The following is a 126,516-nucleotide window of genomic DNA, read 5'->3' on the forward strand; positions in this document are numbered from 1 at the left end:
ATCCAAATGGACACTTTCTGTGTTTGAAGTTGAGTGTTGCGATTCAGAATCTTGCAACACACTAAATGCGTTTACACTTTCTTCGTTCCCGTTGTAAAACTATTTTACGTTCGTGTTTAATACGATCAGCTTCTATTTTTAAATTTCCACCCTTCGTTTTTGTTAATTGAAGGTTTTGTTCCGGCCTCTGTTTGCTCTTTCGCTCCCTTTCGTTTTTAATTTGCAAGGCTTCATCGGGAGAAAGTGTAGGACGCCCCATTTGTGATTTATTCATTGCCTACATGATTTCGAGTTTCAACCGCCCCAACGAAAAAACATCACGTTCTTTTTCCATTCTCGTTTCCGTCTCTCGGCTCCTAATTATGTAAGCGACGTAAATATGGTATCGTCCAATAGAGGACATTGAGTAGAATGTATCGATGCCAGTCGTAAAGACAGTTTTCACAAAAACGAGGTCGAAAATTCAAAATTTTACAACTTTGAGAGACCGTAACTTGCGAATCACTCGGAATAGCAACGCGAAACTCATACCGTTACATTTCGACGAGTACTATCCAACGATGCAACGTAACTCCAATTTGCAAATTTTGAGACCCGATCTCGGACCCTATCGAGACCGGAGTTTCAGTAAAAGTGTCATTCGACTCTGTTCATCGAGACGAGTATTTAGACGGGTCGCAATTGTCTCTACGTTGCATAGAATCCGAGATATAACAGCATCCGTTCTGATCGGAAGCTGACGTCATTGACATCCTGAGATCCATATGAACTCTATGGTATCGATCCGACATTGATTTGACCAATATTAAGCAAAATCCGCGCATGCGCAATGGAGCCAAAATTTTCGGGGATTCAGAGGTGCCCCGGGGGTACTTCTAAGTGAAAACCCCATGTCTCTAACATATGCAGTTTACGAGATATAACGAAAATCATCTGCACATGCGCAGTAGATGACTCCATGGGAGGTCTTCTGTATCCCTGTAGGATAACTATGATGAAAACCCCATGTCACTAACGTATGTAGTTTACGAGATATAACAAAAGTGTTGAAGTTTTTCTCAACAAAAGTAGCAGAGTATAAAAAACAGGCATTTAGATTAAAATCAAATTCTTTTAATGAAAAAATAAAAAGGTCTGCATTTTGAAGAATATGCAGCTGTGGATTATGCACAGACGGTGTCCGTTCTTTTTATTTAAAAAGAACAAACATCCAATGACAGTTCATTCGGAAATACAACATACTTCCGGTTAAAAAATAATTATCCAATAATGTTGCTCTTCTGGGACCGACCTCTGCTTGATTTAAATATGCAACATTCGGTCCCATCGGTCACAGAATCCATTTTAAATATAATCTCTATTACAGAATAAATTTTCTCTTACACAATAGGTTTTGTTAAGAAATCAGCCAAATTTTTCTCAGAATTTAAATATTTAAGGTAAAATTCATTTTTAGATAATAATTTCCGAATAAATTTATATTTAATATCCATAAGTTTTGTTTTAGTATTCTCAGCATTATTTTTAGAAAAATGCACACACTTCAGGAATCTCAAAATCAATTAAATTAAGTTCCTTTAGAATTCTTGAATACCAAATAATACATTTTACACTCTCAGTTAAAGCTATAAATTCTGCTTCCATTGAGCTTAAAGCAGCGTTTCTCAACCTTTCAGTAGTCGCGGTCCAGTTTTCAATCATAATTTTCATCGCGCCTCCCCCCCCGCTTACAATGAAATGTATACAACAATAATGGATTCTGTTTTTACCATTATTGTTGTATACATTTCATTGTAAGCGGGCAATACATTTCATTGTAAGTTTACCGTGGCAAATATTCAAAATGTAATATTTAAATTATTTTTAACTAACTGCCAAAACAAGAGTAAAAGCGAGCCAACGTTGGCGAAAAACCACATCTGGCATTTTGTTGATTGGGCGGTTAACAGATGAAACGTATTTTCTCACTGCACAATGCTCACAACACTCACTTTATTGAAACTCTCTCTGCCGATAGCTACAAAAACTCACAAGATTGCGTTGGCGTCGCAACATACCGCCCGCCTTGAAATATTACATATCAAAATAATAACACTGAACATTAATACAAAATATATCACACTAAAAAAATAATTATAATATAATACAAATTACACAAAATTACTATACAATATTACATTGATTAAATTCTATTATCCATAGGTAATTTATATAATTTTGAAATGGCTCTTTTGAAAACACCATTCTGTGTTTTCACATCACAATCTCTTACCTTACCATCCTTACCGTGGCAAATATTCAAAATACGACTAATGGCCCATTTTCCTCTTTCAACAGTACCAAATCACCTATCTTGACATTGGTTTTAATTATTTGCCATTTCGTCCGATTTTGTAATGGCTTAAATAGGTAATATGCCAACGTTTCCAAATAAGTTGGACAATTTTCGTTACTCTTTGTCACAATTTTAACCTATTAGTATCTATACTCGTAATATCTGGTTCAATTATTGCATTTATAGGCCTGCCTATCAAAAATTGTGCCGGGGTCAAGACGTTTAAGTCATCTACATCTGAGGACAATGGTGATAATGGTATGGAATTTAGAATTCCTTCAATTTGATTTGTAACTGTCAAAAATTCCTCATAAGTTAACATAGCTTTACCTACTACACGTTTCAGATGGTACTTAAAGGACTTCACTCCGGCCTCTCAAAGACCTCCAAAATTGGGTATCGAGGTGGAATGAATTTCCATTCGACTCCCTCTGAGAGTAAATACTCAGAAAGAATTTTATTAATTACAATCAATTACAATCTAAAGTAATCTCTTAATTTCCCTATTCGCTCCAATAAAAGTTTGAGCGTTATCCGAATAAATTTTGGATTATTTGCCTCTCCTTACAAAAATTCTTTTTAGAGCAGCAATAAAAGCTTCACTCGTTAATTCACTCACAATCTCTAGATGAATTGCTTTGGTTACACAGCATATAAAAATACACACATAGACTTTGTTTAAAATACCTTTCCTCTGATTGCGATATTTTATGAAGAATGGTCCACAAAAATCAACTCCACTCACATTGAATGGATAGTTAGGTGTTACTCGATCTCTCGGCAAATCTCCCATTATTTGGCCTAACGTAACAGTTTTAGCCTTAAAACACACAATACATGAATGAACTATTTTTTTAAACAAATCAAGTCAACTTATAATACAATATTTTTGACGTATGAGATATAACAACAATTGTGGTGAAGCATGTAAATTTTTTAGATGAAATTGTTCTACAATTAAATAAGACCGTCTATGATTTTTAGATAAAAGAATTGGAAATTTACTATCAAAATCTAAATCACTGTGGGTAAGTCTTCCACCAATTCTCAAAATGCCGTTTTCATCCAAAAAGGGAAATAAATTTTTTACCTGACTGTCAGTAATGACAAAACCTGATACCTTGAGAGACTTGATTTCTTTGTGAAAGTCTTCCTCTTGAACAATTTTAAGGAGCTTCATTTCAGATTCCTTTAATTCAACAGCTTTTAAGATTCCAAAATTCTTAGGAAAATTAGCTCTACAATTGTTCAAGAACCTGTAAATATAACTAAATATCCTAATTAAATGAATATAATTATTACTTAAACCAATTATATTTTGCACAAAATTGTTCACTTTAGAATTAAGATAAACAAAGTTATTAGAGTCACTAAATTTAAACCGTTCTAGTTCATGTTGTATCATTGTCTGGTTGGTCTTAAACTCGGATTGGAAATCTTCAATGGAACTCACTGGTGGTGGCTCACTGAAAGACATGTCCTCAGTGGACAAGAAGGGAGGTCCAGTCCACCATAATGAACTGTGGTGCAGGCTTGATGGGTCGAAATCTCTGGAAATGAGGTCAACCGGGTTCTGAGACGAGGGAAAATGATGCCACTGTTCTGCAGATGTTGAATGGTGGAAACTCGATTTCCCACAAAGGTCTTTAGCATGTTAGGATCTTTTTGGATCTATGCTAAAACGATTGTTGAAGCACTCCACAGTTACGTTGGAGGTGAATCCACTAGTAAAGCGATCACAACTCGTTTCATCAATTTTGACAAGAGGACGGCGGCACACAGCTCCAGCAGCGGTATTGTGACACTTTTCACGGGTGAAACTCTGCTTTTGCTCTTCACAAGTTTCACTGTTGGTATGCTGTTTGACGAATAAGAAAGACAATATATTACTGCCCCTTAACACTTTTCTGAAGCGTCGGCAAAACCGTGTAATTCAATCCTTGTCACATGCGGATGCACAATACACCTTTCAATACAGATACTGTTTATACTCTTGCTTATACTGGTGCCATTCTTTGGCTCTTTCAGGTGGCAACTCATCCATCTAGTCAATTTTAAAACTCCAAAGGCTCTGCATGAAGATCTTACCTTTTGAGACTACTGGACCAAGTAGTCCCAGTGGGTTGAAAAATCTAGCAATAGTTGAAAGAACACATCTTTTGTTGTAAGAATTCTTTAAATCAACTGCAACTCTGAAAACAAAGCACTCCTCAAGTGACTTCCAGGACACTCCTAACGTCTTTGTCTCGATGAGATTTTCAAAGTCATATCCTCCATCGATATTTGAAGCCAATTCTAAGTGGCTGCTAGACCACTTATGGAGCTGTACTTATTCTTCCTTTCGCCAATATACCAGAAAGTTGACTCTTCAGTTCCTTAGCTTTCACCAAAGAAGATGCGCCGCAAAGAGCGTCATTCATGTAAAAGTTCTGTCTAAGAATTGGTGAAGCTAAGCGAAAGCTCTTCTCTTCATCTTTAGACAATTGCAACAGTACTCTTGTTTCTAAAAAGGGTGCACTCACTGTCCCATAAGTCACTGTTTTAAGCTCAAAGTTTTTACTCGATCATTAAGATTTTCTTTCCATAAAATTCTGAACAATGGTTGCTGGCTCTCGTGCATGAGTATCGCACGATACATCATTTTTACATCGGTCGTAAAGGCATAAGGATGTTCTCTGAATTTTATCATGATTGCAAATAAGTTATCTTGCACAAGTCTTCCGTTATATTGCAACGAATTGAGCGACAATCCATTACTTGTCGGATTCGACGCATTAAAGACCACCTTCAATTTAGTGGTACTTTTTTGTGGTCGATATGTGCCATGGTGTGGCATATAATAACTTATCTCTGAATTATCCTCCTCAGTGATTATTTATGTCATGTATCCTAAATGTTCATATTCGCGTATGAAATCTCTTATATAACTTTAGGTATTGAAGATCTCTCTCTAACCTAATACACAGTGCATCCAATTGTTTGAGAGCTATGTCCCTTGATTCACCTAAACATTTCGGATCATCTTTAAGGGGCATTTTAACTATGTACCGGCCCTCAACATCTCTTGAATGCGTTTTCACGAAATGTTCCTCACACAAAACTGCCTCTTTATTTTTGGTTCGCTCTAAAATCAACATTTTCTAATTCCCAAAATTTTCTTAAGGTATCATTTAAATCCCCTTCCTTAATTAATCCACAATGTACTTTTAAATCCTATTTACACAACTATTACTACCTGATGCCACGAACCCAAATACTGTATGTTGGAAAATAAGATTAGAAATTTGAGAATAAATTTGTCCACTACGTAATAATTCAAAGAAAATTTCCGCACCTAATAAACAATCAATGGGACCTGGAACATAAAAAGTATCATCTGCTAAATTAATGCTCTCAGCAATTTGTCCTTCTACATTTAAAATTTAACTGGAGTTAAATCGGTCATTTTCTCTACTACTAACCTATTTATTTATCTTTTGAAACTGTTATCGGAATTTGAAATGACCGCATTTACGCAATTTTTAACACACATGGAAGAATCATTTAAACACGTTACTAGAATATTTACTTTTTCATTTTTCAATCCCAGTTTGTCTACACATTGCCTGCTCATAAGATGAGTCATCGATCCGACGTCTAATAAACATCTGACATCCTGCCAAAAACCAAACGCATCACGAATGAACATTTAACAGTGCTCAAAAAGACTGCTTTACTCTTTTCCTTTTTGTTTATGGCGAATACCGATTTATGAGCATATCCCGAACTGCCTGGCGTCTGTAAAATTGAGGATACAGGGGGGTAAGAGGGATAAAATACTTTCGCATTCTCATTAAGCGATGACCCTGAACTGCTGGCTATCTCTATTTGATGTGCAGTAATAGAATCACTTTCATTTTGATGATTTAATTTATGTCCCGGGAAATGGAGAAGAGTATGATGCTTCCGGTTGCATACTTTACAAGTTTTTGCCTTACATCTTATAGCTGAACACTGGTCACTGGGAATACATTTTTTTGAATAATAAAAGAAATGAAACAGAAGCATGACTAAACAAAAGAGAAAGAAATAAGTAATGTTTGTGGAAGGGGATCCGACCGACTCGGGCATGCCCAAGGCAAATGTTTTCACATAGGAAGAAGGAAAATGTTCGATAACGCAAGTTTCAATTCCAGCCAGTCTCATTCGAGTCGAACCATCTATCACTATTGAATCTATCGGGAATGTATATGTTATACATGTTTTCGTGTTAATTGCAATTCACCGTATTAAATATTCACGACAGCAGAATTATGCAGACTCATGGATAAATTTTAAAGCGGAAGTAAGCGAGCATTAGACGATAATCAGTCATCAATAAGTACACAGACGAATATGATTTCGAAAATAAAATCAAGAAAATATTCTCAAGAATATTTAAATTTTGGATTTACCAGTACTGAAGTCAATGAAGAAGAAAGGCCCCTGTGTATCATTTCCTCAAAAATATTGGCCGCAGACAGCATGAAACCTAATAGACTTAAACGACATTTCAAAACGCTTCATAGTGAATACGCCAACAAACCCAGAGAATTCTTCGAATTAAAATTAAAATCATATAAAAAGAAAAATCATTTTTTAAAGAAACTTTGTCTGTGGATAAAAAAGCTTTAATTGCATCTTACAAAATTTCATATAAAATAGCCAGATGTAAGAAACCTCACACCATTGGTGAAGAGCTTATTTTACCAGCAGCAATTTAGATTGTAGACACTATGTTTGGAGATAATTTTTCAAAACAATTGCAGTCCATACCTCTTTCAAATGATATTGTTGTTCGTCGAATTGGTGATATAGCTGAAGATGTACAGTGTCAGCTTTTCTCGAAGTTGCATGACAAATTGTTTTCAATGCAGCTTGATGAAGCAACAGATAGTAATAAAGATGCTCACTTAATTGCTTATGTTCGATTTTGTGATAATATGTCAGTAGTAGAAGAACTACTTTTCTGCAAACCAATAGAACTCAAAACAACAGCGCTCACATTATTTGCTATTTTAAATGATTTTATGAACGAGGCAAACATAGAAAGGAAAAATTGCGTCGGAATATGCACCGATGGTGCTCGTTCAATGTCCGGAAGATTCCAAGGTATACAAGCACTTGTAAAACAAAAATCGCCTCAGTGCGTCTGGACACATTTCATGATCCACAGAGAAGCTTTGGCTTAGAAAGAAATGAGTCCTGGTCTGAATATTCTGTTAACTACGGTTGTAACCGTAGTAAATTGTATAAAAATGAGACCCCCTGAAATCAAGAATTTTTTCCGCACTTTGTAAAGACATGGATTCGGTACATTCAGCGTTACTATTTTATTGCGAGGCTAGATGGTTATCACGTGAGAAATTTTTGCAACGTGTTTATGAATTAAGAGAAGAAATCGCCATTTTCCTATAAGAAGAATATAGACCGGAGGCCGAGAATTTTGGCGCTGGTATATTTGTGATGAAATTGAGCTACTTGGTCGACATATTCGAAAAATTAAATAACTTGAATCTTCAACTGCAAGGAGAAAATGCACATATGTTGCATACGAGTGATAAAGTTAATGCTTTTTGTAGAAAATTGGAATTGTGGAGCAGAAATTTAAAGCAAAAAAACCTAACAATGTTTGCACATGTGAATGATTGTACAAAAACTTACAAGGCTGAAGAAGAACATGTAAAAGTTGTTTTTGTAACCATTGAAAATCATTTAGCCATGCTAGCAAAGAATTTTAAAAAGTATTTTCTTGCTGACGACAAACTGATAGAAAGTTACGAGTTTGTTAGGGATCCATTTCATAAGACTCCCGAAGGACTCTCAATTGATGAGGAAGAAAAATTCATAGACTTCACGACAAGTGGGGAAACTAAAAAACAATTTAGTAATAAATCACTATTTGAATTTTGGGCAGGAGTAGAGGATGATTTTTCTGCATTAAAAACAATGGCATTTCGCATTCTATTACCATTTTCAACATCATACCTTTGTGAAACTGGATTTTCTGCTGTGGCTTCTTTGAAGACAAAAAAATATAGATCTCGGCTAAATATAGAAACAGAACTGAGAGTGGCTATTTCTAATATTAAGCCTTCCTTTGAGAAACTTTGCTCTGCAAGATAGGCCCAAGGAAGTCACTAATAATTATTAAATTTGTTTTTAATTTAGTATGTTTTGATTTAGTAAGTTTTTTTTATTTTAATAAGTTATTAAATATGTCGAAATTTATTTTGCTTTCTATGTGTACGTGTGCTTTCCTTTCAGTCAGTTATTCAATTATTTTAAATAATATTTTTTCTTGGATATTCTCGCCCCCCCCCCCCCTCTAGTGTGCTCGCGCCTCTTTAGGGGTGCGTGCCCCACAGGTTGAGAATTGCTGGCTTAAAGCAATACATTTTGGTTTTTGAAACTTTCAAGCTAAGGATACATTTCCAAAAAACATTATATAGCCACTAGTTGAGTGTCTATCATTTAACTTACATCCCCAACTAGAATCCGAATACATAGTAAACATATTACTTCTAGTATCTGACAAATTTATTTTAGTGTCTGGTTTCAAACACATAATTTAATATATCGATTAAGACAGTCCAATGGTGATAAGCATATCTATTACAAAATTGTGACATAGTGTTTACAGCAAATTGAATGTCCGGCCTGGACCTATTCGCGATAAAGTATAAGCATTCAATTAGAGTTCGATACGGAAACTGTCTCATTAGGTCCGTTTCCTCTATCTCATTTTCTTTTATTCCTCTATCTGGTAAGATACAACCTACTTTCAAAGGTAATGAAACTCGCCTTTAAAATAAATTTTTGAATCTAATCACAAGTTTATTTATATATGTATTTTAATGCAAATACACGCAATTCCCTATTTGCTCAAAATTTACACCCAGAATATATTTAACTGGTAATAATTTGGTTATTTCTAATTTACTTTTTAAATCCGAAATTAATTTTCAAGAACTTTTCGTGATTTGCTGTATATCATCTACATACACTAATAGAATACAATAAAATATATAAAAAATCTCGTGTCACGGTGTTTGTGTTCGTCCTACTCCAAAGCGGCTCAATCGATTTTTATGAAAAATTTTTATGTGTATTTGGTAGGTATGAGAATAAGCCGTAAAGTATATTTTATAACGCTAGGTAATTAGGGTGTCCCTATGCAAAAATTTTTCTTTTTTTTTTCTATTTTTTTTTATTTGACATCAAAAAATATCTATAACTTCAAATTTTCACCCTCCCATTGTTTAATCTAGATTTTAGTATTTTCGTATGAATTATATCCAAATAATTAACCCTTCGTATTGAACATTTACTGATGAGATAAACGCTTGCTTGAAATCATCGCCACTGTGGCGTAATGTTGAAAAAATCCAGCTAAAAATAAACATGCGTGTCCAAATGCTACAGATCCATCTGCTGACACATTCTCGTACCAATTGTTAGATATCAGAGATGGAAAAGTTGCTGTCTATGAAAATACTGGATGCAAAAAATTGCTCACCAATTTCCGCACTATCGTTGATTCTTAAAATGCTCTCATTGACCGCATATTTCCTGATGTACTCACACAATACATAAATCATGCGTGACTGGCAGAAAAGAGTCATTTTGGCAGCAAAAAATGTGGACGTCGACGATTTAAATTCCAAGATACTACAATCGTTGCCAGGAAACTTGGTATCATACAAATCGATCGATACAGTTTCCGATGCTAACGAAGCTGTAAATTATCCAACAGAGTTTTTGAACTCACTGGATTTGCCAGGCATGTCACCACACCTTCTACGATTGAAAGTTGAATCTCCGGTTATTTTACTTCGGAATTTGAACCCACCACGGCTGTGCAATGGCACGTGATTAGTCATTATAAAATTGATAAAAACATTATCGAAACCACCATTTTGAATGGCAAATTCCGAACCGAAAATGTTTTTCTGCCACGAATGCCAATGATTCTCATAGACGTGCCAATTGAATTCAAACGCGTTCAATTTCCTATTAGATTGGCATTCACAATGACAATCAATAAGTCGCAAGGCTAAACGATGTCTGTTTGCGGTTTAGATTTGGGCACACCATGTTTTTCACACGAAAAATTGAATTATAGCACGGAGGTTTGGCAAAAACGTTGCTGATAAAGGTATTTCCTACTGAATCTAATTGAAGCTAAGTTATACTTAAATTTAAAACATTGTTAAGATTAACAATTGTATACATCTTAAAATTTTTTTTAGGAAGTTACAGACGCTTTTTTTTTTCTTCGTTTCAAATTTTTTGCATAATTATATATTTTACATTATAATTAATTTTTACACTATTAAATTAATTTACACTAATAAAATTACTTAGATAGAAGTTGTCAAACATGACAATGGTTGCTGAAAATATGCCACTTAGATAATTAGAATAAAAATTTTGTTATCCTTAATCATAAATGAAGATTGCCAGGCTCCAGTTTTATTTTGATAGTCCTGATATTGATTCCGTGTGTGTGGACAGTCTGCCACGAATAGAAATAACAATCTTAAGTTTAATGCGAAATAGCTATCAAGAGCTTATACAACACTTACTGATGAATGTCCGGTCATTGGAAATGTATCCTAAAGAATTAAATCCCCAGTATTGCATTCCGTTAAGTGAGGATCCGATTTCTTGACCAGAGTCTTAATACGCAAGTGTTTAAAAGTCTTCCCTCTAAAGGAATGAAGTGATTAAAAAAGATGATAAGTCACTTCCGGGAATTCTCTCAAACAACTATTTTATTTGTTGAGGCAGCCAAAACAATGGAAAACTCTAATGATAAACATGTTCATTGTTTCCGATTGTATTTAACTTAGAATTATATTTAATTTAGAATACAGCTTTTTGTTTATATTTAATTTAGAATTATAAAATCAACTTGCATTTAAAAAAAATATTGATCATGATTTTATAATTGAAAGAAAGAAAAACGCCCCCAATTATTTTTCTAAGAATGAAAGGAATTGGTGAAAATGAATTCAATACTATACAGTTTCAAAATAGAACATACAAAGAGTCAGAAACTGTATAGTTTGATTAAATTAGATACTTCACATTGACTCAGAAGTATTTCTACTTTGTAACCATAATTTTACAGCATTTTATGAAACTAAGATTCAAACAAATTCTTATAGAAAAATGAGAAATACAGTAATTCTAGTAAAGCAATAGATTTTGTTCTTATTCGAATACATTGTTGGCATCAAATTTATTACTCAAAGAAAATATCTCAAGATTAATGACTGCTTCTCAAAATTATAAACCGGCAAAGTTTCAACTGGAAAATTTCCAATTATAAACCACTTAATGGATGATATGCATTCTGTCCCATAACATATTTAAGTATTTATCTCAATAAATAGAGATGAGAAAACGAAACGATTTAGCACGACTTGATGTTTGCTATTCGTTAAACATATCTATTATGTGAGAATTAATTCATATTTATATTTAACTAGTAGAAAAGTTGAATTATTTTGATGTAAAGTATAATCCTGTAATTTCGAATAAACGAATAACAATAATGAGACAAGCAACAATTTTCAAAACTTTATTAAATTAGTATTTTTATTACATTGCAATTTTTTTTACTGACTTAATACAGATCACATAACAATATATATATCTCGAATATATTTTAGAAGCAAAAATAAATCATTACTTATTTCATATTTGAGGATGAAATGTAAAAGAAATGCAAATGATGCTATGAGTCTATGCCTAGTCAAATCACATATGAAAGAATAATCTTAATTTTTTTTTCTTTTGAAAGGGTTATTGTCATTTTTATTCTTTTCCGCATACTGGGAATTAACATAATGAATTTTACTAAAAGGCGAAAAAGGATCATGGCGTGCCCAGCCTGGTGAAATGGAATTTGGGAACTCTGCTTCAATAACTACTAACATAAAAAAAAAAGACGAGAATCACTGTCAGTTATCATTCGATCTGTTTCGGAATCGAATGCGAACGGGTATCGAGTTGCTTAGAACCACATGAAATAGAGGCTTCACTTTCTCCCTTCCATCAAGCGATTGTAGAACAAATCTCCTCAAAATACTACTGAGGATAGTCTTCATTTCCTGCATAGCGAATGCCTTACCTGAAAATTCAGTAAAAATTAGACTCAGATGTTATAGTTATTATGCCCTTAGTATATAATCTTGAAAATAAAAAATATTTGCATTTCTATGTTACAGATATTATGCAAAAACACATGGGGAAATGATTGGTATTTAATCGGCCATTGATAAAACAGGTCGAGAAATGCTTGGTATAACGTCGCCCGTGATAATAGCACGTCGCCAAATTATCGGCAAAATCGTCGAAAACAAGCCGGGGCGACCAGATATATAATGGTAATAATAATAATAATAATGGAAATATTTATTTTTGATCGTATAGTTAATGAAAATTTTTAATAATATTTTATAAGATGGAAGTCTTGTGATGCTAACTGAAAATGATAAAAATAAAATTAAAGAAATTAATTTTGTGGGGATGGAAATTAAAAATAAAAACAAAAGACAAATTAGCAGTTGAAAAGTGCTGATTTCGGAATATCGCTACAATTAAGAACAGACTGGTATGCATCCGAAACAATATATTTTATCCCATTTTTATTTATTTGAATATGAATACAAGATTTTTCAGCATTTTTGACTGACGCTTAAACACAAATATAAGTATTCTTTTGATTTTTTTTGTGATTTTGTAGGTCCGAAACAAATTTTTACAACAATATTTGATTAGGTAATGATTTGTATTCCATAAAATCATTGAAATATCAGAAACGCAACGTTGAAAATATGCCAAACAAAATTAATTCAGATTACTTCAAAGATTGCAAGAACTCTCCAGTTCTAATAATGGATCGACAAACTTTAATTCCACATAATGTTGTTATATGAAATTTGTGAACTGAAATAAACTCTGAGAAGTCTTTTTATAACCAAAATCAATTTTGCTTATTTAATTGGAGTTCATTTCATGCTCCACAAAATTCTTTCATATCAAAGTATAATCCATGATTTCTATCTTATATATATTAAAATTTGTTTCTAAGTTATTTCTGGTGAAACAGGTGAATCTATATTCTACATTTAGTGACAGCATGAATGAAACTAATGCTTATAATAAAAGATAAAGAAAGCGCCAGTACAAAAGACAACAAATATTTCATCGCATTCGATAAAGATAGTTTTAACCGTCTGAAACAAAACTACAGATTATTCTGCTATCTATTTGGAAGTGTAGTCATTGTATTAAATTAATAATAATAACGATGGATCTTGTTTATAAACGCGAAGGATAGAGGGTAGTTTGTAGATTAGTAAGATAGTGATATCGTATCAATTTTACATAGTCCGTTTAGAGAATGAAATTTCAAAGAAAAAGAAAGAAAGAAATATTAGAAGAATTCTTTATTGTTGTAGTTTGGATGATACGAATCTTAGACTGTGAAACTTCATTACGATATTTTAGTTCTTTGTTATTTGAATTTAATTCTTTTATCATTTCAGGGCACAAATCTGAGAGATTTATATATTTAAACTTTAAATAAAACTCTTTTTTAAGTATTATTTTTTACAATTTTATTTCAAACGCTGTTAACTGCTAGATTAAATTTATTAATATAATAAAATTTTTAAATTGAATGATGTCTATAAATTGAACGATGCATCATGATTTTTGCCAGATGTAAAACATATTTGGAAATGCAAAGTAGGGCAAATCGTTTCTTCTAAAGTTAGTAAACTTTGCATGTCGTAGGAGGTCACAAAAAAAATTATTTTTCCAAATATTTATCAGATTTGGGATGAAAAATAATTTTTAAGTTATCGATTTTCCTCAGTAAATTAGAAATTTATTACTACACCAGAACTGTTTTTAAACCATTTGATGTTTCGAAAAAATCCTATTCATTGGAACCTGTTTTTGATAGGTACAATTTATTTCTTTATTTTCAATAAATGTTTCAAAATAACTTCTATTATATTTTATAAATTTCCTTATTTATTTAATTTATACAAACTCGTATTAAGATTCACTTTCTTAAGTATTTTATCGTTGCTATAATGAGGAATAAAGCTTCGAAAAACATAAACAAATCAAGCTTGAAACATTCTCGCTGCGATGCTTCAAACAGATTTGAATAATTTATGTTCTTACAAGGGAAAAATTAAAATTTTTTGAAAGTTTATTCCTTTTATATGAATGATTTATTTTCGTTAAATAAAGCGTTATCTGAGCGTATCAAACGTATGCAAAGATTTACTCAGTGATGCTAACTTTTTCGAGGAGTGAGTCAAATTTTTATTATTATTCTTTTAATAATATCCAGTGCCGGCCACTGAATTAGTAACATCACTTAGAAAAGGGGGAGAATGAGGTAGAAATAATTTGAAAGAATCGAAAATTGTGGCGGAATGTAGATCATTATGATCCGTGCAGTGGAAGGGAAATGACTTATTTTTTTTGGGAACATTTCTTTAATGATCAAATTTCACACAAAACAAAGACAAAAGTGAAAGAGACGACAAGACATTAACGCGCGCACACCTTACAGAACTGCATCTCATCTCATTCCTTCATCATCTTCGATTTACGAATATCTAATTTCGAAATTTATTTTTACGGCACTCTGCTGCTTTCAAATACAACTAATGCCATCCTACCATTATTCATAAATCTAATAATTCTATTCTTTCGAATTTCGTTTTCAAAAGATGTAAAATCACTTGAAATAAATTTAAAATTTTTTAAAGTTCAATAATGTTCTCTTGAATTCCTTGTTTAATGTAATGTATCATTAAAAATATTTCCAATTGCATTTTATTGTGAACTGACCAAATCGTTAGTGAAGTTCTCAAAATTCGTTAGAAGTATTTAAATAATTTTCTAACCCTGTTAATACAATTTATTCATTTCTCTTAAATGTTTTTTCTCCATTTCCTTGAACTATTGAAGAATGTCATGCAAGATTATTAAAATATTTTACCAAGCCATATTTGAAAATTCATATAAACTATTGTTTTTTAATCAAAAAATTCTTTTTTCTTCTAATTAATTGATAAATTACATAAAAACATGACCAAAACATGATCAGTTTAGCATTGATGTATGTCGAAATCCTAGATTATTGATTCAGCTTTCGCTAAAAATTTTGCAAACTATCGTTTATTAAAACTTTTTGCTTTATCAGTTGAAGATGAAAAATAACAATCCTATCAATGTTCCATTTGAAAGCTATTTGTTTTGTGATAAGTATAAAATGGATTGCCGAGATCATCCTCATTTTAATCAGCTTATCGAAAGTGACAGTTATTTCCCCGAATTCAGTTGAGATACAAATAAAGCAATCATGTACACGTAAACCCTTAATAATTCAACCAAACATTTAAGAAACTCTCCAATAAGTCATAATTTTTTTCTTCTGCAATTTTATTTTCAATAGAATTGTGAATATCAAATTATTCTTAGAAATTGCCCTTAGAAAATTCTTAGAATTGCAGTATTATTAAAGTCATAAAAATATTAATCGTTACAAAAATACATTTTGCAAATATCTTATTTCTAGAACTCAAATTGCGATTGGCGAATGGCATTTTCGTATATCAAATTGAAAGGGAATACTTAAGTTTTGAAAATTGGCTTGGCTCAAGATGTTTACATTTAGTCGCCTATGTGTCGTTGCATCTCTTAAATATTATTCAATTATATTTAGTCAGTAATTATTTACGATTTCTTTTGCGTTTACTATGTTTTTTTGTTTTTTTTTTGCTTTTTTAAACCATCATAATAAGAAAAATGTTCCTAAAAGTTTATACTCAGAAAAAGGAATTATAAATTCTGAAATTCCAGTGATAAATTAGCATTAGTTCAAGATTTAAAATTTTAATTATTTTTAACAACTTAATCTTTTCCTTTCCTAATTTCATTAAAATTAATAGATTTTTATTGAAATAAAAATGTCTCACTGTTTAAAATTTAAACCGTATTATATTTGTGTAGAATTGATATACATTTCAAAATTTCAAATTTGATCTTGATTTTACACCTTTTAATAACATTATTTTGAATAACTCTTTCTAAAAATAACTGTAATTCAAAAGAATATCATTATATTCCTGATAGAGTCCTTTTTAAGAAAAAAATGGTGATATTATTTTATTAATCCCTTCCGATAAGATTTAATAATTAATAGTTGTGCATGGAATAACCATTTTATTTTTATTTAAAAAACTTGATTCCTTTTATAGCTTTTACTTAATGCTAATTAAAATTATTATTGATTTGGAATGGAATATAATTGTATTTCGTAATTCACATTCAACATTTCTTCAAAAACTTCTAATGATATCTAATTATCACCTAATTTTAGCAAAATCAACTCTTTTATAGAGGTGCTCCCATTAAATTTCTGTATTTTAGGCAAATTATCTATTCCTTCCAAACTCATTCTCCTGATGATGTGTTTACGATCGCAGAGCATTCATTAGAATCACTTCTTAATAGCCTAACATGTGTTCGTCTTCTTTATGTCTATTTCTACTTATTCTTCAGAATCTCTCCAATCACCTTGATCTTCAAAATCTGCATTACACTTACCCATTACGCTGTTTTTTTCACAACACGTTTTTTTTCTTAATAAAAATATGACCGGACAGATGTTATCATTTAATGCATATGAGAATGAAATCATGCTGACTAAAAACAGTTTCAGTGTGGATTATGGCAAGAATTCTATCGGTAAACAATATGTGACAGTGATGTATGATATTAACATAAGTAATGAAAATGCTGCCGGATTCACTACACTCGAAATTTTAAACCAAATTTACTATCATATTCAATAGTAGCTCAGTCACATTACGAGTACAGCTCGTCATTGTGTTGAATGGCATGAAATACCAATGACGAGCTACACTCGTCATTTTACATGAAAAAATTACTCGTCATTAAACTGAATAATGTGTGCCACTACTGGAATCGTGTATATATATATATATATATATATATATATATATATATATATATATATATGGGGGGGTGTAATGATATTTTAAACTCTTAATTTAATCCAAATTAATTTCCAAAGCTTTATCTTAATTTAGAATTATCTTAATTAGAGAAGTTTTATAAAATTGCTGATTCTACTAAACCCCGAAACTTTCACATGCTCCGCTTGGAGGGCTAGAAAAATATCCAATAAGCACATTCTTTTTTAAAAGATCCCTGTGTTTCCCTTATTTGTAATTGAAATGCGTCTGAAATCCCTAACAGAATCTTAATAATATATTAGAATTGTAAAAAAATATTTTCCCTGTCAATATCTCATGTTATATAAAACGAGGAATTATTTCTCGTTCTTCCGCACTTTTGCTTTTGTGACGAGCTCTGGCGGACGTGCCTTGACCGCGCCTTCTTCCGGAATGGATTAAAGCGAACTTAAAAAATGCAAAGTCTCTTAACTGTTTTTCGAAACTACCTTCTGATTAAAAAAATATGTGCTTACACACACACACACACAAATTTTCAATTTAAAAAGTATCGGTGTGTCCGCATTCATAATGTATTTTTTTCAACTGAAATGCAATTATTCCCGAGTTTATTCATGTAGTTCTTATCTTGAATATAACGCATTTAAAATTTAAAAAAGCATTTTTAATGCTAAAATGTAACGCAGTTTTAAGAAATTGGAATAAAGAATAATTTATAGAATTGAAGAAAAAAGCTTCATCACCGTTAATAACTCTTACCAATGCAATTTCTAGGTCCAGCGGAGAAAGGAAGGAATCCATATTCGGGAATATCAGCCGCGTTTTCTGGCAAAAATCGGTCTGGATCAAACTTTTCAGGATCAGGGAAAATGGTTTCGTCTCTGTGCAGGTAATAGTTCAACACCATGCAAGAAGAACCTTTTGGAACAGTGTAACCGCCTAAGAATACACAAAATACTTTGCATACACATTTTTAAAACAATTTCCCCTAGGTAAATGCACATCCTATACTAAAGCTTAATACATAGTAATAAATTTTCACTGTAAAATGAGGGGACCATATTTTGCTTTCTTTAAATATTATTATGCATGCAAAAATTTACTCAATAGGAAAAATAGTTTAAAACCATTTTTTAAATTTAAATTACGTATACAATAATTTTATTAAAGTACAGTAAACTCCCAAGTATCCGGTGCGACCATCCGGATTCTGTACTATCCGGCCTAGTTTTTCAAAAACTAAAGGCTGTAAGTTTTGACTCTTATCTTAAGATTACTTTTTCTTATCTGTGTACCAATTACCAGTGTGAACTATCATCAGCTGGAGTCAATTTACTTACGAATTAGGCCTATGATTTGCGTGAATGTTTTCTTTACGTTTCCATCATTTAAGTTGGGCATTACAGAATTTACACCTGTTCGAGGCTGCGTTCACATTTTACGTAGCTTGAGGTAAATAAAAAGGTTTAATATTCAATAAATGAGAAAAAGAATATTATAACAGTGCGTTTTGGTATAAAAACTTTGTCTTCTGGTATTGGTGGACAAAGAAATGAATTCATAGAACTCCGGCTTTTTTGTTATTCGGCCTGCCTTTCCGCCACATTTAGCCGATACTCGGGATTGTACTGTATACACAAATGTCCGGAGAGTTTAGGCTACTCGAATCATTAGTAACGTAGGAATGGAAACGTCATCGTCTCACGTCTTTATGTTCAAAGAACCAGGAAACGAATACTTGCTAAGAAACATGGGTTTTATATATTATTTACTTGGTCTATTCTTCGATGATTATTTGCAGATAATTCATTAATATGGCAAGGTTTCCTGATCATGTAATGCATACACCTCCAAGTGTTTCAAATCAATTTAATTTCATAGCTCATTGCTCATATTGTAGGAGAAAATAAAAATAGTGACATCAACAATTAGATGACTGAAAACTTGCAGTTAGATGTAGAAGTCATGGTGATGCAGTAACTCAAGTATGATGCAATATTATTCGACTGAAATATTTTCACTCGTTTTATTTTTGCAACTACTATGTAACTACCTTCAAATTGGAATTGAGATTTATATAATACTTATTAGTTTGTTTAAGATAATCCTTGGATATTTCCTGGAAAATTTCAGAACTGTTAAAGCTATTCTAATAACTGAAAATGTTAATATAATCTTACAAACATTCATTGAAAAGAGAAATAAATTCAGTTAAAGAGGACAAATTTATTTACCCTTTATTATTTTGTAAAAAAATCGAATATCATTTTATGAAAGTCATATATACTTTCCTTATTTGGGCGAAAAGTACTTTCAGAGAAAGTTTAGGACGATTTTTACATGTCTGTATATTAATAGTTTTAAATCTCATTATTATAAACTACATGCTTTTAAAAAAGTAATTTTCTATCATGGATCTATTGCAGATTTACAAGGTATTGATAGGACACATGGACATACTTACAAATTTCAGTATCTTCATAGACCTGTCTTCCGAAAATTGGTACAACAGCGTAGATTCTGTTGGATTCCTATATACATAGAAATGCCAAGTTTCAATGAGATACAAATGAATTTTATACAAGATAAAAACATCATTAGACATAAATACCAGAAACAGCTAAAAATATTGTAAATCAAAGTTTAAAACTTTTACATTTTAATTTTTTTATAAATTTGAGGTTTAATAATTCCATTGGAATTCTCCATTGTTCAAAAGTTTGTCTCAAATGATGGTCTGAAAGCTCTACTTAACAATAAAGCTTTTTCTTTAATTCATCTTTTATTACATCCATAGGTCTTTCTAGCACTTTCTTTGACCCTAGAAAGTAATAAAGAAAATCCACGTTTAGGAAAACAGAGAATAGAGTTGGTTTCTTAGGATGGGTATCCCCTGTTCGGCTAAAATCGATTTAACATGCACTTAATATTAGATTCAGAATGTTTTCCTGATGAATAAGTCACAAATTTGATTTTCCAGATTCTATCACAATCGAATTGTGATAGAACACATCGATTCCTGCGCACCATTTCAACTAGAGTCTGCGGGCAATATTCTTGTGCACGGCCGACCACCTCCCCACCACTGAATACAGGCAATACTGTTAGTTGATTGTTTTGACTTTCAAGTGTCCTCTCAATGCGCACAAATCCTTTGATGTCGAAAGTATTTGCTGATTTTCGTCAGTCATACATAGACAATTCTCAATATTTTATACACTATCTTTGAAAATTTTAAATCAAAATTGACATAAACTATAAGCATTCATTTATGCCATATATGAATGACTCAGTATTGCAATAAAAAAGAAATTTTGTCAGGGGTATCTTATTTTTAAGGCAGAATTTAACATTAAGAAGCAATTCTCTTTTCCAGTCAAACAGCGAAATGTGATAGTGAAAAATAAGTAAATAATACGGAAGAGACACTTAACATTTCGATGTTTAATTTATCATTTCTTAAATTATCAGCTTGTTGGAACAAAAACAACCCTGCTGTTTTCTTGCTATATCTTGCATAATAAGAACTAATTAAAAAGAATAATTATTTCTCACAATTTTCACTAAGTAATCCATTAAATATTTTATTTTTATCGCCTGTTTCTTTTAAATCCATTCAAAGGATTTCTCAATTTAAAATTGATTAGATATTGGATGAGTGACAGAAATACTTCAGAACAAAAATAGAAAGATATGATTTCAGGATTTTAAAGTAGTACTGAATAAGAAGTTCAAAACATTTCAAAAATGTTTTCTATTTTAGTTACCTTCAGATTTGATGACAGGACTAATACAATTTAATGTTTGTAAACTGAAATAGATAAGATTTTACTCAAAAGAGTTCATTACAATGTGTAAAGGCCTCTAATCTTTGTTTTCATTCATATTCTCTTACAATGAATTGACTTTATCAGATAACTGTAGTAGCGGGTATCATCATATAAGAAGAATCTTCATAAAGATTTTACCATATGTTGTGATGTAAACACCTGCAGTGGGTTCATTCACTCTCAAATCTTTACTTTCGTTGCTTGTTGTAAATCTCAGCTTCGGAACTTTTATTCACAAATTCGAAACCCGATATCACTGAAAATCTGCTGTGTATATGGACTATCTGATTGTGTCACGAAGGGGAGGGGTTCGTGTCATAATGGAGGATGAGGTGCTTCCGTCATGGTGATTGGTTCTTGCTACCCTCGAGGATAAATGTAAAGGTTGGGGTCTGGCTCCTCCCATCGATGACGGGATGTACTTCTTTTAGGAAGGGTTGTACCTTGACCTGTGATGGGTCTGAGGACTCAACCGCAGTTTTTACCAGTGTTGCTGTTGCGGCTATCCGGTCGTTCAGATTTTTCCGTGTATCTTCCATTGGATTCAAATTGTCTAAGTTCTTCCCAATATCAGTTCTCGTATTATTTTTGAAAGTGAAGTTTATATATTGCAACAACAAAATCTACCACGATCTTTCTCAAAGTGACATGGTGGTTCATCTGGCGGAAAAAAACTTCCAAATAATCATTCACTGCTCCTTTACTTTTCTTGAACTATATTTTTAGAGGCAACTTGAATAAGATAGTTTATAAAAATAACAGAAATAAACAAACTCGGCCATCTGCTTCAAATTTTGTGGCTACTACTTCACACGCCTCAATTGATTTGGCAAACAATCAGCGTTTTAATTTTTCTTACTACTATATAAGTTAGAATCGAAATGTAAAAAAAATGACTTTATGTACCAATCCTCATAAAACTAGGCAATAGCTTACATTTTTCTTAAAATCTATTATTACCATGTACTTCTGTATAAAAACTATGTTAATGCTTTAAAGGAAAGCCTTACTTTTATGACACATTCCATGTAATTCAGATTGTTGAGATCGTCTATCGTTATAGCCGAATCCCTGTCACTTCCGAATGTCCTGTCCAGTTCCTCGTGGAGCTTAGCTTGAACTTCTGGGTGAAGACCGATGAGGTACAGGGTCCAGATCATAGAAATGGCGATGGTGTCGTGACCCTAGTAAGAAAATATTCACCAAATTACTTTACAAATATTAAAAACGTCTTCTGAAGCCTTCAGCTCCCATGACAACACATATAATGGACAGTAACTGTCATGTGAACAGGAATACTCAAACCTAAAAGGATCAAATTATATTGATTACCACTGTTATGTAAATTATTATTTGCAAAATTTTTTTTTAAATAATTGTTCTAGTCACACTTCAATTTAATCCTCTTAAAAGTGATTTATAGGGCATATTTCACGACGGACATCCGAAATTGTTGATAAGACGAAACAGCACTGTTTATTTGTGACTTATATAAATCTTGTAAATTGTTGGAATGCTGTTTTAGTATCCTTTTTAAAAATATTATTATTACACATTTCGCTTATCGAATACGTTTCATTAATTCCATTATTGTGGCCGAAGCTTTTGCAATCTGTTCAGTCATTGGTGACCTCTCAGGTCCAGAAAAAAAATAATTTTGAAGTTTGTTTCTCTGTTCTAAAAGCCTTCAACTGTCTATCTTTAAAATCCCCCAAAATGATTCATAAAGCAGGGCGGAAGATTTTAATTAGAGCAACCCTATACTAAAAGACTATATACGCTTGAAGTCTGGTGCGTACAGATATTTCTTGGAATGAAAAGACGGATTCCCTCACAAAATATCGATCGTGGAGTTGAACTCCTACTTTGAATGGATTACGGTTAAAGGTATTTTCAGATATTTCCAGCCCATGTGCCAAACATATCAAAAGAGTAAATACCAAGAAACTATAGAAGGTATTTATTCCTTTTATCTCTTTCTCTACGACTAAAAGATAAAAAATAGGAACAAATAACAACAACCCAGAAGGTTACTGCTCCCACACTTTGAATAAATTTGGAATGTATGCTAATCCTTATTGTCTCCCAGTAAATAAAGAAATGGCAATTACTATGTCCTCTTGGTTGAAATAGCCAACTGATAAAATAAATTTGAAATAGAATAAAACTTGAAGTAGGCTTGATCTTCATAAAAAATCAATAGAGTCTTTCAAAAATTTTCTCAAAAAAAAAAAAAATATTTTCAACTAGCGTTTTTACAAGTTGTTTTTTGATCACTCAAATTTTTTGACATATATTAATGTTATTTTCGTCATATTAGGGGATGCTGAAGAGAAATCATAATCACAATGCACATTAAGAAAAATGAACTTTTATGGGTATGAGAACAAAACGCCTTTAGAATTTCTTTTCCTGATATTTCTAATCTTTTTACTCAAAAATTTAATCCATTAAAAACGCTATAAGAACGTAGGTAATGCATGTTTCTTCAATTATGTGCAGCCAAATTTAAGAATCTAAATCCTAATTTTTACACGTAGCCCCAACTGATTCATCCAAATCTTTAAATGAATCCTTAAAATTAAACCTTTCAGCCTTTACCTTAAAATCAATCCTTAACTTTTGAGGAATGGTTTTAAACTTTTAAAGCATAGAATATAAAATCCTTAAGACTAAGAAATATATTTATTTTGATTCTTTTTATCATACATACATAGAACAAATAGATGCAAGCTAAAGCCGCGGGGTTAGCGTTTAGTTAATGTATAACACTATGTGATTAGTGGATTTAAGTGCGTTATTGTCGAATGATTTTGTCATAATATTTATATTGTATGTAAGGGTATAGGAAATTTAAAATACCTTTCAACTATCAACTATTTAAAAATTCATTTCCTATAGGCGCCGAAAGAAAAAGCAAAGATGATTATTACCTCCATGATGAAGGTATCCACTTCTTCTCGGATGTCGTCTTCATTCATGTCCTGAAATTTGAAATGTCGTTCCAGCAACATGTCCATCAGTGCCTTGCGCTTTTTCTTCTCAAACTCTTCTTGATTTTGTAAGTAGCGAGCTTTTTTCTCTTTGATAACCTAAGGATTTCAAAAGGATTTAAAAATACTGTTATCCTTAAACTGTTTATCCTGTTATCCTTTTATTTGTATCTTTATTCAATTAATAAAAATTGGTTTTTCTAATCATATTGCTTGAATATTAAGAATCATTTCGGCGAGATAAATTCTCTCCTTGAAAATATTAATCCGTTCTCTTCCATTTTTAGAGAGCTGCTCTCAACTCCTTTCCCACAATTGGAAATTTCCACCGTATGAATTTATATTGTTTGGAAAAAAATCTTTGATAAGACAATGGTGTTATTCACAAATTGACCTGATTACATCCCATTTAGAATAATGTCACCAATATTTCGATGAGATTTCGATTCTCACAAAATTTTCATACATGCTCTTTAAAATATTTATGTCGAATCATTTAATTCTTAAAATCATTTAAAACTATACGAATCTGGTGTGAAATTGCAACTATATATATATATATATATATATATATATATATATATATATATGTAATACTTTTCGAATCCCGTTGGCTTTTCAATACGTAACACCACCTGCTGTGAAGCATGATGCAGCCCGAAGACAGTGAAGAGATTTCTTTTATCTTTTAAAATTATTTTCAATATCCATCGGGAAAGCATAATTATTTACAAGCAGAGACGCGGACAAGACGTCCGCCGCAGCGCAGTACAAAATGCCGAAGTGATGAAGAAGGGCCGAAATAAATTATCCCTCGCCTTATATAACCTTAGATCTTGACAGGGAAAATATTTCTCCACAGTGCCAATATATTAATAAGTCTCTGATAGGGATTTCTGACGCATGTCAATCACATGCAAGGGAAACACAGGGATCTTTTAAGAAAGAATGTGCCCACTGGAAATTTTTACCCCCCCCCCCCCCCCACGCCGAGCGTGTGAAAGTATCTCGGCGTTTAGCTGACCAAGCAATTTCATGAAGCCTCTCTTGAATCAATTAAGCAGCGACAGTGGAATTGGATCACGAAATAAGAGAATATTTTAGAATGAAGTCACTATGGGCTAAATTAAGATACAGTTACTATGAAAATTAATTAAATTGAAATTAGAGTTAAAATATATATATATATATATATATATATATATATATATATATATATATATATATATATATATATATATATATATATATATATATATATATATATATATATATATATACCATAGTGAGATGACGAGAATGACTCCTGAGTTGACACCCCCTCTCCAAACTTTCACACCACAGCAGCGGTAAGCCGTTTGGATTTAACGTGCACCAAACCAACTTGCACGACGGTTCTTCGGCGGAATTGGGTCTCGAACTCTCCGATTCCGAAGCCGAGAACTAACCACCAGCTCAACGCAGCCCTCTATTGCAATTGAAACTGCGAAATTTCTTATTTAATAATCCCAACTATAAATATGTGCATTTACGATTTTTTCTTTTATTCCCCCAAAAAAATATACACAAAAAAGCACAAAGTTTGATATAAAGTATTTTGAAATAAACTTACAGATTTCGTAAAGTCTTGTAATACTTTTAAATGGTAATAGAAATCCTTGGCGGTCTTTGTTGCTTTGAAAACAATGTCGGACCACATCCAAAAATTATATATTCTGCTCATGAAAATATCCTCCAATCTTGAAAACAGAGTAAAATTTTAGAAACAGTTTTTAAAATGATTTATAAAAGATATAAATTAAGACAGAAATATATACTTTTACAATTGTATTTTCAAATTTTATAAATAATCGTATTTTCCACAACATTAATGCATCTAGAATCTAGTTAACTGTTAAAATATTGATAAGTGCGTGATAATGGGGAATTTTATAATAAAATTGAAAACAAATATTTTTTTAAAAATGAAATCTACTATCGCAAATTTCAAGCTAACATGTGAGAACATTATTATTTTTAAGTCATTATTTGTCTTAAATAATTTAAGTCATTAACCTGTTTAAACTGGTTTCAAACAATCATGAGATTTCTTATGAGATTTCTCTCGGTTTCTATCTCCCCCCCCTCTCTCTTTCTCTCTCTCTCTCTCTCTCTCTATATATATATATATATATATATCTATATATATATATATATATATATTTATATATATATATAGATAGATAGATAGATACATATATATAATGATAATTTTTTAAAACTTTCATTTTCAATTTTTCCAGCTGCTAAACAAAGTTTTGGAGCTCGATCGATTTTGAGATGAAAAATACCCATCGTTTTTCTCAATATCAATGCGTGCGTAATTTGATAGTCTCGTGATTGTTTCAAACCGGTTTAAACAGATAAATTACTTAAATTAATTAAGCCAATTCGTAAGAATTCAGAGATTGTATAATTTGGAAATTAATTTGTAATTTTTGTTGGCGATAAATCGCCAAATGTAACAACCTTCTGCATTATTTTATAATAACCCTATTTTAATTAGTTGAAAATATTCCTGAAACAACAATCTTTATCGACTAAACAAACAATGTTTTAACTTGTTTGGTTTATTTTCAAAAAGCGTTACGCGAGTTAGGCAATACCACTGTGATTTCCAAGGGAAATAATACAACAGCACACGATAGATAATTCAAAAGCTATAGAGTGAAAACCGACTCTGAAATAAAACTACATTAGCAGACGATAGATATTTCAAAAGCTATACTGTGAAAGCCGACTCCAAAAAAAAAAATCATATCGAATTCGGAAACTACGTTTGGTGTAGAGATGCATAATCCACTATTTTTTAAATAACAAATAATATTGCTATTGTTATTTTTAAATATTTGTTCCAAATATCTGTTATTTCAATCATATTATTAATTAAAAATTATTACTTAATTTAAATATAAAATTTATTAATTGTAATTAATACTTAATTTACTAATTTAAGTAACGTGTGATTGAATTAATTTATCTATTTCAGCCCTCTTATTAAATTTTATTTTTTTTTCTCAAAACGATTTATTTAATTTATTTATGGTAGTAAACCATTTTCTGGAAAAGGTGAATTAAAACTATATGTCATTTCTCTAAAATGTTTACTTTAGTTCTATATTCTACCAATAGATGGCGCCAGCAGTAAACAATTAAAAATGATCTGTATGGAATAGTGCATCATCAAATGCGAATATCGGAAAGTCAAAGTCACTCCCGTAAAGTGGAGCGGTGACTTCGCACTTGCCGGTGAAGTCACCGCTTCGATAAATTTCAGTGATATGCAATTCAATGATACGATAATTCCAAGAACTGGTCCGTTCATTTTCAGTGATATCGATTGTTACTTTCTATCGTGATCCAAAACCTGTAATCGAAATATCACCAGTAATATCGTATCAAGGATTTGAATCACACCCTTCTTTGAAAAGTATTGATCACTGGTATTTGTGACTTTTTGATATTGGTTACGTAATAACCGCTCGTAAAATATTCGTCATCCCTAGTTTGGTGTGTAAAACGGAAGTTATGATATCTTTTTTAAATCTTTGAATCAAATAGGTATATGAGCTTCAAAAAATTTTTTTTTGCTATTAATTAAAAAAAATATATCAAACAATCCTCCTGTTCCTATATATATATTTTTTTTTCTAAATTTTCTTCTGATGTGGAAGGATGATAAAAAAAAATCAATCCAAAAATAGTATGTGTGAAACTGCTTATAAAAAAGGAGAAAGAAAAAAAAAGGAAAAACAGTTATATCAAAAATTAGAATTTATTTAGTTTTGTAGCCGCTCTTGTAATATTAACTATAACCGAGTGTGATGACGTCACAGTCAGCGCCATCTGATGCTTGTAGCGCTATGACTCAGTTCAGGACAGGAGACTGCATGTACTGCATGCTATGATCCATGCTCTTATATTTATATCTCAAAATTATTCTAAAAATTTGTATGTAAATTGTCTGTGTGTACCGTATCCTGTAAATAAATAACAGTTACACTAATTCGGACTTTTCACTGTATCCCTCAAGGATCCCACAGTTGTACTTTCGCCTAATATCTTAATTTCATAAAGATATGCTTTTCAGACTCATTATATCAGACATGAAAAAAAGAAAACACCAGTGTTTCCTCTTTGTCTGAGGAAATACTATTCTGCAAATTAAGTTGTTGTGTTTCAGATTATTATATGGCAGAGTTAACCGGTTTAAACTGGTTAATGTCTTAAATTAATTAAGACAATTCGTAAGAATTCAGAGAATGTATAATTTAGAAATTAAGTTGTAACTTTAGTTGGCAATAAATCGCCAAATGTGACAACCTTCTGCATTATTTTCTAATAACCCTATTTTAATTAGTTGAAATTATCCCTGAAACAAAAAACTTTATCGATTAAACAAACAATATTTTAACTTGTTTGGCTTATTTTTAAAAAAAGTTGCACGAGTTAGGCAATTACACTGTGATTTGCAAAGGAAATACTACATTAGCAGAAGATAGATAATGGAAAAACTATACTGTGAAAGCCGACTCCAAAATAAAACTACATTAGCAGACGATAGATATTTGAAAATCTGTAGTGTGAAAGCCGACTCTAAAAATAAAAAAAGGGATAAATAGCCAATTTGTTGCCTTCACATTTTGAGGCTCCAAAAACCTCAAACGAAAGCTGTAGAAAACTGACTGGTTACGAGATTATTTTTAAACTTTGTTGTATCTTACTTGCATCTGGCAACTTCTTTTTAAGGGCACTTCTGTTTTCAATGGTCATGTAATGATGTGAGTCGTAGTTTTAGATGTTCGTGAATGTAATTAGATGTAGTTAAAGTAGATAAAAAGCTTTTTGTAAGTTTCTGAAGAGTATTAAGTTTTATATACTACATCACATGAGTACTGAGAATTAGGAATATTGATCCATAATAGAGTTTTTGGAGATCGATATCCGACATCTGGCGTCCGCCACAAGACATCTGCTACGATTCGAGTAAGCCATAACTTTTGAGCTAGTTATATTTTCGTAATGGAGAAACTAAAAAAATTCTCGAAAACAGAATCGGAAAATCTTTACGATTTCTCATAGTGATTTTTTGAATTCTGAAAATGAATGGACTATCGAAGATAAAATTTTGAAATTAAAAATTGTAGAAGAGAAAGCGAAACTAATGGTAGCATGTGAGTACGAATTTTGAAACTATTGTTTGCTTCCGAAGAGACTGAGGAAAATATCAATAATGAAATCGACTTTTCAGAGAGTTATATTGATAAGTGGCGAGTTTAAAAAAATAAGTTACATGATCTTTTAGGTGAGAAAAAAGGGCATTCTTCGGCTTCTACTGTTTCCGGAGCGGTGAGTACTACACCGAACAATTTATTGCATTACCCTAAAATCAATTTACCCACTTATGATGGAAATATAAAGAATTGGCTGTGTTTTTGGGGACAATTCCAAAAAATTGATAACGATTCCAACTTCGATAATCATGATAAATATGCTTATTTAGCACACGCTATGGAGAATGATTTACCCGCTGACGAGTTGATTAAAAGTTTTCCCCTGGCGGTGAAAATTATGTACAGTGAATGTTAAAGCTATGCCATAGCAGAGAAGAGTTGCTCTTTGAGGTTTACGTGAGAGATCTGTTGTCTATCGTACTATTAAAACAAAAGTTGCAAAAAATCCCCATACGTAAATTGTATGATCAGTTAGAAACGAAACTAAGAGTTTTAGGGACTTTGGGAGTGACCAGGGATAAATATGCAGCAATGTTGTTCCCTCTAGTTGAATCTTCTCTCCCTCACGAGACTTTAAAGGCATGGAAGCGATTCCGAATTACAGATAGACGAGTGAGTGAGGAGGTTAACCGAAGAAAATTATACCTCTTCAAATAAGAAAATGCCAAGTAATGATCTAGATCGATTTTTAGACTTTCTCCAGGATGAAGTGGAGGGAGACGAAAGAATTTTGTTAGCTTCCCAAAGTTTTGATCAATATAAAAAATCCAGCTTTTCCAACAACAGTCGAGAGTCCAACGAGAAGTTTCAAACCAGAGTATCAACAGCAACTGATCTTTTGGCATCTAATCTCAATAAGAATATGCTCTGCATTTTTTGCACTGAGGTACATAATTCATGGAACTGTAAAAAAACTTCTAAACTGACTTTGAATGAAAAACTAAGTGCTGTAGAGAAGGTCCATTGTTGCTTCTTGTGTTTGAGAGAGGAACATGGAGTGAAGATGTGCCGTTCCAAGTTCAACTGCCAATTATGTGGGAAGAAACACCATTTATTTTTGTGTTGAACATTGTCACCAGAACCCGATTCTTCCTTTGTCCCTACAGATGTTAAATTGCAATAATCAGTGATACAACACGACGAAGCTCTGGCGAATTTCTCTAAATCTTCCAGTGTTTTTCTACAAACTTTAACCATTCTTGTGAGAGGAGAAACCACTAAACGTAAAGCTCGAGCCATCATTGATTCTGGATCTCAGAGGTCGTATATTCTGAAAGCAACAGCTGAAGAAATGAATTACAAGGCCAAAAGGAGAGAGTATTTACAACACTCACTGTTCGGTGGTTCCAATACCTCAACCTACCAACATGATGTGTATATGATATATTAGTCAAGCTTTTCAGAGGAGTATAACTGCCATTTTGAAGTACTCGGACAGAAAGTGATTTGTGACTCAATATTATCTAGAAAACGAGGGTCACATTTTAAAGAACTTAGAGATTACAACATTCATTTAGCAGAAGATTTGAATGGTCCAATTGAAATTCTTATAGGAGCTGATGTTTTAGGAAAGCTGATTACAGGAAACCCTCACCAACTGAAAATTGGAATCACTTTAATTGAAACAAACGGTTATTGGACGTGCCAATAGTGAGAATACAAGCTTATTAACCATTTCAATGCTCAAGTGCTTGCATAAGAGATTTGTGGACTCTTGACTCTCTTGGTATCACGGACCCATCCGAAAAGAAGACGGCTGTTGAATTTCAAGAAACACCGAGGCAGCATTTTTTAGACACAGTTAAAATAGAGAACAAAAAGTATATTGTGAGTTTACTTGGAACTACGGATCATCTTCCACTTCCGGAGAATTTTGAACTTTCTGAGAAGAGATTACACAAAGTTGTAAGTCTATGTTCGAAGCCTATGGAGGAGTGTTTAGAAAAAAATATCATAGAAGAAGTGACTAAAGACGAGATTAATCTCCCTGCACATTATTTACCACACCGTCCTGTTTTGAAAGAAAATAGTACAACCAAAATCAAACCTTTATTTGATGCTTCTGCCAGACAGAAAGGTGCCCCTAGTCTCAATGACTGTTTAGAAACTGGAGTTAATTTGATTGAATTGATACCAAATATCTTATATCGTTTTCGGTTGGAAAAATTGGAGTTATTGCTGATATTCGAGGTGCAACTTGTCCTGTTGCATACTTTTCAAAACTGCTGCTACAGAAAACTTGGGAGCGAAAATTGAATTGGAAGGAAGAAGTGGACTCTGATACTAGAGAAAAGTTTCTAAAGTGGATGAGAGTAGAGATGCATAATCCACGATTTTTTGAATAACAAATAATTTTGCTATTGTTATTTTTAAATATTTGTTCCAAATATCTGTTATTTCAATCATATTATTAATTTAAAATTATTATTTAATATTAAATATATAATTTATTAATTGTAATTAATACTTAATTTACTAATTTAAGTAACGTGTGATTGAATTAATTTATCTATTTCATCTTACTTCTTAAATTTAATTTTTTTCAAAACTATTTATTTAATTTTTGCATTAGAGTAAACCATTTTCTGAAAAATTTGAATAAAATGTAAATGTCATTTCTTTAAATTGTTTACTTTAGTTCTATATTCTACCAATAGATGGTGCCACCAGTAAATGGAATATATGCAAAGTCAAATCACAAGCAATTAGGGACGATTTGTATGGAACAGTGCATCAACACATACGAATACCAGTAAGACCGGTTACTCTCATGAAGTGGAGCGGCGACTTCACACTTTCCAGTAAAGTCACCGCTCCGATAAATTTCAGTGATATGCAATTCAGTGATACGATGATTCCAATAACCGGTCCGTTCACTTTTCAATCCGTTCACAGATTTCTCCTTTTCTTTTATGTTCGAGAGCTTCCATTGGACAGATCGTATCGATTGTTACTTTCCAGCGAAGTCACGGTTCCGGTAAATTTCAGTGATATCGTATCGATTGTTACTTTCTATCGTGATCCAAAACCTGTAATCGAAATATCACCAGTAAGATCGTATCAAGGATTTGAATCACACCCCTCTTTGAAAAGTATTGATCACTGGTATTTGTGACTTTTTGATATTGGTTACGTAATAACCGCTCGTAAAATATTCGTCATCCCTAGATGAGAGACATATTTCATCTCGAAAAAGTGCAAATTTCTCTATACTTAAAAACTGGTGATGCGGATGAGAAATGTTCCTTGCATTTTTTCAGTGATGCGAGCATGTATGCTTATGCAGCAGTAGCTTTTCTTCGAGTTGAGATGAGTGAGTATGTCAAAGTTCAGTTGTCAAGTGCTAAAGCCAGAGTTTCCCCAACGGGAAAGAAGAAGACCACTATTGCAAAACTAGAGTTGTTGGCGGCTACAATCACTGATCGCCTTGCCTCATCTATCACAAGAGGGATCCCGCATGAAGAAATCTATTTGTGGTCTGACTCAACGACCGTGATAATTTGGATAAAGGGAGAAGATGCTTGGAGTACCTTCGCACGAAACCGTGTTGCTGAAATTAGAACTTTGACTTCTAAAGAAAATTGGAGGCATTTGCCTGTTTCGTTTAATCCTGCCGACCTTCCAAGTAGAGGTTGTTCTGCCAAGACACTAGTGCAGTCCAAATGGTGGGAGGGCCCAGGCTGGCTACATTTAGCTGCTGATCAGTGGCCATTCTCGGATGTAGTAGTCAATGAAGATGAAGTGCTGAAGGAACGAAAGAAAACTCTTGTGTCTACCCCGACTGCTTGTTTGAGTGCTCACGCCATCGAAAACATGAATGTGAAAGAACCTGATTGGTACTATCTTTACTTTTCGCAATATGTGAAAATTTCACATATGATCGGCTGGATATTGAGATTTTTTAGAAACTTGAAAAACCAAAAGAGTTAAGAAAATGTGATATTCTGGATGCAGAGGACTTTGAAGAAGAGGAGAAAATAGTAATAAAGATCATTCAAAGTGAAGCATTCGCTAACCAGAAAGACGAGAAATTGAAAACTTTAAGAGTTTACAAAGATGAGGATGGCATCAACAGATTGAGAACAAAAATTGAGTATCGCGAAGACAGCCATTCTTTTCGAAGACCTGTAGTTCTTCCTTCTCAACATCATGTTATGAAGCTTTTAATAGTTTCTTTTCACAAAAGACACGGCCATGTCGGGACTCAAATGCTAGTTAACCTGCTGAGAGAACATTTTTGGATCTTAAATGGCCGAAAAACTGTGCGATCGATCATCTCAAAATGTGTTATCTGCAAGAGGCATTCTGGGAAAAGATTCAGGTCTGAGTATTTAGGTTCGTTGATTCAAATGCCAAAACGGCAAAATTGGTAAACTATTTCTGTTGGTGATTTTGTTTTTGTAGGAAACAGTAATCAGAAGCGTATCAACTGGTCTCTTGGACATGTGACAGAAATAATCCCAGGAAAAGAGGGAATTAGCAGACTCGTGAGACTTAAAACAGCCCGGGAAGAAATACTAAGACCGATTCAACGACTGTTTCCGTTGGAGATAACTTATGATGTGACTAAGGATGTCAGAGCTAAAGTGCAACAAGAGAAAGTTACTTCTAAAGTGCAACAAGAGCAAGCAACTCATCAGGTGTCACACACACGAATATTAGATCCTGAAGGCCCTATTTCAGAAACTTAAAACTCGATCTGGAAGAATCGTCCATGGACCAAAAAGACTCGATTCGGGACTTTGAGACTTGTTGAGTTGTGAATTCTTCCAACTCAAGGTGGGAGGTTGTAGAAAACTGACTGGTTACGAGATTAATTTTAAACTTTGTTGTATCTTACTTGCATCTGGCAACTTCTTTTTATGAGCACTTCTGTTTTCAATGTTCATGTTTTGATGTAATGTTTTGTTTGCATCGTAGTTTTAGATGTTCGTGAATGTAATTAGATGTAGATAAAGTAGATAAAAAGCTTTTTGTAAGTTTTTGAAGAGTATTGAGCTTTATATACTACATCACATGAGTACTGAAGATTAGAAATATTGATAAATAACAGAGTTTTTGGAGATAGATGTCCGACAAAAACAATATCCTCACATGAAAAAAAAGGGGGGGGGGATAAATCGCCAATTTTGTTGCCTACGCATTTTGCGGCTTCAACAATTTGTTGTCTTCAAATCGCTTCAAAAACCTCAAGCCAAAACAACATCACGTTCTCGCATGATAATAATAGATTATAAGATTCCAAAGCATTTTTAATAATGAATCATTAATTAAAAACTAAAATTTAGAAATTATCATGTAAGATTTTCTTGATCTTAGCACGCCAGTATATTTTTTATCAAGTGAGAACATGATGTTCTATTCGTTACGGGGTTTCGAAAAATTGAAGGCAATGAATAATTGAAATCGCGTAGGCAATGAATAAAGAATAAGCGGAAATATTCATCTTCATCTGCTTCACCTGCTTTTGCCAGTATTGCTTTATTATTATGAATATGCTTCTTTGAAATCAGATGCATTTTGAAAAGGTTGACCTGCTTTTAGAGACATGGGGATTTCACCATAGTAATCCTACGGAGCTGTAGAAGAACCCCCATGGAGTTATCTACTGCGCATGCGCAGATGGATTTCGTTATATCTTGTAAATTACAGCTGTTAAAGACAATGGGTTTTCACTTACAAGTACACCGGTGATCCTCTAAGTCCCCCAAAGTTTTGGATCTATTGCGCATGCGAAGTACGGATTTTGCTTAATATTGGTCAAATCAATGTCAGAATGATACCATAGAGTTCGTATGGGTCTCGGGATATCGATTGCGTCTACTGACTGTCAGACCGGAAGTTGTTATATCTCAGCTTCTTTGCAACGTAGAGACGAGTGCGATCCGTCTAAACATTCGTCTCGATGAATAGAGTCGAATGACATTTTTACCCAAACTCTGGTCTCGATAGGGTCTCGAAATTTACAAATTCGAGTTACATTGCATTTGCTCATATAATTGGATAGTACTCGCCGAAATGCAAGTAACGATACGAGTTTTACGTTGCTACTCCGAGTGATTCGCGAGTTACGGGCTCTCAAAGTTGTAAAAATTTGAATTTCCGAGCGAAGTTTTCGACCTCGTTTTTGCGAAAACTCTCTTTCCGACTGACATGGATACATTCTCTCGATGCCCTTTATCGAACGATACCATATTTACGTCGCTTACGTTATTAGAGCAAACAGAGGCCAGAACGAAACCTCCAATCAAACCTTCAAAGACAAAAAATTCAATCAACAAAAGCGAATAATGAAAATTTAAAATTAGAAGCTGATCGAACACTCAACTTCAAATACAGAATGTTGGATTCTGAATTACAACCGTAAATGTTCAATGCAAATGTCGAAGTTTCGATTCTGAGTTTCAAACATCGCTTTCTAGCTGTGAGCAATTCATCGAAAAAAAATGTTCTCACATGATAACAAATAAGGGATAGCAGATTTCAATTTTTTTTGTTTTTTTATATAAGAATTCTTTTTATTATCATGTGAAAAAATGATGTTGTATTGGTTAGGGAGTTTTGAAGCTCGAAATCGCGTAGCCAATGAATATTGAAGCTCTAAATCGCCTAGGCAGTGAAAAAAGCATAAATGGCAATTTTCATCCTCATCTTTTAATCGCATATATTTTTTTTACCTGCTTTTACCAGTATTTTAGAATTATTATGTATGCTTCTTTGAAAGCAGATGCGTTTTTAATAGGTGGATCTGCAAGTTATGTGCAGCAGGATGCAGTTTGAAGACAGTGAAGATACGTTTGATTTCATAACGTCATTTTATTTCCTCTTGAAGAAGCAGGCTTATGTACTAGCGATGAGCACACAGAACGACACAGAAAGGGATGAGGAAAAAGCTCTTGAACATTTTATTCCTGGTCTTATATAACCAGAGAAATTGATATCGAAAATATTTCTTCATAGTGCTAATATATAATGAGATTTCGACAGGGATTTTCGCTACACACGTCGAAGAGGCAGGGGAAACAAGGGGATCTTTTAAAAAGAAATGTGTCTCGTCAGTGGTATTTTGTCCCACCATTCGGAGTGTGGGAAAGTTAGGCTTTTAGCCGATTCAGCAAATTTACAAAGCTTATCTTGAATTAATTAAGTAGAGAAAGGGGAATTGGATCACGAAATATTGCGATCACGAGAATATTTTAGAATGAAGTTATGATGGGCTAAATTAAGATAAAATCTTGGAAATGAATTAAATTGAAATTAGAATTAAAATATCATTATATATATATATATATATATATATATATATATATATATATATATATATATATATATATATATATATATATATATATATATATATATATATATATATATATATATTTATATATATATATATATATATATAAATATATATATATATATATATATATATATATATATATATATATATATATATATATATATATATATATATATATATATATATATATATATATATATATATATATAATATATATATATATATATATATATATATATATATATATATATATATATATATATATATATATATATATATATATATATATATATATATATATATATATATAGGGAAAGAGACTGATAGAGAAATCTCGTGATTGTTTCATTAACCGGTTTAAACGATTAATGACTTAAATTAATTAAGACAAATAATGACTTAAAAAATAATGTTCTCACATTATAACGTGACATTTGCGATCGTTGTGGATCATTGTGGTTTTTATTGCCAAGTAAACAAGCATTCATTCCAAAGAAAATTTTAAATAAAATTTTTATTTCTGCTGAGTGATACCGGCCGTGTAAGATGCATGACTTATTGATCGATGGTTTAATAATACACAAACAGAATTGCGACTAACAACAGCTTCCTGATTGAAGTTAATCTTTTTTTTTGAAATGGACCTTGGAGAGATATAAATAAAAATTCAAAAAAATTAAAAACTCTGTTATTATAAATACGTGAGAAAAATTTAAATGCATTAAATTAGTTCCATTCCACGCTCTCTTGTTTAACATAGACACGCATAGCCTTGCAAATGAATCACCCTGTAAATTCCAAGAATACTTACATTAATACATTACATTTTCCCAGTTTGAATTAAAAAAATTAGTTATCTTTAGGAAATTTTTCCATAATAAAAGGAAAGTCAACTGCGTAGTATATATATATATATATATATATATATATATATATATATATATATATATATATATATTATATATACCTTTCTTTGAATCCCTGCCTGAGGGTGACCCTTGAAAAAGTCTTCAGGCCGGATTCTTTTTTATTTTTTTATTATTTGTTTTGGTTTAATTTTTATTTGGTTTTTTGATTTTCCTTTTAACTTGATTCTAATACTTTTGTTTCAATTCATCTGTGTTTTAGAAATAGCTGCAGTTGCGCTCTCTAAATACTATGAAGTTCTTTCTTTTCTTTTTTTTGGTTTTAGTTTGAATAGGTTATATATTTTAGTTGCGATTTCGAAACTGTTTTTTTTTTTCGTTTTCAAACTATTTCTTACTTTAGATTGGTTACTTATATATATATACATACATATTTGACTTTATTATCCCAAATTAATTTGAATTGTGAAATGTCTAAGAAATTTCTTAAACTTACACCAGATTAGGAACAATAATATTTTAAATTATTTAGTTAATAATGAGGTGCTAAAAAAATATTCTAATAAAAATGAAGTGAAATGAATTAATAATTTTATCAATTAAGAAAATAAATTGTAATTTAAGTTAGATTTATTCTCAAAATAAGAATAGGTGAAATATTCTTAACATGAATGGAAAACAAAATTAAATCATAACCACAGCTTAAAACAAAATAAATGTTTAGTTTTAATTTAAGAATTTTTTTAATAATGTTAATTAGAAATTTAAATCGTCGCTGTTATTTATAAACAAGTGACAAAATTAAAACACCCAAACTCTAAGCTCTCTATACCGCGAACTACTCAATGTTAAGATTCCAAAATTGTCCAATATACTATTCAAAACAAGGGGAAATGGACTTCGAGAAAAAAAAATCAGTTCCAGAAACATTGATAGATGGCTCTGTACAGCAAAAAGAAAGAAATATGAAAAAAAAATTATAAGATCGATTTCAGGTAATTGGTTATCTGAAATTGACTAAAAATCAAATTTCATGGTTACTTGCATGATTCTCCTTGATTATTTTTGTAACATGCATCTATATTTATATTGACGGTTCCAAAATTCTACTTCTTCAACAGGTATGAACTTGCTTTAATGAAAACTGTCCATGATTCTTTCAAAAATATCTTTATTCTTTCCAGATTATTATGAAAAAAGTATCCACTTTTAAATGGTTTTAAATGTTGAATCCATAATCAAAAGACACTCCATTTGAATAGGAAAGCGGAAAACAGAACAAGTAATATAAAAGAAAATTAAGTCAATTCCTATTTTCGCAAGAATTGAACTCGCATTCTTCACCTTCACGTGAAAAATAGCGAAATTATTGCATTTACAGACTGAGCTACTGCCTCTGATTTTATTTTTCATTACAAACTGCTAAAACTCTATTTCAAAGCATTAAAAATTAATTAAATTTAATACTTAATGCATTTATATTTGAAAAAACTCTATAAACATCAAGTTTCATCCACTACAAGTTTATAAAAAATATATTTGAGCCTGAGTGGATGAATAAAAAGTATTTTATTAATGATTGAAAATTTGAACAAGATATGTAAATATATATGTTAAGGCCAAAGCCCGAAATACGGCCAGTTCGCGAATTGGCCGGCCAATTCGCGAACTGGCCAAGAGGTTTGGCCAAAGTCCGAAATACTTGCAGTTAATGTTGTATTTTCTACTTTGGCTGGCCATTTCGCGAAGTGGCCGGGAATCCTTGGCCAAAGCCCGATGTGATAATCTATACTTATAAATAAAGCTCAATGTATGTTTGTGTGTGTGTGTGTGTGTGTGTGTGTGTGTGTGTGTGTGTGTGTGTGTGTGTGTGTGTGTGTGTTGTGTGTGTGTGTGTGTGTGTGTGTGTTTGTGTTTGTGTGTGTGTGTGTGTGTGTGTGTGTGTGTGTGTGTGTGTTGGCGCTCTACAGTCCAAATCGTTTGACAAACAGTTATAGAATTTGGCATATATATACCTTGGAGGTTGGAAATGTGCACCGTGGAGCGATTTTTTAAAATTTTTAATTAGAATTTTAATTAAAAATTAAGCGTAATTTCGGCATTTTGTATAAAATATTACAGCACAAAATCGATTTTTGCATCAAATTAAAGCTTTTTTTAATTAAAGCTTAAAATTTTATTTATAAATTATGCTTAGATTAAATTATGCTAAAATTTAATCTGCACGAGCACGTCAAATTAAAAAAAAATAGCTTTTATCAACGTGTTGCCGCCACATTGATTGAAGTTTAAATTAAAAAATAAATCAACTATTATTGCAAATTCAATAAACAAAATTGTAATTTTCTGCAGGTGTCTGAATAAAATGAAAAAAAAAAAAATGAAATGAGATATTTTCTGAAAAGTAAAAGGAGGAAAAGTTTTCTATGAGTTTTGACAATACCTATATTATTAATTCAATAAAACAATTTAATTTAAGGCAAACATAGCTTAATATACTTAGGATAATCATTCTAATCAGCTACCATCAGCTAATTTGGGGCATACATTTGCTAACAAAATGGTCTAAATTAACTAAATAATTATATTTAATATAACTTTACTCAATAAATGCTCCGATGAATCAGGAATTTTAAATTTTTACATAGGTCCTCTACCCTTTGAATCATATTTAACAAAATATTCTTGAGACACCAATATTTTTAATAAAAATTGTTGAACTCCAACCAACTAAATCAATCACTAAAACTGACTGATTTATGAAATTTCAATATCACTCTTCTATAAAAACTGGCGATTATAGACCACTTCACCGACTGTCTCAATGAAGATACGCTAATCCTCTGCAGGGTTTCTATACAGTGATTGGCCTGTGAGTATAAAAATGTTGATAGTTCTAAAACTGATGCATAAAAACTTCATAAATCGGTCAGATTTCACTGCTGAATGACTGTGATTCATTTATGTTGTTGTTTCTAATGGCACTTGTCAGACAATCCCCCTGCCTTCGGAAGTCAGTGATTTTAAGACAAGGATGCAGCTCTTGTTTTTTCGGTAGCGCAATCTAAGGTCAAGAATACGACTTAGCTACACACGTCACAGCCCTTTTTACTTAACGGACTTCATTCGTGCATTTCATTTACTCATCCATGGATCGTAATTTGGATCTGAATCAGAGAACGGTCACCCCTTATAAAGTACCAATAGAGGTATTACTCTCGACATGGAGGACTTCGTGACCACGACAGATTTATACGTGCACCATCCACCACACACGGAGAGTCTTCGGCTGGCGGGGTTCGGGCTCGCAACCCAAGGAACGCGAATCCAACGCCCTGCCAACCAAGCTATCCCTGCCTGATTCAATTTATAATTTAGCTTAGTTAGCATTTGTTATGTGAATGAAAGAGTGTTTAAATCTATGAGGTCGCCGGACTCAAGATTTAAGGTTGAAGGGTAATTCGAATTGATAAGATCCAAAAGAATTCATTTAAGGATGTCTATGAATTTAAATTTTTGTATAAATATATGCAGATAGTTATTGATATGCGAAGGATTTTTTAAAATTCTTGATTATATCCTATAGTGAATTTGTAGTATTTTACACACATTTATTTTAGGACGATACTTGGTCAGTTTTTGATGTAATAATTTTAAATCAGTTTTTTAATGTATAACTAATTAGTTTTATAATGTATGGCTAATAAGATACTTTAACTGTAAAAAAATTAGCTTTGTATTTTTTTTTCATAAATAGATATCTTGATTCAAACAGTATAAAAAATAATATTTACCACAATTAATTTTTTTTGTAATTGAAAATATACAGCTATATGTAATGATATTAAAATTATCTATCAAATAGACATCTTGTATGATCAAGTATAACTGAAATCTAAACATTAATTATGCTACAAATATTAGCATATTACTTACCTTACACCTGCTTTAGCATATTGTGAATTTTCATTATGCAGAGCATTTACACTGACGCCAAAAATGGTTTCTAAAACACAATAGAAAGGAGATAAGTTGATTTCGAATATTTTGTCTAGCTGCTAAATAATTATGATGAGGATATCACTATCCATAAGAGAAATAAAATTTAATATAATTTTGCACAAAAAGATTAAAGTTCAGTCCTGAATTCAAAATTGTATTATTCAAAAACATTTAACAAGAATTCCATTATTATGATTCTTAATATAATGAACGTGCAGCAAATTAAAACAGGTAATTACCCGCTTGACAGATTGAGCACTGAATGTTGTTTATTCCATTTCTTGGGCTAGTGGTCAAGCACAATAGATGGTATATGAATTGTTAACATCATTGCAGAACTATTCAAAAGTTCTTTGATTTGAAATAGGCAAAAATTTTAAATTCAGAATGTCCTCCAAAACTAATTTAACATTAAGTGAAACTTGGTGAATGATGGAAAAGGCAATATTTAATCATACAAAAATTCAAAATTATTTTTTTTTCTCTCTTTCCTATATTTTCAAAAATCGCTTTCATAATCTGAGGTTGAACTTGATTTAGGAATATACTATGGGAAAAGAGGATCTCTAATAACATCCATAAAGGTTATTTGATGTAGAAAGATATTGCATATCACATTAGTTCTTCATTATACCTCATGAGTCCATTAAGAATATAATGGACTCTTAATTGCGGATTTACGAAAAAAGCAATTTCTCCAAACTGTCAAAGGCCAGAGAAACTAATGTCTAATAAAACCAATTGAGTTCTTTTAAATGCTAGCTTACTTAAATTTCCATTTATTAAAAAGGAAAGAGAAACTGGCAGTAATTTTAGAGTATATTATAACCTTTTTAATATGAGTATACATATTCAAATGTTTAATTTTTAGCTATTTTTTTTCTCAGTCAATCTTATTGAATGAGGCTTGACGAAGCACCAGTTAATCTCGTTGTATTGGAGAAAACATTTATATACTTCTACGTTATGATAAATGGAAAAATTAAAGGATATAAGCTTTAAAACTGTTAAATAGATTTTTCTTTCCTACAAAAAGGATAGAACTCAATTTATATATATATATAATAACATTTATATTTGTGATTTTAATTAATCATGAGATAATTTTAACTTAAATATTTGTAGCATTATAAATACTTCAAATGTTGACTAAAAATACTGAAATAAAAAGAAGAAATAAAAAAGTAAACATTTGGAGATAAATCAGGACTCTATGAGAATTATACCACATCTTACAATTAAGATTTTTAAATTGAATCTCGAGTTAGGTGAAAAGTATGAAGCCTTGACATCATTCGTCTGTTTTTCTGAATCCAAATGATGGCAAAATTTCAGAAGAGTTTTTCTCCTCCTTTCATCTTTATCATAAAATTCTGATGGTAAATTTGAAATTAAAATTCCTTTCCACTTAAAACAATATTGCAATAAATTTTGGCAAGAGATAGCATTTAGATGACTCACAAAATTTCAATTCCTAGAATTCCTCTGAACTCCAATTAATATGCAAACAACTACATTGGACAAATTATAATCATATGTTGCTTATCTGGGAAATAAAAATTCAACGCCGCAATTATTTGTTTTGAAGAAACATTTCTTACATTGTTCGTTTTAAACATTGACCGTCATAATATTAAGAAAAAAAATTAATTAATTCTTTTAGGTAAAAGTTAGACTGTCAAATATGGCTAAAAACTTGAAATCTATAATTTCGGAGAAAGGAAAGTGTGCCTTTCCTTTCCCCAAAATTATTTTTTATTTCAGTTGACTATTCCATTTTTGTTTTATTGGCGTAACAAACATTTGGAAAAATAGGCAAGCACATATAAATAATTTTTGTTTTAGCTTCATCGAGGTTTTGAACTTTAAATTTCAAGTTCCAGTTTTAGACAATTCCAAAACATTATTAAAGAAAGCATATTATGAAACAATGGAATAATCATTGTATTGATTAAACATTGAGTACCAATTGTTTGTGTATGTAATATGTCTATAAAGATCACGAGAAAAAAATTTCGTTAGAAATTTAGAAAAAAAAATATTTGGGTAGTGCCAAGTGAATGAAATGATGGATTTTTACTCACCGCAGATCATATCCAGAGATGAAAGCTTTATGGGGGAATCAATAATTGTGAAATCTTTATCCGTTTCACCTTGAAAGAAATCAGCAAGTTTCTGGCAATTTTCATTAAATATTAACTGGAAATCTTTCATGATATCACTATGGAAACAAGGTGTCAGCAGTTTCCGTCTCGCTTTCCATTTTTCGCCACCGCTGAAAAGAAAAGCATAAAGTTATTATTTCTTATATTTTATCAACATTGCCATTTCATATTAAATTGAAGCTACAGCTTCTGGCTTCTTCTATACTTAGAATCCAGTAATAAGCAAAGACCTGGAATGCCGAACTCAATACGCGGAGTTATTATTAAGTAATTTTTGAAGATTCCAGCGAAGATTCCTCCAGTTGATTATTTCGTAACACTTGGATTTAAAGAGGGCCTTCATCTTATGAACTGTGCATTTTCTTCGAAATCAGTAACGAATCAAACAGTGGTAAAAACTAAGCTGATCGTATGTCTCGTTTCGTAAACCTTTAAAAAATCAATCTATAAAGGTAAATTTTAAAATTATAATTAACTAGAAAGTTTGATCATGAATTTTTGGAAAAGGAAAACATTTAAATTAAATCTTTATTGAAACGGCATAGTCAAATTCAATGAAATTTTTTAAAATAATGTTGGTTTGAATTCATAAATAAATTATACCTGGTCAAAAGTCCTTCGCCGAAGAAAGGTTTAAGAAATTTGTAAACCCAGCTTTTCTCATTGGTTTTCATTCCTTTCAACAGATCCTAAAAGTAAGAAATATATTCATGTTTGTTATCAGAAAAATCAAGAAAACACATATGGTAGCATAATTTTTCTATAAACAATTACAATAACAATAAATGATGAACAAAGTATCTGAGAAATTGCAAATTCAAGCTTCCGAATAGAGCATGCGTTGAAGCGAGATTTAATAAAATTAAGATTTTTTCAATTCTATCTTGAATGCTGTGATATTAGCAAATAAGAAACCAAATTCGCGTAAAATAATTCTTATTCATTTTTAGCAATATTTATTTTGCATCAAATTTTCTAAAACGTAATTTCATAAAAATAAAATTTATTTTAGAATCTTAATGATGCAAAAATTATTGTTAGATACGTGGAGGCAGAGAGTGAGAAGAGAATGAAAAGTTGACTTCTGCAGATCAAAGCATCCCTCGATATAAGTATACGGAAACATAATATATACAAGGTTATTATAATTAAAATTGCAATTTCAAAGGACTGTCATAAAGAACTACTTATCAAAATGATGTGATATTTCATGTAAGTATATGTGAAGCAATAAGAATTTGTTTTGAGAAAGGAAAAAAAATCGAAAGTTTCTTGATAGAGGGAGCTGTAGCTGCCATAGAATGCTGAAAGACGTATGCTTTAAAAATATATTAATTAAAAGACGCGATATACGAATGGAAAATTACACTTGCGATAAAAGCTTGTGCAATATACAGTTATGCAGAAAGTAATCATGATTCTGTCATTGAAGGACTGACTACTGATTGTGAAGTTTTTTCATAAGAACAATGATTGTGTGGCAATTACATTTAAGAAACTCCAGACATTACAGCGTCAAGAAGCAGATCTGATTCGATGACTGCATTTGATTATTGATAAATTCGAAGAGACGGTTTCATTTCATATGGAATGGAGTACAGGTAGGAAAAATAATTGCTTCAACGTCAAAGGTGGATATCATTATAGGTGATTATAACAAGGATTATAACATAAGGAGGCATTAAGCAGTGCTTCGAGAATATTTAGGGCATAGGGAATTTATCGAACTTTAAACATGCGGACAGCATAGATTCTAAAGTTTTACGAAACAATCTGCGATGCTATCAATTCAAAACTATGCATTATTTCTGGAATAATTCATTCTTTCTGGAATTGCTTACGGCTACTCTATCAAAAGGAGAAGCTTTCACCATGTAATTTCTTGTTCTAATGGAAATGAACAATGCATGACCATGGAAAGTTTTGTGGACAGATGAAGCCAATTTCCAAAGCTCTGTCAATACTCAAAATTGCAGAATATGGGCAAGAGAAAATCCGTTCCAAATGCAACCATTGTCACTTTGTTTTCAAAATGTCCTTGTGTGGAATGGGTCTGTGACAAACTTCATCGTTGGCCCATTTTTCCGAAGAGATTGGGTGAAAATTTGTAGAGTAAACCTGTAACTTGTAGAGGAAATGGGAAACGTTATGAATCTTCATTCCACCATTGTAACTACGTGGCTTTGTGAATTGCATAATTTTTATACAGACTGGTGCTCCTCTGCATATTACCACATTGGTAAATCAGCAATTGAATTTGCACTTTGGAAATGACAGAATTATATCGCTACTTCCTAGCAGTCGCGTCACCAGAACTCCTGCTACTTCTGGTTGTGGGATTATATAAAATTGTTGTGTGATACAGTTCGAAAGTGGCTGACTGAAAATATGCATTATGCAACACATTCATAAAATCGCCACTGAAACACTTCGGTATGTTATGAAACCTGCTGTTTGCGTTTTCAGCTGGGAAGAGAAAATATTGGTTAGCATATTTAGATGTCTCAAGAAAGTCGTGGGTGATTTTCCTTTCTTGATGGTTTTACTACGTGGTGTACATTTTTTGGTAAAGGGACAGTAAAAAATCGAGTTTTCCTATCTTTTATGTCAACCCCCTTGTCGCAGCGGATGGAATTTGAACAAAGAACACCACAAAAAATCATAAGTTTTATTTAGCATTTTAACAGCAGCCTCATCTATCGGTCAAGCTTGAATTATTATTTCTTCATTTTCAAAATAAATAAATAAATAAATAAAATAAAAAAAAAATTAGTATACTCAGATATTCAGGTCATTTTGACCAGTCTCTATTTTTTTTACAGCAGTTTGAAAGTGAAACTTCAACTTTAAGCACTCTCTATATGCTATATAAATTGTCACAGAAAGTAATATAATTATGTAATAAAGGTTCTGCAACTATATTAATCCAGAATAATTCTTAAAATACTTTCAAAGCTAAATTTATCTATATAGTAGAATGCCCCTGCACTCTATCTTCGTTTGAATGTCCCAAAATGGTATCATTTCCAAATGAAGTAATATTGATCAAGCTCATTCACGTGAAAATTTTATCAAGAATCTAATGACATTATATTTTCTATTGTAAAGTTAGAAATATAATGTGAGTTGAAAATAAAATACAATTTAAAAGATTTTCAATGATGATATTTATACGATACTATTTGCAAATAGTATAAAGCAGTAGTATGCATGATTCAAGAATCGTTTCAAATGCCTTACAGAGCAGACGATTGATACCTAGAGCTACTAAATTTGATACATGATTGATTCTTGAGAAGGAGAAATCATTAAGAAAGAGCTTTGCAAAATTTAATTTATACTTTAATTTAACATATGAAGCTATTCTTTTTAATAAATTTTCGAATATCTTTAAAATTTAACTTGCTATTTTCATTTCTATCAATAAATTTTCTAATGCAACTACTTACCTTTAATATGTAATTCTTATAAATTCATTTTTATTTAAAATAATATATTTTTAAAATAAACTTATTAAGTTTTATTTTCTTTTAAAAATTAAAAAAAGAATTTTAAATGAAACATGTTTTTCGTCTCATCTGGTAAGACATTGCATATAAGCAATGAAACACTTGTATGCATTAAGGTTAGTTTTTTAAAAATGAAATTATTTGTCTCATATTATTGCTAATAGTAACAATAATATGAGAATGTCTCGTATGGTCGTTAATATTAAAGAAACACAGAATTCTTGACTGATATAATGATAGTAAGATAATTCATTATTGTGTTCTCCTTTTCTGTTTTGCAGATAATGAGAATAGGCATTCCTTTTATTTAGACTTTAATAAAAATGAATGAAAATAACGAAGGATGTTTTCCCATTCTTAGTTCTTTGACACTTTTCGTTACTAAGACATGCGATATTTATTTGCAATTTTGTAATGAAGACATATTATACATGAAATTATAATACCTATTTTGAAGCATAAAATGTAATCAAATTTTTATTTATCATTTGACATACAAATTTACTTAATGTCTTAATTAAATAATTCATCCTGTTTGGGCCATTAATTGTAATTTGTTCCTTTATATGTCCATGAAACGCGATTGAGTTAATGAGGCGTTTTCAAATGGTTTTCCCGTTTTAAATGACTTAATATTGCAGATTTCAATAACAGACATTTAGTAATTCGAAGCAATGCACTTGTTATATACGCCATTATAAGAGAAGGGATTAATTAAAGTACATATGTCAAAAAAAAAAATGTACACGTTTTTTCTATTCAAATTGAAACATCTCAGATATTGTACCAACCTTTGCAGCATCCGCTTTTATAATCATAACGAATGGTACATAAGCGACCCACAAACAAAACATAGTTTCATTTCGGAATTGATGATACTTTTCTCCTAAAAGTTTGAAAAAGTCTGGGGAAAGAAAATAGAAACAGGTCATGAAAAAAAAAAATAATAATCATTCGTAAAAAAGCAACAGAAAAATAAATATAGAAAAAATATCAATGAATACTATTTGTGAGAGCATAAATTTTAAAAAAAATTATCAGCTTCTTTTTTTTATGGTATTGAAACGCAACTTGAAGATGAACATGATTTATGTTGCGTGCTAAAGGTTAAAATGTTTATTTTGCTTACTTGATTATGAAAATTTATTTAATTCTTTTTCTACATCTCTGTATACCTTTAGTTACGGAAATATATTAGTATATTTACTTTATTTTAAAAACATAAATAAATTATCTTTTTCCTTATAGGATCCTTTAAGGAAACTAAAAGGAGGCTGTTTTTAAAATCTGGTACTTTTTGAAAAAAACCCCCTTTTTTTGGTTTTTTTTTTCTTTTTAATTTTTTAAGCAATAATATGAAATAATATAAAACTTTTCTCATATTTACCACTACTGACTTCTGGTTAATAAAACAGATATATTCTTTTTTTTAAATATTAATTTTTACTTTCAAATTTTGTTTATAATAAAGTTTTTACTTTATTTATAAAGTTACTTCTATAAAAAGATATATATTTCATTAATACAACTTACTATAACATATCTATCGTTTCTTTAGCATTTGCTTGTATAATAATCTAATTGCCAAAGTTTCAAAAAAACAAAAAAAACAGCGAATTTTAATTTTTTTATTAAGATTTGAAAACATTATACATTTAAAATACCACCTTCATAAAAAAAAAAAACATGAAATAGCAAAATATAAGATTTATTAATTGAAGAATATTTTTCAATATCGAATGACAATGACTATTTATCTTTTTACAAAATGGTCTCTAATATTCATAAAATTAAAGAAAAAAATGAAATTCAGAATAAAATGTTTGCTTATTAAATATTTATTTTGTTTCCACCAATTAGAAATAAAAAAAGTATATTTTGAAAGAAATATCAGTATTCTTAATGCCGGGATGATAAATCAGTATACATCTGAAAACCCGCCGGAATTAATAAAATTAGATATATATGATATGCTTATAATATTTACATAAGAACAAATTAATACACTTACTTAAATGCAATGTATTACTATCAGGATGCCTTATGTATTTAGCTAATAAAAGTCCCACATCCCCCAGTGGGTTCAAGAATCCCGGGCGACTTCCGGGCATTAGCTGACTGCATTTGTTCCTCCAAATGTTGAGTTTGATGAATTTCCATAGGATTAAGATGAGGAGTAATGCAAGGGCAGTGTACAGCAAGTACATTTTAAAAAAAATATCCACAAAATCAGTCACTTATTAGCAGCCCTGATTTGAAATTAGAATGTTGGCCCTTTAATGTCTTTTCAGGAGCAGAGCTGCAGTTCAAATAAATCATCGACAAAATTCCATTAAGGAAATAATGTGTCCTTTATGTTTTATACGAATATATTAGATATATCGAAGATAATAGGTGAAATCATTGCCAACAAATATTTCTTTCTGATACTTTACAACAAAAGAGATATCACGTTCTTATCCGTATTATATTAAAAAAAAGTTCTGAAGTCGAAAGATAAGTTCATAATCTGATTTGCATAATGTAAGGATATTATTAGAAATTTTTTATCTTCTTTGTCTTTATTTTTTACTTTATCTTGCATTTAACATATTTGAACTTTACATAAAAACGTACAAACATTGGTGCTTATCTTTTTGTTGACAAAATGCTCCTAATATTCCTAAATCTGATACCATGTTGATTGTACGAATTCAAAATTGTCAAAATACCGTATAAAAATGTATCTTATAAGTTTCATAAGTTATATATTTAAAAGGACAAATACTTTATAATTTTATAGAAAAAAATAAAAAAATATATCTTAAAACTCTTAAATAATAAAAACAAAATGAGTATTCTAATTTGATTACAATGAAGAAGTTAAAATTAAAGAGATATTTGATTTTTCTGCCTTACCCTCTGCCGACGACAAATTGAATAAAACAAAAATGGAATTTCATTACATCTAGCAGAATTGCAAAAGAAGAGTTTAAGTTAACAACAAATGAAAAATGAAACAGGTTGAGATTTTTAACAAAACAAGTATTTAGTTAAAAATAAAATATATTGCGCATGGGGGGTCTTCTATAGCCTTGCAGGATTACTATGTTGAAAACCCCATGTTTGTAACAATAGCAGGCCAACCTTTTAAAAACGCATCTGCTTTCAATGAAACATACATAATAATGCAATACTGGTAAAAGCAGGTGAATTAGATGAAGATGAATACTGCATTTATGCTTTATTCATTGCCTACCGATTTCGAGCTTCAATTATTCGTCGCCTTCAGCTATTCATAACCCCGTAACGAAAACGACATCATGTTATCACAGGATAAAAAATATGTCTATAATTTTTTTACAATATCTATATTATCAATTAATGAATCAGTTTAAAGCAAATGTGGTTTGATATATAAATGATATCCATTTTCACCAGTGCTCAACAGCTATTTCGTAACCTTCAATAACAGACATACACATGATAACAAAATGATGCAAATGAAGTAAATGATTATATTTTATGCAACTCCAATCAATAAATGTTCTGATGAATTACAAATCTTAAAATTTACATATGTCCTCTACCCTGTGAATCGTATTTAACAAAATATTTTTGAAACGCTAAAATTTAAAATAAAAAGAGTTGCATTCCAATCAAGATGTTCAATGGATGCACTTAAAATGAAAGGGCTAGAAGTAACCCCGAATACAACCCTAGAGTTCCTGTAAGTTTCTCCTTCATTACTAGGATAGAAAAAACGAAGATAATCCCTATCATGTGGTGCAACCCAATTTCAAGAAAGGCCTTTTCTAAGTCTGCACTTAAACATATCGGGAACATTCTGAATCTATCAAGAATATCAGGTAATTATTCGATTAAATTGGGTCCAGTAAATAAACATTGGTTTAAAGACGGTTTTCCATTTTCTCGTGCCGATGCGTCAAAATCTGGTCTTATCTTAGTGTTTTGGCTACTATTTTTAATAACAGGTCTATACGGAGGATAATGGCTTTTTTTTTGTTTAATTCTAATTCTCGGTCTCTTTCAATAATTTCTAAATTTTCCCATTCATTGAATACTTTTTGATATTCGTAAAGATAACCATTATTTCGCTCTCTCGTTATAGTTTTCTCATGTCGTTTCGAAGCTAATTCTTTATTATCTGCCAAGTTTGAAGAATCTAATTCCCATGGTAATTCCACCTCGTACTTGCCATCGGGAAGAGCAGTTAATTTTTCATGAAACTTTTTAACTGCTCGTCAAATAATTTCCTTTTTAAACATTTCCAATGGGATCACGAATACCTAAAGAATCAATTTCCCACAATTCTTTTAAGGAAATATCATTAACATTCAAAGACAGAACTGTTTGCACAGAAGTATCTACATCTATTTCATAATAACTGGAAGCGAGTCCAGTTTCTTTGACATTAACATTCCAACCGAATTAGGGTTTGACGGTTTTCAAACCCTGTTTTAAAAAACTGGTTTTTTTTAAAGTAAATTTGTCACATTCGAAAACCGGTTTTTAATTTAAGAATTCATATTATTATGTAAAAAATTAATTTTGAACTTATTTGATTTACTATTCATTCTATGCAACGGGCAGCAAACACATTTTTTCAACGTTGCAAGTCGCGTTGGCCAGTGCTCGTGCACTGCACAGTTGCACCTCGAATTCTAAATTTATGTTTTTCATGAACATCCCTTTTCTCTTTTTTTTCTAGGTGAAACAAAAGTTTGATAAAGTTCATCTCTTGCTTCTCGACTGATGTTTTGTCTATCGGTATGAAGTCGGTGCTAATAGAAACGTCCGCAATTTGACTGGCTCATTTCGAAGAACGTGTGAAAGGAATAAATATCCGTTTTCTGCTTCTTGATCACAGTATTTAATGATATCATATAAAATTTTCTTCGTACCACTCCTGAAAGCTTTTTTACACCACTTGAACTAGCCATATCAATACGAAATATTCCGTTAAAATAAAATGGTGTCAGAAATGACATAACACTCACACACGTGAAACAAAATAGAATTAAAAAAGTATCTAATACGAGAAATCCAAGGTCAAATGTGCTCATCGTTCCTTAATGAAATGGAATTGTCAAAATGTGGTCTAAGAATCCGATCCGTCTCAAGTCACGACAGGTTTGCTTAATATTGTGAAGGTGAAAACTGGAAACAAAAACATAAAGTTGTTATATTTAGTAAAAATAACGTAAGTATTAAGTATGTTTAATTTTTATGTTTATATTTTCTATTTTACTTTTAAAATTTAAATTTTATTATGTAAACTTCTTCTATCAAAAATTAGTGTAAAATAAGAAATTCTGGCTTCTGTTTAATGGAATTTTAAATAAAACACAGGATTTTTAAATATTCCATATTTTCTTTCGCAACGTTTTAAAAATAAATTATGTCTTTAGCAAACATCGGAATTAGATTAAGTGTTTTTTTTTTCAAAATTCCTAGAAAATGTGTAGATTAGATTATTTTAAATTGCATTAATATTAATAGTTAAAATAATAAAATTGTAAAATAAACGTCAAAAATATTTATTCAATAACTTTAATTTCTTTTTTAGATAAAAATGAGTAAGTCGGAAGTTTGAGATAGTTTCAAAAAGTTCGGGATAGACAAGGCAATCTGAAATCATTGTAATAAAATGTTGAGCTGCAAAGGATCATCTATGTGCAATCTACGTAATCATTTGAAAGCAGTTCATAAAATAATTGTCGTAAATAATATAAATGTTTAGTTTCTTGAAGACCCTGAAGAAAACTTACAAATCGAAAGACCCTGAAAGCTGAATTTTCATTATTTGAACAAATGGATAAAAGAACAAAAAACTTAGATTTGTAATTTGATACCAAACTCAGTAACTAGTGAAAGAGTATTTTTAATTTCAGGCAATATTGTGTCCAAAATAAGAACGAGATTTAGCAACCGTTCAGTAGATATTTTATGTTCTTTCAAATCCTATTTTCTTAGGAGAAATTAAAATGAGTGAAAATAATCTAAATATTATTTGAAATTTTTGTTTGAGTTTTCGTTATTTTGTGTAAGTAATATGTATATGTAAACTTTAATTTTGTTTTTTATATTTTGATTTTGATATTAATTTCGTTTTTTGTTATTTTTTATAAATTAAAATAGAATACGGAAAAATATTTTATTTTTCCCTTTTCATTTTTTTGACAGAAATTCGAAAACCGGCTAAAACTGGTTTTTTTGGAAATATCGAATTCGAAAACCGGTTTTTCAAAAAGTTGGTTTTTGTATAAACCCTTATCCTAATTTTGTATAATTTGCAGCTAAGCCAAAATTTAACTGAACACACTTTTCCGTTAATAATTTCCTAATTAGATCTGTTCCTAATAAAAGGTCAATTTCATCTTCGTTACAAAAAGCATCAGATAATTCTATCTTATTTATTCTTAAATTCTCTAATATATGCTGGTTTTCTATTTTAGGAACAAAACCACAAATCTTACGTTCAGAAAAAACTTACTGCACAGTTCGAATGAGCCATTTAAATCATTATTTTCTATCGCATATATACCATGATGAATTACCTTTTCACGTCTGAGAGGTTTTAGTTTCAAGTACTTATTACTCTATCACTAACGTATGAACGGGAAGACGCACTGTCTAAGAGTCTCCGAACTCGAATTTTATTTCTCTGACCAACAATTTCTACACATATAGTCTGCAAATATACTTTATCATTATAATTATTATTCGACAGATTATTTACAACTTCATTACTTTCATTAGCTTTAAATGAATGAATTTCCTTTTTTTTCAGGACACATTAAAGTTACCTGCTGCTTATTACATTTTAAAATCGCTTTAACTCTGACTTGCTACTTGTATAGCCGTAATTCAAACATTTAAAACAAATTCCCTTTTTAAAAAATATTTGCTTCTTTTCATTATAAGACATTTTTTGAGCCAAAAGACAATCTGAACTCAAGTGATATTTCTCACAAAATACACAATTTGGCTTACTTTTGGGTATCCCGTCATGAGAACCATTTGTACTTTCTAACATGGCTGTCGTTTCTACATCCGGGGCATCTGCAAATATAATTTTATTATTATTTTGTTTAACTACTCTATTATTTTTACCAAATCCCTCTCGAGCTAAACTTATCACCTCCTCCGATTCGACTTCATGACGCACAAAACACATTAATTTTTCAAGAGATCTTTGCCTTGTAGAATCATCATTATCTTCCGAAATTCGGCACCTTTTCCAGGCACGTGAAACACTTTTAGGTAGACATGATTCGACAAGAGGCTCCAGAAAGTCCGCAAATTTTTCTTTCGTGAGCCCCAAGCTTTCCAAAGCTCTTAGTTTCGTTTCCAACATGTGGTAGAGGCTCGCTAAATCAGGAGAATTCCTTCCGGCAGTAGCATTCTTCATTACAAGAGAAAGAAGATCTCGCACATAGATCTGTACTAAAAGATCCTCCCCACCACATCTTATTTTCAACTGTTGAATCGCTTTAGAATAATTTTCAGATGTATTGGAAAACTGGAAACCAATCTTGCAGCTTTGGATCCAGGCACCATCGCTTGATATAAATACTGTAATTTATCGATTTCAGATAACTCATCCGATTCAAGAATTTTAGAAAATATACACCAAAATGTGAGCAATTCTTTCGGATCACTAGAAAATTTCTTTAATTCAAATTTCGGTAGTTTCAATTTCGCAGCATTGTTTTTTGAAGAACATTCTGAAACACATCTGGAATTTTTATTCCAGAATTTTGCCATTTTCAATTTCAGTTCGAGATATCTATCTCTGTAATTTTCAGCCGCTAATCTGTTTCGTATTCGACCTTGTTCTCTTCTAAAAGTAATGAGGATACTTCGTTTTGAATCTCATCCAAACGAGAAAATTTATCCCCTAGTTGTGAATTTAATACGTGAATTTTATTAATATCCTTGGTGTCAGTTTCAAGTATCGCCAAGAGTTGCGCGAAATTTCTTTCTGCATTGTTAAACGAAGTTCTTAACGACTTTCGCTTCATTTTAAGAGCATCCATGATTTCAAATGCAAATAATATTCTATAAATCACTCACCAGATTAGCCCTATCTACTGGATTTCTATAGGCTATCTACAGATTAGCCTATAAATCTACTGGATTTCTTTTTTTAATTCGGTGAATTACTCAAAAAGATGATAAAATCCAGCAGCAAATACAGTAAATTCTATTTTAAAATATTTATTTAATTTAGACGCAACATATTTTTATGAATTCACACTTAAAACACGGCGATGTACAATGCTTAGAAAATACAATCAGTTACGAAACTTATTTTGTATTAATGGAACAAGAGGTCGCAGGCTCGTGAACAGTCCGTTCACTTCAATTTGTTTTTAAACGTGGACGGCTTTCTTCACACTATCTGTAAAAACTCACGAGTTTCGAACTTTCCTTCCATTTTCTTAAAGAAAATGCGCCAATCAATACCCAGAATTTTTCCTCTCATTATTAGAGGCATGTATATTTGTGTTCCATGTGTGCGTGTGTATGGTTGATGTGTTGGTTTTCCATACGAAAAACCATATGACCTACAGCTATCAAACTTGCCCCATATATATTTTGGGGAATAAAGAGGTTCATCTCATAGCGATGTTTTAAAAAAATTTAGTTAATTAAAATTTATGCCAAATTATGGCTTTTTTCCTCGATAATTTAAAAAAATATTACAACACAAAACTGATTTTTACATCTTCTTAAATTTAAAAAAATAAATAATAATTTTTTCAAAACGATATCAATGCTTTAAACTATAAACTTTTAATTTTTAATGACTTTAAAAAATTTTTATTTAGGTTTTCCAACCATTTATTTAGCACAAAATAAAAATAATTTTAACTTGCATGCGTGCATTGGAAAAAAATTAGTTTTTATCATTGTGAAGAAGACCGTTCACGTTTAAAAACGAACTGAAGTGAACGGACTGTTCACGAGCCTGCGTGCTCTTGTTCCTTCAATGAAAAATATGTTTCATAACTGATTGTACATAAGCCTTGTACATAGCCGTGTTTTGTGTGTGAATTGATAAAAATATGTTGCGTCTAAATCAAATAAATGTTTTAAAATGAAAGTGACTCTATTTGCTGACGTATTCTATCATCATTTGAGTAATTCACCAAATTAAAGAAGAAATCGGGTAGATTTAAAGGTCCTGATATATCGAAACACTTCTGAAACGAAAGCAGTTGTAACAATCATCATGATGCCATCACATCAACAAAAGCTCAAATTAAAACTTTTGTTAACTGCTACTGCAAATGAACCTGGAAAAATATAATTTTCAGCATGTGTCTGTATGGAATAAAGATAAAATATGATTTCTAAAAATAACAACAACAAAGAAATAAAAAGAATATGAGAAAAAGTTTTCTGTGACGACATTTAAAATAATAATTATATAATTAATCCAGTTTTATTTAAGGCAGACATATTTTAATATATATACAGTATATCTACTCTAATCAGAGCCCAATAGTTAATCGTTAAAACTTTATTCATTGGCATATATATTTAATCAAAAAAAAAATTGTGTCATTGAAATAAATATTAAATATTTTATGTAGTTTGAATCAATAAATGTTCTTATGAACTACCAATTAAAAACTTTTAAGCTGGTCCTGTATTGCGTGATTCATATTTAATTAAATATTATTGAGAGACATTAATATTTTATAGAAAAAACTTCTACTTTCTGGCAATAAAAACTGACTGAGTTATGAAAATGTGTATGCCTCTCTTCTGTAGAAACACGAGGTTTTAGATATCTCCAACGACCGTTTGAAGAAAATACGCTATTCAGGGCATGGAAGACTGATTGTCTAAAATAATGTAATTGTTGAGTGTTCTAAAATAATGATATTCAAAGCTTTATATCTCTATCAAGTTTGACCTCAGAAGATTCAAACGCTAGGCTGCAGAGATAATTTTACTGAATATGATTTATAGGATCGAAGGACTGTGTGAAATTTAAATTTCATAATTGTTTGCAGAAATACATTTATTGATTGAAATAAAATAAAATAGTCCTTACCGCAATTAAATTTCTTTTATGTTAAAACTAAATGTTATGATCATCCAGAAAAAAATTATTAAATAATTCTTTAAAACATTGCATAAATTATAAAAAAAATGATTCTTTTGAACATTATAACATTATAATGCTAAAATATTCGATTTTCTGTAGTCATATTTTTAAAAAAATATATTTGGTTGCAGCAAAAAAAGTTTTCGTATTTTTCGGAGTTTTATCTCTTCCATTTCAAATTAAAATTTAAATCTTATGGAAACTGACAAAAAAATGATATATATATATATATGGTGCAATGTACTGAATATCGTAAGGTTTCTATAATAGTATTTAATAGTAAATATCTATCAAAATTTAAAACTTAAAACCATTTTGTTGAAGAAACTATTCAGTGACTAAGATATGTAAATATTCATTGAAACTTTAGGATAGCATTACTCTGACGAAAAAGCTGGTCGTCCAAGGCGCCTTGTTAATAATAAATATAAATGTATGTTTGCGTGTGTTAATGCTCTACAGGTCAGACCGGTTGGCCTGGATTTACGAAACTTGGAGCATACTCACTTTGGAAAGTGAGAATGTGCAACTCTTTTGGAAACTATCATTATATTTTTGATGAATCACAAATGAAGCGAAAATATAACGTTATTCCAAAATACGAAAATATTACAGTACTAAAAGGATTTTTGCATCATCTAAAAGTTAAAAAATTTATCTTATCTATAATACCAATATTTTAACCTATAAATTAAGTTTCTACTTTTAGGGAAATAAGTTTTAAAAAATATTTTAATGTGAGCAGTGCGCCACATTAAGATACTATGCTTCAAATACTCAACCTGTGCTCAATTTTTATTCACACAGCACTTAAAGTTTCTTATCTGTTGTGTATTCATATAGAAGACTTCCTATGTGAATGAATTTCTTCAAAATTTGAATTATAAAATGACAAATTCAGTGCACATTTCTAATTTCATCCATTATAGCTCAAAGTGTTTTTCAATTATCTTATAGAACTGCGGGAGATTTGGAAAAGCAAGAGTCATAAAAATCTCGAGTTATGACGTTTTGGCGATTTCAATACTTTTCCTTTGCATTGGAGAAAGTAAAAATGGAAAAATTCAAGAAGATGACACGTAAAAGTGAAACAAATGAAAAACGAATGCGGGTACCCACACGAGACTTGTTGGAAAGGAAAAGGGGAACTGAAATCTGAAGAAGTAAAGTTAAGAGATTCATTGCATTCAGAGTTGGATCTGCAAACGTTATGATCACGAAATTCTATCGAACAATCTGTTTTATAAATACAATGTTGTTGTTTTTTTTCCTAAAAAATGAAGTGCTTGCAGCATTTGTTTTTAAAATAAAGTATTAAATTTTTTTTTTTAAGTTATAATTTTTTTTCTTTATACAATTATGTATCAGTCGATGAATGTATTGATCTGCAATAGGCCATTTGAACGATTTTTAAAAATAGCTCTACCGAAGACAAAAACAGGTTTGATAAATCAAAAGTATTACCCTTCTTCCACATTTTTTTCCACCTAATATAAGTTAAATGAATAAAACATTTATTATAAAAGAAATGAGAAAGAATTGTAAAAGAAATGAGAAAGAATTGTAAAAGAAATGAAAAAGTAATTGATAATTTTATCTTTCAAAATGTGTGTTTAAAATATGTTGAATCCTGAATCCCACGAACATGAATGAGTTATTCTTATTCTGATAAGACTCGGGAACACTCAGCAGATTGTCAAAAATAGTAACAATGATGTTATGGTTATTATTATTATCAAAAACTCATGTAAAAAGATTTTTTGATAAAGTTCCCTTTATCGAAAATGTGTATAGCAAAATTAAATCATCATCAGATAAATAAAAATTTGTTACTTAATCACAGGCTTATTATTCAACTCTTTAAAGCCTATCTCGGAGGTATGAAATGATAAAATACATGATAGATTACTTTTATATCCTGGGAATTCTATTAAACAATAGCTCTAAATGTCATATTGCTACATCAATCGAAGAGTCTAGTGTTACATATGTTCATTGCTTAACATGCATTTCAAAATTTGTCTGTGACATTTCACAAGATTGATTTTTTTTTTTAATGCTCATAAAACCCATCGGTATTTTATAAAATTATATTTCGTTAAGATTTTGTTTCTTTCTGTTTTTATTTTAAAATGTTGTTTCTTATATTTAATCAACAATTATTACACGATTTTGTAATGTATTTAATTCAGAATTATAATTGTAATTTCAAATAATTTTCATAATAATTGAACATGCTTTTATTAAGCAAAAAAAAAAAAAGGAAGTCAAGAAATAAAAGGAAAAAAAATCGCATAACAATACATTTATAAAAGATGGAAGAGATTCGCTATGACTTCATACAAGTGTTAGTTACGAGAAATAAGATACAAAGAATGAAGAACTGGTGAAATTCGATCATTTAAATCAACCTAGTTAAACGTAATTTTGCTCATTTTGAGGTAACAGGAGGAAGAGGATTTCATGTAATAAAATTAAAATTACAATAAAATTTATGTATATTTTATAGGAATTTATTTAGTTGCTTTAAATAACTAAAAGGAAATGTAATTTTCTATATGAAGTATATTGCTGTAGCCTTGTAACAATAAGTAACAAATTTAAAAAATTTTTAAAATTGCCATTTTTATTATTATAAGCATCTCAATCTTTTTCATATGTTCCACAGAGAACATAATAACGTGCATCTTGAAGGCATTCTACAGATAAAAATAAACCATTGTTTATTTCATACTTTAGCGATGAAAAATAAAAGAAATGCAAATGATTTTGTGAACCTGCTCATTTAAATCACATTTGTTAAAAAATCTTCTGATTTTTTTTTCTGTTTTTAATGATTTTAGTTTTATTTTTTAAATTCCTTTCTTTATACCAGGAATCAATATAAGAAATTGTACTAAGACTCGACAAAGAATGTGGATGAAAAATATCTGCAGAATGAAAGTTGGAGGTTCTGCATCAACAACGATGATCATAAAGAAGATGTGCATTCTAGTCAGTTATCACTCGATCTGTTTCTGATTCGGATGCGGACGGGAATCGAGTTGTTCAAGGTCACGTGGAACACTGGCAACACTTTCTCCCTTCCATCGAGAGACTGCAGGACGAATCTTCGCAAAATATAGCTGAGGATCGTTTTCATTTCCTGCATAGCGAACACTTTACCTGCAAATAACAAGAAAAATTAGAAAATTAGACTTTTTGCTTAATAAAATATAGAAGACGTTGTTTGATGTTTGCCTTGTTGTTAGAAAAAATCATTCTTTTTTTCTTTCTATTTTGACGATCATGTAATTATTAATTAATTTGTTGAATTGTCAATTAATTCCTGCCCTGAACCAGCGATAACTAAATATAACTATAAAATGTAACAAAAGTTTTATAATTTTGCATGACTTCCATCTTACAAAACATTATTTAAATTTTTCTTTATTTATAAAATGAAAATTAATTCGTTCCAATTAATACTATCGCCTTTTCATGTTTTGATCTAAAGTCTAATTTAGGCCAAAATACAATCAATGATTTTTACCTTACGTATTTAAATTACTTTCTAATGGTATTTCAGAAAAACACACACTTGAATCTCTTTTCCTCTCTTTGTAACAGCATACACAAATCTGATGGTTATAATAAATAGGAAAGATGAAAAATGAAAACATAGGAAGTCTAATCTATATCGCATTCGATATAGAAAGTATAAACCTCAACAAAATGCCCCCAACAAAAATGTAAACATATTATCCTAATAATTCATTTTGAAAATGTAGAATTTGTTAAAATTATAACAATAAGGGTGCACTTTATTTTTAAAACGTGAGATATAAAAGATCATTTGTAGATTAGCAAGATAGTGATGTTTCTTTACTTTGACGCAGTTCCTTTTCAGGACGAAATTTCAATGAAACAATTTCGGAGAAATCCTTTATTACCTTCATTTGGCTGATTTGCATCCTTATTTCTCAGCTTTCATTATGGTACTTTTGCTCTGTCAATTTACACCAATCTTAATTATGCCCTTGTATCTCTTCTTTACGAAATTAGACTTTTAAACTGTATTAAGTTCTTTGAGAGCGTACTGCCAATTAGAAATGATTTATATAACATTTTTGAAGATTGTTTTTCCCATTCTGCAAGGCATACAGTTCAGTGCTATACATAATTCATTAACATGAAAATGTTTTCGGGTAAAACATTATCTGCAAACTTTGATGTGGACCACGATGCATGCAACATGCACAAATCGTTCTAAATGCTTAAAAACAGATTTGTGAAAATTCAAGCCATCTTCTAGACATCTGAATCTATATTTACTTTATCCTCGGTATATAATTTTTTTAGACATGCATCATAATTTTTTTATTATTGTAATCAGACACTGAGAGATGTAGGAAAACCTAAAGTTCGTGCAGCACGGAAATTAAATGAAAACGTCGAATGGTTTAATTTAACTGGGGAGGAAAAAAATAACTTTCATGAATGGATTACAAAATAGATAATTTTCACTTTGCCTATATTTTATTTCTTCAATCTCTTTTTTTTTACTTTTTAAACTGAACACTTTTGTTTGACATTATTTACCTAATTATTAGATAGAATAAGCAATATGGTAAGCGAATTTATTTAAATTATATAAAAAGAAAACTGAAAATAAAAAAAAAATCATTTTTTAAATACTTTTCTTTTAGAATTCAATTGAGAAACGATAATCATTTGATTTTCGAATTACATTTTCATGCAACCAATGTGTACGGCTTAAACTGAAATATAATTAATAAATTTCATTACTTTCGTTTATATAAACCTTATCTTCAAAGGAATGCTTTTAAGATTAAAGATATATTTGTTTCATCTTAGACTGCAAGGCAATTTTATGATTTAGAAATCACTTCTAGTAATTTATGGAACTGAGAACTAAAAAGACTTCATAACTATTAGAACTTCTTACCAATGCAGTTTCGAGGGCCAGCAGAGAAAGGAAGGAATCCATACTCGGGAATATTAGCCGCGTTTTCTGGCAAAAATCGGTCTGGATCAAACTTTTCAGGATCAGGAAAAATGGCTTCGTCTCTGTGCAGGTAATAGTTCAACACCATGCAAGAAGAACCTTTTGGAACAGTGTAACCACCTAAAATACGTAAAACGCTTCAGATCCATGGTTTGCGAGTACATTTTTAAAAGATTTAAACTCTAAGCAAACACATATCGTACTCTTAAGCTCAATACAAAGCGCAATACATATAATTTTCTGTGTAAAATAATGAGAGCAAATTTTCGTTTCTTTAAATACTAGTTGCACATGCAAAAATGTACGCATTTTTAAAATAATTATTAACCCTTTTTTAAAATTTTTATTTACATATACAAATAATTTTTATTTAAGTGTTCACAAATGCCGTAGAGTTTAGGATACTCGAGGATGAATTGGAACCATTTATGCACGGATAGAAATGCCATCGTCACAGGATCATATTCAAAGGACTAGGAAACAAATACTTAGTAACAATATGAGATTTATCTTATATTTTATATATTATTAATATGGTAATATTTCATAATATTCTGATGCATATATATCTATCAAGTGTACCAAACCAGATTAAGTTTAAAGCTCATTCCTCATTTTACAGGAGAAGAAAAAGGAAAGTGACGTCACATCATAGTTGGATGTCAACTAGCATTCGTTAAACATAGAAGTCGTGATGAAGTTATCACTCACTTATGATGCCTTTTTATTAGTCTGCAATATTTTTAATAGCTTTATTTCAGAAAGTGAATCATTTTAGACCGGATTTGAGGCTATTTGTTGATTATAAAATTCTTTAAACTGAAAAAATGACTCTTGAATTCTTTCTGAAAATTTGTAAAACCATGAGAATTTTTCTAGTATTTAACAATTAAAATATGAAAAGAATCTTGCACATATTCCTTTTATTTGTAATTGGGAAGAAAAAGGAATTCGGTTACAATTCACAAAATTATTCACTTTGATTTTTTGTGTGTATATGAATACTGAGCATAACACTTAGCATAGCACATTTTGATATCAGACTAAAAGAATAGCAAAACAATTTATAGGCTATTTTTTAAAAAAAATTATACAAAGAAATTCGAAGAACAAAGTTTTTAGGCTTAAAACTTGAATATTAAAAAAACTCTTAAAATATAAATGCGTTTGTTGCCCGTTCTTTTGTGAAACAAATGATAAATGAACTCAATATTTGAAATATAATACTAAACAAATTAAAAGCAGTTTCGTTGCAAGGTAAAATCTTGAAGACGCAACTGAATAAAGAAGTAATCGTTATTCAATCGGTCAGTTGCTTCATTAGAATGTGATTTGCTGATTGGCAACGACAGTACATAAAGACACAACATTATCAATTTCTATACTTCATTGCAGGAAACTGAGATGCTAAGAAGTGTGTAACTTAATAGTTATGAAAATGCGTCAAAAGAGTTTCTTTCAACAGAAGCCTCTTTTCAAAAATTTATTGAATAAAAAAGCCTCCGGAAACTTGCAAATACTTACAAATATCAGTGTCTTCATAGATCTGCCTCCCAAATATTGGCACAATAGTGTAGATTCTGTTAGATTCCTATCATATTAAAATTTCAAGATGAGTGAAAATTCAGTGATATATATATATATATATATATATATATATATATATATATATATATATATATATATATATATATATATATATATATATATAGTTACTGAAATAATATTAAACGTATTTCTATTTAATTTTTTAAAAAGAATATTCCAAAGGATATAAGGATCTCATTTATGGATCGAGAAATGACTTATTGTCGATCCTTAATTTACTTCATAAGAATTTTCCACGTTCAAAGACGTATTCCTGTTTATTTTCTAAAAGCACTTTCATCACTGTCTATGCAGTCTTGCATTTTCTACAGTCCCAAATCTTGTTCGTTTTTACATGGATTTAACCATAGGCAATAAAAAAGAAATCTTACGGGGCTGGAAACGATGAATAGGGTAAGTTTCTTAAAATGTTTACAGTAAACATTATATTTAATCTTATTATAACGAATAAAAGAAAACCTTTTAGAAAACGTCTTAAAAGCACTGATCCTCACCTTACTGCATAATTCTATTCTTTGTATGCCAATTATTGTTTTACATTTGAATCACATTATTGTTTTATTCTTATTTTTAATTTGTGTGTGTGTGCTTATATCTTTTACAACTGAAAATTTCTTTCCAACTTGATTGAGTGATGACTTCAATTTGCAAATCTTGTAAATTTTTGTCTTCACACAAATCGGAAAAAAATCCATTTATTAGGTCAAGAAATGATGACTATTTTCGCAGATTAAGTCATGTTTCTCCTTTCTTATATACCATTGTCCATCCTAAATAATTCTTCAATCATTTCTGAACCTTTTCAAACAATCAAAACTTGTATAAATGACAAGAACCAATGAAATAGTTACTTTAGCAAAGTGGAGAGAGATGATTTGTTAAAAAACAAGCCAATTATATAGTGGGTACGCGTGATACTTTGGTGCTCAATTTGTTCTTGCCTACTTAGCACCAAGTTTTGGCGTATGTTGTTGTCTTGCCATTTTTTGAACTATATCACGTACAATTGTCAGGAAAGGGATAGCTGATAGTAACATCGGATATTCTTTATTCATTAATGGCATGAAATCGATTAAATATATTTGTTATTAGTTTTTAAACGATTTTGAACAATTTAATTAGTTTAATAAATAAGTATATTTATTTTAATAATTAAATTAATTAGTTTTGAGCCATTTTAATTAGTTTTTAACAATTTTGAATTGCAAAATCTTTTTCAATTCAAAATTGATCAAATTTAAAATAAATGACGAAAATACTTCAGAACAAAAAGATTAAGATATGATTTTAATATTTCGAAGATATCACTCTTATCATTCGAAAAGCAGCTCGAAACATTTCACAATTATTTACTCACTGAGAAGCAATCGGACATGATAATGAGGATAATAGAATCCAATTTGTAAAAATTGGTAAAGATAAGATTTTATTCAAAACAGCTCTAACAGCTTTCAATTTGTTAAGGCCTCTAATCATTGCTTCCAAACATAATCTCTCACATCACATTCACTTTATCTAATTAGCGCATTGGTATAATTTATCTTAATATTATCTGCAGGAAGCTGGAGTGGTTTTCTGCACGTGTCAGTACCTTAGATTCTAATGGAATCCTTGATATCTAAATACTCGCTGCTGTTACCTATTATGTAAGGTTTCGGTACAAGGACTTTTTGTGCCGCAATTCGAGATTCGCTGTCAATGAAAATGTATTGTGTATAAAAACCTAGTTGCTTGCTATAGGATGTCGAGGGACACACGTCATATTGCTGGAGGGATGCGAAAATTCGTAGACCGAGGTGTTGGTTCAGGTGTTCTCATCGTTCATAATGACTAAGTTTGTCTCCAGATCAGCCGTCATGTCGCTTCGAAACGAGAAATTGATATCATATAGAAAATAATAGAATTTCATATGTGAAAATGGATGATTTTACTCAAGAGAGCTCATTTCCATTGCTAAGGCCTATCTTAATCGATCTTTGTGGAAGCAACACGGAAATTAATTTAATGAAAAATATATACTAAAGAATCTTTAGTTCCTTTTAGTTATGTTTCTTTAGAAGAATTCTGAATAAGAATCCTAACAGTAAGTCAACCATCTAACTCTCCGACCCACCCGAAGGCACACGGATTTAAACCATAAAACTGAATGACCGGACCGCCGCAACAGCAACATTGGCGGGAACTGTGGTTGAGTCCTAAGGGCCGTCACCGGCCACGGTACAACCCTCCCCGAAGGAAGTACGCCCCGTCAGCGATGGGAGGAGCCAGATCCCCCACCTATTAGTGTACCCTCCAGGGTGGCGAGATCCAACCACCATGCCGGAAGCATCTCATCCTCATTTCGAAGTGCCCCCCCAGGGGGTATCCTAACAGTAACATTACTGACAAAGAATCTTTTATGAAATTTTCCGGCTACCACTAAATACACTCAAATTATAGCAAAAATAGATTTGCAATGTTCTAGTTCAATCGAGTCTTAAATGGATTTAACTCTTCAAATATTTTATTAAACAACTGGAATTAATTAACAATGCTTCAATGTCCCTATCCTAATATATTATTTCTAATTAGAAAAGAATAGATGATTTTAGTCTTCCCTTTTTTCTAAGTTATTATTTTATTATAGAGGGAATATAGCACATTTTTTTTCAGATTTATTATAACAATTATTTGTGCGTATGAACTACTTTAATGTTTTAAAGGAAAGTGCTTACTTTTATGACACATTCCATGTAATTCAGATTATTGAGATCGTCTATCGTTATAGCCGAATCCCTGTCACTTCCGAATGCCCTGTCCAGTTCCTCGTGGAGCTTAGCTTGAACTTCTGGGTAAAGTCCGATGAGATACAGGGTCCAAATCATGGAAATGGCGATGGTGTCGTGACCCTGGTAAGAAAATTTCCTTCAGAATATGATATTCCAATATATATATATATATATATATATATATATATATATATATAAATGATATTCCAAGTGTTCATTCTAATATAAATTACAATTTGCATTACGATTTTGAAAGAGAAACTATATAAAAAAAATAAGAAACTTCTTTTGAGTACGTTACTGCAAAATTTATAGAAAAGCGTTTTATAGAGCATAACTTGATGCAGTCTGCTAATTAGATGGAGCAAAACTGAAATTGTTTGCAGAAGGATTTTGATTGCTCAAGAGCAGTAAGATATTTAAAACCAAACGTATATGAAATTTTGCATAATTTGTAATTTTGGCCCTTCATAAAACTTATTGAAAATGCTTGAGGAAGAACATAGAACATTTTTAATATTGTTCTAGCGTTTTGATTTGGCCTGTAAAAGTGAGAGAGTCTTTGTGTAATTCATAAAAAATATGACAAAAAAAAAACCTCATTTACAGATTTAATATCTTAGAATGAGAATTAGTGACAAAATGTATAATTTTTTGCTAAATTCTTGTACTGAAATCAGAGAACAGTCCTTTAATCTGATAAAAGCTGTTAGCGAAACATGTATTCCATCCGAATATAGATGGGATGATTACCCGAAAACGTAAGACTTCGCAGAGGGCAGTTTTCTGAACGTGAAGTGATTTTATTCCGGGACATTCGAGTACATCTGGTGGAATTTCTGAATCAATAGATTCAAATGTAATAATAATATTATGGTTTTTAAGCCATATAATATTAGGAAAAATAAATTGAAAATTTTTTTCCTTTATTATGGATGCCCGGGTAAAATTCAAACGTCATACATAATTACCTCCATGATGAAGGTATCCACTTCTTCTCGGATGTCGTCTTCATTCATGTCCTGAAATTTGAAATGTCGTTCCAGCAACATGTCCATCAGTGCCTTGCGCTTTTTTTTCTCAAACTCTTCTTGATTTTGTAAGTAGCGAGCTTTTTTCTTTTTGATAACCTATGGATTTCAAGGGCAAATTTTTAATTTAAATTTTCTTTATTATTGTGAGATTTTATTACATGAAATTTGTTAGAGTTAGAACTTTTTAATAACGACTTTCCACTCTCCACTAAAACTCCCCTTTTTATATGCATTTTTGTTCAATTAACAAATAGTATTTCTAGTGGGAGTTTTTCGAATACTAAGTTTCAATTCACCACGACTATTTTTCTCCAAGAGACTATTTTCTCCGCGACTATTTTTCTTCAAGTCCGTTCATCTCCTTTTCTGGAGAAAAGTTATACACACTCCCCCTCCCCCCCCCCGAAAAAAAAGTCAAAACATTTCATTTAATAATTTCACAACGTTAGTCGAAAAGAGGAAAAAAGACTTTGAGAGGAAAATTGTTCCTGTCAAAATTTGGAGCGAAAGAGATATTTCGCAAATGATTTTTAAGAAACATTGAACGATATTTTTGGTTAATATCCCACTGGGATAAATGTCTCTACAATTACAATAATGCATTATTTTGTTTTTTTGATGATTCTATATATTGTTTATAGGATGAGCTTCATATTTAATTCCAAGGCAAAACATATAATTGCTCGGAAGAGTTGAATTCAATTTTATGTAATATAAATACAAAAAAAAAACATTTCTGAAAGCAACTGAAAGCAAATAACGAATGGAATTGGAAGAGGGTAGCTTTCCCATAATACCTATTTAATTAGCGTAAAAATATAATGATGCAAAACAATTTATTTTCATAAATATATCGATCCATTTTTTTGAATGTCCTAATTTACAACCACACAAATTGTTTTCTTTCATTTAAATAATCACGAATCTAATGCATATACGAAATAAATAGTAAATATGCATTTCATAATATTTAAAATAAACTTACCGATATCGTAAAGTCTTGTATTACTTTTAAATGGTAATGGAAATCTTTGCCACTCTTGGTCAATCTAAAAATGAATTCAGGCCACATCCAGAAGTTGTATATTCTGCTCATAAATGTATCACCCATCCTTCGAGAACAAATTAAAAACTATATAATAGACTTCTAAAAAGATATCAAAAGTTTTAAACTAGGAAGAAAAGATTGGCAGTTATTAAACACTTTTATATAACTTGATATGTCTCATTCATGATCATGTGAAGATGTCATTGATTCTTCAGTCACCTCTTTAAACCCTTGAATTTTCAATTTCAAACACCGAGACTATTGAAGATTTTAATATTTTCAAAATTCAATTACTTGTTAATCTACTGAAGAAGCTAAATCTTCATTCCGAACTAGCAGCGAATACCAGGTGAGAATTTAAAGAAAATGAGCTAAAATATTCCACCCTAAGTGTCGTAATAAAAGCAAATTAAAAATTAAAAAAAAACAAACCACAGAATATGATTAAAATAAAAAAAAATGCTTTTTAATACAGAAATAAATATATTTTCGTATTATTAAATCTTCTTTGGATTTAATTCACTTAACGACTTAACTGAGATTATTCCGATGAAACACAACAAAAATTAAAATGCGATTTCATGATTCAACATTCGATTAAAATGTAAAATGAATTCAATAAAAGAAAATTGCATTGCTTATTAAAAATTAGATGCATGCAAGGTGTTCCAAAAAATAAAATGTACTCTAACTTTTTATCTATTTCCTGAAGGAAGAAATTTGTTCTGTTAAAGTACTGAGCTTTGGAAAAAATTTACAAAAATTTATACTCTTGAAATTATCAGCTGACCTCCCCTTTCTTTCTTTCGCCACATAATATCCCCGAACTTGGAATCTCTAGGATTCCCTATCGGTTGAAAGGATATACGTGGGAGTATTTATTAAGATAAAAAAAATACACATAAAAAGACATAAAATATCAATATACACATAAAAAGACATAAAATATCATCAATACACGTAAAAGGCAACTATATACAATATTATAATGATGAAAGCGGTGTTCGGGGGGGAGTATGAGAACATGAAATCTATTGAAGTTAATATATTCTGGAGCAGAGCTTGGTTGAGAAATGAAACGAAAATTTATACTGGGCTTGGTTCTGGAGATTTCAATTCCTCTTTCTCTTGTAGGAACCGCGCAAGATTTCTTACTTTAACCTTGGACATCTTGTTTCTCATAACGTTGGTCCACCAGATATTTTCTAGGTCGTGGGTGGGTTCTAAGAGATGAAACGATGTGGTAAGAGGGCAGCTAGTGGCATAATGAAGGGGATCGCCTACTTCGCTCAGCCACATTGATCCGATCCTTTAATATTGAATCTTTTGAAATATGAAGGGAAAGGGCCATGGCCAGTTGCAAAGATAATGTCAAGCCTAGTCCAAGATGATGGGTTAAAGGACACTTTTGAGATTATTTGATGGATATTTCTGCCAGTTGAGCCATTGTCCCATTCTTCTTACCATCGTTGTCGGCTCAATTCATTTAGAATACTTTTCAGATGGCTTTTAGGAGCTGGGTATTGAACGGGCGTACCTGCAGAAATGGCCTGTTTGGCTAGGGAATCTGAAACCTCGTTTCCGTTGTGGCCCACATGTGCTTTAACCCATCCTAACTTAATAGAAGGTTGGGGGAGCAGAATGGCTTGAATTTCCTGAACAATTGGGCTTGAGGTGGAAAATGAGCTGATCGCTTTTAATCTGGACCCACTATCACTCCATATTTTAGGGTTATGATCGAATTTGCTAGCCCATTTACATGCTTCCTTAATGGCCAGCAGCTCTGCCTGAAAGACAGAATTCTTTTCGTTCAGTTTGCCGAGCCACTGATGAGTAATTTGTTCGTTTTGGAATACGCAGTAGGCAAATCCGGTTTTTCCCTAGATTTTGGACCCATCTGTAAAAATATGTCTTGTTTGTAGGTTGAAATTCTTGTCTGAGGGAAATTCTGTCCTCAAGAAGAAAGTCTTAGGGGAAGATTTTTGTATGAGAGCATTTCATCTCGAAGTTCTCAGGATGGAATGTTATATTCTGAAAATGGCTAGGTAATTGAAGACGACTTACTCTTACATAGGTTGCTTCTGATGCGCTTTGATGTGAAGTGGAAGAATTCCTTCGATGACTTGTAGTGCTGCCGTGAATGTTGTTCTGAATGCTCCAGAAATACTCAGGAGAAATTTTCTCTGCATTGAGATTAGGATTCTTTATTGTCGGGATGAGAGAGGATAGGCCCAAGCTGATGCTCCATGTAGGATCATTGTCTTGGCAACGGTGAAGTAGAGATGACGCCTGAATTATTTTTTCAGACCCCATGTGGAGTCAGCAATTCTGCTGAGATTTTGGTATAAGAGAGTCGCCTTCGTTTTGGTGTTAAAGAGGTGAGGAATCCAGTTAAGCTTATTGTCGATGGTAACACCGAGATATTTTAAAGATTGTTGCCTTTTTATTGTCACGTTATTCCATTTAATTGTTGGTCCGTTGACTAATTTGCTTATCAAGATATTACATGATTTTCTACAGAGATTTGAAGGTTATGCTTGTCGATCCAACACTTGAAGATTGAGAGAGCATCCTGGGCGGCTGATTTCAATTTTGCTCTTGTTGATTCGGCTACTACAAAAACAAAGTTGTCTGCAAATGCCTGGAGGTGAATGTTAGGTGGCCATTTTTCAGAAAGAATTTCGTTTGCGTCAAGATTCCAAAAAACTGGTCCAGAACAAGATCCTTGCACGCAGCCTTTCTGCTGTGACCAGGTGGCAGTGCATTGAGATGTTTGAAGAAGGATTTCTCTATTTTCTAAGACATCTTTAAGTGTTTCTGTAGTTTTTGAATTGAATTTAAGTTTATCGAGGCTATTACGGATGGAAGAGAATTGCATATTATCGAAAGCTCTTTGGATGTCTAAAGAAAATACCAGGGTGTATTCGTTTTACTGTTTGAAATTATAAATTTTTTCCGCTAATTGTTGTATTGCGTGGTCTGTGGATTTTCCTTCCCTAAAACAAAATTGGTTTGTATGGAGCAAGTCATTTACTTTGAGGTGATGATTAAGTCTCTGAAAGAGGAGTTTCTCAAGGGTTTTGCCAATGGTGGGAAGAAGAGAGATGGAACGATAAGAACTGATGTCTGTTTTGTTCTTATCCTTCTTGTGAAACAGTATTATCATTCCTTTTTTGAGAGGAGTAGGGTAGCATTGCAGTTGGAGGCACTTATCGAAGAGAGTGGGCTGGAGGGTAAAGAGCCTTGAGGATTTCTTGGGCGAATGTGTTAGCTTCCCCTACGTTTGAGTTCCCCAAGAGCTTGAAGAGTTCTGAAGGTGGTTGGGCGTTTTTGATGCATGGTTTATATGGTATACCGTATGGGTTTGTTGAATCAGTGCAGAGATTATAGAAGGAGGACCGTTTTGCTTTTTTGGTGGCCTTTTTGAATTCTTTTCTTTTCTTTGATTCTATTTCTTTAAAATGTTGTTTCAGAGACCCTTGTGAGTGTTGTACTTTTCTTCTTATACCCTGAGTTCCTTTTTCTTAATTTCGAGCTCCGTGTCCACCAGTTGATGCTATGTTTAGTCTTGACAATGTTTACCTTGTAAGTTGCTTTGTATGGTTTGAAGATTTCAAGTTGTAAATTAAATGTGGCTGCCGAGAGATCTTCATGATTCCGAGAGGAGGCTATTGAGTTGAGAAGCTCTGGTATTTTTGTGCTGAGTTGCTGAATAATTTTACTGTGACCACCATATGCTGTTTTAAATTGGTAGTAGCTCGAGCCTTTGCGTTGAGAGGAGATAGGAATTTTGATGTATTTATGGTCACTTAGAGAGTAATCTTCAAGGACTTCCCAATTAGAGATTGAGGCGAGATATGCTCCTTTGACGATTGAAAGGTCTGGTCAGCCGTTTCCATTGTTAGTTTCAAAAGTGGAGGAAGAATTTTTGTCGTTTAGGAGAAACAAATGATTTGCTGCGATGAGATCTTCCACTAAAGATCCTCTGGCATTTTCATCTCTATATCCCCAGATTCTACTGTGGGCATTAAGATCTGCCCCGATGAGAGCCATTTCCGTTCCGATGCTCTTGAGAAGAACATCAAGGTCTTGTAAAGTTTCTGAAATGTTTGAATGTGGCGAAGAATAGGAGGAAATTATTGTCAGTGGGCCTTTATCCATTTGTATTTCAATTGTTGTGGAGTTATCCGTAGAATGAAGAAAAACTGGACTTCGACAGGAAGGAAGGGCGATCAAACCTGCTTTTTGGTTGTTGGAAAGCCATTGATTCCATGAAGATGGAATTCTTGTGATTTCCCCCTCATTTATGTAAGGTTCTTGAATTAGTATTATATCTGGAATATAGGCCATGGCCGTTTTAGCCAAGATTGAAGTAGCTGTTTTTGATTTGGCTAAGTTTATTTGAAGGATGGTTAGTCTAAGGTAGGATGAAGACTTAGAAGGCCAGCTGAAACTGGTGAAGGAGTGAAGAAAAAGCTGTTGTGATGTAAATAGCGTAGAGCTTGGGTTGGAGCAATTATTATCCCTAGGAAAATGAATCCAAAGAAGAAATTTTTCCTCTTCCTACAACTAGATCATAATGCAAAACTGTATGCCTTTATCTTTAAAACAGACAAAAGTATAGAAAAGCAAAGAAAAAAAACTGACCGATATAATTTTCTCCCATATTTAAAACAAAGGAAATAGAAAATAATACGCAAATCTGCAATTAGAGCTCTTTAAATAATTTGCAGGAATATTTAAAAATTCCTCACTTTTTAACTGCAAAAGTAATCAGTGTACGAAGGAAGTTTTAAATTTTTGTATCACACTGAAGAAGAAATTTCTGTGGTAGTGTGTATTTTGCAATGGTGTCTTATCAGCTCAGAAATGAGCAGTGCTGTGAGAGTTATTTTTAGGAAATTGTAATTAAAAAAAGAAGAACTTAAATATCAAAAATTTAAAATTTCTTATACCAAATATGAATTTCATTGCATTTCAACCGTATTAAATATTTAATACATAATATAATCCATTGTAATCTTTCAATAAAAAATCATATGAAATTCAAGTGACAAGTGGCAAGTAATAATAAAATTATAAAAGTCAAGAATTTTTCTTTCCCATATAATTCCATGGTTACGTCACTCAGCCAACTAGATAATACATGCCCAACAATAAATATCAAATAAAATATACAATAAATGATTGCAACTTTCATTCGGTATTTTTACGTAATAATTAATCAACGTTGATCCTTGATAAAAATTTCATTTGAAAATTGTTTTAGAGAATTACCAATCTATCTTTTTCCCGAAGAGTACCCTCTAAAAATTGAATATTCAGTAAAACAGATGTGCTTCTGTCAAGACAATAAGAATCGAAGCCAAAACTCATGACATCCGATGACAAAGACAGAATTAAAAACATAAGAACGAAGTTGATCTTTGAATTGGGAAAAAAAGGGGCTCCTAGGCATGTCTTCTCTCATTGCAGCTACAGCGCCTGAAATATCAAATTATTGCTATGTATCTTTAAAATAATTAAGCTGTTTCTTCGAATCAAGCAGTTTTCTTACATGAGTCGTATGATAAATAATCTCGGTCCGCTTTCTTTTGCTTGAGGTTTCATTTCCTGTCATACTTTTACAACTGTTTCCTGTCTCCTTTAAGGGAAAATCATAGTAGTTTTGATGTTTCCGACCGCTGAATGCTTGATATTTACACACTTTGCTCAGTTTTTACATTTTCTTCTCACGCTGATCTAGCTGTCGTATTTGTTTGGCCCTGAATATTTTGGGTTTCATGGTGATCTGAAGGTAAGGCCTCGGAACCAGAAGACTCGAGACCAGATTCCACCAAAGAATAGCCGTGAAAACTGGTCTGATGCCCGACTAAATTCGTCGAGACCAATGTCCTCCCACAGGTAGGGTGTATAAATTTGGTGAGGGGATTATTCATCTCAGATGTTTTTCATGCCATCTGACAGTGGTTCAAAATTACGACGTCTATCCTCAATTTCTCGAAGTGTTGCTTTGGAATCGGATGTTATTCCAAGGTAGATGTTTTAAGCATATTGAATTCCATTTTATGCGATCATTTTATGGATAGGCCTTTTCAATAATTTTGAGCATAATTGCGAATCTGATGATGTCACAATTTCAGTCATTTTGTAGTTCTTAATTTAATATCGATTAGCAATATTTCGTAGATTGTATCTATTCTTTTCACTTCAGATTCCAACAAATGCAGGAAGCTCTTTAAAACAAACACAAGAATCGCATAGTTCAATTGTGGTTTTGCCTTACTTTAGCTTAAAATTTTACTCAGAACTAAATTGCGATTATCACGATTATGTACCAGCGCAATGACGTCACAAACAAATCACATTCTTTGTGAATAAAAACATGAAAACACGATATATACGTTATAAATTCAACCATTGTCCATTCAACCAACCATCCCCCCCGCCATATTAGTTTTACAGGTTTTAATATGATTTAATTCTTATGGTATTTTGTCCCACTAAAAGATTCGACCGCCACCATTGTAGAATGAAATAGATGTTTTCAAATCGGAAAAGGTTCTTATTATTCTGAAAATGACCATTGTAAAACTTCTTCAATACAAGTAGTTAGACCAAAGATTAAATGAGTAATTAGCCTTTTTGTTGCTGTTGTTTCCGCAAGAACTGAAATCGCTTCTCCAGACCTTCTTGCCCTTCATTCGTGAAATTGAATTCCTAATGGACAGATAAATATTTCTACTTAACTTCTAATGACGAGAATTTTATTTTTAAATTTGAAAATCAAGAATATTTTGCAGTGTGAATTTTCTTGTTTTGAATTTATAAATGATTCAGTCAAATTTAAATAATCAGCACATGCGAGGTAAAAGAGATGAGTGGCACGCCCAAAGAGATGGCACGTTTTCAAATACATCTAGAAATTCTTTAATAGAGGAAATATAAAAAAATGTTTTATACGAAATGTATGAATCATGACTAATGAATTTTAAAACAACCAAAAAGAAAATTTGTTGCAAAATTAAAGATTTCCTTGCAAAATAATTTATTCAGGTAGGATAAAAACTTTTCAGAAAGCACAGAAGATTCTAAATTTGAATTGCCGTCATCCATTTTACTTTTTAATATGCGAACATGAATTGATTTCATATTTTAAAAACTTCGTCTATGAATTTATCTTTTAAGAACTCAGTCGAACAGTTTACAGTCCAATTGCAAACCATATAGTTACATTGTATTTAGAGATACTCATAACTCGTTCAATTGTACAGAATATTCGTCAATGCATTATTTTTTATTTGTTTTTCGGAACATGAAATGAAGGAATTTCTTATCTAATTGACAAAAATTTTATTCTTCAACTACTTTAATGATGCGATAGTTCCTAAAAATTATTATTCTTAACATTTAAAAACTAATCGATTTCATATATTGTTTTATATTTCCCAAATATGCAAGAATTAGGATTTTAAAAGGTATTCCTGAAGCCGATTAAAAATCTAAAATAATTATTAAATTTGTTATTTTTAACTATCTTTTGTGAAAAGCATTGGTTTCAAAATTTTAGCGATATATATATATGTGTGTGTGTGTGTGTGCGTAATGATATTTTAACTCTAATTTCAATTTAATTAATTTCCAAGGTATTATCTTAATTTAGCCCATAGTAACTTTATTCTAAAATATTCTCTTATTTCTTGATCCAATTCCACTGTCTCTACTTAATTAATTCAAGAGAAGCTATGTAAAATTGCTGAATCGGCTAAAAGCCTAACTTTCCTACACTACCGCTGACGAGACAAATTCTATGAAGAAATATTTTCCCTATCAATTTCTCTGGTTATATAACACCAGGGATAAAATGTTCAAGAGCTTTTTTCTCATCCCTTTCAGTGTCGTTCTGTGTGCTCATAGCTTATACATATGCCCGCTTCTCCAAAATGAAATAAAACGACATCATGAAATCGAAAGTCTTATCACTGTCTTCAAGAAAAGCTATATATATATATATATACCAAACATTTATGTAAAGTCCACATGTATTGTTAGAAGTACTTCTTTGCCTGTGTTAGCCATCTTACTGTACGAATATTTTAATCTGTATCGTAAAATTATATGTATTTTTTTTTTTTACTGAATAAAGGAAATAGGACCGGGAAATCGAAAAAAAGATCAGATTGTATCTTTTTTTTTCTAAATCACTAACTGAAAATAATAATAATAAATAATGCTACTTATCTCATTTAAGAATCAATGACTATCTAAAATTGTTTTAAAATGATCTAAGAATAGTTTTATTTCGTTATTATCCAATCAAGCACGCTCTTATAATAATTAAATAAATATATATATGCTATAGGTTTGATCGCATTGCTTACCTCACGCCTGCTTTCGCATATTGCGAATCTTCATTTTCGAAAGCATTTACACTCACTCCAAAAATAGTCTCTAAAATGAAACAGAAGGGAGATTTGTTAATTTTCAGTATTTTGATAACATTGCGGATACCATTATTCATGAGGAGAATGAAATTTGAGTTTGGATGAAGGGATCACTTTTTACTCTTGGGAACAACATTACGTAGAGTAATGACGTTATGTGTGTTAACATATTAAAGTTACACTGCCTTTCAGCAAAATGAAACATTTTATTTCTAATTAAAATGCTACACATTTCAAATTCAAAATGACACGAGCAACGACGTGGAAATTGTGTTTTTTTTATTGCATTTTTTGCATATTTGTTTGTTTTTTTATTCCATGAATGAATTGTCACAACATCACAAAACAATTTAAAAGTTCTTAATTTGAAATATCTATTACAGGCGGAATGAGTGCTGCTTCATAATGTTTGAAGGATAAAGACAAAGATCAGTACTTTCTTATTGCTTCAGAGTGTACATCAAATGAATTCACCGTCAGTGAAACTTAGTGAAAATACAATAGGTAGCAATATTCGTTTTTGAAAAATATAGAATTTTCTTGTTTAACGCTTTTTTTTTATAAAAAGCACTTTCCCAACTTGGTATGAAGCATGTTTTGAAAACACGCTGCATAACGAAATGATTTTGAATACCATTAATTAAATTTATAAATAATACAGAATTTCTCAAAAATAGAATATTTCATTTAATTGATGGTACAATTTTTACATAAAATATTATACAGATTTTCAAAATAAAAGCACAAGAAACAGGTAGATATTTTGCGTTTTTCGGCGTTTCACGTAACAAAAATCTAATTAATTTAAAAAAATATAAGTAAGCTTTATTTAAAAAAAACAGATGAATAGAAATATAAATCCGAAATAGTGATAAAATTTTTTAACGTTTTCCTTCACATTATTTCTTTGTGTAATTATACATCACTATGCTTTATTAACTATGCTGTTAATGAATCATAAATCTGAAACTTAAACATAGCTTATTCTCCACATTAATGGATATCGTTTCAAATATAATGAAGATTATGGAACTATGTTTAAATAAATTGTAAATCAGTATAAAAACTGAAAACAGAATGTGAAATATGCAAGCCACGCATGCATTAATTCTCTCATTTGGAGTTGAAATCAATGCAGATCACAAAAGGTAGTATAGCATTCTCTGTAAATTTTAAAATTTCTAAATTTTAAACTTCCTAAATTCTAAATTTTATCTTCTAAATAAAAAACTTCTTAAATTTTAAAGCTTCTATTTAAAATTTAAACTAAAAAAATAAAATTAATCGAATTGTTAAATTTTTTTTCAGTATCTTCATATCATATTACTATTGTATATAATTTATTTTTATCTCACTTTTATATTTAAAAGGGGAAATTTTCACTGATAAAATCTTTTGTACAAGATTTTACTCTAATTTCAATAATCTTTAAAATTAGTTTTAAATACATTTTAAAGCCTTTTTTAAAACAATACTTTTCATTGTTTTGTGATTTAATTTTTAAATTCATATTAATGATATTAGATTTTTTTATTTGCATATTATCATATAATTACGTATAATAAAAAAAAATTGAAATTATACAAAGATAGGTGGGACATTATCATGATATGTTTTTTCTGACTAGAGGTTCGAATATCCTTTAGCATTTTATGCTGCCGTTATTTCTAAAGCTATCATTATTTGAATACTTTTACATCCTCTTTCATTTGCACATTTCCATTTCTTTTGAGACTGAAGAAGGAAAGACAGTGAGCAAACAGGATTTCTTTTTTTATTTCACGGAAGAATTCGAGACCTTATTTTATCACGATAACATTTCTTTCTTGAAAGTGAATGTTTTTCACTGTCCCCTTTCCTGTTTTCTTAGATTCCCGTGCTCGCTGTTCTTAGCACGCTTCACCTTCAGTGTTCTTTAAATGCTACCTGAATGTAATAATGGCTTACAATTTGAGAAGCGGTAATCAAAATTAGCGGGAAGTGAGGTCAACAAACTACGGGAATCACACATTGACTATACCTGCCTTGTGGAAAAATGGTGAAATCTGAATGACCGGACTGTCGCGACCGTATTGAGTTGAATCTTAACTGAGGTTTTGTCATAAGGGCCATCACCAGGTACGGTACAACCCTTTCTATGGGAAACACGTCCCGCCATTGGTAGTGGGTAGTCGACTCCAATCAGCGTGTTGCAAGCTTATACCTAAGGTGCCAACCGATGGGAGAACCAATTACAGGAAGAATACTTCCACCAGAAGTGAAACAGTTCGTAAGAGAAAGTATCAACTGAGTCTTTAGCAAATGCATTAAGACAACATTTCCTACAAAAGAGGAATACCTCAATGTGTATAAAAAATTATGAAATTTCCTACAAAAGAGGGATGCCTCAATGTGTATAAAAATTATGAAATTTCCTACAAAAAAGGGATGCCTCAATGTGTATAAAAAATTATGAAATTTCCTACAAAAGAGGGATGCCTCAATGTGAATAAAAAATTATGAAATTTCTCATCGTAGGTTAGACAAAGAGAAAGAACGTGGGTTTATATCTGAATAAAATAATTTATTTGTTTTGCTGAGAAATATAAAAAAAATTAAGAAGACAGAATTTTTTTTACTGAATCAAAGAGAACCAATTCAAGAAATACTTAATTTGACGTTATTGAGATTGAATTAATTTTAAAGGCGCCTAGAAAATATTAATTTTAATGCTTTTTACTCACCACACATCATATCCAGAGATGAAAGCTTTACGGGATAGTCAATTATTGTAAAATCTTTTTCCGTTTCTCCTTGAAAGAAATCAGCTAGTTTCTGACAATTTTTATTAAAAATTAATTGGAAATCTTTCATGATATCACTATGAAAACAAGGTGTCAGCAGTTTCCGTCTAGCTTTCCATTTCTCCCCACCGCTGAAAAAAAAGAGCATATATATATATTTTTGATTTTTATATTTTATAAACAAACGCCATTTAAGAAAAAAATCTAATAAATATCGTCTGCCTTCTGAGATATATAGGATTCAATAATAAAAAAATACCTTGTTTAGTGTTTGATTAGCTTGTGGCTGCATAATATTCCTATAACTATTTGTATCAAACTCATATTGTATCATATCTTGTTTATTACCACTGTTTCGATATTACCCCGGCGTGATTCAGGCAGATATCGGTACAGATCTCAATGTAGAGATCTGTAGCTGAGAGTAGTGCAGCATCCACTACTCTCGACTGAAGCCGCTGAGATTCCGTAATCTGGACTTACCGTAGTACTACTTTTGACATCCTTTATTGATTCAGCCACGTTCATATAAAAATAATCAGACCGCTTCCTTCTGCAAAATTTTATCGTTACTGCATGACAGCCGTCGACTGCTTCTCCTGATGGGCAAACCGCTTCTCAGATGGCATGGAATCTGTTACAAAGCCTGATCTTCAACTCTCCAATGTTACTACTCGTTCTTGATGACATGTTAAATTTATGGACTTTTTTTTCAATCCTAACCCTTTCTCTCTCCAAGGAGGAGGATGTGGAAAAACACTATTTGTAACAAATTCGTATTGCATCATGTCTTGATTATTGTCACTATTTTTATATTAACCACGTTGTATGTGTGTGTATATATATATACATGTCGATTGTAGATAAAGTTGGTTAGCTCAGGCTTGCTTGTCTTATCTGAATAGTTAATCCAAACATCCACAACCGTATCTAAACATGAGCATATCCGAAAGAATTTTTGAGGAGTCCAACGAACACTTCCAATTGGGTACTTAGTTTTTTATCAATATCAAAATTCACGATTTTAAGTTGTGAGTTGCGCCATGAGTTTGAAATGAATGGGAATTTATTTATCGGGACAGTTGAAAGAGGCTCTTTTAAAACTTTAATTACAAGCATGAATGTATTTACGAAAACAAGATATAATATAAGAACTATAATATTAGAATATATTTTGTATAATATTCGAAAATAATATACAAGATATATTACTTTCGAATTTATTGCAGATGTTTACATATTATGAAGGACATCTGGTCAAGCTTGTGAGAGAGTAAAAGGTCCATTTGCTATGAAATGATACTTCAAATGACTCTGAAGATAATTTTGAAACATTCTAGCTTTCTTGCTTATTATTTCTCTTATATCTCTTCTTAAAACTTCTTTATATTACTTCATAGTTATTCACCGCAATTTTAGATGAAGTATTTTAATTCTTCATGTGTTGGTATAAAAAAAGTGTAGTGTATAGTGAAATGTACACTACAATATCTATATTTTTGAGAAAATTATTCAGAGTGACTGCACGTTTTTCAACAGCCGAGTCACTATTTTGATCAAATTCTAGAATGATGAGGCAGACATACAGACTTGGAATACAAGGCTTGCGTACCATTAGGTGCTATTCTAGATGTCTAACTATAATTCAGAAAAAAAATGATATTTATTCCTATATAACAGACGTGTACTTTCAAAACTTCAACGAACGAATAGTTCAAGCTAAAGATCTCTTGTTTATTTTTTAAACAAACCTCGACCGTGGTGCCCTGGTGATTAGGTCTCGGCTTCGAAATCGAAGAGCTTCAAATTCGAGACCCAATTCTACCGTAAAAACCGTCATATAAACAGGTCTGGTGCACGTTGCATCCGTTGGGGTCAAACGTCCCCCCGCTGAAGTGGTGCAGAAATTTGGAGAAGGGAAGTGCCAGATCAGATATCATCCTCGTCATCTGATCGTGGTTCAAAATTACGAGTTAAAATATTGCCAGCGTTGCTTTAAAACGGGACGTTAATATAACTTATCTGAACGAAACCCAATCTTTCTTTTTTCTCACAACCTTTCAATAATTCCTAAAAATATAAAACATATTCATCTTTGTAAGCAGTAAAAATAAAAGAAACACATAGTAAATAAGCTTTTATTTTACTATTTTTATCTAATATATTATTAAACTAGCTCTTTATATCTGATATTGAAAGAGGGTACATTATAAGATGGTAAAAAATAAAAATCTTTCTTATTTCTAGGATTTCAGTTTGATCCACTACTGTGTCGAGATTTTTACTCAATTATTAAACTTTACAAGTTCATATATTTTAAAACATAATAATTTTGAACGTCAATGAATCTTTGGGAATTTGCATCTTCAAAATATTAATGCGTAATGGTACTTATAAATAATGTAGACATAAAAAAAATAAATGTACCTCGTTAAAAGTCCTTCCCCAAAAAAAGGTTCAAAAAAGTTGTAAACCCAACTTTTTTCATTGGTTCTCATTCCTTTCAACAATTCCTAAAAATATAAAACGTATTCATCCTTGCAAGCAGTAAAAATAAAATAAACACATAGAAAAGAAGCTTTTGTTTTATTATTTTTCTTATCTATATATTATTAAACTACCATTAACTTCCAGCTCTTTATATCTGACATTGATAGAGGGTACATTATAAGATGGTAAAAAAACTCTTTAAAAAGAATAAATAATCAGAAAAATTATGATTTATATTAATGTAATCAGAGAAAAATCTAAATTTCTTTTGAGAGATTTATGAGATTTATTTCCAGAAGTCTCTGACAGAGGGCATGAAGCTAATTTTAAAACATATTCATCCAAATCAGTGAACGAAAAAAAGGAATGAGGAATCGCCTTCGAGTTATCAATTCTAATTCTAGAGCTTGCGAAAAATTTCTTCTTTTATCTAAATCCAGAACAAATGTGGTTAAGAGAAAAAAATGGAATTCTAATCTATGTTTAGTAATATGGTACAATGCCCTTGTATTTTTTTCGACGACAGCATCATATTATCATTATCAGATATGATAATATTGATAAAGTTCAATTGCATGTAGGTTTTATCAGTATTTCAATCAACTTTGTATTTTTTTAAAGATCAAGTGAAAAATATATTCTGAATTAGATACAAAATACTATTTTAACAATGTGAAGTGATAAGACTTATAGACTGAATATCATCATTTAAATAATATGACGAGGCATCCATGACTCAAAAAAAAAAAAAAAAATAAAAAAAAAAAAAAATTAAAAAAAAATCTGAGCACTCTGCAGAGCAGATGGTTGAAACCCTGAGCTACCAAATTTGAAAGGTATTTAATTCTTTGGGGGAAGGTGCATAGGGGAAAAAATCAAAATTCCAATTCAATTTTGTCCTAACACGTTTCTATATTCTTGTTAGAGCTTTAAATATTCTTAAATAAGTTTTAAACTAAATTACTTAACTTAATTTATCGAAAAGAATTGAAGAATGAAATCATGTATATTTATTTTATATGGAATTTAATAAATCATTTTTAATTCAAACATTAATTTTTTTAAGTAAATTTTCAAACTATTTATTGTCTTTTCGAAACTGAAGAGGACCTTTTCTTTACAGCAGCTGGGTTGTTACAAATAAAAATCAATTCTAATAATTTTTTATGCAGTAAGCTCAATCGATGAAAATTTAATTCAATCATATCCTAACCATGCAGTTAATATGTTAAAAATTCTTAATTTGATTACTTTGAAATACTAATGAAACTTGAGTTCATTATATTTTTTTACTTTCTGATCTTTTAATATAATATAATTATAAATTCCGCTATTTGGACTAATGTAAAGACGAATAAATCTACAATGTAACGATATAGTTCAAAAAATGGGCTAATACTTTTGCCCTTTTAATTCTTGAATATTTTAATATATTAGAATGAATAGATGTTTAGTATATGTTTTTTAATAACAATATGCTGTGCAAAAGCATATGATATCCATTTCGAAGCACCTGATGTTATTAAATTCTAGTTTAATTATTGTACAATATTAATAATGCAACATTTAATACCAAATAAATTCAAAGTTGTTGTTTTTTTTCTTATTTTTTTTATTTCAAAATGAAACATGTCAGAAACTATTCTTACCTTTGCACCTTCCGCTTTTATAATCATAACAAATGGTACGTAAGCTACCCATAAACAAAACATAGTTTCATTTCGGAATTTGTTAAATTTTTCTCCTAACAGTTTTATAAAACCTGGAAAAGTGAAATCAAAAAATATAATTAAAAAGGGAAATAATGTAGCACAAAACAATATAGTAAAAAATAAAAGTGGATGAAATATCAAGGAATGCAGTTTATGTGGACTAGAATTTCAATATAAAATGCCAGAGATTAAAAATTTTCGTATCAGAGAATAAAAATTTTTACTTAAGTTTCTTTGATTATGAATGATTAAACAATGATACCATTTACTATATTTTTGTCAATTTTTATTATTAAAGGCTTCAAAGTTTTACATTATATTTCTAAAACCTACGCTGCCGATCTGAGGATTTATGTGATCCCTACTGCTTGCAGGATATTTGAGTTATTTAAAGAAACCTGAAAGAGCTCCTTTTTTACATCTTCGAATTCCAAAAGTAAAAATAATATATTTTTCTTCTTTTTATAGCAGTAACCTTTCTCACAAACTAAATGCAAAATGAATTAAAATTTTCTAAAACGAAATGCAATATAGTTTTAAAAGTTTCTCAAATTCCCAGTAAGAATCTTTTAGTTCATAACGAGGAAAAAAAGACTATCTTTTTCACTATGGAGCATTTTACTATAAAACTATAAAACATACACACACACACGTTTACTTATAACATTCATCCAGTCATTAACATTTTCTTGCAGAGCGATTACTTTCCATTTTTTTTTCCTTTTAAAACAACAAACTTTAAGTTTTAAGAACTATTCTCTTCATCAAAAGATTTTAAAAAGCAGAATAAAATTTATATTAATTCAAAATTGTTTTTCAACATCAGAAAAAAGGCAAATGTATCCTTTAGTACAGGAATAAAGAATAAAAGGAAAGTGTAAATGAAAAGAAAATGGTCGCTTCTTCAATATTTAGCTTCGAATATTATATAATAGAATCAAATATCATAGTTTTTTTTTAAAAAGAATTTTCAGTATTCTTAATACCGTGCATAATAAATAATCATATGCTCTCTAATATTAGTAAATTTAAAGGATTCATAAGAGGCTTGTTGCATTTAAGGAAAATTAAATCGACATACTTACTTAAATGCAAAGTATTGCTATCAGGACTCATTAAGTATTTGGGTATTAAAGGCGTCACATCCCCCAGTGGATTGAAGAATCCTGGGTGGGTACCGGGCATTAGCTGACCGCATTTGTTCCTCCAAATGCTGAGTTTGATGATTTTCCACAGGATTAAGATGAGGAGTAAAGCAAGAGCAACGTATAAGAGGTACATTTTTGAAGAAGTATCAGTAGAATCAGTCACTCATTTTAAACACTGATTTGAAATGAGAAGGCTGATCCTTTTATGTCTTCTCAAGACAAGAGTTGCCGTTCAAATAAATCGCCCAAATGCTCTTAGGATTCAATAATGTTGTTTTTTTACTTCCTTCCTTTTAAATTGCGCAACAGAATTATAAATTCTATCGAATGTCTTAGAAATCCCAGAGATAATAAATAAAAATGTGAAAGAGAGTTATTGTTATCAAATATTTCCAACAAAGGAAATATCGCATTTTTATCCGGATTTCACGAAAAGAAAGAAGTTCAAAAGTCGAAAGATTAGTTCCAAATCTGATGCACATTCCTTAGCACATTAATAAATTCGTTATCTGCGTTTTCCTTATATATGAATTATCTTGAACTTCACACTGGCACTTCAAATAAAGAAATAGGCGGAAGAATTCAGTATTTGTGATTTTGCAGGTGAGAAGATCAGAATACGCAAAAAAATTGATATGAAGTGGAGTGCGCGAATTCAAAATTGTTAGAAATTTTTTTAAAGATGTATTTTATAATTTTAAAAAAACAACATGGCATAAAGAATACAAATATTTCATAATTCCATTGCAAAAAAATGAAATTCCATATTTTTAAATAATAAAAACAAAAATGAATATCTTACGCCATAAAAGAGTTACATAAAAAATGTACAGAAAGTTGAAATAAATTCAGCTAACATGCTGCCATCCATATTTCTTATTTTCCTTAAAATAGCAAATTATTTAAGTTTTATCGTATTGATCAGATGATCAAAATAAGAGAGTAACTTAATCATTCATATTAAAATGAAATATAAATCTGTAACAATGCAAAAGTGAACGGAAATTTATAGTTTCCTTTTTAAAATGAATGCAGTCCGCATTCACAGTATTTTTACATTATATTGAAATTGAAAAGAAGAAACAAGACAAAATAGGCATTTTGAATCTTAAAAAGCATTATTAAAGTAAGTACTTCAGGAGGAAACTTCCTGTAAGAATTATGAGTTTTTCATATAAATATAGAATATTAAGTTTATGCAAACTCTCCTTGTTGCAAAAGAAATAGATTAACGAATCTTCATCCTTGCAATTCAAAAACTATCAAGCACCAACATAAAAAAAAGAAAAGAAAAAAAAAAAAAAGCACCCTCAACATTTTGAAATGGAGATATATTTCAAAAAAGCTTTAAAAATTATCATTGAAGATAGATGATAAAAACTGTTATAATTTCTTTGGTGGATTTCAAAGTGGTTGAAATATTTTTTTTCTTTTATATGTAATTTTTAATAAAAAGAATTGAGAAAGGCTGCATTCAAAAATTGACAAGAAAAGATATACCTTTTCGTGCATCAAATATCATCTTGAAGATTTGGGTATCCTTTCTTGCCGTTTGGTAAAGTGAGTATTCTTAAATTCATCTGCAAAGATCAATACTCCGAGAAGGAACAGAAATGTATTGAATATTAATGCGAAAACAAATAATTGCAAATTTATTCTTGAAAGAAGCTAAAACGATGAAATTTGTATATCATAACCTGAGACAAATTTGTCAGCATTTGAAAAAAAAGTTGCTGTTCCCCTGATAAGCTGATGTACTTAGAAATAAATTATATGTAAATATGTAATATTATACATAGAATTTAATGCATATGTAATGTTACACTTAGAAATAAACTATGTGTAAATTATGTGACAATAATTCCATCCTACAGAGGGGATGTTTGCCTATAACCAGTTTGAGTGTTCTAATATTTATTAGTTTATTGCAAATTTTGCTCATTGTTTCTTTTTAACTTGGTGAAAAATATTTTTGGTAATCAATTTATAAGAGACATTTTACATCAGCTTATCACAAGTATTATCTACTTGTTCTTTTAAAATCCGGTTTCTTCTGAAATCATGCGATTCACGTGTTTATCTTCTATGTACTTCGAATTCCAAGACGCTTAGGACGAAGTTTGAAAAATTCAAGTATCCAAATTACAATAATGCTATGTTGCAATTTCCTGTATGAAATGGGTAGCATAAAAGCGCCAAAAAGATATATTCTTCAAAAAATGATGCAAAATAAAATGAAGAAGTGAGAATTCCAGACTTTCATGAGTGTCGGGATTAGTTCCCTGTCCTAACAACAGATGGCAGCGCATCCCGTTACCTTGAAAGTTATATAGAATAGATTTCTTGCTCGCTTGGCAGTCAAGAAAAGTATACGTTCACTTGGGGTGTGAGCGATTAGTAACACGAGAGGAAAATCACAGCAAATTTGCTTTAACGATCATGCGAAACCCGGCGAGTTTCTTGTAAAATTAGCAGTTTATATAGAAAATATTTTTTATTGTTTTTAAGAAATATTCGTAACCGTGATAAGGGGTTTCTGATCAAAAATTGAATAAAAACAAGGTGTGGCTCGATGTGAATAAGTGGATGACTAGTCAAGTAAAGTGTTTTCTGTTTTTTCTTGTGTAGAATATTCTATTTTTTGCAGCGTGAGCACAAAATATGTGCTCACGAACAGTGCAGAAATACTTCGTTAGGGAAATGTCCCCTTTATTCGACGATGAGCATTCATGAAGGAGATGAGATCCTCGATTAAGTCTTCTCGTATGTATAATGCTGTCTGATGCTCCTTGGTAAATTCCTTGGTTACAGCATCATTAATAAGATTAGATTAACTGCATTTGCGAAGTCTTTACTTCCGAAAAAAATAATAATTGTAATTTTTCAATAAAGATAGAGCATAAAAGTCAATCATTATTTATCAAAAGATTATCATTATTTACCAAAGGTTACCATTATTTACCAAAACGTTATCAGATTTTTTTTTCTTTTTTTATCTATGTATATTGTTTCTGAATTGCATTATTTTTATCTGAAAGACTTGAAAGATGTTTTAATACAATGCCTTTTCATATCGTTCACGTTCCTTTTATTTAAAATCGGAAATGTAAAAAAAGCAAAAATTTTTTTCCTAAACATTGTTTATTGACAACATTCATATCATTTGTTTCTTTATACATATATTTTCGATAATTTTTTCTCCAGTATCAAAATTGCAAAGTTCAAAATGAATAAAAAGTATTTTTTGAAATTCATCCCTATTTAGATTTGAAATAAATTATAATCAATAATCTAAAGCTTTAATTGCCGAATAACTTATGTCAAGGGGATTTTATACATTTTCTAATCTTTCCTTTTCCAGATCTACATTTCCATCATCGTTAATTTTAAAATCTGAACAAACCGGACCAATGAGACCTTGGATAATTTAATCATTAAAAATTAGATAATAAACAACCGTTTACAAAGAGAAAAAAACCATAGCCTTAATTTTCTTTTTTACTGTGTTCTATAGGAATTTCAGCGGCCGTGGTGGCCTGGTGGTGAGGTCTCGGCTTCGGAACTGTAAGGTTTCAAGTTCGAGACCCGATTCAACCGACGAGCCGTCGTGTAAGCGGGTCTGGTGCACGAATCTATCAGGGCCAAATGTCGCCTCATTAGTGCTGTGTGGAACTTTGGAGAGTGGATGCCTGCTCAGATGTCATCCTCGTCATCTGACCGCGGTTCAAAATTACGAGGTCCGTCCCAAAACAGGCATAGTGTTGCTTTAAAAATAGGGCGTTGGTATAAATAAAATTGTAATTTCTGAACATAATTAAATCTTATCCATGTATTTCAAGATGAGATAAGTTAATCTTTTGAAGTAAATATCAAAGATTCGCAATCACCAATTGAAATGCAAATTTTTTATTTTTTTTCTAAATAAGTAAGCTTTTATGATCACAGGTAACTGTATATAATCCTATTAGGGTATAATAGCATATAAGAAAATTCTGCATAGCTACAATGTAAGAGAATGTAAGGTTTTATAAAAGAAGAATGGATAGTTCCAATCCTTTTGAAAGAAATTGATTTCATAATGTCTGTCTGGGACTATCCGTTTCTTATGATCCAGAATTCTGCTATGTCTAAATGTTCAAGTTATTTTTAAGATAAATTTCATCTCTTACAGTATACTGAGAAATTACTCAAATACCTGAGATTCTACCAGATTCTATTGAAATGGAACAGGAACATTTTAAAACTTTATATTGAATAATCGATTTATTAATTGAAATATTTTAACAGAAAAATATGTCATCTATTGTATTGAAATTTGATATGTATGGCGCCCTTAACCTGTCTTTTCCATCAATAAACCAACATAATTCGTGTAGTATAATAATAAAGTTGGTTTTTTTCAAATGAGCCCATGAAATATTACTTATCAGTAGAAGAAATTTTTGGTGATATCGAATTTGTACATGTGGTCTTAGGACATGGGGTTAGAAACAAACTTAAAATTGAAAATTCAAGAAATTTTGCTAACATAACTACTTAGTTGATACAAATTTTTTCATCAATGTATGAAACATACCAACAGAAAAAAATAAGAAAAGAAAAGGTTTGGTTTCTAAATCTATTATTCAGTCAGAAATTAATAGAAGCAATCAAGTGGATTTGATTGATATGCAATCAATAATGAGTGCCAGGTAATGAATTCAGGTTTATTATGATTTACCAGGAACATTTAATTAAGTTACTACGACCACTTCAGAGGAAAGGAATGGAAGAGATTTCTTTACAAGTACTAGATTTCTTTTTGATACTAGGGGCTCTTTGTACACTGCAATCTGATAATGGAAGAGATTCATTATCAGTAAAATTCATTATCGAACACTTATGTGCGTATTGGCCAGAATTGAAGATTATTCCTTGAAAATTCGGCCTTCGGAAGATTCTTCCTTGAAAACGCAGCCAATCGCAGGTTCAGTTGAGAGGGCCAACCAAGACGTAGAAAATATGTTGGTTTCATGGGCGAAGGATAAGCAAACTACAAAATGGTGCAATAGTTTTCGTTTAGTTCAATTCATGAAAAACAGAGCTCTACATTCAAGAATTAAACAATTACCATACAAATTTATGTTTGGGATTGAGCCAAGAGTTGAAACGGCAACCACAACCTTGCCACCAGATACTATAAAAATATCGAAGACGAGAAGGAAAGTTTTCGAGGACATGAATTCAGAAGAGCGAAAAATTGAATAAACACAATTAGGGGCGCGTATGCTTGCTAGTAATTCGACCAACATTTTTCGAATCAGAGAGGAAGCCAAAGAAACTTTAACAAACCAAGCCAAACGAACGAAAAATATCTCCGATGTAATACATCCCGAGTTTTATATTTGAAGTAACGTCATTATTCTCATTTCAGAAGTTGATAGAGCAAAAGCTGATTTGCAAAATCTCATCGGTGGAGCGCTTGAAAAAGATTTAGATGCCCTGTACAAAATTGCCACGAAAGATAGAGTTCTGAACAAACTTTTTTGAAAGTAAGAAATGATATTTAAACTTAATTAGTTCAGTATTTCTTCAATAAATATATGATTATTACTTATATTAACTTTATAAGTATTTATGCAATAGACTACAGTTAACCAGAGTACAAGTTTGATACAAAAATTTAATATATTCACTGATTTTAAGATCTCAATTCGATGCATCGCCGTAAATTTTCTTGATTCAAGAACGAGTGCCGAATTTCGCTGAGAACAGCAGCAAGAAAAGAAACTGTAGGAATTGGACAAGGGTTCTCTCGTTGTTCTTGTAAAAAAGATTGTTCTTCAAAGAGATTCAGATATTGTTTCTGTATGAAAAATGGTTCTCTTTGCAATCCTGAGTGTCACAGCATTTACCATGTCGAAATAAGTAATTTGTAATAACTGTACTAATTAAACAATATTCAAGTAAAGTATTTTTCCTTCAATGATAGGTTCTTTCCTTAAACACTGTATTATTAAGTATAGTTTAATACAATAATTTTTCAGCGTTTTTCCTAGTTATTTCGGGTTCTCCCTAGCGCTCTCAGTTAGAACGCGTTTTTCCTAGTTAATTCGGGTTCTCCCTAGAGCTGTCAGTTAAAACGCGGTTTTCCTAGTTAATTCGGGTTCTCCCTAGCACTGTCAGTTAAAACGCGTTTTTCCTAGTGAATTCGGGTTCTTCCTAGCGCTGTCAGTTAAAGCGCGTTTTCTCTAGTTAATTCGCGTTTTGACTGATTTTGGGTAATAGCGCATTTTTTGCCCTTCTTTTTTCAATGGATTACCTCAAAATTAATCAATAATTTTAATTAATTAATATATGATGAATTCATCATTGTAAAAACTGTCATTGACAGAAAAATCAGCTACTAGCAATATTTGATGCGCTCATTCGTATCATAGGTTTTGCTATTCTGGACATTTGCGAAGAACAAAGGAATTAATCAGAAGTAGGATCGATTAATACGATGGATGTAATGACATATTAACCATAATTCAATAATTTTTCACGAGTAACTAATCCTGCATGTGACCTTGTCCTCGTGAAACGGAATATCTTGACTATCTACCACATATTGGATTGCTATCTGAGTCACACATAATCAGCACTTTTTCCAATAAAGTACTGATAGGTATATTGTATTTTTTTCAAGAGATTTTATTAGACAGATACGCATAATAGGGAAAAATACTTCACATCCAAATTAGTTACTCTTTGAAATTTACACTAGTATTTGATAAGCAAGAATTCTTTTTTTAAAAATTTGAATTGTTTTCAATAATTTGGTTAAAATTTTTTTCCCTTCCCGGTATTTCATTAGAAAGCTTCGTTTTCCTTTCGAAAGCTTTCATTTAGCTTCGTTTTATAAAGTAGAACAAAACTACAATCTTAATAAATAAAAAATTCAAAATATGCAAAATTAAACAATAAATTGTATTGCTCTTTGAATCTCTTTTATAGAGTTTCAGTTATCATTATCTTTTAGGTTGCAAGTTTCTTTTTCTGTATTAAATTTCACCTTTTAAGTCTATTTTCTGTATATAGGAAACATTTTGGGGACAGTTGGAAATAAAGCTTTTCTTCTCGTCTCAATACCCATATTTCCAAATTAAACCAATACCACACACGTTTTACCAAATCATTTTCCAAAACTGAAAAGCGCAATTTTCGGTAGTAAAAATCGGATGTAAATTCCGCTTACATATACCCTTACAAAACGATTAGTAATTAATTTCTTCTATAATTTAAAATTCTTGGATTCCGTTAGTAGTCATTTCACTGCTTCCCAAATTCAAAACATAATCCTCTCGTTGATAGTTACTTCTAGCACCTATTTACTTTTTAAAGCGTAGTTACTAGTAGGCACTCATGAAGAAAGTTTTTCAAAATTTTAATTTTATTTTTAGTTAAAAATTAATCAGATCTTGAAGGTTTTTCTTCGCTAAATTCGGGACATTAAATTTTAAAAACCATTTTACTTAACTAGCTTTTCAATAATTTTCATTATCTTGTGCTAAATTTTCTTTAATTTTAGCAAATATTAAAAAACATTCTTTAAGTATATTTTCCTTTAAAATATATTAGTTTTGTAACTACTTTTAAATATACAAGTTTTACAGTGATTTCAAAAACATTTGTTTTTCACGTTAAATTTAGTATAAATACTATTTTTTTTTCAAAATAAAATAAGGATAAGCCTAAAACATATCATGCTTCTTTGTATCAGGGTCAGAGTGTGTGTGTGTGTGTGTATTGCAGCTCTATAGTCCAGACCGTATGATATGCAGCTACCAAATTTGGTGCATGTATACCTTGGAGGTCGGGAATGTGACCTCCGAGCTATTTTATGAATTTTTAATTAGAATCCTGGTTAATTAAAAATTAGGCAAAATTTCAGCTTTTTTGAGATGACTTCCAAAAATAGCATTGCCCAAACATGATTTTTACATTAAATTAAAGCTACAAAAATTATCTTTTTGATGAAACCAAACTTTTTAACTTAGAAATCAAATTTCTATTTTAAATGTATTTTTTTAAAAAACATATTTTAACTCTTTTTTTACAATTTATTTCGAAATAAATAAAGTAAAATGGAATTTAACCTGCACGAGTACATTACGCCTGCATGGGAAAAATTATCTTTTATAAACGTGTTGCCATCACATTGATAAAAGCACGGATTAAAAAATAAGTTAACTACTATTGCAAATTAAACATACAAAAGTGTAATTTTCGGCATGTGTCTGCATAAAATGAAATAAATATGAAACATATTTTCTAAAAAACTGAATGCAAGAAAAAGTTTTTTATTATCTTCTGTAATATCTACATAATTAATTCAATAAATCAATTTTATTTGAGAAAAACATGGTTTAATACTTGCATATTTGTTTAATATAATCAGGGTCTATTGTAATTAAATTGTAAACCATTAGTATTAGACATACATCTACTAACAAAATTGCCTAAATGAATTGAATAATTATATTTAATTTGAATCAATAAATGCTCCGAGGAATTACTAATTTTAAATTTTTACATGGATTTTTACATGCCTTGTAAATCATATTTAACAAAATATTTTTGTAATACTAATGTTTTAAATAAAAAGAGTTGCACTCCATTCAACTAAATAAATCACTAAAACTGACCGATTTATAAAAATTTAAATATCACTATTTTGTAAAAACGGACGATTTTAGACCTCAACATCAGCAGTTTCAAAGAACATCCGCCAATCACAAGATCAATAGGGGGATCCACTAGGATTGATGGTTTCTCAAGACTGATTGATATAAGATTATAAAAAGTTTAGCGGTTCTAACAATGTAATAATCAAAACTTAATGAATCAATCAGATTTGATCGCCGAAGTTAGAAACGTTTATTTATTTAAAAGTTGTAGTGTAGAGAATATTTCGCAGAATATGAATCCTTAGGACAAAATGACTGTAAAAAATGCAGACTTCATAAATTTTTGAAGTATATTTATAGATCGAAACAAAATAAAATATTCTGGTCTCATAATCACGAGATCGGAAGTTCGAATCCCGTTCGAGACAATGTGATTTACAGTCTGTGTAAATATTTAATTCCTTGATTTTATGTTTTCCTTTATTTCATGTTCCAGAAGATTCTGGATCTTTCTTTAGTTTACCAGATAAGTGTTCTGGTCTTTTCTTACTGTCTCCAGAAAAGTATTCTGGAACTTTTCCTGCTAGTATAAAAGCAGAAGATCTGTCAGTCACTGAGTTCTGAGTTGAATTAATAAATTGGTTTAGCTCTACTTCTTGTGTGTGTCATTGTGTTCCACACTAAAGTACCTACGTGACTATATTTTTGAAACAATACATAAACGGAATGCGAATCACATATTCGATTATTATTCATGCTATGAAAATTACAATGAAAGAAACTCAAAGTTGTGAGAGGAGAATCCCCTCGTTTGTTTTATTGAATGTACTTTAAATGGTTTAATCAGATATGTACGACTTTTGGCCAAATTTGGGACTATCGCCCTATCTAGACCTTCTTCTTGTGCAGTCGACCACCCCGTCACCACTGAATCTTCAAGATGTATTGTAGCCGACTGCTATCTTCAACATAATTCATCCATTACACTGACAAATTCACCAAATTGACATCATCTTCAAGGCAATTGGCCCATAGCCACAAATTGGTCAATTACTGACCTTCCTCCTGATCTTCCCGCTCATCAATCTTCCTATTAAACAAGGAACAGGCCTTCACTTAAAGAAAATCTCCTCGAAATCTCCTCCTATCAATATTTCTCCAAATTCTCGTTTCACGATAACAGAAATCCAAACCATTTCAAGCTTTCATACAATTGGTAAAAAATTGACAATCTTTAACATCATCAGTACTGTACTTAAGTAATTATTTTCAACTTTCAGGTTCTTTCTTAGTTCCGAGATTTCTATGCATTCCTTTAAATAGAGGTAAACGATACCGATTCTCCAAAGAGGCATTTATTTCCCTGTATTCTTTCAAATATTTGAAAATATGCGGGAAATATCCCATGTACTGACCTATCTAGACCTAGATAGAGAATGAACAGATTGCCATGAAAATTAATATTATACGGGGATTAATTAAGAAATCGTGAAATACGCCTTCCCAGAGGATGTAAAATTTCCCTATCATCGAGAATGAGCCAACATAACCGCACCACCATTAGGCTTCATGAATACGTGCGATTTGCATCAGATGAGGTACTAGCGACAAATGCCTGTCCAGACATAAGCAAATTGTTGGAAAAGGATTAAATGCTAGAAGTGCATTCATTGCAGCTAGAATACATCATGTCGGTTCTGTTTCGTTTTTCTTCGATTTTTAGGATCTTCATCACTTATCCGACACTTCTAAGGCGCCGAATGTTTGTACGCAGTGCCCGATTTTATCAATGTGATTCCTGCTAATTCTTTTCCCAGTTTTTTTTTTTTTTTTCGAATGAATTGTCCGACACCATGTGTATACAAAATCTTAATCGAGAAATTTGAGAAAATTATATTTTTATAAGAATTCATTTTACATTTCATTCCTTTTGCTGTCAAATGTTAAATATTTAGGTTTCTTTTTTGCATTACTGGTAATATATATAAAAAATTTTGACGCTGTTTCAGCTTTCTTATCAATCATTTCAGTCATTTATAAACACATTTATTTTAATAAATCTTTCATTAAAAAAAATTGAAAAGCACATTGGGAATGAAACGTTTTATTTTATTTCTAAAATACAAGCACTATTTATTACGGTAAAGAAACGCATTGGGAATAAATTCGAAAGTGATATAATAGCGATTCAATACAAAACTAATAAAACAGATGTAGAAAAGCTAAAAGTCAGTGTCAGTTTTCAATCCATTGGTCTGTTCCTGAATCGAATGCGGATTGGTATTGAGTTATTCAGAACTACATGAATCACAGTCTTCACCTTATCTCTTCCATCTAATGATTTCAAAACGAATCTCCTTAATATATAGCTGAGGATAGTCTTCATTTCTAGCATAGCAAACACTTTACCTGAAAAGAGAGTGTGTTTATATGCATGATAAAGCACAATGAAACAAATTCAAACTTTCTGGTGAAGCATCGTTGCATGAATGAAAATGTTTTACAAAAATGTTTAAATACAAAAAAAATGTTCTTATTAGGCGATGATAATTTTCCATTTTGTTCAATGATATAATTATTAGTTGCTTATCTATAATTAGAATTTTTTTTATTCTCGGAGCAAATACTTATTTTTAAATTCTTAGTAAAAAATGCAAGAACTTATTCATAAGAATAGGAAGAATGTCCTGCTTTATTTGATAAGTATATTTTGAAACCGTGGTATTTTTCAACGGGAAAAATATTAACAAAGCATTTAAAATATGGGAAAAAATTCGAAAAAAATTTTTTTTTAACGCATCATAATTTTTATAATTTTATGATAAAAATAAATTTCCATTTATATGTATTTTAATTTCTCTTTTCTTCTACGTGGCTTAAATTAAATTTGTTTATGTGCGAAAAGTCTTCTTAAAAATCTCTGAATAATGATACAGGATGACCTAAAAAATGATATCAACTGAAACTGAATGCAACTGCCAATTAGGGATTGCAATACCGGTATACCGGGATACCGAATACCGGTATTTTGAGCCATTTATACAATTTTGTAATACCGGTATTCACAAGTTTAAATACCGGTTTTTCGGTATTTACTAGAAATTTTTAAAATGGTCTCCACTATATGTTCAGGTATCGCGAACATAGCAATATAGTATACGTTTTTGTTTTTATGTCTCCCTAACGGGCGAAATTAATTAACTAATTAATGGCTTAAATCTAAATTAGCGAACCATGGATTATCCCTGAAAGAAAATATTGTATCCATAACGACTGATGGAGCAACAATTATGAAAAAAGTTGGAAAGTTGATTGGTGCAAATCAGCAGTTGTGCTGTGCACATGGAATTCAATTAGGAGTAATAGATGTATTATATCAAAAATATAAAGAACAGAAGAATCCAAATACTATATATATAGAAACTTCGGATTCCAACTTTGAAAAGAGTAAGAGTGAGAGTGATATTGGCAATGAAGATAATGACAATGTAATTGTTGAAGAAGATATTGCTAATGAGGATGAAATATTAACCTATCAAGAATTGCTTCCTATAATTTATAAAGTTCGAAAAATTGCTAAAATATTTAAATGTTGCCCTATAAAAAAGATATATTACTAAAATATATACTAACTGAAAATAAAACAGAATATATGTTAATATTAGATTCTAAAACACGTTGGAACAGTTTACTCCTAATGATGGAACGATTTTTGAAACTGAGAAATCTAATCCAAAAAGCAATAATCGACTTAAACCTGTAAATTAATTTTTCAGATAGTGAATTCGACTTAATATCCAGAACTACGTCAGCTCTACTTTCAATAAAACTGACTATCGAGGCATTATGTCGGAGAGATTCTAATTTATTAACAGCTAATGCAACAATAAATTTCATGTTGCAGTCACTGAAAGAACAGCACACATTAGTATCTGAAGAATTATATATTACATTGAAAAATCGCACAGAAGAAAGGCATACCGAAATAGAAAATGGCTTATGGTATTTACATAATTCTAATGATTTTAAAAATGAAAATGAAAAGAAGAAAATAAAATAACCAATTCAAATCTGATTAAGTTAGAGTAAAGTTTCTTAAAATTTTTTTCCCTACAAACCTATTCCACATTCAGAATTCGGTTCAATTATCGAAGATGTCACTACTGTGGATAGTGAAAAGGAATTGTCTCTTGAACGAAAATTAGAATTAGCGATGAATAAAAAAAATTTCAACGAACCAAAATACAATACAGAAATCAGGTATATCCAAAACCATCCGACGAGAAATCGATTTATTTGAAGATGAGGGATTTAGAGGTAAATACTTGGAAAAAGTATATCGCGCATTTCTAACAGTACCACCAACTAGCGTAGATGCCGAAAGAGCGTTTTCTACAGCTGTTCATTTTTACACAAAATTACTTTTCAGGATTAATGACAGTACAATGGATACATTATGTTTTTTTAGATCACATTTCAAAAATTTGTAATTGTACCCTAAACTGAATAGTGATATTTACACTTTTTTTGTGATTTAAATAAATAAGATGTTTCTTTACTTTTTTGTGATTAAATACTGTTATAATTTATAAGTTACAAATTATTTTTGTGATGTTTACACTCTCTAACAAAACTGGCAAATAAAAAAAGGAAACACCTGTGTTTTCTTTCTTTTTCCAAAATTTCTAATACCGGTATTAAAACCGGTATCCCGGTATTAAAATTTAAAAAATACCGAATACCGGTATTGAACTTTTGGTCCGGTATTGCAATCCCTACTGCCAATCTACGAATTGAGAAATAATCACCCAACCAGAATAAGTTTTGTTTAAAGAAAGCTTGTGTTCAAGTGAAATTGGTAATGAAAGACATGTGGTGGAAGCGCAAAGATAGCTCAGTATGTTTAAAGGAAACTTTCTGGAAATTCAGGAACATTGGGTGACGCAGATGCATTAACAAGTGGGTAATGTAAATAAATGTACTGACTTCAGCCTAGAATATTGCTTGACTAGGCTGCTCTTGAGGCAAAAATCTCCCTCCCCCCCAAATAAGCTACTTTAGTGTAAAAATTACGTGCCGACAATAGTACACAATAAAATGATTTAGACTCATAAATAACACTCAAAACTCAACCATGTGATTTATAATGTTATTTTTTCAATTGTGAAAATAAGAAATTTTAAAGTATGGTTAAATTGGAGAAATAATTTTGAAGTACGTGATTTTTTTTTGCCTTATTAAATTTTGTTTAGAAATAAAATTCAAGACACAGCACCTGTAACCGCTCATAAATTGTAAGTAGTCAGGACAAGCGAAAGAATAAGATATTCTTGATAAATGAAATTGAGTGTTAAATGAAGACTTGAGTATCTTCTATACCGTAACTTCATAAAATCAACTTGGTGTAGACCGGAATATTTATTATACTGCACAGCTCATTAATTAAAAAGATATATTTATAGGACATTCAATAAACACGTTCAAACATTCGAAGTGTGCCTATATGTTTAGCTGCATTCGGTAATTAAGAATAAACTTTTATTAAAAGCACTTTCAAAGTTTATACCAAACATAAAATTTGCTTGAATAAATAATACAGTATACGGCCGAGTGTGCGGCTCGTGACTATACAGTTCCCGTTAGTTTTCCTTTATTTTCTTTTATCGTAATTAAATGAGGAAAGCAAGGGGTCTGTTAAGTCATCTATTAAAGACCTTTTCAAAATCTAAAAACTGTAGGTTTTGGCACTTATCTTAGAGTTAACTTTTCATATCTGTGTAATCATTTATAAGTGAAAAATAAAATCAGTTTGAGTCAATTTTCTTAAGAATCATGCTTACGATTTGCGTTAATGCTTTGTTTATGTTTCCTGCATTTAAGTAGGACATTAAAGAATTTATGTGCAAATGTGAACAGTTTAGATCCATTTATTTACTTTTTTTCTAATAAATTCTTGAAACATGCAATGCAGTTTTTAAGCATATATAAACTAGCAGTACAGAGCCCTCTATTTTAACTCAACACGTTACTGGCAACTGCTTCTAGGATTCCCCGGGCCGCGGTTGCGTTCACATTGAGCTAAATGGTGGGCTTAGGACTCAATAAGAAATGAGAAAATGCGAATTATTACAGTGAGTTTTGTATAAAATATTTGCCCTTCCTCCGCATTAGGCCAGATATTCGGGAGTGTATTGTAATTTAAGGTGTGAATAAGCGAAATTATTTTTTATCTCAGTAATTCATTCTATTTGAAAAAAAATAAGCCTTTGTGCGTTATATCTATTGAGATAAAGAAAACGGCATACATAATTGGTGATTTCCTAGCTAATAGTACATTTATTAACGTATCGTTATTAAGAAAATGTCGTAAATTGAATTGTTAAATCATATTCCTTGATGCAAAACTCATGTACTAGTACATGTATCTACATTTTACTGAGATTATTTTATGATAACATGAAATGCTATGAATTAAAAACTTTAAATGTTATAAAACGAAGGTGGTGTGATTTGCTGTCTATAGTGTTTTTATACAACGTTCTACATAACAGATAGAGACGATATTATAAATTTGTTAGAATATTTTTAATGGGAATACAAAACCACTTTTATTTATTTTAGACCATTATTCTTTTAATTTTATGGTTAAGAAAAATAATTCTTTTTGATTTTCATATTTACTATAAGCCTAAAAATTTGCAGTACTGAAGAAATTGTGAAACTAATAATTTTTATATCAATTATAAAAGTCTTCATATCATTAATAGTTCTCACCTATGCAATTTCTTGGTCCAGCTGAGAAAGGCAAGTGTGCGTATTCAGGAATTTTAGCTGCATTTTCCGGTAAAAATCGGTCCGGATCAAATCTTTCCGGATCGGGATACACCGATTCATCTCTGTGCAGGTAATAATTTAAAATCATGCACGAAGCACCGTTTGGAACAGTGTGACCACCTAAGAATATATATTTAAGGATCCAGATTTAGTAAACTAACTTATTACCATATGCTTAAAAGTAAGTAGAATCATATTTCTTTCAATAAAATGGTAGATTCCCTTTTTATATTTCGAATTACATTTCTACGAATAGAATAATGAAAAAATTCACTATTAATTAATTTAAATATAAAGGGTATTTTTGCTTTAGCATGCGCAGTTTTTCTTCATCAAGAAACAGAAAGAAGAATGAACTGATATATTTTCATTAAAAATTCATATATTTTTTTCAGAAAAGTTAAACGATGATGATTATGAACTACTGAACTACAACAGATGAATTATAAAATTAAATCATTACTTTTTCAGTCCGAATTAGAACACTTGCATGGTTATGTATGATTTTACATGATATTGGATTGCATCAAGTACAGAGAATGGCAAGCATTAGTCAAAGAAAGTTGTGTCCAAAGAAAGTCCATCGAAAATTGTGGCACAAGAGATTGTTAATGGAAGTTTCTATTTCCAAACATTCTCTGTAAAATTCAGATTTGGAGTTAGAAACCTAGATGTTTGATAGTTATTTTCTACTCACGGAACTACTATCGAACAGTTTCTGCGGAGTGGATCTTGGCATTATTATTCACAAATAACTCGTTACATGCTGATAAGGATGGAACTTACAGAATCGAGGTGATTGTCAAAAGGATCTTAACATAATAGCATAAGATGTGCTACAATATCGTCGGATGCAAAATGGAATTCAAATTTTGTTTGATTTTAAGAAATTCTATGATTTTGTGCTAAAAAGTGCCAACAAATTGTTTTTATTTGACAAACATGGTAACTTTGTTACTTGGTAAGATATTTACTCCCTTACTGTTTAGTGGTTAGCATGCTTTCCTATTTCTGACAGGTTGCTCACAAATACATTTATCACTTCTTACTTTTATAAGTTCATTAGTTAATTTTGCAACTTCTTATTTTACGAGACCAGTTTATCATAATAAAATTTTGTGGAGAGATGTGATTGGATCCTGAATTCTAAATTTTTAAACAAAATGTTTACGAGACTGCTAAGATTTATCTTCTAACCAATTAAGCAATCAAAAACAATAGGGATATCAGGTATGTTATTAAATCCTACTGTTAAAATAAATAATTTAAAATATACAGTAGTGCCAAAATTGTGGACACTTTTAAAAATTGTTATGTTTTCTAAATTTGAATGCTTATAGAGAATGTTACATTTCACAAAATGAAAACTCTTACATATCATTTTAAAGAGAATTTAATGCTAATTTCAATACAAAAGGAAAAATTCAAATATTTCCAATACAAAAAAGTTATTCTTACTTTAATCTGAATAACATAAACAGTGATGAAGTGAGTTACAATTTCTAACTTTCCTGACAAATTACTGTTCTTGTTCTGGGAACCAATCAAATGTTAATAACTGCTAGAAGAAGCTAGTATCATGTTTAAAGTTGTAACAAGCGATAATTGTGCTTTTTTCTGTAGCAAGAAGACTGTTTTTTATGTAATCAAATTGCAAGTTAGAAATTTTGCTAATCTATTTAATATATAGTGGGAATTTTTGTAAATATTTCTAATATTTATTCAAGAAGCAATGACATCAAATAAAAGAATAGATTGGACACTTAGAAAAAAAACTAAGATTATTGTGTTACATGAATGTGGTCTTTCCTATGCTGCAATTGAAAGACAGGTATGTGGCTCAGTGACTACATCTGGAGTATGAAAGTTTTGTTTACGATACCAGGAGACAAATTCAATAAAAAAGAAAGCAGGAAAGGGCTGAAAAAGGATCACCACATCTGTTGATGAAAGTAAAATAAAAAGAATATGTCTTTAAGATAAAAGAATGTCATCAGCGGCCATCAGAAGTCAATTTAATGATGCTATCATTTATGTCAGTTCAAGAACAACCAGGCGAAAGTCATTAGATGTTGGACTAAGAGGCAGAATTCAACGAAACAATGCTTATCTCAATTTACAGCAGAGTATCAAAAGATTACAGTTGGCAAGGGAACGCATTAATTGGACAGATGAGCGGTGATCGCAAATTATACGGAGTGAGGAAACAAATCCATTATTCGGTAGTGATAGCTAAAATATTTAAGACTAAGAACAAGCTAAGAGGTACATTATGCCTGCATTCAGAAACTATGAAAAACTCAGTTAGTGTTATGATTTGGTCATGCATGTCAGTAGACAGTATTGGTCTTCATCATGTTATTGATGGGACATTGAATGCTAGAAAATACATTGACACTATTCTAGAGTCAAAACTTACAGTGATATCTTTCCCAACAACGCATCATTTATTTTTCAGCAGGAATCAGCTCCTTGCCACACAGTAAAAATATCGAATGAGTGGTTTAGCACAAAGAGTATTGAATTGTTGTCATAGCTTGGAGATAATCCTGACCCCAAAATTATTGAGAACTTACGGTACCGTTTGAAAACTCTTGTACATATGAAGCGTTCATCTAATAAAAGAGAATTAATTGAGATTATAATTGTTTCCTGGCATCCCCAATAACGAAAGAAGAACGTAAAACACTCTTTAGCTCAATGAAACATCAGTGTGAAGCTATGATAAAAAATAAAGGCTACCCTACTAAGTACTGATAACTTACTGCAGTCATTAGCATCTAATGTATCTCAATAATTATTGCAGCTCAACTTTTTTTGTATTGCAAATATTTGAATTTTGCTTCTTGCATTGAATTCAGAATTAAATTTTCTTTAAAATGATACGTAAGTGTATGTATTTTGTGAAACGGTACCTTTTCTATAAGCATACAAAGTTAGAAAACATGAAAATTTTCAAAAGTGTCCACAATTTTTGCCACCACTATATTTCTCAATGTTTTCAAACTATTAATTGAATATAAATTTATCATGAGTTTAATTGTTTTTCGCAGCAAAATGTTTAATATGTCTGTAAATTAATACTAATAATAATCTGCAAAAAAAAAATCTTAAAATTTATATGGAAATCTTACTGAACACATCCATTTACTTACAAATTTCAGTGTCTTCATAGATCTTTCTTCCGAAAACTGGGACAACAGTGTAGATCCTGTTGGATTCCTATAGAATTAAAATTTATTAGTGGTGAAATACGCAAGCATTATACATATACATACATGAAAAACATCAACAACTTTATAAAGAAAGCAAAAAGTTGCTTAGAAAAGTAATTTTGTTGAATATCCTTTATTCATCCATCAATATCCTATACGCAGAGAACATTTCAAATATATTTGAATATGTGAAATATATTGAATATTCAAATATTAAGTATGTATTTTTTACTTTTATTTTGCTGATTCTTAGAAGTTTTACAACCAAAGAAGACTTTAGAAAAAATATTTTTTTAAATGGAGATACGAGAAGATACTTTTTAGATATTTAGGTCAATTCACGTACTATGAATATTTATCCAAATGATGAGGAATGGATGACAATTCAAGTACAAAAATATGGAATAATTGGAGTTACAATAGCGAATTACCCATGTAGTGCATTCCTACGAGGTATGTGGAACTTATATGGCATTTCGGGGTATGCAAAAAAGTGACGAAAAAAATTCCCAATATTTTTTGACGTATATTTTTCTCCTTTAGATTTCTTCCGCTCTTTTCACGAGGAGAATTATATATTATATCGTCGAAAAAAATGCAAATTATAGAATTAAAATTTATTCTATACTTATTCATAAAACCTAAATATGAAACTGAAAGTTTTCGATACGTTGCATTTGTAAAGGGAATTTGCTTCTTTGGCTCGTAAAGGGAATCCTGAAGGCATTGTCATCACATGCGTTAGTTTCTGAAGATACTCCTTGAGTACTGAACAAACAAATCCGGATTTTTCCCGTTCCCTAATTTGCATTCATATTTTTTGATACCGAATAGAATTTTTGGGTCACTGTGACAAACACGCTCAATCACCAACGCCTGAATTCGCTTGAAAATACTACATGTACATGGACTATAAAAATAATGGAAAAGTATGGGAGAAACAATGATTTCTTTTTCATTCTCTACTTGCTCACAAATTTGAAAGGTTCAATAAATATGTGAATTTGATTTATCAAATATTATGTAAGATTATGTTTTGTTGATATCTACAATACCCTTCATTGGTCAATATCTTAGTTACTGTAGTGCATTGAGTTCCATCATTACTTTTAAGACGCATTCCATCTAATTCAATTTGTTGAGATCGTCTATTGTTACAGCTCCTTCCCTGTCACTTCCGAATGTCCTGTCCAGTTCCTCGTGGAGCTTGGCTTGGATTTCTGGATGAAGCCCGATAAGGAATAGGGTCCAGATGATAGAGATGGCGATGGTGTCGTGTCCCTAATAAAAAATAAGCTGTTAATACTGATTTTAAAAATGCCAGAAATTTGGAGTTTAGCAGGGTTTTTGCGGTATAGGAAATAAATGACACGTATCGATATAGGTGGCATTGCTATTCCACATAAATTACATTTCTGCAACTCTATAAGTTTTTTTTTCTGATTATTTTTCAAAAAATGTCATTGTTTCTGTATATAAATCAGCGACTCTTACGAGTAATAGTTTTAGAATAAATAATTTCTTTAGAATATTTCCCAAGTTATAAATGAAATGAAATCAACAATAGAAACTGAGGTAAGATCTCATATATAGGGTGGTCATGTAATAACTTTTCCTGCTTGGTGGCATCTGCAGCATCTGGAACACATACTTTATATATGTATAAATTGAGAAAAGCATGAGAAAAAAATTAATAAAAAAAATTAGTACTAAATTTGCAGATAGGAAACAAATTGGCACTGCTGTCACGTATGAAGGAGAAATTTGCATATCGACTATGTAAAATTCCTCGTGCCTGCGTAATAGCAGCACCATGCATTTCTTGTATAAAGAAAAAAGTAAACGAACTGTTAGCAATTTGTTCGACTATTGACGTGTTCTTGACGGTTATTCGTGAAGTATGATTAATGCTGGCCTAACTTTACCTCAGCGTGCTTTATTGGTAAAACTGTTCTACACTAGACAGTGTAATACCGCGGCCAGTCTTAAGGAATTTCGAACTTTTCATAACCTTCGTAAAGATTCAATGTCACTATAGCATTGAGAGAAATGATTAAAAAATTCGTGGAAACTGATTCGCTAGGACTTAGAGATGGCTTAGGACGAAAAGAGTATCAGATGTTGGTGCAGTGGTGTTCGACTAGCAGTTAGATTAGCTAGGACTTCGGTCTGGACTTGTCCAAGCTTTCGTGCAATTATTCGCCAAACCGATATATTTTATACTACTGTATGGAAAATCTTACGCAAAATGCTGCATTTTTATCTGTGTAAGATCAATCGAGTGCAACATTATAAATCATAGGTCATGAAAAGCGTTTCGCTTTCGCTTTAATGTTTCTTGCCAATGAAGGTCGACACTGATTGGCCTTGGAAAATATTTTGAGAAGAATGAGGCTCATTTTTAATCGAATGGGTCTGTCAATACTCAAAACTACCATATTTGGGCACGTGAACGTCCCATAGTGATCCAAGAAATGCCATTAAATTTCCCGAAGGTGACCATGTGGTGTGGTTTCACAGCCAATTTTATAATGGAGCAGTACATTTTTGAGAATCTTATTCAAACAGGTCCTATTACCTGTACCATTAAAATATGGACAAATTCTGCAATCTTTTGTTATTCCGAAATTGTATTAAAGATAATGCCTGTACAGAGAAGAGTATATGAATTCAGTACAGAGCCTTTTAAGACAATATTTCGGTACTGAGAGAGTTATCATTCAATATTTTTAGACCGCCCCAAGTAACTTTTGATAACAGGGGTACCTGAAATCCGTAGTTTACACTGGTGGCGTTCCAAACCTGCATGTCTTGATACAAAACATAAGATGAGCTATTATAAACATCGAAACTGACAGTTTACATGCAGTAGTAGAGAACGTCATACACGGTAGGCAATATGTTGGTCAGAATATTGGAAATGTAGCACGATGTCCAGGAGACCTTGATATTTATGAATAAGAGATTATTTTCTGTGATTTTCATTAATTCCTTTGTAATTACATTCTCTTAGTGGTAGTATTTACACTACCGGCAACTTTCAGTACTATTTTTTTTCTACAGAATTTATCTTGCCATGCCTTCTACAATCTGTATTTAAAATGTGGTTTCGTTTCATTCATTCGTTTTAGATTCGCTACAGATGCCGCCAAACAGGGAAAGATATTTTATGGCCACCCTGGGTTTAGCCTCATTTATTAAGCTCGAAAACATTATTTCAAAGCAGATATGATGATGTTTTTCGACTGAAATTCTTTCTGTTTAGGATATACTGTGAAATTCTTAACTCACAGAATGATAATGAATAATGATGATGCAATTAACGCGCAAAATGATGGCTGATGCAATCAATCCAAAAAGAAAAATGTTAAGATAGTCGAAGCAAGCTGGAAAGATTATCACATTATATAATTTTGAACTAAAATGTGAATTTTTTTCTTTATATAACAATCTTCTTGTTATAAATCTAGTTTTAGAATAAAAATATTTAAATATCATAATCATAAGAGAGATCATTAAATGAAATTTAGATCTTAACATTACCTCCATGATGAATGTATTAACTTCTTCTCTAATGTCGTCCTCATTCATGTCTTGAAATTTGAAGTGGCGCTCCAGCATCATGTCCATCAGTGTCTTGCGCCTTTTTTGTTCACCCTCGCCTCCTTCGTTTATATAACGAGCTTTCTTCTCTTTAATTACCTAAAAATTTCGATCACAAAAATTTAGTGGAATTTTATTTTCCTGATGATATTATGCTGTGCCCATTATTAAAGCTCAAAAATCAAAGTTATTAAAGTTCAAAGAGTTGCAAAATCAAAGTGATTAATAGCCAGTAATCTGTAAGCAATGCAATGAAGTGATCATAGTTAAAGATAAAAATATTTAAGATTTTAGCGAATTTTTATTTTTACCACATAAACAATTTGGCGGAATCATGAGTATGAAGTTATATTTAAACAATTAATCTGAAAACAAATATAATCAATATTTCTGGCTAACCAGCTGATAATGAGTAGACTGGTCTAGAATAAATGGATTCAAGCGAAGCCACGTATCATGTATTTATTATGTATGATGTATTATACTATATATTCGTATGTATGTATTATATTGATGTATATATTATGTATTATGTATTATATATGCATGATGGGATTAAGGCTTCCTATAACACTCGAAATGTGCACTGATTTACTTTGTATCATCATCAAACAGATATTTGTTCCATTTGCCAGACATTATCATAACGTATATCCCAATTTTTTGGAAAATATTTTAAACAGAATTTTGGCAATTTTATTCAGAATTTTAGATGTAAACATACAAAGTACAGAGTGATCATTAAAAAAATCATTTCCCGTATATGAAGGTTTAGAGCAGGGGTGTCGAACCTTTATGAATTAGCGTGCCATTTTTTCTAAAGAAATGTGCAATGAGGTATAGACGTGTCGTCAAATAATTTTGGCCTGCGATTTGATGATTGAGAAGATAATAAAACTAAATACTAACAACTCAAAACTCTTTTTTTATTACGAAAAAATACATTTTGCACTGTATGGTACTAAATGTTTTAGTTATACATATAATTCAAATTAAAGTAACATTAATATGACTTCTGTTGTTGCAGATTAGATGACAAATAATTTATATTAGGATTGTAAGATGTTCAGAATGCACGCTGAATTGAAAATACGCTACGCAAAATGTATTTTTTCAATAAAGAGTAAATAAAGAGTTTTGAGTTGTTAGTATTTAGTTTTATTATCTTTTCAATCATCACAGGCCAAAATTATTTGACGACACGTCTATACCTCATTGCACATTTCTTTAGAAAAAATGGCACGTTAATTCATAAAGGTTCGACACCCCTGCTCTAAACCTTCATATACGGGAAATGATTTTTTTAATGATCACATTGACTAAAGTTCAATGCACTGCGCAAGGAATTTAGCTGCCGATATTCTATCTTCCTATCTCCAAATTTTTACTTCATTTTTGAAAAGTTAAAATTTCCAAAAAATTCCTTCTAAGTGTAGCAGGAATTTATCCTCAATAAATTGCCCTCTAAAGTGTATCTGTACGAAGCTGCTCCAGGTCTAGAAGTCTACACGGAAGGCCGCCAATACACACACTTACTCTTTTATTTTTAATAGAGATTATTTTATATTCCTTGAATATTCGTGATTGTATTTTTACAGGGGAATTTTAAAAAATAAATATAACCATGAATTATTTATTTTTGAACTGAACATCAAGAACAAAATAATACTGTTCAGTCGCTTAGAGGGTAAGAATTCTACACAATTTCTCTGGTAAGAAAAAAAAATGACAAATGCGCAATTAAAATTATGCAAATAAGCAGTCCAATAAAAATATATTATTTATTTGAAATATCTATTTATCAAGATTTTAAAAAAAACTATGTTTCAAATAAATATTTTTAACCTATTTATAATTTTAAAGTTCAATTGTCAAGAACAAAAAATCTTTATCATTTTTATGTATAAAATCGAAAGCATGTGAGAATTTCATAATCCCTGAAACAAACTTACTGATGTTGTGAAGTCTTGCATTATTTTTAGATGATACTCCTGATCTTTGTAGTATTTCGTTGCTTCATAAATGAACTGAGGCCACATCCAGAAATTGTAAATTCTGCCCATGAATATTTCTCCAAGCCTTTAAATGGAACGAAGTTCAAGTATTGTTAATATTATTAAAAATATAATTCCAACTGAAAAATGGAATTTCACTTTAAAAAAAATTGATTTGTTTAGCTCGAAAGATGTTGCATTAAACCACAATAGACAGTAAAATACAGATTAATCCAAAATATTTATTCTTATTGCAAACAGTTGTCCTTTCTGGTAAAGAAAAGAAATTGAACACAATACAGAAAGCTTAACTCATTTTATAGCTGCATCCATAAGCGAAATTATCCGAGCACGTTGGCTGTCAATTATCATCAGCTGCTCAATTACATAGTTGCGCTGATGTCAACATATCATTAACTTCAAATTCATTCTGCTGATGATGATATTTAAAAATCGTCTTGTGCTTAATATTCTGCTCACGAAATCATTTTATGCCTGTATCCGTAAGCAAAATAATCCGCTCATGATGGCTGTCAATTATCATGAGCTGCACAATTATAGGGTCGAGATGATGTTATCTTATCATTAACTTCAAACTGATTCTGCTGCAAATGATACTTCACAATCGTCCCGTGATTAGTATTCTGCTCACGAATATAAATAAATTAAGACAATTTGATTGCAACTCTCTTCTTGCTTTGTTTTCGGCTTTATTCAGAACATTATGGTGAAAAAATAAATCTAATTCTAATTACATTGATTTCCTGATCGAGCAATAATTATATATGGTTTACAGTTTCAAAGAATGTTATTTTATTGCTCGGATTCCATTCTGAGATCTATGAAATATTCAATTTCTAGTTTTCTTTCTTTATTTATATAGACGATGCAGTCAGTAACTCTCGATGTGACCAAAGACGTGGGTGATTAGTAAATTTCTCTGAAATCATGATTTTTCGTTTATGTACTATTAAACAAATATTTGCAAGTGACGTTTTTTCTGTATTGAATAAATTTGCAACTAAATTTGTGATGGATCGCCAAAATTGTAAAATAACCATAGCTACAGAAATTTTGTAGACAAAAATATGAAATTTTATAAAACGAACATATGAATGTAAGGGAACTATTTCCCTAACTGACACTTTAAATTGGGAATGTACAATTTTTTTTAATTAGCAACCTCCAGAGAAGCTGAGTATTTTCAATAATTAATACATCTTATTTAATGATATTTTGTATTTGCAATATTTAGAGAAACAAATGCTGTTTCTCTTCCCTGGGGCACCCTTCATATATATATATATATATATATATATATATATATATATATATATATATATATATATATATATATATATATATATATATAATCATAGATAAATGAAAATATAGAAATACACTTCAACATGCATAATGTCACCTACTTTATTCCTGCTTTGGCGTACTGAGAGTTTTCATTCTCCAGTGCGTTTACTTTTACGCCAAAAATGGTTTCTAAAATGCAAAAGAAGAAACAGAAACTAGTTTTAAGTAAATTCAGTATTTAGTATTAGTTTTCATCATGTCATTATGATAGGAATCTATAGAAATAAGAAAAGAATAAAACTTTCATTTCGAAAGAAAGTTTTTGCAATTATTATCAACAAATTCGTTGGCATAGAAGACAGCATTCAGACAGAATGGAGAGCATAGAACATATTGTTGATTCCAAAAACGAAGGGGACATCTGTGTCATTTTCTTATTTGTTATCGTATCTTCACAAAATAATACCGATGGAAGTAACTCGAAGGGGCGTGTTTCTATCCATCGACAAACTGATGTCAATAAACGAGTTAACTGACATAATTAATAACGATTATCTTGTCATTTTTCTTTTACAAGAAATGATATTTTTTTCAATAATTCTTTCCTGCAGACTATTTTATTTATGTGCACTGAATTTCTGTGCAATATTTGCAGCAGCTATTGAGATGTACTTAATTTGAGAAAACCAGTTAAATTTCTTTGAGATAACCTTAAAAATGAGGCTTCTTTCTAGGGACAGCGTGTTAATGGAATTTCAGCTTTTTAGTAGCCAAACAAGGCTTTTCGGAAAAAAAATAGCTAGACGCAATTCAGATTTATCTTTAATGAGTATGATTCTTCAGATCATTAATATTTCATTTAAATATTGAGACATTTTCATTACATTTCAAGAAAATGAAGCTTTCATACTGTTTAATTGATCACGCTTTAAGAAATTGAAATAGAATTAAATTTTTATAGCGAATGAAATAGAATATGTGACCCATTTAAAAAAATCACCGATTTTTTTTATAGTTTAGTTTAATTAACGTCCGGTTTTTAAAACAACATTAGGAATATTTTAGGACCGACCTTGTAATTTTGAACCGCGGACAGATGAAGAGGATGACACCTGAGATGGAACCCACGTCTCCAAAATTCCATACCATACCAACAGGGTGGAAGTTTGGCCCCGACGGATTTAACGTGCACCAGACCCACTTATACGATGGTTTTAGGTGGAATCGGGTTACGAACCTGTAAACCTTCCGATTCGGAGGCCGAGACCTTACCACTAGGCCAACGCGGCTAACTTTACTTTCAAGCGGAAACAATTGCTACCTGGGTAGCACATTTATTAATTTTTATAGGAGAATTGTTTTATTATTATAAAAATAATACACATATGACTTTTACATACAGTTTAACAATGTTTTAATTATTTCAATGCTCTTAGCAAATATTAATTATCTTTATTCCAGAATAAGAATAATGATAACAAATCACTTTTATTGTAAAAATATTATGATTAAGTGAAAGTTAATTAGTTAGACGAAATTCAATTTATATGATTAAAGAACTGTATGCGGATAATATTTATACTGATGAAACAAAATTTAAAATAAACATTTTTTTATCTGTCCACACACGAATTCTAAAAGTCCAAGAAGTGTAGTCTTCAAATAAACTGATTATTAGTTTTCAACGAATCTTCATGTTTCAGAAAACTCTTAGACCGAAGAATTATATATTTGAAATATAAACGTTTGCTTTGCTTCTATGCTAACTGAAAAATAGAACAAATTAGAAGCATGGAAGTTGTTATGCGATCTTTACATGATAATCCTTAATTTAAATCAAAGTTTCGATGAAATCCGCCTAAAAAAGGAGTCAGTTCACTTAAATCCAATTATTTCTGCACCTATTGTGTAATTTTTGGAAATAAGATAATTTTTTGAGTGAGTACAAAAGGTTTTATGCTATATATATATATATATATATATAGAATAAAACTCATTTATCATTAGAAGATACATTTTTCGGAATCCAATAAATCTCGGAATTACCACTATATTTATTTTATTGGGAGATTAATTTCATGACGATAAACAAATTGATTAGATAAAACATAGAAAACATTTCGAGTTGTTGTTATTAACTTTATTAATCGGCTTGTCGATTGGAAGAAAATTCCTCGAATCATTTCAATCGATAAAAAATTTTGTGAAGATACGATAAAAAATAATAATGTTACAAAGTTGTCCCACTTTTTGTAACGAATTGCACAATACTTGAAATCGAAAGGAATCACGTAATCTTAAAACGAGAGCAATGCATTCACTCTAGAAAAATGCTTTTGGACATTTCAAAAATGCTTTTCTGTGTATGCCTAAATGTATGAATTAAAATCAGCCACTTACTAGAAATTCATGAATTCAAAATATCTAAAATTCGTGCAGGCTTATATATTTTTTTTTCCTAATAATTCTATAGAATTACTGCCATTTTATTGCTACTTCAAATTATGGTGAAGAGAGCGAAAATGATTTTGGCACTCAGTGAAAATCAATAAAAAACCAACAGTGAATATAATCGGTATTAACAGTAATTAAATTCAAGTGGCGAATTCATATAGTAATTGAAAATTTTTACAACGATTACCACCGTTATTTGTGGACAAAAATGCACGTTTATCCAAAATAATAGATTTCTAGAAACATTAAATAAGAAATATTAATTACTCAAAAGAAAGAAACAATACTACAGATTCGTCACAATATTTATATTATATAATTTTCCATAAATATTACTTTTTTAATAATCGATATTCATTAATTTTGTTTCTGAGTGACGAAGAGAAATCATAATAATAAATATAAGATGATTTATTTTAAATACATAATCTCTCCTGTTATTGCTTTCGAAAGCTTGGAGCAGTCGTTTGAACTCTAAGGTATAATTCTTGCCATCTGGCCGTAATTCAAGATGACGAGATCGCTCTCAAATCACTCTTAGATTACTTCAAAATGAAAGTTTATAATCTAACAGAGTGTGAGCCTACGTACCTTGAACTTAATGAAATAATTCATTTTCATTACCCAAGGGCTTCACCTTTACCTTTCCGCTTAGTTAATAGAATACGTAAAAAATAAATCAGCAAAAGAAAATTAAATATAGAGTGTTTTTTAGTTATTCATATTCTTACACATTTGAATAAAAAATAATAAAAACTATAAAAACAGTAAGAAAAATCATTGTAAAAAAGGAACATCGCACTAATGATGTACAATGAGCAATAAAATGTTTCCTTTTCTTTCTTTCTGGTGGTGGAGCACTTTCATAGCTGTCATTTCTTTTCGTTCATTGTTTCTTTTTAGACTTTCAAAAATGGGCACATTTCAATACTAGCTTATTACATATGGTTTTCTTTGGTTCCTGAATGAAATTCTATTCTACAATTTTGCAATAAATTGAAATTTTATAAAGCGCTAAATAAAGCAAATCATTATTTTGCGGTAATTATCTGATGAATTTTTACTCACCACACATCATATCTAGAGATGAAAGTTTTATGAAATTGTCGATAATAGTGAAATCTTTCTTCGTTTCGGCTTGAAAAGCGTCCGCTAGCTTCTGGCAATTTTCATTAAAAACAGACTGAAAATCTTTCATGATATCACTATGGAAACAAGGAGTTAGTAATTTCCGTCTCGCTTTCCATTTTTCACCACCGCTGAAAAAGAAATACGCATTAATATTGTTTCTTATTGGAATGAATAAAGCTATTTCAAAAGGAAATGCAGAAGTAGTAATATGTTCATGGCTAAGTTCAGAAACAATAAATGAGCCCAAGTATCAAGGATTGGAAAGCTATCTCAAAAATCTTAATTTCGTTTACGAAAGGATTCGTCTTCTTTCTCACTTTGCTTCTGTGAATGGCTGGCAAAAATCCATTGTAAACCTTCAATTTAATCATTAAATTAAGTTCAAAATTCATTTTGAATGGTTTTTACTATTTCTGCATCTGAGTTATACAACATCTCTACTTCTAGTAATAATAATAATAAATAGTGTGCATTGGCTGTCTACCGATTGTTTGACCAAATATTATTAAATTTGACACAAATGCACTTTTGGGGTTGTAATGTTCACTCCTAAGAGTTTTTTTAATTGTAATCAAAATGTTTATTAATTCAAATTTAAATACTATTTTGACGTTATTTTAGGATAACTTCTAGAAAAATTTTGTTCATAAAAATTTATTTGAAGTATATGTGTCGAAATTAAAAAATAAAAACAAAAAAACATTTGCTTAGGGACACAGCTTTAATTGCCATTAAATGATTTTTTTTTTTTTTTTTTTTGAATTTTGAAAAAAGTAAAAATATTTTTCTCCAAATTTTCAGCAGTACAGTCATTGTTGAAATGAAATTCAAATCTTTTTCATTGTTTTTCCAAAAATTTAATCGCAAGGTATTCTCTTATTGTTGAAAATCAAAGATGAAAGTTTCTCTTTATTATCTGTGCTATTTATATCATAAAATTATTTCCTTATAGGTATATTCTAAAAAAATTGTTCAAACTTGGCGTGGACTGAAGGTCTCAGTGGTAGAACGCTATGAACTAAATGCGCCGGTTCGCAAGTTCGTATCTGTTTGCATGCAAATTGTCTCAAAAAACTTTTGTTATTGATTTACTCTGTTATTTCTCGTCTATTCTAGAATGTTCTTATAATTTCTGTATCTTTCTAAATCTGGAAGTTCCGAGTCATTGCGTCTTGTGGATAAAAACAGTTGTAAGGTTTAGTGCTTGAAGTCTCTAGTTGAGATTAGTGAGTGTTATCTTTGGCTTTAGTGAACACACGGTTTATCTACTCGAAATAATTTTAAATGACCACATGATGTTATGGCATGCTTGGGATATCGAATCTACAAATGATAATTGGGACTTCTCTATCCATTTCTTCAAATCTGAATCACTTTTTTCATCCAACTGGCCTCTTTTACTCGGTGCCCCGAGGCACTAATTTGGTTGCAGCTACTAACCTACTTGACTCCTTTAAACAATAAACCGAATGTGTGCAAACCTATTAAAATAACAAAGTTGTAATTTTTCTTATGATTAGATGCATTAAATACTTTAGTGAAGAAATCAAGATCATCAAATCAGGCATAAGAACTGTAACTAACAATCGAACAGAACCACCTGGTCATCAGATGCGGTTAGTAAGGAATGAGAAAATGAAAGGGAGGGGCTGTAAAGGAAAATATGAAATTATATAATAGATTACACGGATTAATACATTTTTAATGGCATCTTGAAGTCATGGAACTTGACTCTATTAGGAAGGTCAATTTTTCAATGAAAAAGCAGATGTAAAACTATTAAAATAACAACATTATAATCTGCTGCCTTAATTTCTGATGTTGATTGTTTCTAATACTCTAACTTTGATGAAGGAATCAGAAACCAAAATTAATTCATAAGAAATTTAATTAAAATTAAACCTAGCCAACATTTTTTTACAAACTAACTGAACATCAAAGACGGCTAATTACTACATTAAAATGAATCCGAAATCTTTACATAGATTAGAATTACTTATCTTACGAAAATGCAAAAACGAAATATAATTTATATTGAAAATTTCCTTAAATCTAAAATTTTTTAAATAATATTCTATCTACTTATTAAATAAAAACTGAAAAAAAAACAAAAAAAACTAGAAAGTACCTAGTCAAAAGTCCTTCTCCGAAGAAAGGTTCCAAAAAGTCGTAAACCCAGCTTTTTTCATTGTGTTTTAGTCCTTTAAGCAATTCCTAAAAAGTAAATTTACTTTTTTTGTGTAGATAAATTATTCTTTCATTAGTTATATCTTTATTTTCGGTACACATGGAATATGATGATTCAATGTATTAAGCATTGTATGCAATAAATTTTAAAAAAAAGAATTTTCATTTCATAATAAAGGATAGAATAAGACTTTTTATGCATACTTATAAACTAAATTTGAAGAAGGCTGTTCTAAGTTCAAGTTTTATTTTTATTCTATTTTTTATTCTTAGATTCTCGCACTATCTATATCATTCCAGTTTTTCTTACTATAAAAGATTAATTGAAATAATTCACAACGATTGTTAGTTTATTCTTGCGCAATCATAACTTCTTACAAATGTACTCAGATTTCCTAACCTGTGAATCATAACTTTAAATGGAGATTCAGAGAAATGTGATCACTGAATAACGGCCTTATTTATATAGCTTCTTATGATTTGTTAAAAAATTAATCACGGTTTTAAATTATAGCGAAGGGTCGGTTTCTTCGTTTGCAGAATTGCCGCTTGGTGACCTTATCGCCGATGTGGCGAGATTTTTGGCGATCTTGGTGACATTCAACTTTCGACAGTTAAGCTTGATTAAGCTTTCGAGAGTTCGAGATTGGGAGCTCTAGCACTAATATTTCGGGAAATCAATGGGATGATGCTTACGTCATATCTCGCCAAAAAATAAAACACGTATTAAGTGGAGAGACGATTTCACTGAGAGCCTTTTCGCTTGTGATCAGACTTTGGAAGTCTGTTATTAGTCACTCCTCCATTACGCTGTACTCGAGTGCGGAATTGTAATTTTTGCTTCGTGCAAAGTTCTGAACTTGCTGGAATAAATATTTTAGACTTTTAAAGGACTGTTTCTTCATCGGCTAACCAATCGAAATAACCCTAAAATCATAACAACTAAACATGGGGCTAAAACCCATGACACAGAGATTAAGAGTCTCGCGCTCTGTCCACTGAGTTAGCCGGGCACGAACGCATCATGCCATTGATGATGGATTCCACAGATTCGTCTGAAACATTTACACAAAAATATAATAAAAATGCAAAATATTTTCAAATTTGTAATATTTTTGTAACATGCAAATGTGTACAATCCTCAATTAGGAGGGTTAAAAACTAATCAAATAATAATTCTAACTACTACAAAATTCAAAATATTTACAAACTTGTTACAATATGTCACAAAAATAAATTTCTTAGATTATCTGAATGTTTTATTATAAAAATGACCTGTTTCTGTATGCTTGCTGTAGCTTTAAAGTTTATAAGTGATTTTTAGGGACATAATTTTTGATTATTTAGTAATCACACATTTCATGAAAAATTCCTTTGAAAGGAATCGTATTCTTGTCTTCAATTTTTAGCATTCAAGAATAAATATTCTCAGAAATCGTGCTTACTTTCGCAGCATCCGCTTTGATAATCATCACGAACGGCACGTAAGCAATCCACATGCAAAACATTTGCTCATTTTTGAAACGTTCGTAGTGATATGTTAATAACTTGAAAAAATCTGTAGGAAAAATATCAAGATTCCGATTCAAAACAACAACAATAATAATATATTTATTACAATATAATATTAATATTTTTCCATTTTCATATCGCAATTTTTTCGATTGCTTTTTTTCCCACTTATTAGTGTGTTTTAAAATATTTCATTAACTTTTTTTGTTCTTGAAAAAAAAGTTATTTTCTTATTTTTTGTTTCACTTTTTTGTTGTGATATAACAGAAAAAAAAACTTAAAATATGTTCTAGGAAATTTACATTGAATTTCACTTTTATAGATTACATGTATTAACTAATGTTCGGATACTCATTTAATAGGCTTATACTTTTCTTTTACTTCTGTACATTAGGATTTAAGAATCATATATATATATATATATATATATATATATATATATATATATATATATATATATATATATATATATATATATATATATATATATATATATATATATATATATATATATATATATATATATATATATATACAGGGTGTTTATAAAGTCCCGGACCCATTTTGATGTTTAATAACTCATAAAATAATAAAGATAGATTAAAATTAATAACATAAATAGTTAAATAGACTCAAAAAGTTTCATGACCCTTGTCAATGAACTTCCACGTGTGCCCCCTTCGTCGCACGGAGAATATCAAGTCGATAGTCAATTTCACACCAGGTAGCGACGTGCATGTCGGCATCCACAGAGCCATTTGCGAACATTATGGCGATTAACAACGCCAGAAACATGAAAGGATGCTTCATCGGAGAACATTATGCTCTTCAGAAAATCAGCAGCATCTTCTATCCTCCTTAACATATCTGTTGCAAAGGTCATCCTCCTAGGTCTATCGTTCGGTTCCAAAACTTGAACAATTTGAACTTTGTATGCATGCAGTCTTAATTTTTTCTTAATAACCTTGTACACCGTCGAAATTGGCATATCCAATTCTGTTGCCGCTGATCTCACAGATATTCTAGGATTGTGTAAAAATGTCTCTCTGACACGCTCAACATCAAAATCACTTGTGCAAGGACGTCTGGAACGTTTCTTATCTTCGATACTTCCAATTTCTAGAAAATTCTTTTTCCACCCCAAGATGCTGTTTTTGGATGGAGGATCTTATTGGTAAATTCTTCTGAAATTTCTCTGTGCTTGCACTATCGATTTCATTTCTATGAACCACCATAAAATCTGTGCTTTCTCTTGTGGTGTACGCATTCTCCTTAATATCCACTCGAATAAAACATCACATACAAAAGTACTACATAGAACAAACACATCAAAAGTAAACATAACATTGCAATAGTTGCCAAAAACAAAAGAGAGAAAAATGCAATTAATAAGCAGACAATATTTAGAAAAGTACAGATATTTAGACTGGAAAATGAAATTATCTGAAAATAACCACACGTGCAGACGATATTTACAAAAGTAAAAATATTCAAACCTGAAAAGGAAAATATATGAGTTATTCCATCAATAAATGCCACAAGTTTGTTTATATCTTTATTATTTTACGAGTTATTAAACATCAAAATGGGTCCGGGACTTTATAAACACCCTGTATATATATATATTACAATTAATCTCTTATGTTTTGTGTTTTTCGTCGTTTAAACGTTTCTGTTACTTACCGGGTCGTTCATTCACAGTGTGTCTCTAAATGTATCCCACGCGTGATGACTCTTTAATTAATGAACGAGCATGATATAAGATATTTATTGCAAATATCAAGAGATCGTGTTTTGTTACCGAGTGAATTTCTGAGAGGCAGCTTCCATTTCGATCGTATTTTCGGTTGCTATCAACAATTTACTGTGAAAAATCTTTAGAAAATGTATTGAGGCCTCCATGAGTGCCATTTGCTTGTTTTTGAATTCTATACGTAGCATTTTTCTATTAACCAAGAAACAGAGTTTAAATGAGAAAATTACCCTCATTCATTTAAAGAAGTAATTCAGATAGAAGTTTGTGTATTGAAAAAAATGTTTTATCTCGAAGTTCCAATCATCGAAATAATTAGTTACTAAAATATTTAAAACTGCTTCCTCGTTCATTTAATTCTTGAATAGAAAGAATTAGTTAAATCTACTGTAATCAAAATTCATATATTTTTATAAACCCTTTCACTGATCATAATACTTTGAATATTAAGTCATTGTTTATCTAAACAGAAATAAATAAAAAAGCCTTTTGAAAATTCTAAATTCATGTACTTACTAATATGAAGAGTTTCTCTGTTAGGACGCATCATGTATTTCATTAATAATGTAGACACATCCCCCAGTGGGTTCAAGAATCCCGGGCGAGTTCCGGGCATTAGCTGACTGCATTTGTTCCTCCAAATGTTGAGTTTGATGAATTTCCATAGGATTAAGATGAGGAGTAATGCAAGGGCAGTGTACAGCAAGTACATTTTTTGAGGAGAGATTTGTAAAATGAGTCTCTCATTTACAGAATTAATTTAAAGCCAGATTGCTGAATCTTTTATGTCTCATCAAGGTCAGAGCTGCTGATTAAATGAGATAATCAGAAAATTCCATTTCGAAGGAAATAACGCGTTTTTCTACAATATCCCTCTTAATCTGCGCAAAATCAAAGATACATCAAAAGATAATTGTCACTGAAAAGGTAAAACAACAGGTCATCGATATCAAATATTGTCTTTTGATATCTTACAAAAAAAAACCCCAGATATCCCATTCTTATCCGTATTTCGTAAAAAGAAAGGTGGCCAAAAGTCAAAAGATTAGTTCTTAATCTCATTCGAATATTAGTAGAAATTCTTATCTGAATTTTTATGTTTAATCTTGCGTTTAACACATCGGGATTTCAAACAGAAAACGTGAGAATATAGATTTTTGCCATTGTATGGATAAGATGATAAAACAGCAAAGTTTAAAATGCAATTCAAGGTCCGGATTCAAAGTAACAAGATACAGATTTTTAAAAAAGTGCGTCTTTCAATTTTAACGAACTACGCATTAGGTAGAACCCAACCCATTTCTGATATTATTGCAACAGAATCAAACGAAGTAAACTTAAAATTCCTAAATATTAAAAATAAGAATGTGTTTCATTACAATTTAGGATAAATTTGATAATTAATTCAAAATTTAAAGAAATTTTAAATATTTTAGCTAACATGTTGCCTCCTATTTTATTAGAAATTTAGTAAATAGAGACCGGAATTGTGTTGAATTGTTTAGAGCTGCAAACATGAAAAAATTTCTTATTCATATAAAAATGAAAAATAGTCATATCATTACGAATGAGAGCTGGAATTTGCATTTTCTTTTGTAAGAATCGATTCCGTATTCAGTTTTTCTTGTATTTTCTTAGAGTTGAAAGAAAGAAACATTATAAAGTAGCCAAATCCTACACGAAAGTACTGCCTCATGTGACTATTATAAAATTTTTCCCATACAAATATAGAGTACTGTATTAAATGTAGGCGTCCTTTATAGGAGAACAGGGTGAGTTATCTCCTCAAAATTCTCTATAATAAATATATTATTCTCCTTTCCTAACGTAAAATTGCGTATCTTGGCTTAGGCTGTAAATACAACTGCTTAGAATTTTATTTTTTAGACCTCAGAGTTATGCGCTTCATAATAGGGAAAAAAAAAAGAATTTATGTATTAACTCCTTGTCAATGGCAATAAACAGTTATAAAAATCGATTCTTTACAGAAATTTAATGTCTTTCTTGAATCTAGTTTGGAATCTTGGAGTCTTTTCTTTTATTTTACAAAAAATAAACCATTGATAGACAGTTAATATTTGCGTTTTAAAAGAAACACAAGTACCCAAAAAAATATATACATTTTGGATGCCTATTTTTTAATCGATTGAAAGTATAATTTATTAAGGGACTACAATTGCCGTACTATTGAAAAAAAAAAAAAAAAAAAAAAAAGGTATTTGTAACTTTGTTATTTACTGTCGTATCTTCACAAAATTGGTGTCAATGGAAATGGTTTAAAGAGACAGGTTTGTTGAGACAAATAGACAAATCAACCTAGTTAATAAATATAGTTAATTAACTGCTATCTTAAAATTTTTCCATCGCAGAAATCGATATTTTTTTTATAATTTGATTCAGCAGGTCTTATTATGTATATGTTTCAAATTTCGTTCTGAAATTCATAGTGGGTTGTATGATATACTTAATTTCGTTTTCTAAACTGCGTTAAAAAGAGCCAACCCATCGGGGACCATATATTAAGAAACTCTCAGCCTGTTAATAGAAAAATAAGCCTTTTTATCTCAGGAGCATAAGCATTTTTATCTCAGGAATTTCGGAGTACTAAACGACACAAGTCAGATTTATCCTTCATATAAGTATGTGTTTTTTTGTTTTTTTTTCAAAATCTAAATATTTTTTCTTTTTATTTAAATCTTGAAAAATTTCTTTTTTTAAAAAACTCATTCATAATTTGTCGTTGACATTAATTATATATTTTAATCTAAGAAATTAACATGCATTTTAATTTTTAATGACGAATGAAATATGTTGGTCAACCCATTTTTTTTATTAAAAATCGCAAATGAAAAAAAAAATGAATAATTATTCGTAAATAAATCTAAATAAATGATATTATCGTTGTATATTAAAGGAATGGAATTTTATTTTCAGGCTGAAATAATTGTTAATTGGATAGAAGATTTATTGTTTACTACAGTAAATTACTGTAAGAATGACTGAGTGATGGACATTCTTTCTGTTATGCAACGATGTAATCAAGATAAATAAATATAAACAAATTGTGTCAAGCATATTTTCATGCTATAGTATCTCGAACTAGAGGTTTGTAGTGGTAACATTATAATCCAGATAACAACTTCCGGAGAAGAGAGTACTCTTTTGTCTAGTGGTTATGTTACTCTGCTACGAACCCTAACGTTGCGAGTTCGAACCTCAACCTGCACAGGTTCAAAAACAATGTTTTTTCATAGATGCAATTGTAAAAATGAGATGATTTTATAACTTTTAGGAAATCATTTTCAGAATATTCTTCAAATATAAATAATTTACAAGTAAATAATAAGTGCAAATTATTTTCCATATTTCAGTGTTAGCTAATATATTGAATGGTAAGAAATGGTACGGATTTCTTTGGATCTCTATTTCATTTCTTTACAAACTAGCGATAAAGAGCACAAATTAATTAAACATTCCAAAACTGAATCTATCCTGCATTCTAATTTTATATTATCTGAGTAAGAAAAACGTTTATTCTTTAAAGAATTACTGCTAAATTAAAATCATCTGATCTGAAAATAAATTTGATATTTAACTACTGTGATATTATAATGACCGATAAAGTTCACGCTTCATAAAAATTAGATCTATAAATACAAATAAATTTAATATACGCTCTTTCAAAACATGGACTTTTCAAATCGACTTTGGGAATTTTATAATTTTTGTAAATAATTTGAAAACTATTTGGGGTATAAGTAAAATTTTTTGGATTCCCGCATTTTAGCATGCCAGCTTTGCTCCCATGTAAAAAAATATACAAGGTTAAAATTTACGTCTTTACCCACATTAAGCTTTAAAAATTCATAAAAATTATTAAATTTGTGTTATTTATGTATTTTTTTCATGACTTTATGAAATATGATAATTTACTTTAAGTGAGGAAAAATATTTTTTAAGAAATATAGAATAGTTTCCTGAAGAACACAAGTTCAAAAGTTCATAAAATTCATTTAAAATTGGAAATATTATTTTTCAAAACCCTATAATTCTTGAAATTATAATTAGAATTCCATAAAATTATATTGATAGATTAATTTTATTACGATAAATCGATTTAGTAAAAATAAATTGATAGCAGTAATATAAAAATTTCGAGATAGTAGTTAATTAACCCTGTCAATTAATTTGATTAATCAGTTTGTCTGACTCGATAAACTTATCCCCTCGAGTCTCGACCGACACCAAATTTGTGAAGGTGCGCTAACAAATAACAAAATTGCAGACATGTTCAATTATTATACAATTGCTATATTTTTAAGTAAGTTATAATGAGATTGAAAATCACTAATAATATATATATATATATATATATATATATATATATATATATATATATATATATATATATAAAAGAGATAAATCCAATTTTTTTGGTATTCAACAGTTGGTAGAACCTCCACCTGAGAAAAAAAAATTACAGCCTTAACTCTCCGGAGCATGCTTTCCACAAGTATTTGGACGGTGAACGGTTGTATTTTCTTCCACTCAGCTTGGAGAAAACTTGTCAGTTCTTTCATCGATTTTGGGTGGTTACTGCACACTTCAATTCGGAGATCCAATTCGTCCCAGAAGTTTTCTATAGGATTCAAGTCTGAACTATGGGCAGACCAGTCTAGTCGACTAACTCCACTGTCATCATACCAATCCAAGGTGGACCTCGCAACATAACAAGTGGTGTGGTTATCCTTCAAATAACAATGATTGAACCCGTAAAACTGCCACAACGTAAAAAGCAAATTGTTGTCCAAAATAGTAGAGTAGGAGTCTGCGTTGAGCTTACCATGAATTGGAATCAAGGGTCCCAGTATATACCAAGAGAACATCCCCATACTATAATTTCACCTCCCCCAAACTTTACTGTAGGCACAATGCATTCTAGAAAAACGCGTTCTCCGTGCATATGCCAGACCCAGACCAACTGCCATCCGATTGGTAGAGATTGAACTGTGACTCATCACTCCAGAGAACCTGTTTCCACTATCTACGGTCTAATTTCGTCATGACTTGCATCCCCTCAGCCAAGCAGCGCAGTTGGATTTTGTAATCAAAGGTTTATGGCGACAGCACGACCATGGAAAACAAGCAAATGTACTTCCTTATGGATGGTATTTATCAAAACAACAGTCCTGGATGCTTGTTGGAACTCCTGGAGTATGTGGGCCATCCGTTTGATGCGGGTTTTTCGAATATTTTTGGGCAGCACTCATCGTTCTTTATCTTATAGTTTCGCGAGTTTCCCAGGTAGAAGCAACATTCCGACAATCACCACTCACCTTCAACTTTTCAATCACAAAAGCCACTGTCGATCTTGGAATGTTTAACTCACTAGATAAGTCTCGTAAGGATCGGCCATTTCTACGATTTTTGACAATTATTCCTTTCTCGAAGTCAAACAGCTCTGAATTTCGTGGCATCTTGCATGCGATCAATGCCAATGTTGTTTCCTACACGATATTTAAGTATAGAAGGCGTGATTTAGATCAAGACCGCAGATATCCTCATTTGCATGGGCGTCCAAATACCTACTGGTAGATAGTGTAATATTCACAATAAATGTACGAAATTGTGACGAACATCAGGAATACATATTTGGCGATGCAGGAATTGGCGAATGCTTTGAGAAATGGTAGGCATTTTTCGCGCGCAAATAGCGCAATGGATAATCGTGTAAAGAGTTCCTTCCCTTTTCGTAAATAACACAACGTAGTTCTCGTAAATGATAAAACCTCTGTTTTGAACATTTATTATAAATATTGTATTACTGCAAAGCAGCCTTTTAAATTCATTTTGTAACTAAACGCATTTTTTTTCTCCCGGGTCATATTATATATATATATATATATATATATATATATATATATACAAGGTGGTCAACATTAAAACACCCCTACTCTGAGCTCTCTATACATTGAACTATTCAAAGGCTCCAAAATTGTTTGAACGTGCTATTGAAGACCTGGGGAGAAGGAAATAGCTCTAGAGAAGTCGATGAATGGTGCTGTACGCCAAAAAATATGCTGAAAAGACTCAAAATACACATTTGTAGCACATTTTATTAGAACGTATCAAACATTCAATCACAAGGACCTTATCGATGCAAGATATCTATCACACAATATAGTTATCCTCTTCTAGATGAAAAAATCTGCATTCTGTGGACAGCTTATTTAACTGTAGATCGTGATTAGTTGATTGAGATGCTTCTCACATGCAAAGTGATACTGTCTTTCAAATATGTCAAGGTTACTAGGCGTCTTTGATAAACAAGATTTTTTAAGTATCCCCAAAATCAAAAATCACAGGGATTAAG

General features: G+C 30.8%; 3 protein-coding genes across 3 annotated transcripts; all 3 read right to left on the reverse strand.

The window, feature by feature from the left end:
* Positions 1 to 11,926: 11,926 nt before the first annotated feature.
* On the reverse strand, positions 11,927 to 49,693 carry LOC129981731 (cytochrome P450 4V2-like). Its single transcript, XM_056092692.1, has 11 exons — positions 49,344 to 49,693; positions 48,124 to 48,236; positions 44,427 to 44,512; positions 43,743 to 43,933; positions 41,593 to 41,662; positions 25,830 to 25,956; positions 24,158 to 24,316; positions 22,235 to 22,408; positions 19,859 to 19,925; positions 18,154 to 18,333; positions 11,927 to 12,494 (listed from the first exon to the last, which is right to left on the reverse strand). Exons 1-11 carry the CDS (start codon positions 49,537 to 49,539, stop codon positions 12,325 to 12,327), a joined length of 1,533 nt encoding a protein of 510 aa, XP_055948667.1. The 5' UTR covers positions 49,540 to 49,693; the 3' UTR covers positions 11,927 to 12,324.
* Positions 49,694 to 60,081: 10,388 nt separating this feature from the next.
* Positions 60,082 to 85,863, reverse strand: LOC129981705 (cytochrome P450 4V2-like). The gene is made up of 11 exons (XM_056092652.1): positions 85,439 to 85,863; positions 84,291 to 84,403; positions 82,579 to 82,664; positions 80,092 to 80,282; positions 77,306 to 77,375; positions 68,862 to 68,988; positions 67,814 to 67,972; positions 66,789 to 66,962; positions 63,991 to 64,057; positions 62,407 to 62,586; positions 60,082 to 60,623 (listed from the first exon to the last, which is right to left on the reverse strand). The coding sequence occupies exons 1-11, from the start codon at positions 85,632 to 85,634 to the stop codon at positions 60,454 to 60,456; spliced, it is 1,533 nt and encodes a 510-aa protein (XP_055948627.1). The 5' UTR covers positions 85,635 to 85,863; the 3' UTR covers positions 60,082 to 60,453.
* Positions 85,864 to 96,247: 10,384 nt separating this feature from the next.
* Positions 96,248 to 120,997, reverse strand: LOC129980776 (cytochrome P450 4V2-like). The gene is made up of 11 exons (XM_056091159.1): positions 120,660 to 120,997; positions 118,324 to 118,436; positions 116,820 to 116,905; positions 114,629 to 114,819; positions 111,226 to 111,295; positions 109,757 to 109,883; positions 107,745 to 107,903; positions 105,330 to 105,482; positions 104,142 to 104,208; positions 100,927 to 101,106; positions 96,248 to 96,561 (listed from the first exon to the last, which is right to left on the reverse strand). The coding sequence occupies exons 1-11, from the start codon at positions 120,853 to 120,855 to the stop codon at positions 96,395 to 96,397; spliced, it is 1,509 nt and encodes a 502-aa protein (XP_055947134.1). The 5' UTR covers positions 120,856 to 120,997; the 3' UTR covers positions 96,248 to 96,394.
* Between the last annotated feature and the right edge of the window lie 5,519 nt (positions 120,998 to 126,516).

This window comes from Argiope bruennichi, chromosome 8 (genome assembly GCF_947563725.1).
Source record: "Argiope bruennichi chromosome 8, qqArgBrue1.1, whole genome shotgun sequence".
In the NCBI taxonomy this organism is placed as follows: Eukaryota; Metazoa; Arthropoda; class Arachnida; order Araneae; family Araneidae; genus Argiope; species Argiope bruennichi.

Bases quoted from the DNA above. Each gene is read 5' to 3' on its own strand.
- LOC129981731 (XM_056092692.1), bottom strand. From the start codon at position 49,539: ATGTACTTGCTGTACACTGCCCTTGCATTACTCCTCATCTTAATCCTA. The intron at 41,663-43,742 runs GTGAGTAAAAAT...ATTGTGTTTTAG, and splicing joins ATCTCTGGATATGATCTGCG to AAACCATTTTTGGCGTCAGT. The intron at 24,317-25,829 runs GTAAGTTTATTT...TGAAATCCTTAG, and splicing joins TACAAGACTTTACGAAATCT to GTTATCAAAGAGAAAAAAGC.
- LOC129981705 (XM_056092652.1), bottom strand. From the start codon at position 85,634: ATGTACCTCTTATACGTTGCTCTTGCTTTACTCCTCATCTTAATCCTG. The intron at 84,404-85,438 runs GTAAGTATGTCG...TCACTTTTCCAG, and splicing joins TAGCAATACTTTGCATTTAA to GTTTTATAAAACTGTTAGGA. The intron at 64,058-66,788 runs GTAAGCACTTTC...TTAATATGATAG, and splicing joins ACATGGAATGTGTCATAAAA to GAATCTAACAGAATCTACAC.
- LOC129980776 (XM_056091159.1), bottom strand. From the start codon at position 120,855: ATGTACTTGCTGTACACTGCCCTTGCATTACTCCTCATCTTAATCCTA. The intron at 118,437-120,659 runs GTAAGTACATGA...TTTTTCCTACAG, and splicing joins CAGAGAAACTCTTCATATTA to ATTTTTTCAAGTTATTAACA. The intron at 116,906-118,323 runs GTAAGCACGATT...TTTACTTTTTAG, and splicing joins TCAAAGCGGATGCTGCGAAA to GAATTGCTTAAAGGACTAAA.